This window comes from Xenopus laevis, chromosome 2L (genome assembly GCF_017654675.1).
Source record: "Xenopus laevis strain J_2021 chromosome 2L, Xenopus_laevis_v10.1, whole genome shotgun sequence".
Classification (NCBI taxonomy): domain Eukaryota; kingdom Metazoa; phylum Chordata; class Amphibia; order Anura; family Pipidae; genus Xenopus; species Xenopus laevis.
Genome location: NC_054373.1, coordinates 16,866,460 through 17,010,638, shown reverse-complemented (window position 1 = coordinate 17,010,638; position 144,179 = coordinate 16,866,460).

Genomic DNA, 144,179 nt, shown 5'->3' with positions numbered 1-144,179 from the left:
GTAAATAAAATCCATGTGTGGTATGTTCAGGCTACTGGCATCTGTTTGTTTTATTGAGAATGTTTTTCATTCATAATGGACCAGCCCTAGTCTACGTTCCCACCATATTCACAGACTACGATTGGTTTTATTAACCCCGTAACCTTCTTCTATGTTTTTGTAGCATGGGAGGGAATTGGAGCACCTGTAGGAAACCCCACACAGACACAGTGCCCAAGAGGGAATAAAACTCAGGACCCCATCTTTGCAAGAAAGCAGTCACTGTTTCACCTGCTGTGCTATTAAACATGGCATCAACATAATGGAAAGTACTTAAGTGTTAACGTTCTTATCTGTTTAGTTATATTATTTATACAAGAACTTGTTCTTGTATGAACTGCTTCATCTTCCATGAACACTAGAAGATTTTTTGTTCAAGTCAGGTTGCTCCAAACCCAGAGTAAAACCCTGGAAAAAAACCTACACAAATCACTTATAATTTCTAATTTCTTTATTACTTATTTCTTACTTGTGTTGCTTTGTTTTCTACCCTTTCCCAACTGATCCAAACAACGATTCTCTACAATTGATATCATTCCAGAAATATTTCCATGGCATAGCTCTATGGCTACTTGACATTTTATAAGCATAAAACATACTTTTCCACCTGTACAGGAGTTTTAGTTGGGTCCCTCCAGAATTCTTGATAGAACTGTGAAGCTGGCTCTGGATGTGAGTGCCATCATAATGCAATGTCAAAGAAATTCTGTATGTTATTTTTATCAACATTCTGTAGACCAGTTTTCTGCAAACGCTATATTAAAATAATGTTCATCCTTTGGGGTACAGGCAACAACATGAAAGTTTTCTTTTCTCTCTAAGTTGGAGAACTTTACTTCATATCTCATTATTTTTATGCTTTTCTCTTGCTGGTGGCATCTTACAAGTAAAACAGCAAACCCTATTATTTGGAAGAATTACAAGAACAAATGTTAGAACCTGTTATGATATATGTAGCTAACCCAATGACCTTGCTTGCCTTCAAAGCTATAAATACTGTCTTCCAACTGACTGTTGTTCTTTTGATTTTTAATAAACTCTTGGTGTGCCCCTGTGAGTTTCTTAATAAAAACTCTGTTATTAGCTTTAGCCTCCAGTGAATTTACAAAACATGTTTTATTTAAAGAGGGTATTTCACGTACATTAAATCCATAAGATATTATTGAGGCTGATTCCTAGTTTACTAGACAAATTGATTTAACAGTTATCTGTGCAGAGTTTGGGATTTTTACCAAGTTTAACATAAACCCAATCACTTTCCCTATGTTATTATTTTTATTACATTTGACTTGGCAGTATTACATCATAATCAAACTTTAGAATCAGATATAGAACAGTTTAGGTTATGATTGAACAAGCAAAGTAAAGGAAGCCAAGCAAACAGAGAGCAGGCAGGATCCTCTTGCATTAAGTGCACTGCTGGCCTTAGACTGCTGTAAAAACTGTTTCATAGAACATTATTAAGTTAAGGACACAACCCTTCTGTTCCTATAATTCTATGAGAAGGTAAGTGGGACAATTTAATGCAACCCAATCTTGTTTAGGCTAGGCCTTGTCCACAGGTATAGCCAGGTTACATTTGGACCTATCTCTCCACAGGTTGGGTCTTAGCTACAAGACAGGGAATCTTTAAATAGTGACCTGGATCCCCTAGTGTTGGATCAGGGAAATCACTTAACCCAAATCCCTATTCATTTTAGGGATTACTGCACTTCAGGCCAGTCTTATCTGAGGGGAGAGCTACCCCCATTGCTATTCCTCCTAGTCAGAGCACTCTTGCTAAACTGGTTCTATCAGCTTCACTTTCCTTGAATGTACTACATCTCATTCATGGGGCATCTTTATCCATGACTTCTCCAAGGGCCTCACTACCTTTAGGGACTTCCTTTACTGGGGCCTAAATCCCAGGCTCCCAGTAACATCCACTCCCTCCTGATGTGGAAGGCAAAAGAGGAAGACCCACCCTCTGCCTAACACTATACTGGAAGAGGTCATCAGCCTCGGGGCCAAAGCTAAACTGGATACATTCCCTTCCATCCAGCAACTAGGGAATTAGGAAGTGTAGGACATTAAAGCCATAGGAGAGCATTAACCTTATGGGCCCCTACAGTAATATGAAAATATGATGGATAAAACTAATCAAGGGCTTTTAAAGAGGAACTAAAGTCTAAAATTGAATATATATGACTAGAAATGTTGTCTTTTATATTCTGTACTTGCTGTACAATGTCCAGCACTCCTATAACAGTAATAGAACATCATAGGTGCCTCTTGAATCATGTTAGGTCATTGTTTGAGTGTCAGTGACACTACACATGCTCAATGTGCTTTGGGAAACTAATGATGAGTTTGGTCATCACTTATCATTGCAAGCTATTTAAGATAATAGTAAATGAGGGTTTTCTGACATGAAAGCTGACATGAAGCAGAATGCACTGGCTGCTAAGCTTCCATGTAATGTACATTGGATGACATACTAATAAGCCCTGTATCAGTACTTTTATGTTACATGCATACTTTCTATTCTTAGTCAGGCGCTAATCCCACAGCAGCCTAGACATGTATTACTGTTAGGATGTGGTGGCCTTAGTACAGAAGCCAAAACATAAGGAACTGCATTTCTAGAATATTTCTTTGTTAAACGTTAGTATGATGAAGGATGATGTAGCCTCAGCATGTTGTGTTAAATAATTAAAAGGCAATTAAAAAAAGGCATAAAGTTGCAAACATTTACAACTGATTTTATTTCTGACGTTCACAGCTGCTAGAGTTGCATTCAGGAGAAGTGGTACATGGACAGGACATGAGTGTCTGTTCCTTTAAATAAGCGAGAGGGTCTGAATAGAAAGATGAGTAATAAAAAGTAGCAATAACAATAAATGTGTAACTTTACAGAGCATTTGTTTTTAGATGGGGTCAATGACCCCCATTTGAAAGATGGAAAGAGTCAGAAGAAGAGGCAAATAATGAAAAAAAAAACTAAAAAAAATGAAGGCCAAATGAAAAGTTGCTTAGAATTGGTCATTCTAGAACATGCTAAAAGTTAACTTAAAGGTGAACCACCCCTTTATGTCTTGGTATGTTAAGGTCCTTGGCGCCCTCTGTTTATCTACAGTATGTATTGTACTGTGTTTACTGAATGTTACTTCTTTCCAAATTGGTGAATTTCCTGACCTCTCTGGTCCTTGACGTTAGCTCTGTCTGACTCTTACAGTCTGGCATCCATGCCTCCGCCCTGGTCCTTAATTACATGCAGCTTGTACTGAAAATTTGAAGTATTATCATGAAGAATTAGTTTCATCATAATGCAGTCATCAATTATTTAGGGGAAACTGTGGGTAATGCAATGATCATTATTTTGGTTTGGGAAAAAAAAAAGAAATGGTCAAGTTTAACCCTTTCAAATGTCCCCCAGCCAATAGATCCGTTATCTTAAAAACCCAAAATCCAGAAAGGCCTTCTCCCATAGACTAAATTATAATCAAATCATTCACATTTTTATTTATTATTATTTATTTGATTTCCTTTTTCTCTGTAATAATAAAACAGTACCTGGTACTTGATCCAAACTAAGATATAATGAATCCTTATTGGAGGCAAAACAATCCTATTGGGTTTATTTAATATGTACATGATATTTTAGTAGACTTAATGTATGGAGATCCAAATTCGCGAAATACCCCTAATTCAGAAAACCCCAGGTCCCTAGCATTCTGGTCACAATATTTCCTGAATCCCAGCTACAACCTTGGAAATCCAGAATACTTTGCACAGAATCACACATTAGGCAAGGAAAGAAAGCTAATTACTTCAGTAGCTCAGAAGCATTTAATATTATAACAGTAAGCATTTACTTCGGGGGAAACTTTCAGCCAAGATTAAAATGTGGTAACAATGTTTACATTATATTACTTGAAAGAAAACATGGGAAAGTCCGGAATATTCTTTCTGAGAAGGCCCAACTTATAACAGAGGAAAAAGGTTAGTTACTGTAGCACCCCAGCTGCTGGGCAGATTTACTCAACATATTTCCCATGGTCGGATTTCATCTGCATTACGGAAGTTTTACATTTGTGGTCTTAAAATGCTTTGCTTTTATTACAAAAACCTCAGACATGGGAAAAGCTAAACCAAGTGTAAAAAAAAGAAACTTTTCTGATCGGGCGTCTCTTCCTCCCACATGCTCATCGAGTGCCTGACAATTGGCAGAACATTGGGCAAACCCTATCCCAGGCCTATTTTTTTGAAGGTTCAGCAAAACAGATCAAAGTGCTGAAGAAATGTATCAATGATTTGGTAGCAATTTAAACATTTTGTTCTTCTGTAAACGAACTCGCTAAATTGAAAAGTGTTTCCTTCTCTAAAAACACACGAAAGCTTAAAAGGATTAATATAGTCAATAGAGCAATTTATTGCAACATAAATTCTCAAGGGGGCCTCTGAGCATATGGGAACATAATGCCAGATTTCTTTATATAGATCACAGAGCTCTAAGGTGTCTTCCAGTATTTCCCCTTTGAAAGAGGTCAAATGTTATCAGTGATATTCACAAGTTGAAAATAAATGTAGGGGACCAAAAGGAAAGTCCTGGTTCTGTTATGTTATGTCTGTTGGAGAGAGGTTTCCCCAATCAACACTGCAACCTAATGACAAATTCCTTACCATAGGGAGGGCATGGATCATCCTTTTTAGACTCAGTATTAAGCCTAGACCCTAATCCTAGACCCAGAAGAAGTCAAGGAACAGAGACCCTGTAAATAAGATACAGATAAACCAAAGTAGCTTCTGTCATAATATACTCATAGGAGTAGGAGCTGCAAGTTAGATAGGCCTGCTTAGAAAGAGCAGTATTGGGCTCCACAGAGGAGAGTAATATAGAATGATATAAGGCAATACCTGCTCAAGTGTAGGGCCTACAGTTTGGAAAGGGATTCAGGGGATCCATTACATGGAAGTGTGCCTCAGTGTTGAGATTATCACTATGTATATTCTAACTTCTTAGTGTGTGGGTGCTTGAGCCATTGTATACTATACTATATAACCTTTGCAATACAACTTATTCTCTATTTTGCCTGAGACATACACAGCATAGCAGAATGCAGATTATAAAGTGCAAAAGGTAACATGGGGAATGATATGTAGAGGCCACCAGAAGGGTCTGGGGTCCACTAGGATTTTCCCCGTCCTCTGGTGGGCCAGTCCAACCTTGCCACCACTTCTCAAAGTTTTAGAGACCAGACAAATATTTCCTTATGGTTTCAATAGAACAGGGCCAGGGATAGATAATGCACTAAGAAAGCAACAGTCACAGAAAGCAACAGTCACAGATCCTCTTTCAACTGGGATCACCAAGAGTCCAAATCTTCTGATAAGTAACGAGATATGTCTGCAAGGTTTTTACCAGCTCTATCTGCTATACAACATGAGACAAGATTTTGAGCTGAGAAATGATAATCTCAGTATTTATTTAAAGGCAAGGGTATGCATGTTGTCTGGAAAACAAGAATCTTTATACTTTATTAAACGGCATCAGTAAATGTACCTGTCACATTCCTGTGCATGTTTCATCACTCTTCCGTCCCTTATCTGACACAGCTCTCAGCTCTGTGATTCCAGCTGACAAATATAAATGCTTCAATGATGGTGGCAAAGTAACTGAAATCTGACCTATATTTGGGGAAAGTCTCTGGGATTGGTTATTTTGTTTGCCAGAAAGCTCTGAATTATGGAAAGGCCAGATCCCATAGACTATATTTTATCCAAATAATACAATTATTTTCTATTTCTCTATAATAATAAAACATTACCTTGTACTTAATCGCCACTAAGATATACTTAATCCTTATTGGAAGCAAAACCAGCCTATTGGTCTTATTTAATGTTTACATGATTTTCTAGTAGACTTAAGATATAAAGATCCAAATTACAGAAAGATCTGTTATCTGGAAAACGCCAGGCCCCAAGCATCCTGGATAACAGGTCCCATACCTGTATATGTGTAAAAGACAGAATGATTATTTATCTGTGTAAGGTCGGTGGCCTTTTTTGCACTTTGCAGACTACTACATACTAATTTTACTACATTGTACTGCTAAGTAAATTTCCCCTTGTGTTTTAGAGGGAGTGAGTGTTATGCTGTGCATGCTGTTCAGACATTTTGCTGTGCGCAAATCCATAAAAGTGAAAGAATGAAAAATGTACTAAGAAAGGTAAAGGTGCATAAATCAGCACATTTTGACCACAATTCAGCCTTTTCTCAGAATCTTTTAGTGATTGTGGTCTACAAATATGTTGCATTTTAGTGTGTTGTGATGTATTAAACACAGTGGAGCCAAGCACAACTCTCTGTCCTGCCTGAAATTAAGCTAGAAATATGGGTAAAACCACTGTATTCTGGGTAAATAAACATGGTCAACTGCATCCAAAGTGTTCTTCATCTGGTGCACTTGTAGCTGTAAATGACCCTTTGTATCACTGGATGGTGGACAATGTTTTACAAACAGAACAAATGCAGTTGCCTGGAGTAAGTAAGGCTTTCGGGGATGGCCATGGGTGGATTTCTGCCTTGTACCTTACAACTCCCCTGATCTACCCTAGTTCTGCCCCCAATGCACGCACGCTCTGTCTTCTTTCCATGATATAGGGCTCCTAGTTGAAAAATGTACCTTAGCTGCCCTTTAGGTAATCTACCACTGGAGGCTATGTACACATGGTGGTCAGGATTCGTTTTTATAAGAATTTTCAGTTGGTACCATGCATGAATTATGTATACTCGTATTTTTTAATCAGTCTGTACCTATGGAAAAGAGGTTCAGCACTAAATCCCGGTGTTATTTATTTTTTATATGTTTATATGTTATTGTCAGACTCATTTTCAATTTACACTGGTTTATCTGATACTAAAAAAAATCTTATGTAAATAAGGAATGGGGGGGTTCATTTTGGGAGCATGATGTACAGTATATTTTTATTGTAAAGAAATGGCAGATAAAATGCCACTAACTTCAAACTGAGGCAAAATGCAGACTGTTACATAATAAAGTACATTAACAAGTTTTCCGAATTGTTCAATAACATGAGACAACAGTATAACCTTTAATCTCTGTCTTATTCGTACAAGTGAGATCGTCAATTATTCTGGCTTCAGGCAGATAATAAGGTTCATCATGGTTTCCAAAAAAAGCTACTTATACATTGGCTCTATTCTTTGTATACAATTAGCAACATTTTTGTCATTCTCTCTCCTTTTTTTCCCTTTTGAATAAAACTAGACTTGTCTGCCAACCAATTTTCTTTTACTCTCGCATCCAAGCACTTAATGTCTGCAAATAAAATATGTAGTGACATTTCCGAAAGGCATCAGATCATTCTGTACATAAGGTTTGAGGCCATCTGTGCCTTTGTTCTTATTATGTTTGGCTGTTCCTTTATTTTGTATTAGGAAATATTTAGACGTGATTTCTCATGCACATTAACGTTTGCTTAAAAAAAAAATATTACTTTTTTGGTCTGACGCTTATTCATCCCTGTAATGTTCAATTTGTTTCCAAGATGCACAGTAAACAGATAACTTAGGAGAAAACATTTCAAAGTTGGTCTCCACTCTCTCAGTCTCTGTTTTGTCTTGTAGGTATAAAATGGGAAAAGAAAATGTTTTCTTTGTTATTTAAATATTGCCCTACAATCTAAAGCAATTAACAACCATACACTTGACTTTACCCATTTACACATCAAATTCTATAAGCAGACATGGTATTTCATGGGAAGTCAGAACCTTTTTGGTACACCTCACCTTTAGGTCTCACACTTCACTGTTTAGAGAATCTTCTCATTTACACAATGTGCTTTGTAAAATAATTCTAGTTGCCTATTCCGGCTTGAGAGAAATTGTGATGATATAAAGATGACCAAACTAAATCTTCAATACAATAATGTCAGCAGTTAACTTTGGGCTCTTTGCAAATGCATTGGAAAACAGCAGACAGACTATTTCAGCCAAGAAATGTTCATGTTGCTGCCAGAACCACCCATTTCACAGAGTTGGAAGTGCCATACTCTCTTCCAGTTGACAACATATCATGTCCAGGTATTCCCACCTTCTGCCTCCTTGGAAATTTCAAAATGTAGCCAAATTTTTAAAAACACTGAATTGTTTCACTTGTCTTTATTTATATAACTACGTTTGATTATTATTTTCCCAAAGTCCAATAACATGGAAACTAGAACAGTTTTGAAACTGTTGTATAAAATATGTTCCATGCTAGAGATTTTGCCTGATAAACATTGCTAGTTCAGATGGTCATATACAATTTACTGCTATGGAAAATCTATACAAACACGGTCTATAGCCCTGTTTGTAATGAGGATTCTGAGGAGCGTATTTATCAAAGAATGAATTTAGAGCTCACCACAGTCCACTAGTGTTAAATCCCGGCACTCTCAATCATTTCTATAGGATTTTTAAAAGAGTATGTGTCAATGGGTGAAAGTGATAGTTCACCCTTTGATAAATACGCCTTTAAAAATGCTATAGAAATGAATGTAGAGTGGCGGAATTTCACAGTAGTGAACTATGGTGAGCTCTAAATTCACTCTTTGATAAATATGCCCATAAGCATTATAATAATACAAACAGTAGGCAGTATCACACATGAAACATTTATTTGGAACACAAAACAATCATGAATTTATCCAGAATTAAAAGACTTTAATGAAGTGTCCAATGATGCAAAATGCATTAGGATGGATGAGCGTGTACACCATTGCTACCAGACACCTTTTGGGCAGGCTGAGAGGGCACACGAATGGAGGGACAAGCACTTGCCACCTAATGCTCTGACAATACTGGAAGGCAACTGAAATACAGGCAGACATGGGATACCAAAAAATGTTGCTTCCAATGGGAGTAAAAGCAGAAGGACAAAAAAAGATGCAGGTAGGTAAATGTGGTTAGGCTTGCAAATATATGGGAAGGGTAGAGGAGAGGGACTATCCTGGTGAATACTGACATGGTGTTCATCAAGAGAAATATATCTTTCAAAACTGCCATTTTTTAAAACAGACAGGAAGTTAGGCTTCTGAATAAGCGTATGTTTAGAACAGATCTGGGCGGTATCTTGACTTAGAAATCAGAAATTAAAATGGATTGAGGCTACATGGACAATGGGAAGTGACAAAGAAAAAGCAGAAAGGGGCATTATAAGGGGCCTAATCAAGGTATAGATGGTGCAATGGAAACTGGAAGAACAGCACAAACCAGAGTCAAAAATAGAGGGGTCAAGGGGAATAAGGAGTTGAGGAAATCATTGGGGGCATCACTGAAGGAACTTTATAGAAAGTATAGCTAATTAGACCTAAGTAGAAAGAAGAAATAAAATGAAGCCACAGTATATAATTATTGGATTTCATGGCAAAGTAAATGGTAGAGGAATGCAATGGACAGAAGCCTGGCTGGAGATTGAAAATAATTGAAAGGCTAGGGAATAGTGAGGGGCGAATCTGACCCATTTTGGTTCACCAAAAATTCACAGAAATGCATTGAAGTTTATGAACAACAACAATGTTTTTTGACACACGAGATATTGCATGTGCGAGCGTGCATTTATTCGTGCGTCTGTCGCGGTTACACTGCGTTGATGCGCAGCGTCAACATGCGTCCTTAAGTTTGGCACCAAACTTGTCCCCTTAAAGTGAGGTCACGGGAAGCAAACGGCACTTGGTTATTTCCCTTGCTGTTGGTGATCTCAACTACTTGAACTGATTCCTCGATTATTGACTCTGCTTGTTTACGGATTCTTCTTTGACTTCAGCCTGCCTACAGACCCTTGCCTGCCTTTGACCACGTTTGACTTCAGCCTCCCTATAGACCTTTGCCTGACCCCGACTACGCTTGACTTCAGCCTGCCTACCGACATCTGCCTGTTCCGACTATGCCAGATTATGGACTAGAGTAGAGTAGTGGTACCCAACTAGTGGCTCAGGAGCAACATGTTACTCCCCAACCTCTTGGATGCTGTTCTCAGTGGCCTCAAAGCAGGAGCTTATTTTTGAAATACGGGCTTGAAGGTAAGTTTTGGTTGTTTAAAAAACAGGTGTACTGCAAAACAGACCCTTCTGTAAGCTAACAGTCCACATATGGACTACCAAATAGCCAATCACAGCTCCTATTTGGTACCCGCAGGAATATGTTTCATGCTTGTGTTGCTCCCCAACTCTGTTTACATTTGAATGTGGCTCACATGTAAAAAAGGTTGGGGACCTTTGGCCTAGAGAATACCGTATTAGAGGAAAACAAGCAAAACTCTATATACAAGACCACATGAAGCTTGAGCATGACAGAATGTCTTACATAAAGCACTTGAACCTATGTTATCCATGCACCCATTTTCCTACTAAAGTTATTGAGGTGCAAAGCATGGGGCTCAAAGTGGTAACTGATAAAGGTAGTCATTGACCAGGTAGGTACAAGAAAAGTAAGTTATGCTCTTATGTTGCTGTATTGCTTTCTAAAGGTACATTCGCATCGAGTATATTTAAGTTGAAAAAAATTAATTGAAGGAAGAAAATGTATTGAATATTGCTCATTGTTTGCACCGGTAATGTACTCAAGCCCAAGTGACATATCTAAGCACGATTGGTCAAAAAAGTAGCCCTGTAATAAACCAACCAAGAAAAATAAGATTTTATGCAATAAATAACAGTTGTCTGGTTTCTTGATATATCATTTCTCTCACAGAAAAATAAAATATACCTGCTTTGCTCACATATCGAGGATGTTTTCAGCTTACTTAAAAAAAAGAAAGAGAGAGACATAAGATTTTCCACAAGGGCAGCCAACTCCTATATTTTGCTCATACAGTATGCTTCCAGCTGTCTTAGCAAAGAGTGTGAATAGAAAATCTTCTCAAAATATAAAGTCACTGTTAAGGCTAATGAGTTATCACTGTATAATTATAGTTATTTTATTTCATCGCAACGTCAGAATGGTTTGTTTTGCAGCACCCTGTCCCTCAGCGAGATTTTATTTTATATTTTATTAAGGCAAAAGGTCTTCAAAAACCCTGAAGCTGTGATATTTCGTTTACAGTACAATTGGAACCGTCTGTACAATGATTTTTTTCACTTTCAACAAGTTATATAGTGCTCCTTTTACAAATTTTTTCTTACAGTAAAAAATAAATTGTATATTAAATGAAATAAATCAGGCTAACCCTGAACTTTTAAGCTGTAGAAGAAAGTAAATCCTTTAAAACTGAAGATCCGATGAAGGATCTGAAGAAGTTTTATTTAGTCAGTTGCCATCCATCTCAAGAATCCAAATAATTCAGCAGCTTTTCAAATCCATTGAATTTTGGCATTTTGGAGTTTCTGAATCGTTACACGTATGGAGCTGAAGGAATTGTTTTCTATGTACAGTTGGGATGGAAGTTCAAAGTCAACATATCTGGGAATGATGTCAAACCCAATGGAAGGGACATAAATGGAGAAATGTAATGAAAGTAATTATTATTAACAAAATATATTCCACACTAAGGGGCCGGTTTATTAAGCTGCAATTTTTTCAGATTGTGTTTTTTGATGGCAAAAATTCTAAAAAAGTGTGACTTTTTCGTGAAATATTACGGTGACAATACTGAATACGAAAATACTCCAACTAAAGTCTGTCAAAACCATGTAGAGGTCAATATTGATGTCCATTGTACAGCTGGAAGATCTTGTGGTTTTAGAGGTTTTCCGATATTTTTGACGTTGTCTTTTTGCCAACAATATGAAACAGTTGTAGTTATTGTGTGACAGCTTGAAAAAGTTGCGTGTTTTGTGCCTTTTACCGTTTTTTATTTGGATATTTTAATAAATGTCAGGACATTCGTAGTTTTAGAGAAATTGAGTTTCAAAAACCTCTGAAAACCACTAAAATCTGACCTTTGATAAATAGACCTCTAAGACTGTGCTTTGAAGTCAACATTTTTATATTCAGAAAACTAAATACTTTTAAGTGTCTACTCTCTTCATTTTCTAATATTAAAAATGTAGGTGCATAAACCTTTTTATCCCCTGACCTTTTTCTTGCCTTCAGTGTTTCCAATTTTTTCTTTTTCATATTCTCCCCTTTATGTGCTTTCATCTAACAGGTCTCTCATGGGTTTATCCTTAACCCAGACCCACTTAATTTGTGAGACATCATTTCCACTGTTGTTTAACCTTTGCCAGAAACCCAACTGCTCTCTAACAAGTGACATCATTATTATTATTGTACAGTTGGGACATAGTTCATAAATTCTAAGGCATAATCTTCCTTTATGCAGACTAAAGAGAGGAAAAGGAATGATTCCTGTATCAGCCACACCAAACCTTATGGGATATGGTACTGAGCAGAGGTTATAATTAGATCAACTGGGAGTTAAGTAGAGCTTGTTTAAATGTTCCCAACAAATTAATCCAAATAGATGTATTAAAACTTTAGCTTAAATTATATGGAAACCATTCTATAAAAAGCAATGAAGGTTCTTAATTAGGGATGTAGCGAACGTCGGAAAAAAAGTTCGCGAACATATTCGCGAACTTGCGCAAAAATGCGAGCGGTTCGCGAACGGTTCGCGAACCCCATAGACTTCAATGGGAAGGCGAACTTTAACATCTAGAAAAGACATTTCTGGCCAGAAAAATGATTTTAAAGTTGTTTAAAGGGTGCAACGACCTGGACAGTGGCATGCCAGAGGGGGATCAAGGGCAAAAATGTATCTGAAAAATCTGCCTGTGTGTGCTTGGAAGAGATAGTGTAGGGGGAGAGCTGTTAGTGATTTCAGGGACAGATGATAGTAAGTTTGCTGGCTAGTAATCTGCTTGATACTGCTCTGTATTGGAGGGACAGAAGTCTGCAGGGATTTGAGGGACATTTTAGCTTAGGTAGCTTTGCTGGCTAGTAATCTACTGTTCTCTTTAAACAACTGCCATACGTTGACCTTGTAGGCATTGTTTGCCCAGTTTTTTTGGACGCAGCCACTGAAGCACAGTTGCCAGAAAAAATATGCCATATAAATGCTGAAAATAGTCATTTTTCGCCATACGTTGACCTTGTAGACATTGTTTGCCCAGTTTTTTTGGACGCAGCCACTGAAGTGACTCCGGTGTTTTTTCTGGAGACGGTAATATTATGGATATTTAGACAGAATGTGAACAAGGTCACACAGCTCGATGGCGGGTTGAAGAAAACAGTGTGCAAATAATGCCTACAGGGCAAATAATGCCTAAAAGGTCAACTTATACACTACTACAGCGGTAGTAAAATAAAAAAAAGTAAAATAAAAAAAAAATGAATATTAAAAAAAAAAAATTAAAGTTGGTGCTGCTGAACTACTAGGAGCAGCAGATTAGCACACCAGTCCCACTCCCCAACACTGCTAGACTAATAGCACTGGGCTCTTATAGTAGTAGTAGTAGTAGTAGTAGTAAAACAACAAAAAAATAAATAAAAGCAGTCCTTACAAGGACTACTGTTATTGCAGCAGTCAGCAGATGAGATCAGAAGCAGGACAGCTGCCCACTGCAGCTACATACAGAGCACTGCAGTAGAAGGTAGATTACTAGCCAGCAAAGCTACCTAAGCTTAAATGTCCCTCAAACCCCTGCAGACTTCTGTCCCTCCAATAACAGAGCAGTATCAAAACGATTACTAGCCAGCAAACTTTCAACTGTCCCTGAAATCACTAACAGGCAGCAGCTCTCTCCCTACACTATCTCTTCAGCACACACAGGCAGAGTGAAAAAACGCTGCAGGGCTTCGGTTTTTATAGGGAAGGGGAGTGGTCCAGGGGAGAGCTTCCTGATTGGCTGCCATGTACCTGCTGGTCTGGGGTGAGAGGGCAAAAAAAAGCGCCAACAATGGCGAACCCAAAATGGCGAACGTCGCGCGACGTTCGCGAACTTCCGGCGAGCGCGAACACCCGATGTTCGCGCGAACAAGTTCGCCGGCGAACAGTTCGCGACATCTCTATTCTTAATAAGATAGGATAATGAAAAGTATATATGGCTTGTTTTTTGCACAAACATCTCCTAAAACATAATAGAGGTCATGTTTAAAGTTGACCCACAAAGCACCTTTAGGCTATTACACAATGTACAGTGTCAGACTGGGTGTCCAGGGCCCACCAGGACCCCCACCACAGCCACAAGTTCCTCTGCACAGCTAAACCAACGCCCCCATCCCCCCCCGCGCTGCTGCGCGTGACCTGTAACTTTTATGGTATTTATTGGAGATGGGAGTGGCAGCACCCACGGGTATTGGCGGGTAACTTGGGTGGGGCTAATGGGGTTGTTGGAGTTAGTCTGACCCTGGCAATGTATCTATTTTACCACCAGCAATATACATTTATCATGTTAGGAATTTAATGTCAGAGTTTTTGTTCCCTCGCTGGAAGCGCAAGCAACAAAATGTCCCATCTGCCAGGGCCCTTAAAGAAAATGTTCAATGTAAAAATGAAGCTACGTTAATAGATAGACTATATAAAATATATATATTTTTTTAATATAGTTAGTTAATATAGTTAGTTAGCCAAAAATGTAATGTATAAAGACTGGAGTGACTGGATGTCTAACATAATAGTCAGAATACTACTTCCTGCTTTTCAGTTCTCTATGTTACCAGTCAGTAAATAACAAGTGACTTAAAGGAGGGCATATGGGACAAAACTGTTCAGTTAGTTTGTTTTTAAATCTGACCTGCATCAGATCAAAAATAAACTAACTGAACAGTTAGTGTCAGTTGTGTCCCCCTTTACGTCACTAACTAACTAACAGGTTAGAGAGCTGGCTATTATGTTAGACATCCAGTGACTCCAGCCTTTATACATTACATTTTTATCTAACTAACTATATTAGAAACATTTTTTAATGCACAGTCAGTGTATTTACCCAGTTTTTACACTGTACTCTTCCTTTAAAAGCAACTAGACTTCACAACTACCCGTGGCATAACTAGATGTTACTGGACCCCACAGCAAATTAATTTTATGGTGCTCAACTAATCCAGAGGTTGTCCTGTAATTAGGGTCTCATGGGGCCCCCTATACCTCCAGGCCTCTCCACAGTGACATTGCCTGCTTTCACTGTAGTTATACACCAAGATTTGGTGAATAAATAATAGAGAATAGAAGACAGTTGGGCTTATTTATAAATATTGGGCACATAACCCTTAACAACCAATAAATAATTTGATTTTGCCACATTTTTTCTACATGACTCCTTGTTGGGATTCTATAAAAGGGACTTATTAATGGTTATCATTTGAGGGGGCAAGCTATTGTTCTGAACCATTTCATCCACATTATGATAAAATTGGGAACACCCCAGCTTTGAACTCCAGGTATTCATGTTATTACTAATGAATTAAATTTTTTCACCCAGCTGCAGGTAAAGCAATGGAAGCAAACTTCCAATTGGTTGCTATGGGTTACTGTCCATGTGCAAATTTGTCCAGTGTTTAGAAATGAACCCAACTGCTAATGGTGGTAACCTCTACACTACTCTGTTGGTTGCTTGGCATTGCTTTTTATTATATTAGCCTCTTGTATACCTGCTCATTAAAAATACCCATGCTGCATACAAAAGTCATTGTGCGGATGTATATTTTATATATATATATATATATATATATATATATATATATATATATATATATATATATATATTGAAAAGAGGGTCAGCACACTCTGTATGATTAAGGTGAAAAAAAGTGTTGATTTATTCACACATCATCCGACGTTTCGGTCCCACATGGGGACCTTTCTCAAGGGAGAAAGGTCCCCATGTGGGACCGAAACGTCGGATGATGTGTGAATAAATCAACACTTTTTTTCACCTTAATCATACAGAGTGTGCTGACCCTCTTTTCAATATTGCTACAAACTTGGTCGTGCACCTCTGGCTTCGTCTATGACCGAGTGCAGGCACTGTCTGACATTATATATATATATATATATATATATATATATATATATATATATATTTGCAAAATGCCTCTCTTCTGTGCATGCGTGAATTTGACGCAAACAATTGCATGAAACGCTGTGCACATGCTTGAAAGTGTAATTAGATAGTACAGAAAGGGAGAAAGAGGATCGGACATGGGGTAGGCGACAGAGAAGGTATTTGCCTTGCGCCCCCCCACAGCTTTTGAGTCCTAGACACGTAATTACTCTGTCTACCCCTAGTTCCAGCCCTGAAAACCCTCCAAATAACTAGAACATCAAGCAGGATGTTAACTTCAGATGGTTCAAGGGACCTCTGCCATTGAATTCTATGTGACCTTGTCAGGTTTAAGCTGGTGTTTTTTCGGATTCATGCTATTTCCAGGGTCAAGGTATAATAAATCTCAAACATCTGATTTTTTAAAAAAACTCTAATAATTTGAGGGTTTTTTTGCCAGAAAATGTGAGTTTTGACAAAAATTTAAGTTTTTGTGGAAAACACAACTCAGACCTTAATAAATCTTCCCCTCTTAAGTACACAAAGCTATTACCAGTCAAATAACCTAAAAAGGTAATACTGCATATATAGAGCCCATAGGGGTGCGCAATTTAAACTCTAATAGCCTTCAGTGTGATCCCAGTAAAAGAAGTAATATGAAACCTCATGCAGTACACTGGTAAGAAAAGTTTAACTAAAATCATTTTTCCTACAGAACTCTCAATTTTAAATAAATATTGCAACCTTGTGTATGTATCAAAGACCAAGCAGAAAAAGCAATGCGATACAAATGGTCTCTCTTAATGATTTCATGAGTTTAATAGCTGTATAGGTTGGAAGGTCATGTAACACTTTGCTTTCAAATATAATATGATCTTTAAATCATATCGTACAAGAGAGGGAAGAAATGGGAACAAATGTATCCTTCCTACCAGAAAAAAAAGTCTGATTTTCAACTTTGAAATGTCCACGTAGGAAATTATACGTGACTAGCATTTGCAAAATAATGGCAACAGAGTGGGGTCACAAGCAAAAGTCATATTTGTCCCAAGTGTCAATGTTTTCTTTTTCATTTTGCCTCCTAATTTGTGATCTGTTAAATCCATCTGCACAAACCAGTTCAGATGCCAGACAACTGTTGAACGGGATTTGTCTCAAATGCCACATGCAATAGTGGCAATACAAACAGATGATTCATTAAAATGATATTTGTGTAAGATTTCATACTGTGTGTAATTGAAATACAGTATATACCAACTCACACTCACTATGATTATTTAATATCCTCATCTGTAGTATTAGGTCTTGTAAGACTCTCCAGAGGATATATTGCAGAAGAAAGATCCTATTTACAAGTTATTCTGAATTGAGAAAGCCATTTGGATGACTGGTGAAACGTCTTCAATGAAAGAAAACACAGGAAGTCCAGTTGATTTGACTTGTTTCTACAGATATACCATGACCTGGATGAATGAGAATCTTCACAAACTCTTGAGACCTCATCTCCTGCTTTGTCAACAGATCTGCGTCTATGTTCTCCAGCTGGAGACCACATTATACCTTCCTTCAACATGCAGGTGGCAATATACCAGAATCAATTCTATTGGCCCAGTACCAGTTATACTGTATGCTTAGATAAAAGGCTCTTACAGCCTGAAACATGTCAGCTGAATAAGGTTTCAACAGCAGTCTATGTGCTTCTCTCTAAGTTCATATTGTACTTAATTATTGTGGTCTTAGGTACAGTAAGTACAGTCATTAGGTTAAGATTTAAAAGGATTCTGTCATGGTTTTATGGTGTCATTTTTATTTCTAAATTATACTGTTTTCATTACAAATAATTCACTTACCAAATAATTCACTCACCATATTAAACTTTATTCCTGCACCAACACGTGTATATTTTTGTAGCTGTAATATTGATGTGTAGGCAGCCATCTCAGGTTATTTTGCCTGGTCATGTGCTTTCAGAAATAGCCACCAGCACTTCATGATGGAACTGCTTTCAGATGAGCTATTGTTTCTCCTACTCAATGTAACTGAAGGAGTCTATGTCCTGACCTGATATAAATCTACAGAGTTGTGTAGCAGAGTTCAAATCAGCTTCTACTGTGCATGCTCCTCCAAGATCCATGTCGCAACTCTAACAGAAGAGCATCAGAGACAGACAGAAGATGGTGTCTTTGAAGTCTACTGCACAACTCTGCAGATTTATAGCAGGTCAGGATAGTGGTTAACTTTTCAGAAGAATAGATGCTGCTGGGAGGGAACTTGGGGGGAGGGCAGTGGACTAGGCATTGGAGGGGGTGGAGGAGGGCTAGGGGTTAGTTCTCCTTTTAGAAGTATTTAATTTGTTTCTAAAATGGAATATACATTCTATCGCTCAACACCAATTCATCAATGTGTTAAAAACTGAACTGCAGTATATCACTTTTTATACACTACTTTAGACTATTTTGTTGTATAAATGTTTGAGTGCTTTATGGAATCTACTTGAATAGTCTAATGCAAGGCCACTTTCTATTATACTGCAAAATACCCAGAGATTTTCACTATGCATTAAATGAATCTAAATGTGATGCCACAACTGACTCATTAAAGGGCTTATTAACTAAACCTTGAATTTATCTAGTACATTTTTTTTGCGGCAAAAACTCAAATCCAAAAATCCGTCATCTACAAACCACAATAGCTTCCGATTGGGATAGGGACATCTCCCATTGAGTGAGATGACTCATCTCACTCAATGGGAGATGTCCCTATGCCAATCGGAAGCTATTGTGGTTTGCATTAGGTTTAGTCCGATAATCCGATAAATTCAGGTTTTTTTCGGGCAAAACCCCTCCAAAAAATCGATGAGTTTGGGGAAAAAGTACGAAAAAAATCATAAGATTCGGGTGTTCGCCCGATTTGATTATTTATTAATAAATAAGGCAAAATCAGAGATGGGAGTTTGGTCAAGTTTTTTTTCTTTAAATTATGAGATAAATTTGGATTTTAGTAAATAAATCCCTAAATGTATGTGATTTAGTTACCATGGAAACAGAAAATGTACCCAATGAGTCCCCTTGAAAACCAGTTTTATGGAAGGTGGCCTCATATGCCACATCTATGTTACTAAGAAAAAAGTAACCAATTATTGAAATATAAGATAAACTATTCGGTGGAGTATTTCCCTTTTCCAAAACAACATTCAAAAGTTCAGGGGGAAAAAAAGATCAATCAACAGTCACTTCTGAAAATGTCAAATATGCTGAACACGTAATGCTGTCTTTCCAACTGTCAGATATGTAGACAGGATTTGCAACAGGCATCTTGGACTGGGATATAGACTTAACCAGGTCAAGAATGGAAATACATACTATATATGAACAAATTAAAAGTTAAAAATACAAAATATGGGAATAAATAAATACATGTAATCTACAAAATAAAATTAAAAGTATTTAAAGACATAAACTATTTACTATTGTTTATACATCTTCATTCGGTTCAGTCAGAACTTACAAGTGATGACATTGTTTCATCTCTTTATTAGATGCGGTGACTGCAACCACAATAAGTTCATCTCCATTTTTAAGTAAAGACATATAAACAATCTATAAAGAGTTAATTAAAAGGAGTCTGCCTTTGGTGTGATGTACTTTACAGGTATGGGATTTGTTATCCTGAAACCTGTTATTCAGATGCTCCGAATTACAGGAAGGCCGCTTCCCATACACTCCATTTTATCAAAAAAATCCAAATCATTTTAATAAATGATTTCCTTTTTCTCTGTAATAATAAAACAGTAGATTGTACTTGATCCCAACTAAGATATAATTAATCCTTATTGAAAGCAAAACCAGCCTATTGATTATATTTAATGCTTACATTGTTTCTAGAAGAGTGCAGTCCAACTGTTGTGGTACCGAGGGCTAGAATTTTTCTGGCCCACATGGTGGAGGGCTGATAACAAAAGCCAGTGTTGACCATTACCCATTAAACCATGCCCACTTTAAACCACATCTATATTAGCAAAATAACTTTTAAGACCTACAATGTCTACAATTAACCAAATGGTTGGTGCTCACTGCAGGGATATTACTCATCACTCATTTGTGAAAAATGTAATTCATTTTAAGACATTCCATTAAATCCATATGCCTCCTCCCCTGTGGATTAGATAGCAACCCCCCCCTAAGCACATTGTTAAGTACCTTAGGGGCCCCTAACAACAATTTCCAAATGAGGCAGGCAGAGTATGGCACACACAAGTAGCATATGGCAGGTAAAGTATGGCATGCATAGGGAGCATAGGGCAGGCAGAGTATGGCACACACAGGGAGCATCAGGCAGGTCAAGTATGGCACACACAGGGAACATAAGGCAGGCATATTATGACACAAACAGGGAGCATAGGGAGGGCAGAGTATGGCACACACAGGGAGCATAGGGCAGGTCACGTATGGCACACACAGGGAACATAAGGCAGGCATAGTATGGCACACACAGGGAACATAGGGAGGGCAGAGTATGGCACACACAGAGAGCATAGGGCAGGTCAAGTATGGCTCACACAGGGAACATAGGACAGGCAGAGTATGGCACACACAGAGGGAACATATGGCAGGCAGAGTATGGTACACACAGGGAGCATAGAGTAAGCAGAGTATGACACACACATGGAGCATAGGGCAGGTTAAGTATGGCGCATTCGAATTTGGATCACTTTGCAATAAATATGGCTTCATGCTGGTTTAGTTAATGGGAAATGTAAGTTCCTATCTGATAAATGGCTGTTAAATTGTACATAAAAACACACACATACACTATGGGGCACATTCACTAAGCTCGGGTGAATGAATAGAGGGAAATAAACCTCAAATTTTTGAGGAGTTTTTTGTGCTCCTCGACTATCGAGTAGAATAATTTGAATAGATCGAGCGAAAAAACGCTGTGACTATTCACCCATTCGATAGTCGAAGTACTGTCTCTTTTAAAAATCATTCGACTGCCTACTTCGCCAGATTAAACCTACCGAATTGCTTTAAAAGCCTATGAGAAAGTCCCATAGGCTTTTTTTCTAAGTTTTTGATTGAATAAAAAGGCATTCAATTGATCATTCGATCGACTGAAAATCCTTCAATCGAATATTTGATCGCCGGGCGAATATTCGCCCATTCGACTATACGCCAGCGCGTAAATTCCGAATTCCCTATTCGTTTTAACCCCTCGAAATTCGACCCTTGATACATCTGCCCCTATGTATACAAAACTTTTCATTTGCTTCCCGCATCTGCAAAACAGAAATCAGACTCATTTCCATAAAGAAACGGGATACTGTCAGCTTCACCTTAAAATAAATCGGACTGTCCATATTTCTCTCTCAGATGACTGCCATAGAGCGCGTCATGTCTGTTGGGTCATCACCCATCCCTTGTGTTCATTCCGATGTGTCAGTCTTGACTTTTGAGTATTTCTTGTCATGTTCTATTCCATGAATAATTCATTCCTGCCAAGATGAAGGTCAGTTGCTCTTCAGTGATGGAATTGCCCAAGTTGTAACTGGCACAGTATATTGTTCTGTATATAGTTGTGATGCTCACATTTCTATTAATCACTTGAAATGAAGTGGAATATAACTTGATTCTATTTTATCTGAAATTTAGGGTAACATGCCCATTTTATCTAGCAGCCCATTGGCCTATTTAAAAATCAGATGAACTAATAATAGAGTTCCCATACATTAGACATCATCATTTCATGTCATTGTCTCATAGAATAAATATATTGCAGCATGTGATTTCTCTAAAAAAAGCAGAATTGTTCTTGTTTTGTGATTTTGTGATTACTGTGTATCCCATGCAAAATAGAACAATACAGTTATGGGATCTGTTATGCAGAATACTCGTGAACCTGAAATAAGGGATCTTTCTGTAATTTGGGTCTCCATACCTTAAATCTGCAAAAATTTACTAAAAGATTAAATAAATGTATTATGATAGTTTTGCCTCCAATAAGGATTAATTATCTTTGCTGAGATTAAGTACAAGCAACTGTTTATTTATTATGGAAATAATTTTTAAAATGTAATCATTTGATTAAAATGGAGTCTATGGGGGATGGCCTTCCTATAATTTGGCGCTTTCTGGATAACGGGTTTCCCATACCTGTATTACATAAGCAGATAATATGCAACTCTTTATATATGCAAATCTGTAATTTGTAAAAAAAAAAAATTGTTCTATAAAAATGCTGATCATGAAGCTAGAAACTCACAGCTGGAGAGAATGGGGGGCCGATTCACTAACTTCGAGTGAAGGATTCGAAGTAAAAAAACGTCGAATTTCGAAGTGTTTTTTGGGCTACTTTGACCATCGAATGGGCTACTATGACCTTCGACTACGACTTCGACTTCAAATCAAACTATTCGAACTAAAAATTGTTCGACCATTCGACCATTCGATAGTCGAAGTACTGTCTCTTTAAGAAAAAATTTCGACCCCCTAGTTCGCCATCTAAAAGCTACCGAACTCAATGTTAGCCTATGGGGAAGGTCCCCATAGGCTTTCCTAAGTTTTTTTGATCGAAGGATATTCCTTCGATCGTTGGATTAAAAAATTAATTAACCCTCGATATTCGACCCTTTGTGAATCGGCCCCTTAAAGTAAACGTTGCAGCGTTATATGAAAAGGGGCAATGTATTAAAAAATGGCAAGTGATGTTTCAAATGGCATTTTTGTGTAAATTTAGAGCTGTTCGAAATGTAAAATTGTTCGCTGGCGAATATTATATCGCTAGGCAAAGGTTAGCATTAACACCTTCTCTGGGGATTTGTTAAATATTACACCTCAAAATCCGCTACAAATTTTTTTTACATACGCTGCGATTGTTCGCAAAAGCCATTTGGTTGTAATTGGTCAAAAAGGATGCAGACATGGTCACTAACATTTACAATGGTCTTTGCAAATGTTTTTTCTAATTAAACATGTATTACATTCCCCAAAATGTGCACATTTACATAGTTACATAGTTAGTTATATAGTTAAATTGGGTTGAAAAAAGACAAAGTCCATCAAGTTCAACCCCCTCCAATGAAAACCCAGCATCCATACACACACCCCTCCATACTTTCACATAAATTCTATATACCCATACCTATACTAACTATAGAGCTTATTATCACAATAGACTTTCATATTATGGGGCAGATTTATCAAGGGTCGAAGTGAAATCGAGGGAATTTTCGAAGTTAAAAAATTCGGAATTCGAAGTAATTTTTGGATACTTCGAACATCGAATAGTCTACTACGACTTTGACCTTCGATTCGAAGTAAAATTGTTCGACCATTCGATAATCGAAGTACTGTCTCTTTAAAAAAAACTTCAACTTCAATACTTCGCCAACTTAAACCTGCCGAAGTGCTATGTTAGCCTATGGGGAACTTCCAGAGGATATTTCTAAGTTTTTTGTATTCAAAGGAAAATCATACGATCGTACAATAGCATCGTTCGAATCACACGTTTCGAAGTGAGATCGCAGTACGATTGTACAATCGGAATACGATCATACGATGCAAAAAATCCTACGAATTCGACATCGAATTTCATAGTATTCAATTTGATGGTCGAATTTTGAAGTATTTTCCACTTCGAAATTCGACCCTTGATAAATCTGCCCCTATTTCTGTCCAAGAAATCATCCAAGCCCCTTTTAAAGGCATTTAAATTTCCCATATAATGGAAGCCCATTCTTTAGCAGTAACTTAATATACCAAGAACCATCGAACTGATCAATACATAGTTACATAGTTAGTTACATAGTTAAATTCAGTTGAAAAAAGACAAAGTCCATCAAGTTCAACCCCTCCAAATGAAAACCCAGCATCCATACACACACCCCTCCCTACTTTTAATTAAATTCTATATACCCATACCTATACTAACTATAGAGTTTAGTATCACAATAGCCTTTGATATTATGTCTGTCCAAAAAATCATCCAAGCCATTCTTTAAGGCATTAACTCAATCAGCCATCACAACATCACCCGGCAGTGCATTCCACTGCCGAGGTACCTAATTTTACCTCTAAAAACTGGTAAAGCTTATTGACTCGAGTATAAGCCGAGGGTGAGAAATGCAGCAGCTTCTGGTAAATTTCAATCAAAAAATTGAGGGTTTCTGCTCCCATTGGAGGTGCCGACGTCTCGTTTTTGCATGCCGGCGACCATTCTTGGACGCCGGCGAATATTCTTGGAGACTATTCTTGGATGCCGGCGAATATTCTTGGAGACTATTCTTGGATGCCGGCGACTATTCTTGGGCGCCGGCGACCGTTTTTGCTCTTGACCCGAGTATAAGCCGAGGTAGAGTTTTTCAGCATATTTTGGGGGCTGAAAAACTCGGCTTATACTCGAGTATATACGGTACTATTGGTCTGGTTCTTGTATTTTTAAATTATAACAAAATCAGTTGTAAATGACATCATTTGAGTGTACATGGAATAATGTACCTCATATTGTAAAATATCAGTATATAATACACAAAAGCCATGAATATTCTGTAAATTATATCCTTATAAACGGCGAGTTCTGATGTCATCAGTTATAAACGGTGAGTTGTGATGTCATTTCTGTTACATGACTCACTGAAACTTGTGTATTATAATAAATAAAGTACCCCAAGTTGTAAAATATGAGGATATTAGAAGTTAAAAGAAAGAGGCCTTCGGCCTAGTGTTTTTATATGGTCATGAAACTCCTCGGTAACTTATAATATCCTTATATTTTACAAGAGGGGGTACTTTATTCACTATATTATAACAGCTAGATGTTTCATGTCCATATAAAGGTTCAAGGCTGAATGCCTTACAGGTCCATGACTTTATACTGGTCATGAAACATCTAAGGTGACTTTTAATATCTTCATATCTTACTATTTTATTGTTTTTATAATATGGAAAATCCAGTGAGTTATGTGACACAAATTACATCACTAAATGCTAATTGTATCTGATGACACTACTTAGCACCCAAAGAACGTCTCAAAAATCCCAATTACCAACGTCAGCTTAGCTGGTGAATAGTGATAGGCGAATTTATTCGGCAGGCGTCAAATTCTTGCGTTGCAACTGTGCCAGATTTGGGACCAAGTGCAGTTGTGTTTTGCCAAATTGAATGTACAGTAATTGTGGTGGGTGTAGCACAATTGTGTCAAGAGCATCACTCGTTTGCGACCACAATGATGCCGTAATTCTGGGGGGGGGGGATCTGCATTGTGGGGGATATAATGCAGCAATTGTGCCAGAAATGTCATTGCTCGCTGTACTTACAGACGTACATGTGCCCTTTCTTTCTTTTTGGTAAATAACCTCCTATTAAATGGCTTTGTTTTCATCTGCTTTCATCTTTCCAGTTTACTGTTTCTTATTAACCAATTTACTAACCCTGGTTAGTCTCATTGCTTTTTTCTTCTGAAATGTAATGTATCATTCCTGTCCTTGGCCACGAAGCACTTAATGATGCTGCATCTTCTTCCATTGTTTCTACTCCCAATTCCATTCTCTGATCCACAGACAATCTGATGTATTACCTTACCTTATTTCTTGTTAATGCTCAACTTTTTTCAAATGTAACAGCTGAACTGGAATAAAAAGAACAACAAAACATTTATAATACTATTCAATAAGGGCTAAAGTCACGTCATGTTTTTGTCTGAAGGAAAGGTTATAGCTATAATTAGAAACACCATCCATTTTAAGCCAAGTGAATAGAGAAAAGTTCTAAACTGTTGGGTCTTTGTGCTATAGGTTTTGTGTGCTCATAGAGCCTAACTAACACAATGGGGCAAATTCACTAAAGGGGAAAGTTTTGCCAGTGAAGGCTGTGCCACACTTTGCGTCACACTTTGCGCCACTTTGCCAGGTGCAAGTTTGGTACCACTACGCTAATTCACTAAAATGCGAAGTTGAGTCTCTGTAGCTGAATGCTCGAAAAGTTCGAATCGGTAATTCGTCAGCACATGCATTTCATAGAGAACCTTCACTAATGTTTGTTTCTGCCTAGCGAAACTTCGTTAATACACTTACACTTAGGTAAATTTTAATAGGGCGGGTACATATAGGTTATATATATATGTCTTTATTAGAGATGTTGGTGCAAATGCTTAAAGTGGCCACTTATTATTACAAATGTCCAAGGAAGCAAAATAAAAACAAAAGAGATCCTCTAATGTTCTAGACATGAGCCCACCCTAAAACAAATGTGGCATGCCCCCTCAAATGGTTGGGTTAACACAAAAATCTTTAATAGTTAGGACTTCTAAAGGCAATCCCGCTTTAAAACATGAAAAAACACCAGCATTTTTTTAGACCTTTTATGACTTTCCGCATACAGGATATGATGTCACTAAGATTGAGGAGGATGTAGCTTCATCTTACCAGTTTGCCAGGTCTAAGGGGCAAATTCGTAACACTTCACCAGGCGTAAATTCGCCCGGACAACACTAATTCACAAAGATCCGAAGTTGCGCACAGGGTACCGAACGCTGGCGAAATTAAGACAGTAAAATTACGCTCAGCAGTTCGAAGTTACGCTAGCGTTGGCTAATTAACATATGGCGTGCATTTAAAGTACAATGGTCGCATATTTATGATCTTTTTCAGTCTATCACCCTTTAAATAGGAAAAAACGCCAGCGTTTTTTGGGACTTAGAAAAATTTTCAGCTTTTTTTTGAGGAACGCCTATCTACTCTATTGCACTTCGCCTGGTCTGAGGAGGTGAAGGCAAGTCTGGCGATAGAGGTAACGGTCAGTAAAATCAAAAACTTAGTGAATTTGTGTAGTAACACTCTTTCGCCAGACCGTAAATTCGCCTGGCGTTAGAGTGCGAAGTTGCGTCAGAGTCTACCTCCTTGGCGAAATTACACCAGCGAATTTACATCAGCTACCATTAGTAAATTGGCAAAGTGCCGAAATGACGTCACGCTGGTGAATTATCGCCAGCGTTAGCCACTTCGCCCTTTAGTAAATTTCACCCTAAACTGGTGAAGGAAACTTTGGAGAAAGGGGTAACGTTCTGTAAAATTCCAACTTTAGTAATGATTGTTCACTTAAGTGTAAATTTGCCCGGCGATAGGGCGCGAAACTGCGCTATTGATGTTCTCTTTCACTAGCGATTTGTCCTCAATGCCTGTTGAATTAGAGATGTCCCTGCTGATGATATTTCTGGTGAATTTTTCACTAGTGACGGACACTTCGCCCTTTAGTAAATCTGCCCCCATGAATTATATTATCTTCTTTTTAGCTTTTCGATTCACCTGGCTCCAAAGGCTCAAAAGGATTTCTGGCCATTATAAAATGCAAATGTGGGGTGTAGATGTTCTCTAATACAATGCAGATCTTTTGACTGGAGCTTGAGGCTTGAACAAAACTTTTTTTTTGCCATGTCAAATAAATAGTTATTTCCAGTATACGTCCATATAAATATGATGCAGATGTTTGCTAAATGAATTCTCCTGATGTTTGTTGTAGGAACATGCAATATTTATATCAAATGTGTATACTGACAAGAACAAAAACCTGAGGTAGTAAGTAATAGGGCAGCTGTTTGACCCCTTAAGACTATTCTCCTTTAATGTTTTGGAGGAAGGAACTGGAGATCTTCCATAACGTTAAAAATTCTAACATTATCTGTTTTGATATGTCTGGCAGCTAAATACTGATTATTATTTGGAACTAAAAAAAAAAAAAGCGTTGCTTAAGGATCTGCAGAAAACATCAACACGGTGAAAGCCAGACATTTGGCAAACAGATGAAGGCAGGTTCTAAAGAATAATGCATGGGATGGGCGGAATTTCTGCAAGACCGGAGAACCATTAAAAAATATATTTTTGACAGTGATACATTAACTCTTTCAGTGCCGGCTACTTGACTACTTTACATTGTCTTTTAAATTGTAGAGAAAAGGAACCCCTTATTAACCAATTTTTTACCCAAATATGATCAATTCCACTATATGTGAATTCATTCCAAATATAGTACTGTAATAGTTGAATTAACTAATTAAAACGTGACTAAGGCCAATATTTCATAAATTAATTATATAAAAAAATTATTACAAATGAATTAATTTAACAACCAATTTTCAATCAAACAATTATAGCTTATAGCTTTTTCAAGGCAACATTGCCTTAAACTTACTAGAAGTTAACTCAAAACTGAACAACCCCTTTAAAGGAGACTTCAACCCCCTAATTTGCATCGCCCTACCCTAAATGGGCCCCCCTCTCTCCTCCCCCCGGGCCTAACTGGCACCCTGGGCAAATGCCTCTAACTTTCTACTTACCCCTCCTTGCAGTTTCTGTCCAGCGGAGTTCACAGCAGCCATCTTGTCTCCTTCGGTCTTCTTCCTGTAGTGATCAGCATTTTCGGTGCATGTGCAGTTGGAGGAATCTTCCGTTGCGGAGCTACTGCGCATACGACGAAAGTCTCGATATTCTTTTATCGACAATTTCAGCACGTGTGCAGTAGCTTCTCAACAGAAGATTCCTCCAACTGCACATGCGCCCGAAAATGTCGATCACTAGAGGAAGAAGACCTAAGGAGACAAGATGGCTGCTGTGAACTCCGCTGGACAGAAACTGCAAGGAGGGGTAAGTAGAAAGTTAGGGGCATTTGCTCAGGGTGCCAGGTAGGCCGGGGGGAGAAGGGCCTATTTAGAGTAGGGGGATGCAAATTAGGGGGTTGATTTCTCCTTTAAGTGGAGTATACAAGGTGCAATTTTGACGGAAGAAGAAGCGGAAACCCTGGACTTACCGCCATGTTCAAGATACTTTTACAATTATGCAGAATTACAAGAAGCATATTTTTATGCAAGTAAAAAACACTTGGAGAGCAATGCAATAAATGGTCCTATGTTGCTACTTATCTGCTTATGGCCGCAAATTAGCAGGTAGTATTTACTGGTCAGTTGTTTGAAAACAAGTATCTGATTAGTTGCTTAACTTAAAAAGATATAGGCAAACTTAAGGCTTTTTTTTATTACATTCCTCAGTTAGTTGAATATATAATTGGTTAAAAACTAATGTAAAGACACTTACAGTATATTCCACTTGTACAGACTAATCAGTTTTCAGCTCTTGGGGGAAGTATTTATAACACGTCAAAGCTTGAATATGGTCAGAATTAGAAAGTATTAACAATCCTTCCAACTTTGCTTATTTATATAACATCGTCTTTGATGGAAATGTTTAATTTTAGTTCGAGATTGATCCCATTTGAATTCCAAGACAATTTTCCTAACTTATTCCTGCTTAAATATTTTAATTCCCTCTTTGCCAAAGATAACACTGTAATATATAAAGTACCCCTGACCAGGTATATTCTTTTTATTTCCTATTTGGATAAAGCACAGCTGTGTAAAATGTAATTGATTACTACCTTTGAAAATCCATTGATGAGTCACTGAAACTCTGTTGAAATAGTGGGATTTTAGGAAAATTTGACACCTTCTTTCATTACTTTAATGACAGCAACACAATGGGAAAAAAACACTGAGGTTACTCTCAAAATTTGCTTACTACACTCAAATGCAACGTAAATGAGCACTGAAATCTTTAAAGGATAGAAAAAATACTGAAAATGTATATTTTCTAATGTATGTTACTTTTTCACCTTTACTTTACAGAAACAGTAAGTAGCTATATCAAGGGCCCATAACCTCCATTTTTGACAAGTGATGACCATAATTTTCAGTCATAGACTCCATATTTTAGGGAACATAAGTGCTAAGTGCAGTCGCCAAAAACAACCAAGCAGCAATTACTTTTGAAAAGTCTACTACAAGCAATAAAATAAATTCGAAGACCTTGTTGGTTGCTATTGGCAACTGCAATTGTACAGTTTAGCAGCTAAATTTGTGAAACCAGCCTGTGAAATAATAAGCACCAATATATATGGTCCCTGTATGGGTTTAAAATGAGTGGTAGGCGTTTTTTAAGGACTGAAACAGATGGTGTGCCTTCTTCAGATCCGACGCAATACGAGGAAGCGGATGCGCCGAATATAATGTAAGTAATAGGAATGTCAGACCTACAAGCTGCGTGCATCCGCTGCACGTTGCGTCTTCATCCCAGAGTCGTGTCGTGACAGATGCATGCAGCTTGTAGGTCCGACATTCCTATTACTTAAATTATATTCACGCATTCATCTCATCGCATCCGCTTCCTCTCATCGCATCAGATCGGAACAAGCTGCACTGTGGAGTTTAGCCCTAATGGTTCCTGCCAGAAGCAGAGTAGGAGGGGGATAGCCAATCACAGCCCTTCAGTTAGCCAGGCAAAATACAGGTTTCAGTTCCCTATCAGGTCAGTCTAGCTGCTGATTGGTTCATATCCTACAGTACAGTGTGCTGAGTGCTGCTGACTCCCCTGCATTGCCTGGAAAAGGAGGCAGCAAGAAGTGGAACCGATGGGTGGGACTAGTAGGGTTTTATTTTAGAAATGTTCAATAAACCAACCAAAACAGTACTTTTGTAAGCACATTCTTTCTATTTTTAAAAGAGTATAATGCACTTGTACATTCTTGTTTTTAACACAATGGCCCATATTCAATTCAGTGAGAAAAAGGTTTATCACGTGAAACTCGTATCTCATAGTTTATCACATGACAACTCTATTGAAGTCTATGGGGAAAAAGCAGAACAGAATCAGGGTAAAAGTTTTTTCTCCTTAAATTGAATCTCATCCATGAATTTACATGTGATAACCCATGAGATAACTTTTTCTCACTGAATTGAATCTGACCCAATATGACTCCTTTAAAAAGATGTATGCCACAGGAGTATGAATAGTCAACTGTACCCAACATGAGAACAAACCTAGTAATAATGAATTAAATGTCTTACTAGATCAATACTCAACAAGTGATATGGCTTATGAGCCATCAAGTAATTTGGAATTTGATCGCTTGACAGATATTTGCAATGTTTAATTTCAGGGGAAGATGACACACACTGTCAATAATAAATGCTTGATAAAACTGTACAGGTAGCAGACATCTATTCTACAGTAGGTACAGCTAGTAACTGAAATATACAGTAGTTGCAGAGTAGTTTGTAAGGTCTGGCTACAAGCAACCTGTAAGGGATAACGTAGGGGGCACTTCGGAGGCAGCAGGAGGAAAGCAAGTCTTTTAGGAAAGAGCTGGCTGAACCCATGGGACACAGACGGGAAGAGGGCAGGAACAGTGTGACAAAGGCGATGAGTCACTCTGGAACTGATCCAGAGCGGAACTGGATGGAGAGGGTGAAGATCAGGACTGGCCTAGACAGGATATATAAGGGCTAAGGTCAAGACAGAAACAGACTGGATGGGACAGGACGGTGCAGGTGTAGATCAGATCAAGAGACAGGAGCAGACTAGAAAGATAAGTCAGGACGGTGCGGGCGTAGATCAGATTAAGAGACAGGAGCAGACTAGAAGGATAAGTCAGAACTGTGCGGGCATAGATCAGATCAAGAGACAGGAGCAGACTAGAAGTATAGGTCAGGATGGTGCAGGTGTAGATCAGATCAGGAGACGGGAGCAGGCTTGAAATCTGGATGACTGGATAGCGGGAGGACTGGATAGCGGGAGGACTGGATAGCTGAAAGAGACTGGAGCAGAAGCAGACTGGAGCAGATAGCAGGAAAGGACGGGATAGCTGGAGAGGGAGGAAAAGGCAGAGCGAGACGAGGGAAGATATAGACAGGGTACAAGTCAGAACAGAAAGCAGGAACCAGACAGGCAAGGTCAGGTCAAGGCAGAATAAGGTTAAGGCAAGGTCAGGTTTGGAGTGAGGAGCAGAACAAGATTAAGAATAGCAAGGAAATCTGGGCAAGACAAGGTCAATGCAAGTTTAAAAGTAAGGCAAGATCAAGGTCTTAAACAGAACTGTAAGGAGAAGGTAAGGCAAGACAAGGTTCAGAGCCAGGCAGGACAAGACAGGGAAGACAAGACAAGGCAAGGAGGCCAGAGTAGGAACCCTCAGCTAGGGACAATACCACATTGCTAGCCTTGAACAGGGCAGAGCCAACCCTGATTGGCTGACTGCAAACCAATCTGGCTGCCGCTGGGGCTGCAAAAGCCAGGTAATATATAGTGAGCAACCCTGCAGGCTTCTCACCTGGCCCAGTGGTCAAGACATCAAACCAGAAACCCAAAGGTCCCTGGCTAGAATCCCGGTAGAGCCTAACACAACCTTTCCAGCTCATTGAGTTTTGCCATCTTTCATTCCCATTAAGTTGTTTTTTTGGGCAACTCATTCCTTGGTGCATTGTGCTTCTTCTCTCAAGGCTCATCTCTCACTATTCTCCTTCCAACTCCCAGTACCAAAATTGCTGCACCAAGGCCTGAAGGACAAAATTTAGGATGCTGTTCCTGTTTCAGAAGTTAATTTGGCCCACCCTACTTATTTTTCAGCAAAAATGCAATAGTTATTTTTTACTTTTCACCATGAACAAAAGCATGGGTCTTGCAAATGCTTGAGCTGAAGCAGATAAATTACAAAATAAAGACATTGCAAAGGCTTAATAATAAATACAAAAAAAGTTGTGTAGTACTTGTCCAGAGTTAAGTATCCTCGTAGTAGTAGAGTCCTGCATGGGTCTGGTCACGCCCAGCTACTTGACTTGGACTGAAAATAGTTAACTAACCTTCTGAACCAGAGGTTCTGGTGCCAGATCACAAGGGTAAGAAAAAAAATTCCCATATCCTCATGGGAGGGTGGGATAGTACTAGCTGGGTACCCACGCTGGTTATCCATGGACTGTCTGCATGGTCAGTGAATTGGGGACTTCTCTACAAAACCCAACTGTTTTCCGGGTACTTCACAGGTAGTAATAATAATTTAAATAATTAGTAATAATTAAAACCATTATTAACCATTATTCTCTAATTAAAATATTCATATAATTAAAAACGTGACTGAAAAAAATGATTTTACCACAAGGAAATGTTGAAGCAACTCTATTTCGGCAAAATAAAAAATAATGTGTTCTGAGCATTCAAAGTATTTCAAGTTAGAAACATATTCAGTCCTGTCAATAGCAGAACATTTAGTAATCACTTGTTAGGTTCTTAGAAATATCCATTAGTCCAAAGGGCATGTTTTTTAATGTAATACAAATTATTTACAAAGTTGAATATATGACATGCTGACATTAAATGATACTGAAGTGTAGTACATCCATTCAAACTATTTTCCCTCTGGCATTAAAAACTTGTGACTAAAACACTTCAGCATTTCTATGGTTTAAATCAGCATGAAATTCATGGTCTTGAAAAAAAAATTACCTTTCCATCTTCAGACAAAAGGTCAAACTCAAACTAGTTTACTTTTAAAAAAAATTAAAACTAAAATTAAAGGGATACTGTCATGGGAAAAAAACATTTTTTTCAAAATGAATCGGTTAATAGTGCTGCTCCAGTAGAATTTTGCGCTGAAATCCATTTCTCAAAATAGCAAACAGATTTTTTTATATTCAATTTTGAAATCTGACATGGGGCTGGACATATTGTCAATTTCCCAGCTGCCCCAAGTCATGTGACTTGTGCTCTGATAAACTTCAAACACACTTTACTGCTGTACTGCAAGTTGGAGTGATATCGCCCCCTCCCTTACCCCCCCCAGCAGCCAAACAAAAGAACAATGGGAAGGTAACCAGATAGCAGCTCCCTAACACAAGATAACAGCTGCCTGGTAGATCTAAGAACAACACACAATAGTAAAAACCCATGTCCCACTGAGACACATTCAGTTACATTGAGAAAGAAAAACAGCAGCCTGCCAGAAAGCATTTCTCTCCTAAAGTGCAGGCACAAGTCACATGACCAGGGGCAGCTGGGAAATTGACAAAATGTCTAGCCCCATGAAAGATTTCAAAATTGAATATAAAAAAATCTGTTTGCTCTTTTGAGAAATGGATTTCAGTGCAGAATTCTGCTGGAACAGCACTATTAACTGATTCATTTTGGGAAAAAAAAAATTTTCCCATGACAGAATCCCTTTAAGAATATAAAAACATATCTAAAATTATTTAGGACCAATTACACCAAAAATGGGAAGTATTCTTTTGACTCGACTACAAATTTTTAGCTCATCATGGACAATTAAATGTTTCAAGCAATAGCTAGTATAAGGCAATGCTGGTGTAATAGCTTTTAAAATAAAGAAAACTACAACAGAGTATTTGTATCAGTGATGTTTTCAACAAACTGTACATGACATTGTCTAGTCATTCTCAATACTGATTTTGTTCTCAGTGGATTTGCAATTGCTTGTTTGTTTTTCAAAAAAATGCAGACACATTAATGCCAAGTACAAACGCACTGACTTTGTTCCCCAGTTTGCCTTAGTCTCTTCTTTCCTTACTGAGAAGAGTTTCTGGAAGAAGCTGACTTAGAGGCCGATGGCCAGTAAGCATGAGTTCATAAGGAAATTGGTGGACCTGGAGAGACAGGTTGCTGCACAAAAAGTTTGGAATAAGCAGTGGTGCCCCTCTTTCTGGATTGCAATTTTCCAGTGTTGCATTCCTTATACTAAACACTTGGGGTCTGAGATATAATTTACAGACACCATTGGGGGCATTGGAGGTGGCAGGTCCCATTAAAAAAAATGTTGCGCCAGCAAGAACTGTCCCGACCTACAGGTTTCGGGCTGGCTCATGCAACACTATTTCATACACTGAGGGTTGTTCCAAAGTAGACTGGTGCCACTGATTCACAAGAAGACTCTGATGCTCATGTCCGACTACCATTTGAGGTTGAGTTGCTGCCTAAGGCTCTGGGCCAAAAATGACCACTAATGTTGACCTCCTGGTGAGCAGTTAATCCTGGTTGCACTATTACCTGCCTGTGTTCTTATCATGTGCCCATAAACCTGTTCTGTGCCATTACACGTAACACCATAAGCCCATTCCCTTAGGAACCATCATCACGCAGAACATTTGTTTTTACTTTGGGCCAGATTCAATTCAGTGAGAAAAAGTTATTTTGTGGTTTATCACGTGAAAACTAATGGATGAGATTCAATTTGAGGATAAAAAACTTTAAAATTCAGTTTCAGTTTTGTCCCATAGACTTCAATAGAGTTTCCACATGATAAATCATGAGATAAGTTTTTCTGAATTGAATTGCATCTCAAATTGAATCTTGCCCATGACTTTTCACATGATAAACCTTTTTCTCACTGAATTGAAACTGGCCCTTTTTATAATGCAAAATATGTTTATAATGTTTGAAGAATGTTAATTCTCAAGGAATTGTTTATTTTATATAATCTAATGTCAGAAGTCCACCCCAACAAGGAACATGTACAACATAGAATAATCAAATTTTTGAAGTTTTTAATATTCAACATGTTTGAACTCAGACAGGACTATGTGGTGGCCTCCTATCATGAATGAATGCTTAATGTTACCTCTGAGGGATCCCTGAGAGGTTACACCTGGATTTGAAAAAATCAGACAGTGCAGCAAAGGAAGAAAAATATAGAGATAAGGAGAAGAACCCTATTGTATTAATAGTATTAAGATGAAAAGAAATGGTTTAATCCCTTACATAATCTTTTTGACATTGTGATCTTGATCTTGTCAGGCGATGCATATTGCATCACTTGTGTCTTGTATATATCCCTTGTAATTTTAAAAATATTATCTCTAAATATTCCAGTAGACAATTTATCAGAGCTTTGTTGTATAATTGAACTCACTTTTAACCAACATCTGTCTCATATTTATTTTTTTTAGGTCAATGATATCAAAAAAACCTTTGACCTTCAGAATATTCTGTGTTTGTATCTGTTGATACATCATGAGCTTTAACTATGACACAAATAGAGCATCTACACAAATGGAATCAGAGTAGATGCTGATTCATTCCTTGTCTAGAAACACCTGGATCTGTCCTTACATCTTATGTTCTCCCTTCTCATACATGTTTCATTTTGTACATTTCCTTAAATGCAGCAGTTAAATCATGGTAAAAAAAAATGTCAATATCTGTATAATTTAAAACAGCCTTTGCATTACCTTCCCCTAGTCCAGATTTACTTATGGGACTTTCCCCAACACAATGACATGGCTTAATTCAGTTGGTTCTATTAGTCCAGTATTTTCAGAACCTGTACTTCATCCTGAAGGATTGTGCCACCCTACAGTCCTACCTGACTAATGGACCTGCTCAGCCATGTTGGAGGAACAGTTGGGTTGGGCTTTTTTTTGGATAGGATTGTGAAATGAAGTATGAAGCATAATGTACTCGACTGACATACAGAGTAGATCATAGTAACTGTGGGATAATTCTGAAATTCTGAAAGTCATAATCTTAATTAATATGTCTTCATGAAGAACATATTGAAGGTCCACACTGCCCCTAGCCCAGGACCAGGTTCTCTGTGATACCCTTTTAAGTAATGTTTGGGGCGAGAGGGGGATTTTAAAAAATTACAATAATGAGATCCTTCTCTACTGGTAGAGTAGAGGATTGTAATGACTTGCCTGCTTCCACGGGCTGGTGCTCCTGTTAGCAGAAAACCGCTCCAAACAGGGGCACTTGCAAGCAAGCAATCATCTTCAGTAGAGTTAAAAGCCAGACTTTAACAAAAATAAGATGGCTTTTTTGCTCTAGAGAGAGCTCCTGAGGCAGGTGTTCATGTTATGTGGCTCGTATGCACATAATGAACACTGTTTGTTATCTTCATGCAAATAATGTCACATGCATGAGCATAACAAACAAAAAGGTTTGCCACAAATCTCACTGCCACAAATGGCTGTTTAAATGGGAGTGTAGAAAGATCACAGCAGCATTGTCAGGTTTCTTAGACATTTACCCCAGGGATAAATTAGGGAGCACTTTTAGAATGCAATATATGAAAATGTATATGTAATGGAAAGCTTTTAGCTGTGGATCAAAATTGGGGGGAAATAAATGACATCCACCTTCCAGGCTGACCCTTTTTATTTTAATTCCATATATTAAGGGTATCATGGGCTGTGCTAAGAATTGCAGCAGGTGTGCCTAGATATTATTATTTGGTTTACCAGCCACAATTAAACACATAAAATCAGAAGAGAAGGATTTTGCAGATCTCTCAAATCTCAACGTGGGTCCAACATTGGCCATCTAATTCTATTAAGCGTAATAGAAGAAAAACCAGCACTCAGAGCTCAATGCATGCGGGCAAAGCCCTGCGTGTTTATTACAATGTAACGTTTCGGGGGCAGACCCCTTCGTCAAACAGCAAATCACACCACAAAGTGAACCTTTTAAACATTACTTATGCATAAATTAACCCACACATGATTGGTAATTTAACCCTTAGTTACTACAATTAGCAAATCCATTCGTGGATAATTCATCATCAGTGAAAATATCATACAAAAAACGTCCAAATACAGTTCCCAAGACCTTAAACAAATATTGGACAAAATGTTGAAAAAAATGTTTTGATACAGAGAAAATCCTGTGAACAAAGTTAAATAGTATTTCAGTATAAACATTAAAAAATTCCTTTAGTAAAGCTAAAAAACACTAAAAACATTGTGGCATTCTGCCAAAGCTTGAAACATTATCTTGCCCTTAGCATTATCGAAAAGATTACTTTTTACCTTGCCTTTGCAACAAACCGATTAAATTTTTCAATATCTGCAAAATAGAGAGGAGAGGCAACATATTAACATTTTTAGATATTTAAAAGTGGCACGGGATCTCAGAGATAGCAAGCTAGATTGAATTCCTTGTTCAGTCCACGTGGGACCCTTGTCTGCAATGCCCAGATCCAGTGGCATTCCCTTTGTAATAATAATTTTTTATTGTCCTGCTGATTATTTGGGGTAATTTTTTCAAGAATCAACCATCTTAGTTGTGACACCCTGTGACCTTTATCAAAAAAGTGTCTGGCCAAAGCCGTTTCCCTTCTTTTTTTATTACTTTCATTTACATCCTTTTGGTCCACCGGGGGATGGTAATTGCGTATTGTACTTTTATGTTCATTCAAGCGTAATTTTATTGCTCTACTCATCTGTCCGACGTAAGCAAGTCCACAATACACTACAGCCTTATTATCGCAAATGAACCAACCCCTTATCCTGATCTTAGAACCCTTAAGGGGATGTGTAGCCATGTCACCTGCAATAATCCCACTGCAGTGTCCATCTAATTCTATGCAGAGTCCAATCATTATATGCCATTACACACTGAAGGGAAAAGTAAAGTCTTGTTGTCATACTTGGTATGCATATAGTGCTAAAGCATTCAAAAAGAGAAATGTGCTGCAAGAAGGGAGTTTAGACTCATAAATTACAATGTAGCTTCAATATACATAATAAATACATTAAAATCAGGAATATTTATAGACATACATGCACACAAATTCCATTTCAGGGAATTTCACTTTCACAGGAAATACTGTAGTTGTATCTAAAAATAGCATAGGCAGATATAAATAAAGCAATAGCTTGACTAGAAATCTCCAGTGGGAGGAAGAAGGTTCTTCCATTTCTGCCTTATGATTTTAATTTTAGGCCTCACTAAAGCAAAAATATAGTAAAAATATCTGAAAAATATTAGATACATTCAGATTAGTAAATAACCCTCCCTGAGTTATAGGGGAAAAAACATGAATTTTTTGAGAAAAATATGATTCCTGAATTTTTTTTATTAAATCAGCCCCCTTAGTGTTAACTCAGTTCATTGCAACAAACATTTCACATTACTATTCTGTAAATCTATTTATCATTACAGAACAATTTTGGCATATATTGTGGGTTTTGGTGAGTCCCTCCTGTAAACTGGATTTGGGTGTTGACATAATCGATTGTGGGTTCCAATGAGAATGACAATATTTAGAGAACGAGGGTTACAGTATCTAGATTATCTTTCAGAATTTAATTTATCATTGTTTCACCTACTTTGCACAAATCTAACCCCACCTTTTATTGTTCTCTTGTGCCTCAATCCTCTATAACTTTTGCTTGCAATCTGGAATTCAACCGATCTTAGGTTTTAATAATTGTTTGCCTCTACAATCGTTTAGGCATTTACTATGATTGCAGTATAGAAACATATTCCAAAACGACATTTGATCCTATCACCTTCTAACCACATATCGTATCCCCCAGATATCCTGGAACACACGGACATACAGTAATGCTCTGTGGGAATACTGAATCATTGAAAAAGGCTTATGAAATGATTAATGATTAGGTTCTATGTGGTTGATGTGAAATACCCTGGCAAAACATCCAGAATTAAACAATATCCTCTTAAAGCAACAGAGAATTTTTAATGTCACAAATATTAACTATTCAAATGAAAGTGGGGCTCATTTATAAACTTTGTGCATTGCAGATTGGTTCGCACAGTGAATATATTTGCCCTGCGCATGGTTACATTTATAAAGCTGAATAAGTGTACAAACAGAAATGCGATTTTTATTTTCACAATGTCAATGTCTATAAGAGCTTTTTAAATATGTCAAAAATTGCAAATGGCGTTTGAATTATGCCACAACTTTGGTGGTGGAGAAAATATTTGCAAAATAGTTTTTTTTGCGAATTTAAGTTACTGACAACTCTATTTTTGTGCACAACAACGTCACACAGTAGGCGCACTTGAGAAAACACTCGTCCCATTTGCGGAAAAAAATGTATTCACTATGCGAATTTCCAAATACCGGAAAGACGGGCAGAGCAGTGCAATATATTAGCGTTCAGGAAAAAGCATGTGCAGTACAACCATTTGCGAATAAATGTGTGGTGAGAGAACTTTATAAATGACCCCCCGTATCCCCTAAAATTTGTATGGCTTCATTTATTGGGCACTTCTAGTTAGCACTGAGTAGTTTTCTGATACTAAATATATCTGATTTTCATAAAGTTACGTTATTTTAGTATCTTAGCTGAGCCTTTCTGTCAATTAAGGACTTGAGTTCGACAGGGATTTAACAAGTTATTTTAGACCACCTGTTATATGAACAATCTGATGTTAGACATGAAGCCTGCTAAAAGGAGGGAGACAGTGTCATGGCATATGTGTGGTTTTGTCAACTGTAATAAACTTTGGTGATCAAAAACCAATTAAATTTACCACCAAAAGGGAAACACGTTATCCATGTATAACCCTTTCTTGGTAACAATATCCAGGGTCACATTAGACTTTACCAGTATAGATCCCAAGCCTCCGTTAAGTGGGAAATTTGCAGGGTTTGACTTAACTGAAGTTAAGTGCCTCCACTCAGGTCTAGAACCAGGTATTGGTGTGCATGTAACTCCCTGGGAACTGTAGCAGCAGTGATTACTGTACACAATGTAACAGACAATAAACCACACAGCATAATGTGAATTGAACTATATTAACAAGACCCCATATGAGCAGTTCAATGAAAACAGTGAATTAATAATGTCAACATAAGACATAGAATAAAAAAAAAATATAACACTGGGTCACCCCTTGAATGACATGTCCACGGTCCCTTTAAGAATGCTGAGTGTGCACAATATGGGTCTGTGAGGATATATTAGTAATCCCAAAATAGTATGAGCAGAGTTAGGTGTTGCAATGTCAGATTAATGGGGTTTGTAATGTAAAGGTCTCACCAACTCCCAGTGTTAGTGAAAGAGAAATAAATCATGTGAGGCAAAGCAGATCCAGGGAAGCAGTCTGGCAGCTTAAATCCACACTGAGCTGAAATGCTGGTGTAGGAGAAGCTTCCTGAAATCCTGAGGACGTTCACTGCAGGTGTCACTGAGGCTGATGGGTAATCCACAGTCTAGATTCGGTGTACAGGCTGGCAACTCACTATAGGGCTGAAGTTCTATCTATCCTTTTTGTTGGTAGTTCAGGAGGTGGGTAGAGGGCAGAGGGCCTGGCTTCAAATTTTACCCCTAGGCCATCGGCTAACTAGTTACACTTCTGGTTACTATATCTTGATTTACTGATCAAAGATGTTGCTTTGTGTATTATCTAGACTGTGGATGACATTTCAGTCCAAAATTGTGCTAATTGATCCATATCTAGAGAGGAGTTGCTGAAGAAGAAATCATGAATACATTTATGCATCTCAAGGTATAGTACTGCTAAAGTACAAAAATGACATTATAACAGCCGTATCTCTTTGCAAACTCCAGGGATATCCCAGATTAAAGATCAATTTAGTTGATCTTAGAATTCCCATTAATTCTCCTCAATGCTCCTGGAAGTCCAACCTGAAAGTCATTTGTGATGGAATTTGGTGGTGGTGGCCATACACAGAGAGATCCATTTGTTTGGCGATGTTGAGGTGTGCGATATCGGGCTGATCCAATCGTGGGCCCTAGGGTCCTACGATCGGGTCATAATGAAAGGTATAAAGGCTTGACAAACAGATCTGATGGGATTTTTACCCCTGCCCAATCAACATCTGGCCAACACGATCGGGGAAGCCCAGTCTGTCAGCAGCTTTTGTTGGCCCGTGCATGGCCCCCTTAAGAATGTCTTCTCCAACTGAGGCCTACCTCCACCTCAGACACCAACCACTACCTCCAGCACATGGGGATCCACAGTTTGACCTGAATAAGGAAACTACTCCCCCCTAGGAAAGCTCTTAGTTTTTCTAACCTATATGGGAACTACCTGACGTAAAGGGGAGCAAAACCTAGTCTAGGCTAGACCGGGCCAAAATCAGCCTACTGATATCCGCCCCTACGACAAGCAGAATCCTCCATCTTCATTTGAGTCCAGAAACCTTGTATTTGGCGAGAAATGCAAAGTCTTGTGATACAGTATGTAATTGTTCATAATTACTGCCTTGTGTGTTACACATTTCATACATTGTTTGGTGCAATTCACATGATTTAGACAAAATAGAGAACTAACAAAACATGTTTAATGATCATAACTGGCGTTATATAAGAATATGTAACAGTACAGAGAAATTGATATAGGCAAGTGTGATTTAACTTGTTTTCATCTTTCAACATTCCATACTATTTACCAAGAATGGGTAACGTGTACCATTTGGGAAAATAGGTTTATTTTGTACTTATAGTTCCATCACTATCATATCACATAGGAATGTTGTTTTCTTTAATTTCCATTTAATAATAATCATGTTATAGCAACAGAAAAAAAACATGTGGTTATGAGATGACCTCACTTAATCTGACATAATATAGAGGAAAACATCTAAAGAAAAATAATTCTTTACAAGATGGAGCTCATTAAGTTTTATTGAGAAAGTTTCTTAAAATATGCACTTTTTTTTATAAAAAAAAAACTATCTTCAAAAAAAGAATGATGGAACATGATGCACTATTTTCATTGTAATAGAGAAACAGTGGCCATCATTTATTTCTATTGGGCACACTAAGTGCAAACATTTTTCTACAGCAAAACCCAGTGCCCGGATGGCACACAATAATGTGAATAAAACCCATGGCACCCCACCAGAGAGGGTGCTCTTTACTTTGCACTTGCCATTAAGTAGGTGTAATGAAGGGGGGGGGCAAATGCCATTTTTTATTGTCTGCTCTAAATTATGAGCCAATAAATTCATCTTTCTAAGCAACCATGCATTCTACAGTGTGCTGCAGTGTATTGGACTACTTCAGTAAAAGTCTATACCTCCTGTGTTTGTATTTTAACCGATGTATCATTCACATAACGGAACCAATGACTGGGAGTTATTCCTTTGAAGCTATCCAGGGCCCATCTATTGTCTGCCACATACAATGCTGTTTTGGCACCTCTCTCAGGAAGGTTCAATAACACATCAAAGCTCCAATCTTGCTAATACAATCAACACCTCACTTAATGATATCATTGTGGATTTTGATAAATAGATTATGCTGTTTGTAGCAACATTCCAGAGGATATATATTCTGGAAGGAAGATTTACAAGTTATTATGAATTGAGAAAGCCAGTTGGATGACTGGTGAAACATTTTCAAGGAAAAAGAACACAGCAAGTCCAGTTGATTTGACTTACCGTATATACTCGAGTATAAGCTGAGTTTTTCAGCATCCAAAATGTGCTGAAAAAGTCTACCTCGGCTTATACTCGAGTCAGAGGGCAGTAGCTGAGATTGCAGTCACTTTTAATCATTCCTATACCAACAGTTCGCTTGGGGAGAGACTGCAATATCACACAGCGCCCTCTGTTGGTTATATGAAAGAATAACAGTGACTGCAATATCACACAGCACCCTCTGTTGGTTATATGAAAGAATAACAGTGACTGCAATATCACACAGCGCCATCTGTTGGTTATATGAAAGAATAACAGTGCGCCCTCTGTTGGTTATATGAAAGATTAATATTGACAGCAATATCACACAGCACCCTCTGTTGGTTATATGAAAGAATAACAGTGACTGCAATATCACACAGCACCCTCTGTTGGTTATATGAAAGAATAACAGTGACTGCAATATCACACAGCGCCATCTGTTGGTTATATGAAAGAATAACAGTGCGCCCTCTGTTGGTTACATGAAAGATTAATATTGACAGCAATATCACATAGCACCCTCTGTTGGTTATATGAAAGAATAACAGTGACTGCAATATCACACAGCGCCCTCTGTTGGTTATATGAAGGATTAACAGTGATGGCAATATCACACAGCGCCTCTGTTGGTTATACGAAAGATTTACAGTGATGGCAATATTACACAGCGCCCTCTGTTTTTATATGAAAGAATAACATTGCGCCCTCTGTTGGTTATATGAAAGATTAATATTGACAGCAATATCACACAGCACCCTCTGTTGGTTATATGAAAGAATAACAGTGACTGCAATATCACACCGCACCCTCTGTTGATTATATGAAAGAATAACAGTGACTGCAATATCACACCGCACCCTCTGTTGGTTATATGAAAGAATAACAGTGACTGCAATATCACACAGCACCCTCTGTTGGTTATATGAAGGATTAACAGTGATGGCAATATCACACAGCGCCCTCTGTTGGTTATATGAAGGATTAACAGGGATGGCAATATCACACAGCGCCTCTGTTGGTTATACGAAAGATTTACAGTGATGGCAATATCACACAGCGCCTCTGTTGGTTATATGAAAGATTTACAGTGATGGCAACATCACACAGCACCCTCTGCACATGGTAGTGGGACAGTGGGACAATGCACACAGTAATCCATTTGGCAATTCTCTGTCACCATCAACTTTGCAAAGAAGTCCGGTTGATCGCTGGGGGGTCGCTTTGCCAGAATGTGCGCTGCTGGGAGACAGGGCTGTAGTTGTGTCTAGGCTTATACTCGTGTCAATAAGTTTTCCCAGTTTTTGTAGGTAAAATTAGGTACCTCGGCTTATACTTGGGTCGGCTTATACTCGGGTCGGCTTATACTCGAGTATATACGGTATTTCTATAAATATATCATGACCTGGATGAATGAGAATCTTCAATGCCTTCATTATTTATTTTCTTCACAGTTTTTTTAATACATTTTTTTAATTAATGCCTTCATCTTCCCTTTTTATTACTCGTCTTTCTATTCAGGCCTCTCCTATTTATATTCCAGTCTCTTATTCCAATCAATATATGGTGGCTAGGATAATATGGACCCTAGCAACCAGCTTGCTGAAATGGCAAAAGCCACAAATAATAAAAAATGAAAACCAATTGCAAATTGTGTCAGAATCTTCCTATTTACATCAACATAAAGTGAATTCAAAGGTGAACAATGCCTTTAATTGTCTTTTGTATCCAAATTGTTAGGTGAAAAATGTTGGTCCTTTACAGTAGGTACTGTATGGGATCTGTTATGTGGAAATCCATTATCACAAAAGTTCCAAATTACAAAAAAAGACGTCTCCCATAGACTACATTATAATCAAATAATCCAAAATGTTTAAAAAAAAATGCCTTTTTCTATGTAATAATAAAACAGTAGCTTGTACTTGATCCAAACTAAGATACAATTAATCCTTATTGGAAGCAAAACCAGTCTATTTGGTTTATTTAGTGTTTATGTGATTTTCTAGTAGAGTTGAGGTATGAACATCCAAATTACAGAAAGATACCTTATCCAGAAAACCCCAGGTCCAGAGCATTCTGGATAAAAGGTCCAATACCTGTACAATTATGCTCGAATTCTGAAAAAAGAATGCTTTTTTTGGGGACCATTTTGTTGCACTTCACCAAATGGGGCTATTGTTGCTGTTCTGTCGTGATATTAATACATTTTATCCTAAAATCATATTCATTGTTTCATTTCAATCACCGAGATTTTTCAACACTTTTCTATCACTGTATCACCTACAACAAAAAGCCATTGACATTAAACATTTATGCATGAAAAACAAAGGCAGGCAGCAATAACGATGAGTGATAAAATATAATGTAACATAAAGACAAAGATTATGATTTTTTGGTAGGAATCTCTTGCTCCTCCTAATCTGTAGCAAGACTTGAATTTGCTAAATCCTATAAATGGACAAGTGATTTTTAAGTGTTTTATTCCACCACAATTACATTCAATCAACTATCATGAAGTGTTTTATACAATCCATCGCATTTATAGGATTTCTGCTACTTAGCAGGCCTGAGATAAACACTAGGACACCTGCTGCTGTCATCGACTCTTTTAATCAGAAAGTGGCTAATAAAATTTGACAATGTCTAGGTGACCGATCCAAGCGGCTGTCTCGCCTAATGCTGAAGGCAACCACAGAATGTCGTGTTGTGAGATCCAAAGAGACAATGTCAATAAAAAAGCTATAATGATTGTTATAGTCTTATTCATTTGGAATTCTGTAATGTTGTGTATAAAAAGGGATGTTTCAAAGAGAAAAACGTATGAATCTGTAGAGGTTCTGAAAGAGTGGTAAAGGATTATTGCTTTTTTTAATATCATTTAAAGTTTACTTGTATAGAAGTATGTATTATTACTCCTCTTTCTATTCAGATCTAGTGATGGCTGAATCTGTCCCATTTCATTTTGCCCAATAATTCATAAAACGGCAAAAATTTGCAAAACGCATTGATGTCAATAGCCAAATAATTTTGACGCGTGTCAATTTTTGAAGTGAACAACAATTTATATACGCTCAACTATTTTGTTCAAATGCATAAAAGTCAATGGGCGTCTGAATAATTTTGTTGCGTGTCAAACATTTTTGCCATCTAATTTTCACCACAGTTTCGCAGAAAACTGAATAAAACTTTTATTTGTCAGAGACAAATGATCCACAGGGTTGTACTTACAAAGAGGCCCAGTAGGTAATCATGGCATGGTTACAACATGTCCCTCAGAGACAGCACATTAGAACTCCCTGAGGTGAAAGCGTTACAGTAGGATAGATACACCCTCAGGATCTCAGCATTGTGACCTCTATCCCACATGTTGGATCAGGGAACTCACTAGCCCTAATTCCCTATTAGGCTGTGTCCCTATACTACAGGCCAGTCTTGCCTGAGGGGAGAGCTACCTCCTTGCTATCCCTCCTAGTTGGAGCGAAGCTGCTCTTGCTACTTAACCTACCTATATTTCTTTCCTAGAGAGTTCTATTACAGGTAGTAACCTATATTTAGCTGGCCTCATTCATGAGGTCCCTGCCCCCCGATTTATCTTTCTAGAGGTACTGGTCCCTCTAGGGCACAAGGCTTTACTGGGCCTTGTTGCACCCAGGCTCCCTGGAAAATCTAGCTGGGTCAGCAACCAGAAGCCAAAGAGGAAGATCCACCCCTTCTCTCCACCAAAGTGTGACAGGGTGTGGTCACAGCTCCTCTTGACCAATAACTTGGATATGCAAATTACATCTAGCTACATGGGCATCTGCCCAGCACCTAGGTAGATCAGGAAGTGTAGGGAATTAAAGCCATAGGGTTATATAAACCCTATGGGTCTCTACAGAACTGTTATCCAAAATGCTCAGGACCTGGGGGTTCCAGATAATATGTGTTTGTGTAATTTGTATCTCCATACCTTAAGCCTAAAAAAAAAAATGAACATTAATTAAACCCTATAGGCTGGTTTTGCTGAATAAGGATTCATTTATTTTAGTTTGGATCAAGTCCAAAGTACTGTTTTATTATTACAGACAAAAAAGAAAATAATTTTAAAAAAAATTGAAATATTTGATTACAATGGAGCCTATGGGAGATCATCTGTTTCTTCAACTCCCAGTAGGACATAGGGCAGTATAGGGCATCCATTCAGATCTATTTGTTGCTATTCTCTTCCACTAATTTTCTCCATGTTTTTCCAGGCCGTACCCTTCTTCTTGCTCCTTGTGGATTCCATTCTAAGGCTCTTATTTCTATAGATTCCTCTCCCTTCCTGAGTGTGAGGCCTATCCAACCCCACTTCCTTTTCCTAGAGATGGGAGATGGACTTTCCATAATTGAGAGCTTTCTAGATAACTAGTTTCTGGATAACAGATCCCATACCTGTATATTTATATAGGTATCAGTCCATATTTCTCTTCTGCATTTGGTGGTGATGCCACAGATACTTAAACTTAAAGGATAAAGACTAAAGGATAAAGATATAAAGGATAAAAAGGATAAAGACAAGGTTGAACTCCCCTGTTTTCATCTTTATAGGAAAGTCCTGGAGCTACAGGGGCCACATGACACGGGATCCGAATGACCAGCCGCCAGATTACACTGGTTTATGTTTAAAGATTGGCAGAATCAGATGTAGCTGTGATTGGGTAAGAAGCAAAAGTTAAGATGATGGAAAGCTGGGCTGGGGTGGAGAAATAGAGGGATCTGATGTCAGGGGAAAAGGCAATTCACATCCTTATCTTCTGAACAGGAAGAAACATTATTATAATTATTAACATATATTTATGTAGCGCCAACATATTTCGCAACATCCCTCCCAACCTGGGATGAGTTTTTCTTCTTTATAATATTCCCTACTAATAACTGGATGTGGATGTTTTCCTGAATGCACTCTTATATTGCGTTTCTGTACCTTTAAACAGTATAAATGTAAGAGTCAGCATTGTATTAATTCATATTAAATTAATGCCAAATTCCTGATACAGGGAATGTTTCCGAACGCCATTGGGGTCAGGAAGGAATTTTTTCCCTCATGAGGAATAATTGGCTTTGACTTCAGGCTGATTTTTTTTAAATGTATATATTAATTTGGATCAAGTACAAGGTACTGTTTTATTATTACAGAGAAATAAAAATTTGGATTATTTGGATAATTTGAGCTTTCTGGATAATGGGTTTCTGGATAACAGATCCCATACCTGTATTTCGTTTTTAACTCACACTGGGGGGTAAAATACTTTGTGTAGGGCAGGGTGCAAAGTTACTAACAAATACAATTGTTATTTTTCTGCATTTTACACCCTGCCCCAGTCCTAATTCCTACAGTTGAAAAATAATAAATAGGCATTTTACATGTAATTCAGCCTCTGAGCTGATTGCCACCATTAAATACATGGGTTTTGTGATGTTATAATCTGTTTTGGGACATATACTGTAAATATAGTACACAGTATGGATTTCCCTTGAATATCTGGAAAATCCATATGGTTCTCCACATCAGTAAATTTATCTCTTTTTCTTTATAGAAAACAATCAATTTTTAATATATGACTGAGCAGCCTGTTGTCTTGGTACTGCAATTACTGTGTTGATCTGTTCTATATAAATTATTGTACTGGATCAAACAAAACGGTACCCTTATTAATAAGCCATTAATATATAATTCCACTATTGGGAGAGGCATGTTTCAATTTTTCTGCCAAAAGCAGCATTTGCTCCATCAAAAATATTTCAGCTGAAATTATTTGAGGTTCTAATACTATTCCATGATGATAGAGGTATTTTTTTAAGATGTTCATATTGCAAATTGTAGATAATAAAACTTTCCATTAACTTGTGTTTGAGCCTATGTGATGCGACTCAATTTACAGGAAGTTTTATTATCTATAGATTTTTTTTAATATGCTTAAAAGAAAGATGAAATTATTTTATCTCTGTCTTTAAAGTGCAGCCTTTGCAAAAATAATAAAGAACACTGAGTTTCTACAGGCGAGGATTACTCTTTGCTCAGCATATCATGCTTACAGAAATGCCTCGAAGGAAATAATAAAGCATCATTTTATATTGCCAATAATTATATAACGCACAGCAGAAATTTGAGCATGATTTCTGCTCTTAAATCTCCACCACAATATCTCATATGACTCGTTATATCATTGAGAAAGTTCACTTCGACTTTAGGAAAAATTAAACAGTGGAAAACTATTTCTGCATAAACCTATAATTGCATTTATTTGAAGTTTAGTGTTGAAATATAAAGCATAATAAAGTGAGATAAAGCTCAGGAACAGGGATTATAAAGAAATATGTATAAGAAATATATTTATCTTATATACCGTATTTCCATATATTCCAAAATATTACGGTATATCACATTTGTTTGTTTCAAAATCATCAATCTGTTTAAAGTTTTAATGAACTGAGGCAAAGGTTCCCAAACTTTGACCATGACCTCCTATGGGGTCATGACAAACCTAAAGCAACCCTTAGGGTCCAAGTATAAATCCTAAAGAGGTTAAAAATGGAGGGGTATAATTGTAAATAATTAGATATTAATGGTAGTGATAGGCGAAGAAATTCGCCTGCTGTGAATTCGCGACGTATTTCCGCATTTTGCCGCCGACGCATAAATTTGTGAATCTTCCACAAAAATGCACATGCGAAAATTCACCGGCGTCAAAAAATTTTGGACACGCGCCCAAAAAGTCGATTGCGTCAAAATCGCCATGCGTCAACACTATTCAGACACCAATTGACTTTAACACCAGCGTCAAAATTGACGTAAGCGGCTTTTCAGACGTGCGCCCAAAATTGGCTGTGGGCGTCAACTTTCAAATTTCAAATTTTTTTTTTTTGCGTGGGAAACATGCAAATTGTTCAAAGAAGCTAAACGGGAGAAATTCGCCCATCACAAATTAATGGGTGATTCACCTTTAGGTCAACTTTTCAGTTGGTTTTCATTATTTATTTTTTATAGTTTTTTAATTATTTGCCTTCATCTTCTGACTCTTTCCAGCTTTCAGATGACCCCATCTAACAAACAGATCTTATTTTTATGTTTTTTTAGGGCCTCTCCTATTTATATTCCAGTTTCATAGCAATGCATGGTTGCTAGGGTCATTTGGACCCCGCTGAATAAAAAGCTAATGAACTCAAAAAACCACAAATAATAAAAAAAGAAAACCAATTGAAAATTGTCTGTATCATACTAAAAGGTAACTTAAATGTGAACAGTCCCTTTAAACCTTTTTTCAAAGTGCCACCTGCCTAAATTCAAATTGATCCAGAGGGTAAAGAACTAGGATTTCCACCTGCCTGGTTTTGACCCGGACTGCCTAATTTGGAAAACCGGCCAGGATTTCCTATAACTGAAGCGGTGACCAGCCAATCGGCAATTTCCTCGTCATAGTCCTGCCACTGACACCACAGCCATTCCCCGGATGTGTCACTGCCCTGCCCCCTGCCCGTATTCCATGGGGCAGAAAGGTGGCAACCCTATAAACAACCCTTTCAGCAGCCATGTGCAAATTGCCTCAAAGCAGCAAAAAAAAAAACCAAAAATTCTATCTAACTTCAAGAGGAAAATCAGATCAGTTTGTGGATCTACTTTGTACTAAGAGTTCATTTTAATAAACATTTTTGACCCTCAAAACCTGGAAGCAAACCTTTCTTAAAACTACAAAATGTGTCTGTCAATATAACTGATTTTGTTCCATTGCTATAATGACTGGCCTCCTGCCCTCAGTTTTTTAGACGTTTGGTGCTAGTGCGAGGTGCTTGTGGATCTGCCTGCCCTTACCCAGATCTGTCTCCCAGATCTGTCTGGCCACAAGCTTGTCTTCTCCCTGGTTAAGTCTCATCAGCTTCTCTCCACTTCACTGGCATCCTGTCCTCAATTTTGGGGATGTTTGGTGCTAGTGTGAGGTGCTGGTGGGTCTCCTTCATCAGCCTAGACCTGTTCTTGACTGTCCAGACCCTTCACCCTGTTCCTAGTTTCCCTTTGGGTACTTGCTGTCTCTTGCCTGAAAGACTCCCCACAATTCCTGTTACAACCCCATTGCAAGACTGGAATGGAAGTTCAGTCTTCTATTTTGGAAAGTTGGACATTGCTGCTCTAGTTGAGAAAAAAAAAACATTTTAAAAGGCTAAGGTAAGTACATATGTTCTAAGTAACCTATCAGAAATTTATTTTAAGCAGTTGCTTTCTAACTACAAGTTGGAGATAAAGAACGGAAACACCTGATGTATGCGTATCCTGAATCCAATTTAGCATATACAGTATGTGCGTACATCAGTCCCCATATGCCCAAATGTAATTTACTCTACTACAAACTATTCAGTTCTAGAAAGAAGATGTTGGCATTACAAGTACACATCCACATACATTGAAGAAGAGGAACATGTGAAAAAATTCACTGAGGGAAAAATAATGTATACATTATCCAGAATGGTCAGGACCTGGGGTTTTTTGGATAATGGATCTTTCCATAATTTGGGTCTTCATGCCTTAAGTCTACTAGAAATTCATTTAAAATTAAACAAACCCAATAGGTTTTGCTTCCAATAAGGATTAATTATATCTTAGTTTGGATCAAGTACAAGCTACTGTTTTATTATTACAGAGAAAAAGGAAATCATTTTTAAAAATGTGGATTATTTGGATAAAATAGTGTCTATGGGAGACAGCCATTCCATAATTCGGAGCTTTCTGGATATCAGGTTTCCGGATAAGGGATCCTATACCTGTATATGTTTTTCCTTAATCTTTCAAAAAACAATTATCACACAACTTTGCTAGTAGGGATATGGGACCTGTTATCTAGATTGTTTTGGACCTGGGGTTTTCCAGGCAACATCTTTCCATAATTTGGATTTCCCTACTTTAAGTCGACCAGAAAGTCATTATATCAAATAAATCCAATAGGCTGTTTTTTCCTCCAATAAGGATTCATTATATCTTAGTTTGAATCATGTACAAGCTACTGTTTTATTATTACAGAGAAAAAGGAAATACTTTTTAAAAAATAGGATTATTTGGATAAAATGCAGTCTACGGTAGATGGCTAGTGACGGGTGAATTTATCTGCCAGGCGCAAATTAGCGGCGTCAGCAGGTTTTTTTGATGCCAGTTACAATTACGAAGCCGGCGACAATTAAACACATGCCCATTGACTTTAATGCGTGTTAAATTTTCGCCGGCGATTTTGGCCGGGACAAATTCGCCCATCACTAGAGATGGCCTTCTAGTAATTTTGAGCTTTCTGGACAACAGGTTTCCGAATAACGGATCCCATTCCTGTACCAAAGGCCATTAAGCCAGAAAAAGAGAAGAAGAATTAAATGGAACTAAATGGAACTAAATGTGGTGTTCCATAATTTTGTAAATGAAAGTTTGAGGTTATAGTGGCCTTTAAAAACTGCCTGTACTGAGAGTTATACAAATAGAGATATATAAAATAAATACCATCGCTCTAATAACTCAGGTTCTAAAATAAAGATGTCATGCTATTTATGCTTGCTAAGGGCCTCGTTTTTTAGCATCCTCTTCAAAAATAGCTATAAACTTTTATAGGAATAAATGATTTCCACATGGGGTAAGGCCATGAAACTAAAAACAACCCAGGGCCCTGGTGATGTACAAAGAGGATCTCGCTAAGATTTATGAATTCTCTCACTTTGAGTAAAGAATGTAAAAATCTTGTTTCATTTTTATGTTCCTCAATGGGCCAGTCCAGTTGGATCCCAATGCTAGGACTCTAGCTTTTATCAGGCTTATCAAATGAGGTTTTCTGAACTCCCCCCAAATCTTTACTTAATTTTAACTGTCTGAGACTTAACATTCTTTAACCAGTAACACCTATTTTGGCTCAGTGCAAAAGCGAACTCGCGCTGGTCAGACTACATTTCATATATAACAGAGTGCAAACTCATTTTAGAGATCTTCCATCCACTGTGTATCCATTTTACCTATATATATATATATATATATATATATATATATATATATATATATATATATATATATATATATATATATATATATATATATATATATATATATATATATATATATATATATACATATATATATATAATAGCACATTCCAGTCTCCAGTGTATTCAATAATGTCAATTAGATAGGCTATTTTTATTTTCATCCAAACGATTTTCTTTCGATCAAAAAAGGCCAGGAAAGCCTATGGGGACCTTCCCCATAGGCTAACATTGATGATCGGTAGGTTTTAGGTGGCGAAGTAGGTGTCGAAGTTTTTTTTAAAGAGACAGTACTTCGACTATCAAATGGTCGAACGATTTTTAGTTTGAATCGTTTGATTTGAAGTCGAAGTCGTAGTCAAAGCTCGAAGTAGCCAATTCGATGCTCGAAGTAGCCAAAAAAATACTTAGAAATTTGAAGTATTATTTATTCTATTCCTTCACTCGAGCTAAGTAAATGTGCCCCACAGAGTTACTGTTTACAGCACTCCTAGTTGGATATAGATATAATGGACTTGGTTACTACAAGCAGGACAGTTTTCAAAGAGCAAAAATAAGTGCAGAGTACAGAAACCTGTTTTTGCCTAGTGGACATAGGGCTGCCTGTGTTTAGCAGCCCTGTATTCATGCTGGGTGGGCAGGCAGAGGCATGTAGGTGTCCTCAGAGTTGGGTCCTTGGCAGCCCAGCCGGCCAGCTCTCTCCCCCTTCACCCATGTTTGCATGTGTGGATCGAGGGTCACGCAAGCCTAGTGCCAGGTGAATCCAGTCTAGGGGTAGGCAGTAGTGATGGGCGAATTAATTCACCAGACATGAATTTGCAGCGAATTTATGCATTTTGCCACAAGCTAATTCATTCGCTAAACGGCAGCGACAATTTGAGCGTCAAAATTATTTAGACGCCTATTGACTTCAATGTGTTTCGCTAATTTCTGGCAAAGCGAAACTGCACAGAAGAGTTACCTACCCAGCACCCCCCAATCATTGCACCCTAGGCAACTGCCTATTCTTCCTACCCCTAGTTACGGCCCTGGGTGTCCCCCACTCCTGGTGGGCCCTGTCCGCAAGTAAAGTTTTGTGTCCCTTAGTGCACTTGCATTTGAGTACAGTAAATGAGTCCATGAAATTTATTTTGTGATACAACATTCTTTGCTCTTGTGCTTTTCTGATTATTTTCCCTTTAAAGTCATGACGTGCTAATTAAGCACTGATGAAATACATAATATTGTCCTGATATAAAAAGCCAGGGTTAAAAATGATCTAGCAAGATAACAAGACTGTGGTTAATTACTGCGGCTTACAAACGCTAATAGCTCTCCTACAACACAAGAGGAGAATCAAAATCCATTTCTTTAGAACACTTCTCTAATATATGACTTTTCATCTGCCTAGTGTTTGCAGAAGATTAATGCATTAATGAATAGATAATTAGCCATACATAGAAGGAAAATCAGGGCTCATATATTTGCAAGCGTGTTTTATGGCTTTATGAGAATAATATTCTGTCCGTGTATCGCTGCTCAATGTCAAGGAGGTGAACAGCATAGATATTAAGTATTATTTTTGCTCAGGTTTCTCATTATTCTCGGATGTTCTGCATTATTACTAAAGATCGGGTGGAGACCCCAATTTTACAGATACAGCTGTATTATGAGAGATGGAATCAGAGGGCTCAGGACATATTTTTGGTTGGTGGAGCCAAGCACATAAGAGAATGCACCTGTCTTAGTAGCATAAGCAGTTGCCTCCAACAATATGTCCATATGACCTGGAAGCTTATAAGATATTGGAATTCTAATATTCAGTTCATGGCAGGGCTGCACTGCAAAGCTCCCAATCTGGGTTTCATGACAACATTCATAACAATCATTCAGTTGATGTAGCAAACAATATATGGAATGAAATGATATCATTTAGTTTCAGCCATAAAACTCTTCATAGTGTGCTTATAAGGGGTCATTTGCCACCACAATTGCAGTTGTGGAGCAGTCATTCACATAAAAAAAATCATATTCATTAAAGGTACAAGTATGGGACCTGGGGTTTTCCAGATAAGGGGTCTTTTCATAATTTGGATCATCATATCTTCTACTACTGTTTTGCCTCCAGTAGGGAACAATTATATCTTAGTTGGGATCAAGTACAAGTAAAAAAATTTAAATATTTGCTTAAAATTAAGTCTATGGGAAATGGCCTTCCCGTAATTCCATTTTCTGGATTCCATACCTGTACTCAGTGTCGGACTGTGCCGTTGGTCCACCGGGAAAAAAAACAGGTGCGCCCTGGTATTCATGGGCCAGCACTTTCCAGCACCCTGAAAGTAGCCTCTCTCCCACCTGGTTCTGGTAGTGACAAATTAAGGCAGAGCTAAGTGATGCAGGCGTAGATGGGGTGCTAGGTTGTACTCTAGATGCTGGGAAGAGGACCCTTCATTTGCTGCCCTGGTGGGCCCCAGATTGGCCAAGTCCAACCCTACCTGTACTTGCGTCAGCATAAGCTTTTTTCACTTCTGTATAGCTCCGTATAGCTGTTATAACAGTCTGATAACTAGGAACCCTGGGAGACAGCTGGTGTGGCCTTGCTCTTTTGTGAGACAGAAGAACCCATGACAACACTGATCTTCACCTACACCCTTTTGGGGCCCTGGAACCAGCACACTATAGAGATCAGAGCAGAGTAAAAATAATTCAGACAAGAATGAGGCATAATTGTAGCTGGAGACAGGTTAGAGGTCAGAGCAGATGGCAAGGATAATGGTCATAGAGATTTGGGAGTCAGGGTTAGAAAGCCAGACATACTGTACACACAATAACAGGCTTCGGCAAGGTGGGAGTAACCAGGAAAGGTGTAATAAGAGAAACTAGAATATAAAGGAAATGGGCAAACATCTAAACTGTATTGAAAGGAAGGAATACAAATGGAATGCCCAATATCAAATCCATGCCCCCAATAACTAGTAATTCTTTTATATTAATCTTGAGTTCAACTGCCAACTTCATGGAAACATGTGGCACAAACAACTATACATTTTCCAATGCATTTGGATGGCATAATTCAGATTCAGTTAGAAGTGAAAAAAACTATCTCATGGTTTATCTCATGTAAAGTCAATTAAAGTCTATGGGGAAATTGAGAATTTAATTAGAAGATAGACGTGTTTCTCATGGAATTAAATATGGCCCATGGTATTCATGGGAAAAGCAGCAGTCTTTGCCCCTTATTTTCAAGTGCCAACCCTGCCTCTAAGGGCAAAAACTGAAGAGCAGGGTGCTAATTGCAAAAATGCATGCTTTGCCCCCAATTTCTGCACTTTGCACCCTTCCATTAGTAAATGAACACCTGTGGATCTTATTTGTGAACACTCAACAGGCAGGGCCGGAACTAGGGGTAGGTAGAGTAGGCACGTGCCTAAGGCGCAAAGCTGGGGTGGGGGCGCCAGGCACATACCTGCTCTGTCGCCTACCCCGTGTCCGGTCCCGTCTCTCTCAGACTGCTGAGTGTCTTTCACGAAAATTCGCCTCTGCTCATGCGCGAAGCTTTGCGCATGCGCGCTGGAGCGTAGTTTTGCGCATGTGCAGTTTCGCGCACACTGAGCCGGCGCTGTGTCCGTCAGGTTGTCTAGGGCACCTGGCGGGGTAGGCCCAGCTCTGTCAACAGGACATCATGTTTTATTTATTACATTCCAGGAAAATCCACAGAAACTCTTTATAGATCTATTTTTACAAAAGTAACATACATTTGCAACCAAGATTTCACAGAAATTTATACAGCGCTACATGCGATCCGGCACGACAAGATAAGGAAGCAGAGCCAAGAAAATCTCAAGTTGGCCGTAGAGAAAAAAAAAAGCAATTGAACAAAAATGTCATTCAAACTTGTAAACTTGTTGTTTATGGTGCATGACTTATTTTAGGAGGAACTGGGTTTCTGTTTCTGAAATATTAAAAGGGTGCACAATTTTCACTATTGGGGAATTGGCAAATTAAACAAAGCCGGTGTTTTCTTTCGATTTTTAACAGCCATTGGGATACACTTTAATCTAACTTGAACAGCAAGTCAACACTCACAAACTCATCTGTGCCCGAGAGACAGTTATTAAACTAATACAAAGGGTCGCTGCACATCACTTTAACTGTTATATTATAGCCGCATGTACCGTCTGGATCATTCACAACGTCTGCCTCTTGTTGTATTGTGACATCTAAACCAAGGATGATGCGACTGTTGAAATATAGAACATATTCAGTCTGGGAAGGACAAGAACAAGATAACAGAATGACAGGACTGCAAGACAGGCAATGCAAAGCTGAAGGCACCAGGGGAATATGAGATACTAGAATTGAGATTATAACGGGTATAATGATGGAAAGCAGCATTTCTCTCCGTATTATGTATATTATTGCTTTGCTGGATTTTATTTTTACATTTTATCTTAACCTAGCTCATGAAATCATCCTTGAAACTAGAGGCGTAACTAAGTTTTTTCTATTTTTCTTACTAGGGGATTTGGGTGTCTTAGAGACCATGATAGAGATCCTCCCCTCCCAGTGCGAAGGGTGAGCATCAAGTCTACTGCCTAAGGCTGCAATAGTTGGAACTCAGTTATTTATGCACAAATGATGCAATGCTTGTTATTGTTAAATTTCATGTCACTTAAAGGAGAACTAAAGTTTAGATATGTTGCAGGGGGAAATCATTTTTCTTTGCAGGTGCCCTATGTCTATATATATATATATATCAACTTCTGTGTAGCTTTTCCAACGTAACATTTGAAAGAAATTACAATGCTATCTGAATTTTCAAAATGTACCAATCCTGCCCAGTTTCACTTGCACTGCATTCTAATTTGCAGATTACACGCCATCATTTAAGAAGATGAATCTGGGATCCAGAATATTGCTTGTACCTAACATAGGGCCAGATTCACTTCAGTGGGAAAAAGTTATCTCATGGTTTATCATGTGAAAAGTCATGGACAAGATTCAAAAACATTTTCTCCAAATTCAGTTACATTCTTTTCCCCATAGACTTCAATAGAGTTTTCACATGATAAACCGTGAGACAAGTTATTCGGAATTGAATGGCATCTCATATTGAATCTCGTCCATGAGTTTTCATGTGATAAACCTTTTTCTCACTGAATGGAATCTGGTCCATAGTGAGCTGACTTTCAAATACCTTGACTTTAAAAAGAGGTTAAATATATCTTAGACGTATGGAAGTAAACAACTTGTCGTGAGGTGTTAGAGTAGAAATGATTTTTATTCTTACCATTATTTGTACAACTGATATTTGTCATCCTAGAGCTAAGCTGTTACATCTCCTAAAATGCCAAATAAAATGAATTTACTCTGAGTGAACTTGGCCTCACTTAAATCTCAGCATGAGCCGCAGATGTGTGTGTGGTCCGACTTGAAGTGTGTTCTTGTCGAAGGAAACGTTTCCGTATTTTTAACAGTGCATTAAAACCTAAACAGTGCCTTTTATGTTCCAAAATATACATTCCAAATGAAGAAAAACAGATGTTATGGATGGTAAAGATGCTAATAGATGTTTATTGCAATTTAGATGAAGAGATTTGTCCTCCACCTAATAGAGAATTTACATGAGACTTTATTAATAGAACATGGGGAATGTACGTAAGTGTTCGGCTTACTGCTGCTTCAGTTGGCTGTAAATCAAGCAAAATAAATAGAATAAACATAATAATCAGCAGGTTGACCGTCTGGTATTCCAATGCCAATCTGCAAATCACTCACTGGAATTTCAGAGAATATGCAACTCAACAGCTAAACAAGTGGCTTGTTAACTGAAAATAACCAAAATATTCTATTTAACCAAAGGAAAGTACTGGAAAACATGCAAATCAGTGATAATTGTTATTATGGTCAGTCATCAACGTTTAATGAGCCAACATGTCCATATATACCCGAACAGATGCTGCACTACGCCCTTAGAGAAACCTACTTAGCATTTAAGCCATTATGGCAGAATTCAAAGCCAAGTTTAATTTTCCTAATTTGTACATATGGACCTGTTATCCAGAATGCTTGGGACCTGGGTTTTCCCAGATAACAGATCTTCTACTAGAAAATCATGTAAACATTAAATACAGTAAACACAATATCCTGGTTTTGCTTCCAATAAGGATTAATTATTTTGGATCAAGTACAAGGTGCTGTTTTATTATTACATTTAAATAATTTTTTTAAAATTTGGATTGTTTGGATAAAATGGAGCCCATTGGAGACAGTGTATGTGTTATTTGGAGTTTTCTGGATAATGGGTTTCCAGATACCTTTGTCTGTGCTCTACTAGTCAGCAGAATTGTGGCCTTCCCTACCCCTCCCACTGAGTCAGGGTTTGAACTAGGGGAAGGCAGAAGAGGCACATGCCTAGGACGCAATAGTTGGGGCGAGCACTGGCAAGTGAGATAACCCAGTGCAGGATGTTGTGGAACTGGAAGAATGCACACTTAGGGGGTTATTTATAGAAGTTTCATTTTATCTCAATATTTTCTGCTACAAACTCTGACCAAATCCACTCTGGTTTTTTATGCTTATTTATTATTACATTTTCCCAAAAATTTGCTTTGCGGGAAAAAAATCTGATTTTCACAATTTTTTTGATTTTTCACCCGAAAACTCTGATTTATTATGCTTTTTGCCCGAATACTCCAAAAACATTGGGTTATTGCACGAAACCCAGCGAACATCAAAAAACAATTGGGACCTCTCCCATTGACGTATATGCAACCTCGACAGGTCTGAGACTCCGTATTTTCTGATTCAGACTCAGGCTCAAACAGCGACAACTTGCTTGTCAATGTATGGAGGCAGGGTGCAATATACTGTAAGAAGTTGAACTTTCAAAGGATGGGTGCAAGTGGTTCTTGGAACAGAAAGACCATTAGCAGAACAATCCCTCCAATAAAGCTGTAGAGAGGGGTATCACATAGTCCACCCAGAGATTATCTTCTTCCTTGGGGGACATCTTTTAAGTGGTGCCCAGGGCCCCACCACACAACAGGGACCACAAAGGGTTACCTTTAGGGGGGCCCTGCAATGTTACACTTACTTCATTAGTGTGGCCCACCTACTGTCAGTGAGCTGCCAACTACAGAAGGGAGGAGGGGAGCACAGGTGGCTGCATCTTCTTCCAGTGACAGCATTTTCTTCCCTTATTGGTCACAGAATTTCAAGTCGTGGTAAAGCTGCATGGTGATTGGATGAGCTGGAGGAGAAGTTCAAACCTCAGCTATCCAATCCCTGAGCAGCTCGACCGGGACTAAAACTCTGTGACCAATAAGGGAAAGTAATGGACAGAAGATACCTCCCCTTGTGCTCCCACCCTGCCTTCCCAAAGTCGGCAGCTCTCAGAAAGCAGGGGGGCCCGGCGAATCAAGTAAGTATGTCATGGCTGGGCCCCCCTTACCCTCGGGGCCCCCTACAACTCTCCCCCCTGTCCCCCCGATGGCTGCCCTGGAAATGAAATAAAAGGAATACAAAATGCACACAAAGGTCTTATTCATTCCATTAGGCAAACCTATAGAGGGACAAAAGAGCTGAATAAATAGTTATCCTTTACAGAAAATAATTTTTACATTAAAGCTTTATATACAGTGAACATGTTTTCAAGGTGCATCACAGCAATCAAGTAATTTACTGTTTTTTCTTGGTATCAAATGTCACCTACTGACCACTTTCTTCCTGTCTTGGGAAATCTGTGCCATCCGTCTTGGGAAATCTGTGCACCATGCCCCCTTGTTTTTAGTGATTAAGAAAACCAAAATACTTGTAAGTTTTGCAGTCTGAAACATGCCACTTAATCGCCTCCAGTTAGCAATATAGCTGTTGAAAGACAGAATAAAATAAAGAAGAAAATCCCATCTGCACATTGCAAAATCAAAGCAAAAGGTTCTGATCCCATGAGTAAACAAGACTTTTAGTAACTTAATTTCAGTAAATGTCGTTATGAAATGTTCCTAAATATAGCAGGCAGACCAAAACAAAATCTAATTTTAGCTTTATTTATAGTTGGACTGTAAAGTAAGAAACTTCTATTTTGAAGAGCATAAAGAATGACACGCTACTAAGGTATTTCAGTAAATACAGATGGGTCAACACTATGCCACCTATAGGGTAGTATAAGTATTGCAAGGAAGAGTTTATTACATTATATCATAGGTGGACTTTAGTAACTGCCCTATGACAAATGTTTGTGTTATGTTTGGTATCCCAAACCCAGAACAAACTCCAAGGTTCCGGCTCATGCTTCTGCCTATAACAGCTGCCTTTCCTGTCAAGAGTAACCCATCGTAAGCATAGTGGTTGAGCATGCCCAGGTCAGTACCAACCTGCACAGGACGGAATCAGAAACTAGAAGCATAACAGCAACACAGGTTGGTGTCAGTCAATCAGTCAGTGTGATACCGAGTCAGGATTCAAAAGCGTGGTCAGAAAATGGACAGTGGTTGGTTCAGGCAGAGATACAGCAGTAGTCAAGGAGAGGCAAGGGTCAAGGAAATCAGACAAAAAGTGCACCCAGGAACTATCAGGAATAGACCTACATCAGATGATAGGAAAATGGTTGTGGCTCCTTTAAATATTTGAATTTCGTGCCAGCGCAACAATGTCAGACATGGTGTCAGACACGTCAAACCCAAAAAGGATGTGCGCCAAGCTGGAATAAGAGTGTGGTGCCAACTCAAGAACTAATATGCGGGCGTCCCCGCAAGGAGAGTGGGGTGTCCTTACCGTCCCACTAGACCCCTAGTTATCATTACATTACCCCCCTCTAGAGGGGGCCACCAGACCCCTAGGCTTATCAGGAAATTTAGCATGAAACTGACATATTAGACGATATGCCAAATGCCCATTATTAAGGATCTCCTTTGAGTTTGGTGATAACAAATTTAACTCTGCTGGCCTGTTCATGTAGCCCATCCTCACAGGCTATGGCCATATGCAGGGCTTACTTTATAGTTTAATAATGATAGAAAAGTTCCACTCGTACACATTGTTCAAACATCTTGACTGCCTTAGAAGAATAATGCTCCATTCCTAAAGAGCTGTATTTTTTCTACTCATTTTTTTTTCCATTTTATAATCCCTGTTCACATCCCCTTTCTCTGTTTCTGTCTTTCACCAGGTTGTTTGCACTTCAGTTAGTAAACCTGAGCCTTAGGGAACACATAATAGTGAATCACCACACCTACCCTCACAGACAATACGGCAACACACACTAGGAGGTTTCATAATTGTTGTTGTTAGATGTTAGTGTAGTGACTGGTTTGATTGATTTAGTCACAAAGGGAACACTTCCAAAATGCTTCCAGATACAGCTCATAATTATGACATTAAATTATAAAGTGCCAACATATTCCTTTGTATATGAGGACACAAAACAACTGACAGGGTAAAAGGGTAACATATAAATTGCATAAAGCTATAGCATGTAGCTATATTGGGTAGTCTGGTGCAGTGAGAATAACCTGTCACTGAATGTGGATAAAACGAAAGAGATGATCGTCGACTTCAGGAGAACTCTCCCAGCTCACACACCACTCAACATCAACGGCTCCGCAGTAGAGACAGTAAAGAACACCAAATTCCTGGGAGTCCACATCTCTGATGACCTCACCTGGACCACCAACACCGCCTCCATCACCAAAAAGGCTCAGCAGCGTCTTCACTTCCTAAGACGACTGAAACGGGCCAGACTTCCGCCTCCCACCCTCACAGTGTTCTACAGGGGCACCATAGAGAGGGTCCCGATGAGTTGCATCTCCATCTGGTACAGTAGTGCCAGCTCTGCTGACCGGAAAAGTCTACAGCGGACTGTCAGAGCAGCTGGCAACATCATTGGATCGGCTCTTCCATCACTGCAGGACATCTTCCACAAGCGCTGTGTAAGAAAGGCCTCCTGCATTGCACTTGACTCCACATACCCCTCACACGGACTGTTCACGCTGCTCCCATCGGGCAGACGCTTTCGCAGTATTAAAGCCCGAACAACCAGGCTGCGCGAAAGCTTTTTTCCACAAGCTATCAGACTCCTCAACTTACTGCCTGTCCTCCCACTACATTCCAGACACACCTGAACTGTGAACTTAACTTTGTGAACTGTTAATTTATTTGCATAATTCTAAAGGTTTACACATGTATATATCCAATTTCTGCCTATATATTGCACATTTCATGTTTACATATTTATTGTGTATTTTTAGGTGCCTTTTTGTGATATGTACTAGCGGGAGCCACGTTGTCTCGTCTCACTGTATATTCGTATACTGCTGAGATGACAATAAAGTTTACTTTGACTTTTTTTTTTACTTTTTTAGTTAAGGTTGGAGAGATGTCCATTTCTTGACTGTGAGTGAGTAGATAAAGGATAAGCAAGAAATATTGCCTGAAAGCTGATGCGTTCTTTTGGAAATTAAAGACTTTTGTATTTGTTAATATCTAGCATTGGCAAAAGAGATGAGTTTTAAGGTAAGATTTGATCACATAAACTCCTGTAAGCATGCATCTGAGATGGTTACTAGAAGGTGGAAAGTCTAAGGTTATTGGAGGAACAAAGTGGTTGACCTGGAGATAAAATCTGAGAAGTAAGATGGTGCACTGTTGAAGAGAGCTTTAAATGTAATGTCAGCAGAATATATACAGATGAAGCTATTGGGATTTCACATGTTGTCACACCATGTCCAGGCATTATTTTTAGTGTTAAAGGGATATTGTCATGGGAAAAAAATGTTTGTTTTTTTTAAATGCATCAGTTAGTGCTTCCCCAGTAGAATTCTGCACTGAAATTCGTTTCTCAAAAGAGATTTTTTTACATTTAATTTTGAAATCTGACATGGGGCTAGACATACTGTCAGTTTCCCAGCTGCCCCAAATCATGTGACTAGTGCTCTGATAAACTTCAGTCACTCTTTACTGCTGTACTGCAAGTTTGAGTGATATGACTCCCTCCCTTTACTCCTAGCAGCCTAACAACAGAACAATGGGAGGGTAACCAGATAACAGCTCCTTGGTAGAACCAAGAACAGCACTCAATAGTAAAATCAAGGTCCCACTGCATCACATTTAGTTACATTGAGTATGAGAAACAGCTGCCTGCCGGAAAGCAGTTCCATCCTAAAGTGCTGGCTCTTTCTGAAAGCACATGACCAGACAAAATGACCTGAGATGCGCCTACACACCAAGTTTACAACTAAAAAAATACACTTGCCGTTTCAGGAATGCAATTTTATATTGTAGAGTGAATTATTTGCAGTGTAAACAGTGTCATTTAGAAATAAAAACTACATTATAAAAATCATGACAGAATCCCTTTAAGGCCCTTGCACTAGTGTTATAGTGGATGTTCCACAACTACCCATCTCACACCCATGCAGTTCTCCATGTAAGGTGGCTGATGGCCAGTTTATTTTAGAATAAATCATAGTGAAATACATAGTATTAGTAAGGGATTCATTTTAATAGTAGTTGTTATGAAACTTTTGAACATAAATCAGTAGTGTTAATGGAATGCAGACTCAGCTCCAGGGGGTTTCTAGACATTGTTATGATTAGATATTTAATAAGATTCTTATGCATATTGCTGTTGTCCGGGGTTATTAAAATAACCTCAGTTGTTGTTTTGGACATTATTTATGTCAACATGAGTGACAGGAAGTAGAATTGTGAATGAACAGGAAAACTGCTGAAAATAGAATCATCTGATAAACTGAACATGAAATAAAAACAGCAAAATTACTGCATCACAAAGATCCAAATTTGAAAAGATTTAAACTCAGCTTTTGGCACAGGCTTCTATTGGGTTCTAGAGACCTATATGAAGCAATTCAGTGCCAGATTCAGTTCAATGAGAAAAAATCATCTCACATTTTATCTCATGAAAACTCAATGGAAGTCTATGGAGAAATTTGGAATTGAATCCCCCTTGACAAAAGCTATAGTGCCGAAACTTTGGGTATTCTTATTTTTGTCAAGTGTATCCGTCTTTTGTGGTGGTCTCTTTTTTGCCTTGAAACATATAACTAGGTGGTATTTATGCATCTGTTTGTACTGTTTTTGATGTAAGTTTTATGATTGAAAATATCAAAAAATATATATTTTTTTTATTTCGAGTGTGCATGCCCATATGTTGTCTTGACACATGGGATCCCTGACTTTGCTGTTGCACTTGGCCTGGAAAATTCAAAGAAATTGACAAAGGGCAAAAACGAGGAGCTCCTTTGAGAAAAATGGGTACAAACCCTGTGAAAGAGGTAACAGATGAATGAAAACATTTCCTCTGGAATAGTTTTAAAAGTCTCTATAAACTTTGCTCCCTGACTAATTATTAATTGATTAATACAAGAAAAAGATCAAGGATAAATAAGGACTCATTGACTTACTCAAGTGCAGTGCTATTTTGGATGCAATTTGCTATTTCTACCCAAAATACAAACATTCCCCCCCCCCCCTTCAAAACCTGCATTGAAAAGTTGTAAATCCAAATGGCGTAATGGCTGCACTCAATTCTTTAGGCACAGTTTTGCTTTGCTTTTTGATGCTGGTTGCAATGGGAACCCTGGAGCACTTGTGTCCCCAATGGCAATCCACAAGTATGTGTACAATTTACCCAATACATTTGAGAGCCACACATTTGGGGCCGGACATTAAAGCTGGCAAGTGCAAAAAGTGGCTTTAGAGGCAAGTTAATTTCATGAGTGTAGTCAGTCTGCATAATGAGTGCAGCAGTTTTAGCATAACCACAGCTGTACTTGTGTGTGATAACTGAACCCTGGTTAATATACTGGCTAGCGGCAATAAATAGAAGTCAGGGCTGTTACTCAACATTAGAGGTCTGCATAGGGTCCAATCCCTAAAGGAATCTAATTCATACTTATGGGTATTTCCTCTAGGCTTATAATTACCATCATGATCATCTCACATAAACACATGATGCACCACAGGCAAATAATATCCCATATAATGGAAGCCCATTCTTTAGCAGTAACTTAATATACCAAGAACCATCGAACTGATCAATAGATAAACATTAAAATACAATTTTTCACTGCACGATTAGCTGACAATATGTGATACCTGCTAATACCACCCACACCCACCATCCACCTAATCCTCTTTTGCTTTCCATTTTTTTCTCTTTAATTTTCTTCCATCTTCCTCTCTGTCCACGGCATTCTCTCTTATTATTCTCTTTTGCTTTATATCCTTTTATTTTACTTATTACATTTATTTGACAAGTTCACAATGCTCCTTTCAGTGAGAAGGATAATGATAAAGAATGAAATGGTGCTGATTCCATGTAAAATTCAGCAAGCGTCTCACATATTTATGATGCAGTTCCTACAAGGCAGGGTTTGTGTTGATAGAAACATGTCACAGTGCAGTATTAACCAAGACTAAAAAAAACCTGTCAAGCCATTGTCAGCTTTATCTAGTGAACTCAGCCTAGATATCCTCTCATATCTTCCCTGTTTCCATACCTCACTCACCCCCAGATAACAAGGTAAGTGTTGTTATGTCGTGACTAGTACATGAAAGAATCCGCATTCCCACTCGGTCTGGCTCCTGTCTCAGCGAGAGTGATTTTTCCTTGAGGACTTTCATTTCATGAGTGGTACTTTTAATATTTTTCAGTTCGCTGTGAACGAGAAACTTGCCAAACAAGCAGGGGTGGCCAAAGTGATGACACGATTACCTGTCTCAAATCTAATCTAGACAATAACAGTCGTGAAAGATAGATGAAATCATAAGAGTGTGTACAAGATCCGGCAAAGAAGGCGAGGAGAACAAATAAGCAGAGGGTTTATTTACTCATTATGTGGATTGCTTGTTTTAAAATATTTGCAAGGCACTGAAAACTTCAGTTGTCCATGAAACACTGACAAGACGGTAAGATAGAAGGTCTTTATCAAACAGGGACCTCAATCTGCAGGTCAAATCAACATTCACTTTCTTACCACTGTGACAGACACCATGAAGAATAATGAAGCTTTGACAACAACTTGCCTGCAGGAATTATTTTAAGATCTACAGGAGAAACCGACGAGCGGGGACATCGTAATTAAATTAGAGTTTTAGAATTCCCTGCCAGGTGAGGCAGAGTCACAGAAGACCCTATTTATAAACCATCAAAATTGGAAAATTGGACAAAAGAGGCAAATGTCTGGTTTCTTAGAACATCTTTTTCCATCATGTTTGATGAAAATATTTTAGTTTCAACCCATAAAGAACGTTTATACCCTTTTCAGCACACATTCTTGAACCAAAATGAAAGAAAAATAAAATCATTGCTATTAAAAGTAGTTTTAGTAGCATTTTAATATTTTTCCCTGAACAATTATTTTGATTGATATGATTTCCTACTTTAAAGAAACTGCCAAACTAGGAAACCCCAACTGTGTTAGGAAGGGTAGGCTGGGAAAGAAAGGTTTGGCTGAGGCAGGAGGGCTGGATTTACACATCGGGCGACCCTAGGCCAGGACCACTCAAACCAGTTCCCAAACCCCCCCCCCCTTCATATGCGAGTGCATGCATGCAGTAGTCTTATCTTATCGAGTCCAGAGTATGTGGATTGGTGCATGAGAAATGTAAAGAGCTAGAAAAAAATCTCCTGCATATCCAAAGTGTTTCAGAAACCATTGCAATATGGCTGGATAGCATGGCACCCCTACAATTCTACTGCCCCAGGCCCGGGCCTTTGTGGCCTTTTCCATCTGTGCCTGGAGGCAGGCTTAAGAAAGTATTAATATGAAGGGCAGAGAAATTTGAACCAAAAGTCGATGGTCAGGATGAGGGGACGGTAATTACAGTGTATGTCCCAGTCTGAAGCACAAGTGTGCCAAGGTTGGTGATGGTCTTTTCGAACAAGGGTCCCATGTTAAAGGTTTTCTGGTTGCCTGCTCCCACTTGCCCACCTATTGCTCTTGCTGGAGGTGGACAGCATAGCAGGTGGCCATATTAGGGCTCTACAGTTTTCCTATGTATGCTTATGTTTATGCTAATATTAATATTTATTGTATGACATTTTCTGTTTCATGAAAGCTGTGGCCTATTATATTCCAAGCTGTTTGTCCTCAATGGAAGGTATAACTAAGATGAATTGAGAAATGCTTTGAAAGGTTAGCCTGCCAGCTTGGTGCTGTACATTGAAGGTTCCTACACTGCCGTTTTATAAATAGGACACTTTAGGGGTCATTTACAAATGCAAGTGCTGTGTAAAAAGCACAATATGGAACACAATCACCATTTTAATGCAGCATTATTCCCATAACTCAAGTTAAATTATGGTTGCTCTCCACCAAGTTGTATCCACCATGATAAATGAAAAAGGGTGCAGTTGCCCTTTGGGTTCTGCTCTCCACCAAGTTGTATCCACCATGATAAATGAAAAAGGGTGCAGTTGCCCTTTGGGTTCTGATGCATCTTGCATTTTCAGAAGGGGGTAGTGCCGCTTCTGCAGCATGCATTTAAAGCAGTGTTTGAGAACCATAGAGTAACTTTGTGCTTTGAGAACCATAGAGTTACCACCAGGTGCAGGATGGTGTCTACTCATGTCTAAACGCACTTATCACATAGCGTGATGCAAAATGACAAGACCTGTATTATTCATTGGGATTCAAATAATGACTTAAAATATAAAAAACACACTGAGTAGCAGTTTTAACTTACAAATGGAAGCACATAGGACAGCTATAAGTGATGGGGATCTACCGCAGGGTCAGTGTCAGACTGGGCTGTGACCCCCTCTGCTGCACCCCCTCATCACATACCTTATCTCCTTGAAGCCACAATCAGGGCCCAGCAGTCAGTAAGCAGTCAGGTCTCAGGCAGGTAGCAGGTCTGGGTTGGTGGGCCTATGAGGGCCGTGCCCTTCTGAGCTTTTTCTCTGGTGTCCTTCCAGCCCAGTCCAGTGCGGGTTAATATATATCAATATTTATATGAATGTGATTTAAAACAAATAAATTCTCAGAATCTGATGCATTTGTTTTATTTCTCTTTATTTCATATGGGTGCTTCCTTGATGCTCGACATGGGGGGTACCTGAATAGTTCCATTGCTGGGCAAGCTTTATGAGTCTCTTCCTGATAGTCATCTGTTTTTGCCAGATCATTTGATATACTCTGTTCTTATGAGTGCTGAGTGGCAGTAGTAATGCCCTTTTCTAACTCTTTAGCAGAATTCCTGGCATTTAAAGGATGAAAACATGTTCTGATGAAGGGAGGCTGTAATGAGTTGGAACCCACACATAGAGCCTGCCTAGTTTTGGCACTGTTCAAGTTCTTTAACAGTATTTATGTAGTGCTGTGCCCATGTCCATAAAATGCATGGAAACACCTGTGTGCAAAGCACAACATTTACAAGCTATTTAGGAGGTGTGTTAGTTCTAGGACCCCCTTTGCAAGTTTACATGTACACGTTACTGACTTGCTTGTGCCTGATGGACTGAACACTGGTGCTGTTTCTGCTTCTGCCAGTGAGCATATCGTTAGATATGGAAGGAACGTGCTGAAAAAATGCGGGCTTCAGATTGATTTATTGAAAATTTCTTCAAAAATCCTACTAGTCCCACTACTACCACTTGTACTACCCTACTAATCTGTTCCATTTCCTGCTGCCTCATTTCCCAGGCTGTGCAGGGGAGCCTGCAACACTCAGCACACCAATCAGGAACCAATCAATAGCTAGACAGACCAGATAGGGAACTGAAGCCTGTCTTTCCTTGTGTTACTAGGTCTGTGATTGGCTACACCTCTCCTACCAGTCAGGGACCGTTTGCACATGCCCACCCCTCATTTGAAACACTGACAGCAAATGTAGAAAATCTATAGGGAGCTCCAATAAAGGGGAAATTTTAAAGATGATGATTTTTTTAGCCCAAAATGAAATCAGCACCATATATAATTCATTATTGCCTACACAATTAGGGATTTTGTTTTACTTATCCTAAATGACTTCTTTAAGTTCACATGGGGATTATTTAGAAATGTCTAGGGGTGCAAAAATACATCCCTTAGCGCTCATTCAGAAATACTGGTGTCCAGGGTATACATGCAAAAAGAAGCCCTGTCCATACCACCTGCATTAGGGCAGGCAATGGCTACAGAATTGTGTGTCTGAATGATAATCGAGATAAAGGACAACTGGAGGGCTTCACCGACCCAACTTGTGTGTCTGGATGATGCTCAAATTAAAGGACAAGTAGGAGCCTAAGCCAGCTCGCCTCTTATGTATAGAGCTCTGATGAATGTGGACAGTGCTGTATTTTGATAGAAAGCACAATCCATTTACTCCATTCCGGAATGCAGACTTGCTTCCATGTGAGAAGCTTGCTGGGGCAGGATACAAAGTGGTGACCTGTTATGGCTTCATGCGCTAAACAGTTACTCTATTTAAACAGGCAGGATGTTTCTCTGGAAAAAGATTTTTGCACCAACAAAATATCGCTGATAAAAGTACATCAACGTTCTTTTTGCTGAGATTTTTTATTTTAATGAATACGCGTATTTCTCACAAAATAACATCTGACCCAGTTATGAGAAGTATGGTAGAGCTTTCCAAAGTGAAAATCTGCAGGTAAGCAAATGTGCTCCCATGTGTGAGTTTTTAGCCAATATTATTTTTACTTTACTTTATTTTTGTTTATTGGATATTACTTAAAATAGAAAATTCTGTAGGTTGAAGAATTCTACTGGTCTGTGCAAGAGTTTATCAGCAATGGACACATACATCCTGCCTCAAATGACATCCATAATTCAGTCATCTATAGGTATATACTGAATGGTCACATTGTCCTTGAAGGTTTTCATACATCCAGGTCATGGTATATCTAGTAGAAGAAAATCTAGAGCAACTGAACTTGCTGAATAATCATTGAAGACGTTTCACTACTCATCCGAGCAGAAGACATTTTACTACTCATTCGAGCAGTTTCATCAGTTCAACTGACTGGTATGGGAGGAGTTGACCCAGTGGTCCTTGAGGCAGGTGGTTGCCATCAGGAGTAGAAATGTTTGCCAGGCCCCTCCGAAGAGTTTTTTTTGGCTGGGGTCATGCTCTTGTCACACTGCTGACCTTACTACCAAGACTAGATCATATATTAAAATCCAAGTAAATAAAAATGAGCCAAAATCTGTCTTAAAAAATAACACTGGAAAATTAAAGAAATATAAAAAGGTTTAAAAAAGCAAATGTCTCTTGAAAAAATGATTATGCTATTGAGTAGTAATGTAAAGAAAAGAGGGGTTTTGACACTAAGCAAACACTGAACTATTGAAGCTGTCACAATCTCTCACCTTCAAGTGAACCACTGAAAAAAATGTATTTTCTCCTGCAGATGTACAGAAACCCAACCTGACCACCAGCAGAAGAATCTGCATAGAGGAGACCTTTCCCACACAAGCTGGTCATGCAATGCATATTAATTGTAAAAGTGGGAAAGCTGATAAGGTCCGTCAGATGGAAGAAACGTCAAGACAGTGACAGCAAAACAGGGAAATGATATGATAAAGTAGAGTATTTATGTCAATGTATAGTTTAATTAAACGTGAGAGAGCAGGAAGGCTAATGCTTATGCCTGCCAAAGACAATCCACCAGATTGCTGAGATCAAGATTTCTACTGTCTTTTTCTTTTCTTCTTTTAACTGGCTGTGTCATTTACCATAAGACTCATGCATAGAAATCCATACTGATGTGGACACGGGTTCAGGGTTAAAGAAACAGTAAAGTGTTGAGATTAATTGCTTTATGTCCAATGGTATATTTGAAAATGAACCACTACAATATATATGAAGAAAGTTTAATGCTTAAAAAATCCTTTTTTTGGTTTATGTTTACACTTTAACATTCTTGAGTGTGGGCGCTCGGCCAGAACTGTCCTTTATATAGCAAACTGCTGTAGTTAAAGGTAATATTTTAAGGCTAGCCCTGCTTTAGAAGTTTGGGACACTATAACAATAAATGTTATAGTTTTCCAGTAAAAACCGAATCCGAATCCTAATTTGCATATGCAAATTAGGGGCAGGGAAGGAAAAAGTGGAAAAAATTGATTTACTTTCATGTTTTGTAACAAAGAGTCACGTGAAATCCCGCCCTCCCCATAATTTGTATATGCAAATTAGCATTCGGATTCGGTTCGGCCAGGCACAAGGATTCGGCCGAATCCTAATCCTTGCCTGAATCCCAAACCGAATCCTGGATTCGGTGCATCCCATAAACTGGCACACAAACTTTTAACTGAATCTTAAGGGTCTGAGTCTGCAGATAACTCTGCCCGTGTATGGCTAGGTTTGATTTGAAAACAAGGTAAAGATAAGATTGCGGAATGCCCTGCTGGGTGATGTTGTGATGTCAATTGTCCTGCTGAAGGCAAGCAGCAATGAGTCAGAGCTGGCTTATCCAGTGTTCCTAGCTTTGGAACTGTTCCGATACATCCAGACACATACACAATGCTTCCTTGTACCGGAACCTAACCTACAGAAGATACTGTATATAAAACAAAGCATGAAGCACCCTTTTTCCCTTCTGGTTTCTAGGCAGTGCCTTCTTGGCCCTTTATGTTCTGGTAGACACTTCATAGGGCTCAATTACAAAAGCAAGTGCAAGGTGAAATTATAGATATACTGTAGTTTACCATGTTTTTTACCTACGTTTCGTGTGTAATTGAGGAGGAATTACAACTGAGTCGGGATTTCCTCAATTCTGTGGGTCAGGATCAGATGACATCTGTGGGCCTTGGAATTACCACCACCTATGAAGTGACTGTAACTCTAGGGTGCCCTCCATCAATATACGCATTATAGCTGCAACTTTAGGGAGCATGATTAGGAGCAAAGATGGCAAAATGCATAACAACTGCATCCATTTTTGAGTCGCCATAATTGCAGCTGTGATCATAAATAAACTCTAGGGTAGGGTAGACTAACAGCATATCTGATTGAATAAAAACATTTTGGGATATAACGTTTCCACAGTCCTAGACTTTCATTTGTCCCTCGCACAGTCATATCCCCAAGGCCCTCATATCCCGTCTGATGTCAAATACCACTAAATTCAAATTAGCGTTTTGCGGCAAAGGTTAAAATCCACATGTTTACATTTGACTTACAGGTTTATCCTTATTTTCCCATGACTTGGGAAATGACAATGGGCTATGACTTAACAATAGACTGTTAAGTGATGTTGGAGATACTTGATGACATAACTCATCATCTCTGTTCTCCTCTTTGAAAGCTAATTTGAATATTACATGTATTTCCTGCAACAGTTATTTGCCCCAAAGGCTTTTCAAGAGAAACCTACAATGGAAACAAATGTTTGCTTGACCTTAACACTACAAAACATTATTTAATTTTCTTGTGGTTTCCATTGCTCTTCCCAATTGCCTGCTGTCTGCTCTGACCAGTAAGGAAATGAGACATTTTCATTTGTAAACTGATTTTCTCCATTAGGTTTTCTAACCTTAATAGTGTTTTAATTGTGCTATAGGCTGCGTATTTACTGTTTTATTTGTGTAACTTCCATTTTCACCTTTGCCTCTATTTTACTCTTATAAGACTTTTTATGGTGATCGCTTGGACCAAGCCAGGCCCATGAATTCCACCATGGGTCCAGGTACCTGCCATAGAAACAATGATGGGGAACGAGTGTTTAGCAAACCTGGAAATCATTTGGGGGACAGAACCCCTTGAAATGATGAATTCACCATTAAATGTATAATATAAAAAACTAAAGCTTTTGTAACAAATGTTCTTTTTAAAAATCTGAGGTCATTTTTAAACTACCCTTACAGAATAGGGACCTCGGATTTTGCAGCCAATAAGTAGTGATGGGCGAATTTCTCACGAAAAATCGAGAAATCGGAAAGTTCCCGAAAAAAACGTGAAATTCGAACGTTTTCACAAAAAAATCATGAAATTAGAAGGATTCCACTCAAAAATCGTGAAATTTGAAGGATTTCACAAAAAAATTTTGAAATTTGAAGGATTCCATTCAAAAATCATGAAATTTGAAGGTTTTCACAAAAAAATCGTGAAAATCTCACATTTTCACGAAAAAATCGTGGAAATCGGAAATTGACGCCAGCTAATTTTTACCAGCAAATTTTCACGGGAGATTTACAATTTTATTCGCTGACGGGGAAACGCGGAAATTCGCCGCAAATTTTGCCAGGCAAATTTATTTGCCCATCACTACCAATGAGGATTTATGCAGCTTAGTTACCATCAAGTTAAATGCCCTGTTTTATTATTATTTTTTATTATAGAGAAAAGACAAAATACATTTTTATTGGTTTAAAATAGACCCTATTTGGAAATGGCCTTCCCATAATTCCGAGCTTTCTGGATAAAGGGTTTCTAAATAATGTATCCTTATTATAGAGAAAAAAGAAAAATGTTTTTAAAGATTTGAATTATTTGCTTAAAATAGACCCTATTTGGACATGGCCTCCCATATTTCCGAGCTTTCTGGATAAAGGGTTTCTGGATAAAGAATCTTATAACTGTACAATTGTAACAAAAAAACATAATTACTTTTTTAAAAACGTTTTTCTTTTATTATACTTTTTTCATTCTAATGTTCCTCTGAAAAGATGTTAGTAATCGGAAACAACATACATCCTACTACGATGAACTACAAAGAGAAGGATTTTGCTGCCTTATTTTAAATTAACCTATTTATTGACTTTTTTTTAACATTAAATCATATAAGAAAAGGCTCAGCATCCTCCTTGATAACAAATCTGACATCATAATGCATATCCTTTTCACCTTTGACATTAGAACAGACAATTGAAAGAACAGGATATTCGTTATTTTTGTAGCTTAGTAATCAAAGTCTTGTTCTGCCTATAAAAGGCATTAATTCAGTAAAGTTAACAGCTCAATTGACGTCGTCTTGAGAGGGCTGTTTCCTTCCTGTCGTTTTGGGAAAGGAAAGATGTAATTATAGGCTTGCCCAGGAATTACAATTTAGGAAGGGAAAAAACTAATTAAACAGAAGCATGATAAAAAAATTGCTAGTCAACTTTAAAGGTTACAGGGAAAATGTATTTTAGAAAATTGCCATTGTCAGTGAAACTAAAACATGCGTTACTATTGGGACTGCAAAATTTGGCAGTTGGCAGATAAGGTAAATTACAGGGAGGTTCCCCTCTCAATTAAAAGATCAAACATAGAAAATAACTTTGATACCTGGCATTTTTAATATCCTGTTAGTCATGAATAGATAGTTTTAAATATGTTTTTTTTATATATTTTTTTTATTTTTTTTAAGACTTGCTATCTTGCTATTATTTTTTTAAAGTAATTCCAGTGTTCAGCCAGAATACATTTCTGTATTTGTTAAAAAATATGCTCAGTTGAACAAACGAGATTTTAAGAAATACTTATTCTCCACATCCGTTCATTCTGTCAATGCAGCAAAATAAATACAGCACCATTCTGTGCTAAATGCAAATGGAGCATAATATACGTTCATTTCTGTGTATTTGTTTGTTTTTTTACAGTCAGGAGAATAACAATATCGGAAGATAACTGGGTAACTGGGTGAACTGAAAATCCACAACAAAATTTGCCAAAAAATAATGGGAAAGATGCATGTATGTGGACATGTTTGTGGAATTTTCTTTAGGTGGGTTTTCACTCCTTGATAAATAAAGACAAGAGCAGCTAGTGGGCAATTCAAATTTAAGGAGTTTCAAATTCTAGTTTTCTAAACTGAAATTTTAGAGATTTTTCAACGGTAAAAAAAATTGATGGGAGGGGTACATTCTACATTTAGGGGCCGATTCACTAACTTCGAGTGAAGGATTCGAAGTAAAAAAACTTCGAATTTCGAAGTGTTTTTTGGGCTACTTCGACCATCGAATGGGCTACTACGACCTTCGACTATGACTTCGAATCGAAGGATTCGTACTAAAAATCGTCTCTTTAAGAAAAAACTTCGACCCCCTAGTTCGTCATCTAAAAGCTACCGAAGTCAATGTTAGCCTATGGGGAAGGTCCCCATAGGCTTTCCTAAGTTTTTTTGATCGAAGGATATTCCTTCGATCGTTGGATTTAAATCCTTCGAATCGTTCGATTCAAAGGATTTAATTGTTCGATCGAAGGAATAATCCTTCGATCGTTCGATCGCACTATTTGCGCTAAAATCCTTCGACTTCGAAATTCGAAGTCGAAGGATTTTAATTCCCAGTCGAATATCGAGGGTTAATTAACCCTCGATATTCGACCCTTTGTGAATCGGCCCCTTAAACTATTTTCTTTTTCAAGTTTTTAGCCATTCAAATTTGTACAAATACATGGAATAATGTGATTTTTTTTTGTCATAATTGAGTTTTGGAAAAAGTTTAGTAAATTTGCCACCTGGTGACCCCCATTAGATTGCAGTTAAATTGAATATCGTAACATGTTGGCTATGGTGATGTGTGTAGAGAAGTGTGAGCCAAACGTGGTGTATAATGCCATAACAATGGTTGCTTCATCTGTAGTCCTGCCAGGCGTTAGCTTAAAAAGTACAGAATACTTGGTTACTTGGTATTGCCAGAGAGGCAACTTTATTTTACCAACAGCATTTCTGGGAGGCTTTGAGCAAGGACCATACAGTATGTAATGTAAGGAAGAGAGAGTATTTGTCCGGGGTTACCAACATTAAAGGGACCTCTTTTAGGGTAAATGTTGACATAGGCAGTCACCAATCTGGAACACCAAAGAGTAGAATCCAGGAGTCCAATGTTTAAATAATACAAAAATGTTATTTTACATGATGTATAAAAACAAAAGCCTTACGTGTTTCATGTCGCCAAGGGACACTTAGGGGCAGATTTACCTAGGGTCGAATATCGAGGGTTAATTAACCCTCGATATTCGACCGTCAAAGTAAAATCCTTCGACTTCGAATATTGAAGTCAAAGGATTTAGCGCTATTCCTACGATCGAACGATCGAAGGAATAATCGTTCGATCGAACGATTAAATCCTTCGAATCGAACGATTAGAAGGATTTTAATCCATCGCTCGAAGGGTATTCCTTCGATCAGAAAATTGTTAGGAAGCCTAAGGGGACCTTCCGCATAGGCTAACATTGGCCTCGGTAGGTTGTAGGTGGCGAACTAGGGGGTCGAAGAAGAGACAGTACTTCGACTATCGAATGGTCGGATAGTTGAACGATTTTTAGTTTGAATCGTTCGATTCGAAGTCGAAGGTCATAGGTCGAAGTAGCCCATTCGATGGTCGAAGTAGCCAAAAAAAAACATTCGAAATTCGAACTATTTTTCCTCTATTCCTTCACTCGAACTAAGTGAATGGGCCCCTTAATCATAGGCCTATGATTAATGTCCCTTGGCGACACGTAATAAAATAAAATAACGTTTTTGTATTTAAACGTAGGGCTCCTGGATTGTACTCTTTGGTGTTCTGCCTATTACAATTATCTGTGATTTACTCCCCTTTGCAGAAGACCTGGGGCATGAGCACCCGGACCCACCGTTGAAAGCATTAAGCTTATACATTTGTCCAAGGATTTCAGCTTCTTGTGTTTCTGAAATACATAAATGTTGATATAGCAGTAGCACATGTTACACATGTTTAACAGCTGTAATCAGGGTCAGACTGGACTGAGCTGGAAAAGAGAAAGAAAGCATGTGATTACGTAAATGGGAGTGGCCCTGGGTCAGCGGGGGGGAGGAGCCCACCGACTAAGTCCAACCCTGTGCAGAACTGGTACATACGGCTACACAAAGGGGCAAATTCATCAAGGGTCGAATTTCGAGGGGTTAAATCCCTCGAAATTCGACTGGGGAATAGAATCGAATAGGCAATTCGGGCGAATTTACGCGCTGGCGAATAGTCGAATTGTGAATATTCGCCAGGCCAATAGGCGCTCGATCGAATATTCGCTCTAAGGATTTTCATTCGATCGAATGCCTTTTAATTCGATCAAAAACGTGGAAAACAAGCCTATGGGACTTTCCCATAGGCTTTTAAAGCAATTCGGTAGGTTTTAGGTGGTGAAGTAGGCAGTCGAAGTATTTTTAAAAGAGACATTACTTCGACTAATGCACTCGATCCAGTACCTCGACTATCGAATGGCGAATAGTCGCAGCGTTTTTGCGCTCGATCTATTCGAATCATTCTACTCAGGCGAATTTACGCCAATTCGATAGTCGAGGAGCACAAAAAACTACTCGAAATTAATTTGAAGTTTTTTTACTTCGAATCCTTCACTCGAAGTTAGTGAATCGGCCCCAAAGTGTTTTGTTTATGAGACTCTATTTTGTAAAATTTAGTGCTGCTGCCCTCGATAAATGAGGCCAGAGAACCTCTACATAAAACACATATGGTTAAAGTGAATTTAGCTGATATAGCTTTTCAGTAGTAAACCCAATGCATTTAAAACAATGCTTAATCCTAAAACAGAAAGCAACAGGCAGATGTTACTCCTCACTTCTGACGAATATAACCCGATATTACTGGGCTCCACAGCAGATTATTTTTCAGGCCCCAGGTTGACCAGTTTTATCAATATTTATTTAAACTGTGTATGAATTAGGACCTCATGGGGCCCCTATACCTCCTGGGCCCCCCTGCAACTGCAGGGTCTGCTTCCTCTAAAACTAGAGCCCCTTATCTCACACAGAGCACACGCCTAGAGTTTCTTTCTTTCTTCCTTTTACACCTTTTTCATATTTTATTTCCCGTAACTCATGCAGCTGACTTTTCAAAGATCAAGATCTTCTGTTTAATTAAGACATTATGCTGATTTCACACTAGGGATTAAGACAGCAAAATGTGAAGTGGCATTGTCAGGGAGAGTTAACCAAGCTACAAGCAGCAAAAAATCTGTGGATTCCATGGCAACAAAGTTTTATGTAGAAAAATATTATTTGCATGCAAAATTAACCCATCTGTATCAAAAAAAAAAAGACAGTGATTGAGTGAGGGCCAAAAGTCCTGCCCTTATATATTAGCAAGGATGGGGCAATGTGCCCAAGGAGAATGGTATTACTATGGAATTTGGACAAACAGACAAATGGATTTATCCAGGCTTCAAATTAATCAGTAAAAGTTAAGTTTTAAAAAGTTTTTGTTCCTTGAGTCATTGGGTTCTATGATGGGGTGGTGCAACTTTAAGGGTTAATCTTTTTTCTTTTGTATTACTATTCAAATTAGCAGTAGAGACAATAACACTATGTTCCCATTTGAGACCATCTAGCACCGTAGCTCTTTAAATGTTGATTATTTGTTGTGCTATTGTTTTTTTAATGTTTGTGTGTTTTGTACAGCGATGGGCAAGATTCAATCCAATGAGAAACTGATTTATCGCATGAAATTCATGAAGGAGATTCGATTTGAAATACTTAGGGGTATATTTATCAAAGCGTGAAGTTAAAGATCGCCACGGTCTGCTAGAGGGAAATTTCGCCACTCTCTATTCATTTCTGTGGGATTTTGAATGGCGTATTTATCAAAGGATGAACTTTCGTTTTCACCCATTGTTAATACTTTAAATACTCTTTTAATGAGTCATCATCAGCATTGGACTGGAGGATCCAAGGCCCACTGGGGTGCCATCTCAGCTGTCGTCAGGTCATTCACTGCTGTACCCCCCTCCACCGCGTGTACCTGTTCTGTGTTGCGGCCATGATCATGAGATGATTTCAGGGGCCTCAACACCAACTCCAGAGCCTACACTGTAGTCATCTCCAAAGCTGCACCTCCCTACCTCATACATACCTGTTCTATGTTGCAGGAGGGGAGGACCTGGGTTTTTTTTTAAAAAACCCAACTACAAATAAAACACAGATAGATACCTGCTTGAAGTTACCATAAGTGTTGCTTGTTTTTACTTTGAAAGAGGTAAATTCTCTGTAGTTTGGGTTGAATGTTTCCATGAAAGCATCAGCTCTTATGATCACGGCAGTATTACCCACTAGGCCCCCTAGGCACTAAGTATGGTGCAGATCACGTATCCAGTTGCATCACATGATTCACATAATCTGGTCTCGGCATTACATTCACCCTCCCTCCCTGAAACTGATTTGGGGGATCCAGCAGGGCATCTGGCTGCTGTACTGGTGTCCCCTTCTTCCACTGACAATGGATGCCAACACCTTGACTGTTTTTTTTGTTAAAATTCATTATTTCACTCTACTGCACATGCATACCCATGCAAACAAAGAAGATGCAGGAAGAAAAACAGTCAGTGGTGTTTGCTGAGAAGAACCCTGGGCTAGTGCAGTTTTCTGCTAAAAGGAGCACCGACCGGGGTAAGAGGTAAGTGATTAAAATCATAGTTATTTAAATCTCCCTTCTCCTTTAAAGGATGGTGCAGCTATCAGTAGCTGTTATAGATATTAAACTACATTTGTACATGTGCAACTGTCCTGTGTTTCTTCTCCTTCTTTTTCTTCTCCTTTATTAGTATAGTTTTACATATTAGGTGGTAATTTACAGAAATTTTTCATCGCTGACATAATCTGCCCCCCATGAAGGTCCCTATCACATTCACACACTATGGTCAGATTCATCCGGAGCCAATTCATCTGCCTGTATGTTTTTTGGAACCTTTTCATTTCTGTTGGCCTTCGCTATGGAGAAAAGTCCAAGGGAAATTAATTTATCAAACTAGGCAGGTTACTTATCAACAGCTAGGTAATTTATCTATCATCAAGTGGCCAGACAATGTGGAATATTCTTGATACTGAACTCAATGCAGCCTGATAATGAAGTTACATTTTATGATACTGTCATAATGAATAAATATATTTTTGTGAAAATAAAGATGTAATTATTAGTAAGTACATCTTTTCTAAGGGAGGAGAGATTATTATGGGGTGTGCAAAGTACAAAAATAGGTACATTTTGGAAACAAATGGCACCTTCAGTAATCCAGAGTTTGGCATGGGTTGGTACCTGTGTTGGCTATCTTTCCTTTGTTATTTCTGTTTTTTTTTGGAAACCCCAGTTGTATGGAGGTTCTGCAACTCCTTAACTATGTGTTCTTTCAATAGCTATTTCCATTGTTTTGTTTAAACACCTGGCCTGAGGTTTGTTTATTGGAATTGCATAGCTTCATGGGCTGGGGAAAGCAGCATCAAGATACTGTATTCTACTCCCCCCCCCAAAAAAAATAATATTTCTCTCATGATTGAATCACCTCAATCCAGGAATCAGTACAGGGCCAACATTTTTACCAAATTAGGTATTAAAATTCCTAATCACGGCATTCTCCCTGTGGCTTCAAGCTTATGTTATTGTACAAAGAAAGTCATGTCTGCAGGATTCTATGTAAAAACACATGCTGAGTTAGCACTCTTCGGGGTAAATTTACTAAGCAGTGAAAATTCGGCAGTGACAGTTTCGCAGCCATCGCAACACTTTGCCAGATGAAAATTCGCTCAGACAACGCTAATTTACTAAACTGTGAAGTTGCGTCCAGGGCGTTGAATGCTGGTGAATTTTCACTAGCGTTACTTTGGCATTCAAAGCGAAGATGCACTAGCATTCAATTATGCCTAGCACAAATTAGAGGTCTTCGCTCAGGCTAATTTGCATACGGCGGGAAATTATAAAGTTGAATGGACGTATATGTTGCAGCAAATACATTACATTACACAAGTCCACGGAACCTTAATAAAGAAAATAGAGTTGTTATATTGCCCTACACTGTATAGTTTATGTTCCACATGTTAAAAAAATGTATGGGGAAAACCAGTTACCCCAAAAAAATTTTAAGGACTTTTGCAGGCTATCACTCTGAAAAAAGGAAAATACACCAGCGTTTTTTGAGACTTATTGATTAAGGAAGATCTATGCACGCCTGGTCTGAGCTGGTGAAGGCAAGTCTGGTGAAAAAGGTAACATTCAGTAAAATCCACATCTTAGTGAATTTGCGGAGTCAAGTCCTTTCGCCAGAACAAACTTTCACCTGGCGATAGAGTGCGAATGACCACTAGCGCCTGTCTCTTTCGCTAGCGAAGTTACGGCTGTGCCTATTAGTAAATTGGTGAAGTGCCTGAAAGTGATAATGCTGGCGAATCATCGCCATCATTAGTCACTTTGCCCTTTAGTAAATGTGCCCCTTTGTGTGGTTGCCAACAATGATGACTTCTGGCACACTAACCACATGAACCTGCAGCAAAACGTTTTTGGCACAGTGGAGTAATATACAATGGAGTAGTGGCTGTATTAGTACATAGTGGTGATCAGCATATCCTATATTCCACACTAATCTTATAGCACAGAAGAAGAAGAAACTCAGGATACCTTGCTCAAATAAAATGCAGCTTTTCCTTTTAAGATCTAGAGACCTAAGGATTAGCAAATCTGTCCCATTTTGCTTCGCTGATAAAATAACAAGCTGCTGAACAATTCGGGAAACAATTTTGTAGTAAAAACTACAGTACATTATAATCTATGGGAGTTTTTTCATGGCACCTTGTTTCTGCTTTGGGGCTACCACTAAAAAAAGTTTTTTCTTACTTTCAAGTCTTGTTGACTGTGTTGAGCAAATCTGCCATGTTTTACACTGCGTCAAAATTTGAAAACTGGTATTAAAATTTGCTGAATTACATTGGAGTCTAGCGGAAGGCAAAATCACATGCATTTTTCGCTCAGTATACTAATACACACATACCCTATATTGTTAGAGAACCTCCTATACACTAGATTATAATGTAATTTCTCCTATGGCACACCTGTAGTTCACCAATCCTGCAACTGGTGGTGTGTTTCTTCTGTTGACCTTAGCAACGAATGTGTATAGAAAACGGATCCGCACACGCCTTCCTGATGAAGGGTGGGTGTTCCCCTCCAAAACATTGAATGTTTGGTGGCTGAATAAAAGGGGTACTCCCCGACTGCATTAACCAGTGTGTGTGTGCGGATCCGTTTTCTATACACATTCGCTCCTATACACTAGGCCACCACTGCTTTTTCCTTTTAAAAAAGGGACCCATGTTAAAAACATGTCTGTGATTTTTGACATTATCTCTGGAAATGGTATCTACTACTACACGAATATGTTGCTGTCTAAGCAAAAACCACTATCTATAGTTTATATATTACTACCAGTTTACAAACACAATCACAACTAATAATAAATCTGACCACCCACAAATAATATCTGGGCGTATACCACATTAAAATGAATAAACCATATATTTACTGTATGTCCTTATATAGACAGTGGGATGGTTTCGATCCTTGGATAATTTATGATGCAAATTGGCATGGAAAATTTATAAAGCCAGTTCACGACGATTTTCACTGCAGTCTAAACACTTAAGTTGACAGCAAATTTTTAGCTCATCACTACTAAGGATTTTCTGCACTGTAAGCTGTGAACTGATCTTTCAGTGCAGTCCTGCAACTTTACTAAAGAGATGATTTTCTTTCATAGGTGCTAGATTGTACCTGTGGATTTTATCCGTAACAGCCAATTAGCTTTCACTTGCTTTCCATAACGCTTGGAAAACCATTGAAACAAGTATGGAAACCAAGTAAGTGGCCTTCAGAATAGACTCACTGACTGTATTTGTGTTCTCTTTAGCTTAAGATAAATCATCCACTTGTCATTTTCTTTATAAACTTGCTGGAGTATTATTCTTTTTTATTATTTTAATAATCAGTTTTTCAAAATTCAGTTTACATAAAAGGAAAAGTAAGAAAGAGGCGTGTGTACTATCAAGTAACAGTATAGCTGGAGTTGTTCTCCATATTTTGTATAGATGTGTAACTATTGTAGTGCATTTAATTATTTGTAAACAGTAAATCGTTATTTACCATAAAACTGGGAAACAGTCATGGAAGGGGGCAATAAATAGGGCTTCCAGTATACTACTAATGTGTTTCATGGTGTTCCTAGCTGTTTTCTTTAAAACTCCATTCATTGGAGCCACTGTAACTCTTAGTTAAAACCTTTACCCAGTAGCTGTGCCTTTATGGCCACATTGACCTAACGGATTTAACCTTAGTGATTAGTGATGGGCGAATTTGCGCCGGCGTCTCGTTTTTGACGCTGCACCCGTTTTTTTTTTACGCCGGCACCCGTTTTTGATGCCGGCGCCTGTTTTTGATGCCGGCGTCCGTTTTTTCGGAAAAAAAATTTTGACGCCGGCGTTTTGTGAATTTATCCACTGGCGACGAATAGCGCAAATTCGCCGCAAATTAGCGCCTGGCGAATAAATTCGCCCATCACTATTAGTGATGAATGTCAGTTGAGTGGGTGGGAAGGTCATTTTCCAGTTGGCAACTCTGAGGGTTTTTGCTGCAAGTTACCAGTGTATTGTTATTACAGGATTTGAGTTACTTGATACTAGATTGGATTTTGGATCAATTCAGTTTTCGAAGATGGTTAAAGGAATTGTAACATCGAAAAATGTAATTGTTTTAAAGTAATAAAAATATAATGCAGTGTTGACCTGCACTGGTTAAACCACTGTGTTTGATTCAGAAACTCTACTATTGTTTATATAAATAAGCTGCTGTGTAGCCATGGGGACAGCCATTCAAAGGAGAACAGGCTCAGGTTACACAGCAGATAGCAGATAAGCTCTGTAGAACATAATGGTGTTATCTGTTATCCACTATTTATCCTGTGCCATATAGACTTTTTTCAATTTCCGCCATTGCTACACAGCAGCTTGTTTATATAAAACAGAACAGTTTTACCAGTGCAGGGCAACACTACATTATATTTTCATTACTTTAAAACACATTCATTTATAACAGATGGTTAGCAACCATCTCCCAAAATACTGTTACTGTCCTGCATGCCCACCACATTTGAAAAAATACTATTGGCTTATTTTTTCATCATCAGAAATTTACCGTTTTTCTTCTTTCGTTGAGTAAGATTCCTGACAACATGTATATATATGGTTTTTAAATCAGTGAAACAAACTAATAACCAGAGGTTTAATGTTATTACAATATAGATACTTGCACATTATCCTAAGACTGTCGGACAAGCTCGATTAACTCTCCATATATTTTTTAATAACTTATAAAACCAAAATATCCAGGGTTCTTTATGAGACGTATATTGCAAATAATAGGAATAAGGCAGGAAAGTAATTGTGCAGAAAGTTATCATATTCCCTTGCCAGAAATAAGTTAAATGTATTTAAGTAGTTATGTAATACACAGCTCATACAGATGCCTATTCCTTATTATAAACGCTTTATATTCCATTTTATATTCCAAATGCATTATTGTCTATTAGAGATGAATCTGTAACAGAAAATATAACTTTCACATGGCTTCAAATACAATAAGGATATCCACACATCTTGCTGGCTTCTGTATTTGTACAGTATGTATCTATTTATTTTTAGCTATTAGTGTGCATGAAAGCCAATGAATAGCAGGCGCATTCAAAGAGTGTCAGTGGTGAGAAAATACATGCTCCTAAATAATGAGACAACAGAATGATGGAAAGAAATGGAAGGATACTCAACAGAAGTGCATCAGTGTGACTGGCATGTACAGTCTAGAGTAAACTACAGGCTGATGTCATGCTTCCTGCAAAACTAGGCTGTGTCTCATTATTTCTGGGGATGATGTGCACTATGGAATATTATACTGCTGAACTAAGGGCTTTGCCTTCTCAAATGAACACCATTCAACTTGAAACAAAAAACCTCTCTAGTAGCTCAGGCACCCGCCATATAAATGAAGTCATATATTGTGGGTGACACCAGAACACTACTCCATGTGATAAGTCTACTCTGAAATGCACAATATACAGTGAGACAAAAACAAAAGCCAGTAGTAAATGTAAAAAGGTGCCCTGTTTAGTAATGTAGCGTAGCATTTAATAACTAGAGCAGTAAGGGGAGTGAATATTAAATTGTGCTAAATAGAATAGAAAGACAGTTGAAATGTTTGTACTAGGTCTGGTAACTAGTGATGAGCAAAATGACAGAAAAATTTGCAAAACAAGGACATTTCACCAAAGTCATAAGGAAAACGAGATTTGCACTGTGGTTAAGGTATTTTAGCTCATTTTTAATACATGTATGAGACCTATTATCTAGAATGCTCAGGATCTGGTGGTTTCTAGATAGTGGATCTTTCCGTAATTTAGATCTTCATACCTTGTCTACTAGAAAATCATGTAAACATTTAATAAACCCAATAGGCTGGTTTTGCTTTGAGTAATGATTCCTTATATCTTAGTTGGGACAAGCTACTGTTTTATTTACATTTTTTGGATAGTCTATGGGAGATGGCCTTACCATAATTTGGAGCTTTCTAGATAATGGGTTTCCAAATAACAGATCCCATACCTGTACTTGTATCATGGATAAACACTAGTGTCCCAGTGCCACTGGCAGCCATGCACGCCCAAGCCATTACATATATATGCCTCTTTGGGCCAAGGATCTCGTCCTGGTGTATGTATTTAATACATTTGTATTTATTTTTAGATATGTGGTATGCTTTGGATCATGAGCTGTTCCATGCCTTCTCCATACTTTTTTCTTGCCATCATTCTGGTAGAGGCTGATCTTGGTTTCATCTGTCCAAAGAATGTTTTTCCAGAACTGTGTTGGATTTTTTAGATGTTTTTTTTTAGCAAAGTCCAATCCAGCCTTTCTATTCTTGATGCTTATGAGTGGGTTGTACCTTGCAGTGCACCCTCTGTATTTACTTTCATGCAGTCTTCTCTTTATGGTAGACTTGGATATGGATACGCCTACCTCCTGGAGAGTGGTGTTCACTTGTTTGGCTGTTGTGAAGGGGTTGTCTGCGATCTTCCACCACTGTTGTCTTCCATGGACGTCCAGATCTTTTAGCATTGCTGAGTTCACCAGAGCTTTCTTTCTTTCTCAGGATGTACCAAACTGTAGATTTTGCCACTCCTAATATTGTAGCAATTTCTCAGATGTGCTTTTTCTGTTTTTGCAGCTTAAGGATGGCTTGTTTCACCTGCATGGAGAGCTCCTTTGACCGCATGTTGTCTGTCCACAGCACAATCTTCCACATACAAGCACCCCCCCAAATCAACTCCAGGGCTTTTATCTGCTTCATTGATAATGACAGGCATTGCCCACACCTGCCCATGAAATAGCCATTGCTTTTGAGCACCTGAAATGAAGTGATTGTGTTAAAAAGGGCTTTAGTTCCCCACATTTTTATACAATCTTTTTGTTCAACCAAACACCAGCACCAGGGGTGCCAAAACGTCAGTTTTACATGCAACACAATACATTGTTTTTTTTGATGCAAAAGAACCCTGGTGCTGGTGTTTTCTTTTTCTATGTATGTACTGGTTCTACGTGCAGAGGGGCAGCTATGGAAGGTGGTGCTGTCCATGTGTCTATTTACATATGTGCCTCTTTGGGCCAAGGATCTCATCCTCGTGTATGTATTTAATTACATTTGTATTTATTTTTCCGGTAATGAGACTGTATATTTTTCCTATGTACAATGTTCATGAAAAGAGTCCCACACCCTGTGGTATTATAAAATAAACATGGAAATATATACTAAACTGATCTGGAAGTAGTATTTAAGGTGTTATGTGAAAAGAACATGCAGCTAAAAGGGTCTACAATAGTGTTTTAAAGGAATTGTTCAGTATAAAAATAAAAACTGGGTAAATATACAGACTGTGCAAAATAAAAAATGTTTCTAATATAGTTAGTTAGTCAAAAATGTAATGTATAAAGGCTGGAGTGACTGGATGTGTAAATTAATAACCAGAACACTACTTCCTGCTTTTCAGCTCTCTTGGGTTTCATTGATTGGTTACCAGGCAGTAACCAATCAGAGACTTGAGGGGGGCACATGAGACATAACTGTTGCTTTTGAATCTGAGCTGAATGCTGAGGACCAATTGCAAACTCACTGAACAGTTATGTCCCATGTGGCCCCCCTTAGAGTCACTGACTAACTCAGAGTTAAAGAGCTGAAAAGCAGGAAGTAGTGTTCTGGCTATTATGTTACGCATCCATTCACTCCAGCCTTTATACATTACATTTCCAGTTTTTATTTCTACACTGAACTGTTCCTTTAATAGAGTATGGCATCTTGTTTTCAGAGGTAAATCTACATTATGGGGCAGATTTATCAAGGGTCAAATTTCGAAGTAAAAAATACTTCGAGATTCGGCCATCGAATTAAAATACTTTGAATTCGAATATCGAATTTGAACTTTTTTCATCGAATTTGGGCATTCTGCGGTTGAAGTAAAACCGTTTGTTCGATCGCTGAAATCATTCGAATCGTTCGATTCGAATGATTTCAGCGATCGAACGAACAATTTTACTTAGACTAAAAAAACTTAGAAAAATGCATTAGAAGGTCCCCATAGGCTAAAATAGCACTTTGGCAATTTGGCGAACTTTTGAAGTCAACGTTTTTTTAAAGAGACAGTACTTAGATTATCGAATATTCAAATTTTTTAACTTCGAAAATTCCCTCGAATTCACTTCGAACCTTGATAAATCTGCCCCTATGTGTGTCCTGTTATGCCATTATACTCCATTTTGAAATTGACGTTTACCTGTAAAAATTCAATGTCCTTTCATTTATACATAAAACTATGAAGCACTTCCCCAAAGGAAAACCTGAATGAATACAGAAAACGTGTAGCATGCCAAAAGTTTAAATAGTCTGTGGTTCCTTCCTTATTTTTCCCAAATAGTTCACTCAGTGAGCTTCTAATTCTCAGTGTAGGTGAAGAGTTCATGAAGCAAAGATTCTAAAAACAGTTCAGGTTTAAATATAACAATAAGTGCCTTGGTGGTGTCTATATGATGCGCCCTCAGTGGCCCATTCTTCTCCCATTCTTTGGCTTCTTCACTGAGTTTAAAGGAAAGTCTCCACTGTTTATAAGATCCATTATCAGGAAACCCGCTATCCAGAAAGTGCCAAATTGTGACAAGTTTGTTCCCCATAGACTCCAATTTAATGAAATAATAAATAACTTATTTTAAAACTTATTTTTATTAGTGATGAACTAAATTTTTTGCCCAGTTTTGCCACAAAAATGACACCCATATACTCTAATGGGTGAAAAAAATTGTTGAGCATCAAAAAAATGTTTTCAATTCCTTTTGGTGAATTTTAGATGGAAGATCCCAAGCCCTGAATATTCTTGATAGCAGATCCCATACCTTGCTCTAAACTATGGGGCTTTTTAATGCCTTTTAATCAAAACTATGGGGACTAGTGATGGGCAAATTTATTCTGCCAGGCACGAATTCGTGAAATTGCCACGAAAATTCACCGGCGTCAAAGTTTTTTTGACGCCAGCGTCAGTTCTGGCGCAAGTAAACGGACGCCCATTGACTCTAATGCGCTTCAAATGTCACCGATGTCTAAATTGTCTCAGGCGTACATTTTGACAAAATTCGCCCGTTTTGCTAATCTTGCTACGAAGCGAAACGGGACAAATTCGCCCATCACTAATGGTGGCCCTATGCACCACACATCGATGTATATCTCCAGGCACCCCCATGGAAAAAAATGTTTATTTATCAAGCTGTGTATTGATTTTTATTGTAAAAAAAACATTATAATTGCACAACTTGACATGAACCTACAGCATGTGCATTAACTGCATCAATAGCAGTGAAGTCATAATAACAAACAATATCGATTTATATCAATAGAAAAAAACGTACTTTCACTGTATTGAATTTTTATTAGAAATAAGTATTGTGAAATAGATTTTCTAGTGTGGGCCCAGATATTGCAAACAATTTATTGACTTTGTAAATGCTCCATATTGCCTGTCGGCACACTCCATGTGCAGTAATTGGACCATATTGTGCAGCAAAGAGCTTAATTTTTCCAGAATATGACGGTTCTTCGTAAATGGGAAAACAAGTGCTTGCTGCTGTCGAAGAAGAAGAGGAACCGTTAAAATGCCACATTTAATAACTTTAACGTATTTTCTCTTGAGTTAAAGAGGTGACCACTTCGCTATTGTCGGTGTGAACTGATGATGTCATAGGTTTAACAAATATCGCTTTGTCTTCGAATGATTGGATTTCCTGAATATTCATTTAATCTGCCTATTGGAAGTGGCTGAACGAGAAGTGTGGTGAATAAGGTCATTCATATCCGAGCAATACAGATTTTTATAATTGAAATGACTTACTCAACACAAATTACAAGACAATGAGATTCCTGTTGTCCATTGTATTCAGACCCTTTATGAAAGAGGCATCACACAGGCAGCAATTATAGAGTCTTTCTGTGCCAGTGACTGATCCTACTGTATTAAACTTCCAGGGAGAAAAGGAGAAGAATAGGTATTTATTGTGCTGTATGCTGGTGACACAATGAGGGGAAAAGTATTTAAAAAATCATAATTTATCATGTTGACTTATTGTCAACACATTAGAAAATAGAAACATTTCAAAGTAAAATAACAATAGAATCATTATTATTATAATTGCACCAGAGTGCTTAATATACAGTTACTGACTAGTTTTGACTTTTAAGTATGGGATCTGTTATCCAGAAAGATTACAGGAAGGCCATAGACTCCATTGTTTAAAAATGATTTCCTTTTTCTCTGTAATTGTCTAAACAAAACTTGATGCCAACTAAGAATGAATTAATTCTTATTGGAGGCAAAACCAACCTATTGAGTTTAATTAATGTTTAAATTAGTTTACATAAGATGGAGATCTAAATTATGGAAAGATCCCTTATCCAGAAAATCCTAGGTCCCAAGCATTCTGATTTACAGGTCCCATATTTGTATTAGACACATGTATAGGATCTATTATATAGAAACCCATGACACAGACATTTCTAGAATAAACCAGCACCATTTCCCATACGGTTTTATTTCTGGATAAGGGGTCTTTCCATAATTTTGATCACCATTCATTCATTCTATTTAAAATCATTTAAGCATGAAACAAACCCAATATGATTGTTTTGCTACCAATATGGATTTATGTAGCTTAGTTAGGATCAAATCCACAGTTCTGTTTTATTATTACAAAGAAATAGAAAATAATTGTATAAACTGTAAATGATTTGCTTAAAAGAGGACTCCATTGGAAATGGCCTTCAAGTAATTCTAAACTTTTTGGATACTGGTTTTTTTTTAAAGACAAGATGTGGCCTAAATCTAAATTAATGTTGGAACACTCAGTGCTTCTTTGTGAGTGTGGAATTGTGAATTGCTGGGAGTGTGAATCTGTAAATGCCAATTTATTTGCATTTAACTGTCAACCTGCATCATTCAGATGTGCAATTTGGGGAGAGGTCGAGGGCATGGCTAGTGATGGGCGAATTTGTCCCATTTTGCTTTGCCACTAAATTTGCGAATTTTCAGCAAAATTTACGAGATGGATGAAAAATTGGTGAAATTTTGATGCTGGAGTCAATTCGTGGGCGTCTAAATTGACGCCGGTGACAATTCCGACTCCAGCGACATTTGATGTGCATTAGTCAATGGGTGTCGGTTAATTGATACCAGCGGCGGAATTGTCGCTGGCATCGGAATTGTCGACGGCGTCAAAAAAACATTGACGCAAATTTTCGTGCCAATTTCACGAATTTATTCGCAAGCTACGAAACGCGAACATTTGCCGTGAATGTGCGCCTGCCCAATAAATTCCCCCATCACTAGGCATGGCCACAATGGGAAGTCAGGCACAGGGCTGGCATGGGCCAACTGATACTGAAACCTGCATATTGTAACCACACTAGTGAAGGAAGTACTTGCTGAATTTACATTAGGGGCTACACCCTTGCACCCTTTATTGCTCTTCACTTATTTTGCTGGTTTGTTGTAAATGACCTCTCATATGTTAATGCATTTAGGGCATTTTCATTTCCTGATGTTGTTTAACCTGCTAATGCATGTGATTCAAAAGTCAACTAGTATACGTATAGCCAAGGCCACAACATATCAAGGAAGCCATAGATGAGATGCTGGGTCAACCAGATAAGCATCTTAGAACGCCAAAGCAAATTCATTTGGTCCAAGATGCAAATAACAAATAACATTACACCATGCCCCATTTTTCTAAATAAGCCCTATTGTTTCTTTAATCTGTTGTACAGCCAAATAATAAGACTTAGGATGCAGGGCTAGTAAAGAAGAGTAATTGATTGTAAACTCTTGTGAGTACGGCCCTTTAATCCCATTCTTAATCTGTAAATCCTTGTTTGTTGCTGGTGCAATATAAATAAATGCTTATGATGACCACTTCAATCATATAGTTTTAGCTACTTAAAGGGCATGTAAAGGCAAAAAAATAAAATCCCATTTTTACTTTCTTTAATGAAAATGAAACCTATCTCCAATATACTTTAATTAAAACATGTGTACCGTTTTTATAAGAAACCTGACTGACTCCCTTCATTTATAGGAATTGTCAGACGGTCCCTAACTGCTCTGCAGGGAAACAATCATACTTATGAACAGCAGGGGGAGCCCCCGCCTTACTTCCCAGCCATGCAGAACTCAGGCAGCTTTGTTTGTTTCCCTATTCTGATAATTTATGACAATCCCTAAGCAGCCCAGACCACACTGAGAATGTGCACAGTCTTGGTCTTGCAAAGATGTTTAACAAAGTTACAAGATGGTGACCCCCTGTGGCCAACTTTGAAAGCATAAATCATTTGTTTGATTAGGCTTGTGGTGCAGTAAGTTCATGTTTATGTTTAGTATACAAAAAACAGCATTTATAGCCTTATTCTCTTTTAGACTTTACTTCCCCTTTAAAAAAGCGATGGGCCAACAGAAGACAACTACTTGACTGGGAATGTATTAAACAAATTCCCTGGGGTTTTGATCCTGCCACCATAGTCATATTGAAATATCCTATTCCCTCCCATTGTCATATTTTGTGACTTTATGTGCTTTATATTGTATATATATCTGACTTATTCTAATTTAAAAAAAAAAATCTGCTCTTGCTTTATTTTTTAAAGGAAATTGCAATGTCCACCTTCAGGTAATTATCTGTTTAACTATCTCTTCTTAAACTTTCCCTTGATGTTAAGTGACCCTACGGTTCTGGATCATAATCTGTTTTCACAAGGCTCCTTTGTTCCACATGATTAATGAGATATCCTTTAATTACAGTAGGTTTAAATAAAGGAACAAAGGATCTCAAAAGAAAGAGGGATTCTTAGCAAAATATCTAGGCTTCATTTTACATCCAAGAACTGCCAGTAATAAAAACAGAGCATCACAATTTTGAATTTTAATTGTAATCTATTTATGCAGAGACATGTAGACCTCGTGCAGCATATAATCCCAGTAAACACAAAATCAAACTTGTATTAACTGCCTAAAAAATGCACGGGACATACTGCCTTGATATATTTAATATTCTACATTTCAAAGTTCTGATTATTCCTAAAAGACTTCATTATTATTGTATTAACGCGAAACATTTGGTTTTTAGGTCTACAGATTTACAGATTTGATGTCGTTTTAGATTTAAGCTTTTACTTTTCCAAAAATCCAATTTTAAAAAGTTTTCCAACTCATGTGATTATATATAAGTTACTTCTACATTGACAAATGCATTTGTAAAATACTCCCTTTAGAGATATATGATGAGGATAGTACTATATTCAGAGAAAAAGCTGCAGGGTAATCTGGCATGCCTTTTTAGATTTACTATAAAAAATATGGGTTGCAGAAAAAGGTATGGTATATATGATAGTGTGTAGTCCTTACAGCACAGTACTAAGGTGCAGATTTACATATGGTCAAATATCGAGGGTTAATTAACCCTCGATATTCGACTGCTGAATGTAAATCCTTCGAATATCGAAGTCGTAGGATTTACCGCAAAGAGACAGTACTTCGACTATGGAATGGTTGAATATTCGAACAATTTTTAGTTCGAATAGTTCCATTCGAAGTCGAAGTCGTAGTCGATGGTCGAAGTAGCCAAATTCGATTTTTTTATTCTATTCCTTCACTCGAACTAAGTAAAGTGAGTAAGTAGTAGTAGTAGTAAGTGCCCCTTAATGTAATTTTCTAACTGTGCCAAAAATGTGTCCACCTTACGAAATGTCGCCATTAAAATCTCTGGGCCTCAAAAAAACATTTTGTTGCGTGGTGAAATTATTTTGATGCGCGTCTTTTTTATTTGACGCAAGACGCTATACATGTCTATGGGCGTCATTTCCACGGCGAAACAAGGCGAAAAAATTCACCCATCCCTAATAACTAGTGATTGGTGAATTTCTTCTGTTTCAAATTTTGACGCTGGCGTAAAAATATTTTTGACACCGGCGACAATTCTAACGCCGGCGACAATTCTGTCACCGGCGTCAGAATTGTCTTGCGGCGAAACCTGGAAATTTGCCGCAAATTCGCACCTGTCTAATAAATTCACCGATAACTAATCATAACCCACTTACCACTCTAACATGCAATACATGCTGAAATTGTGGGAAACTGCTCTATTGGCTTGACATGCCAAATCTCAAACTGAGAACTTCATCTGAAAGCTGGTCTATGAATTGAGATTGAGTTGCTTTTTCACCGTTGTTACTCTTCTTGGGGTAATGATCAGGGCTGGAACTAGGGGTAGGCAGAGTAGGCACGTGCCTAGGGCGCAAAGGTGGAGGGGCGCCAGGCATGTACTTACTCCTACCCCTAGTCCGGTCCCTTCCCTGCCGACCACCCACTTGTTCCCATCTGTGCGCGTATGCATGCGTCAATATGTGCATGCGCAGAAGAGGTTTTCTCGCGCATGCGCTGAAGCGTCTTTTCGCCCATGCGCAGATGCGTCTTTTCACGCATGCGCAGAAGCGCTCAACCACCCGGCGCAGCAGCGGGGCAGGCTGCCTAGGGCACCTGCCCGGCTTGGCCCGGCTCTGGTAATGATACACAATCTGATTTAGTGGCAAAATGCTTGTAATTCTCCCATTTATTGCCACGAATGCCAATTGCTTGAACTCAGCTGGTGCACATGTGGGTTGGGCGACTTTTACCTAGAGATGCTCACTTTCACGCGTAATAATCTCTTAATCAACAAGTGCACCAATAGGATCCAGGGTCAGCATTGGATAATGGCTATCCTTCTATATTAACCAACCAATTCCCTCACATTTCCACTAAAACTGCCCCTACACCCCTTCAGAAACCAGACACAAAATTCTTTGGGATGAAATGGCCGCAGATTGTTACTTAACAATAACCAAAATAAAACATGCCAATTGTACAAGTAAACATTAAAAACATATATCAGTATATGTGCACTTGTAGAACATTAAACCACCCAAAAACAGAGGGCTACATCAATTAGTCCCAATTTGAGCACAGCACACCTAAATTATTGGAATGGATCTCTCCTCAACTTTGGAAGATAATGGCCAAACTCGCACACCCAGGCCTTAAAAGCTCCGCCAGGTGCTCAATTGCTTGGAATGATCGGCACCGTCCTCAAACGGCAAAAGAAGAAAGCAAATGGCACTCACAGCTTGCTTTCTTCTTTTCTTCTTTCTCTCCTCAACTTTCTCAGAACCTCCTTGTGGCCTTGCCACATCTTTCTCTAATTCATCCAATACTGAATACTCCTATTAGTCACACACCCATCTTCAAGACTGTCTAACCCTGTAAGTAGTTCTCCTCCTTTACAGCTTCACGCTCCATATCTTCTTGCCTGTTAGTGTATGTAGGGTTTCTTTCAGGGTAATGGAGGGGCAGTTCCATTTGGCTGGCTATTAAACAGGCAACAAAATGCCCCATGTAACAATGTTAACCTTTAAATTTACTTTTAGTATGATGTAGAGAGGGATATTTTGAGACAATTTGCAATTGGTTTTCATTTTTTGTTGTTTGTGATTTTTTAGTTATTTTGTTTTTTAGTTTAATTCAGCAGCTCTCCAGTTTGTAATTTCAGCAATTTGGTTAGGGTCCAAATTAGTCTAGCAACCATGTCCTGATTTGAAGAAGGGACTGGAATATGAATAGGAGAGTAGTGAGAGTAGGAGAGCAGTCATCTGGCATGAATTTGTGGGAAATTTCTGTGTTTCACCACCAGCGAATAAATTTGCTAATCTCCAGCGAAAATTCGCCAGTCATAATTTGCCAGCATCAATTTCCGAATTTCAGATTTTTTTGTGAAATCCTTCAAATTTCATGATTTTTTTGTGAAAACCTTAAAATTTTCCGATTTTTTCGTGAACTTTCCGATTTTATGATTTATCGTCGTTTCGCAAATTTCGGCAAAGCGAAACTGGAGAAATTCGCCCATCACTATAGGAGTGGCCTGAATAAGAAGGCAAGTAATAAAAAGAAGCAATGACAATACATTTGTAGCCTTACAGAACATTTGTTTTTAGATGGGGTCAGTGACCCACATTTGAAAGATAGAAAGAGTCAGAAATAGAAGGTTTTCTCAAAAACTATGAGAAAAAAAATAACTTTTTATCCTTCTAATTCTAAGTTGTTTTCCCCATTCTTTCCTTCCCAAGTTTCTTTTATTTAAGTGCATGGTTTATAAAGCACTTTCTACTCTAGTGAGTGAAAAAATAAAGTAAATTCATTTGATATCCTTTGTTTAAAATGATTTCTCTAACACAAGTTACAAGGTTGGAAGAAAAATAAGAAAGCCTCACAGACACACAAAAGGAATTGCTCAATGCATGTTACAGTCCATGTTTTCATCACGTATTTTGGCACTGGCGGATTATTTTGCACACTCGACAAATATTTGCAGAGAAAACACCCATTCACTTCAATTCATTTGGAGTGAGAAAAAACTTGAGAAGAAAACACCCATTGACTTTAATGCAATTGGAGTGTGAAAAAAAAGTTGCCAATATTTAGCCAAGAAGTAGGAAACTGAAGGTACTTCCTCTCTCTTGCAGTGTGCTAGTCTGCAGTTAGTAGTGTGAGAGGACTCCCATATTGGGGTATACTGCAAAGGAGAAAACTTTGATAAAGGCAGTATACAATACAAAATATGTCAATACTGGTCACTTCCGAAAAAAAGTTTCAGAGCAAAAAACAGTGTTAAAGGAATGTTGTTGCTGGGTCAAGTTGTCACCAATACTCTTGCCTTCCAACTTATCAACTTATCAATACTTACACTGTACTCAGTAGCATACTTTGTCCTAAACTTTTTAAACCATTTTCCAGGAGACACCCATGTACCGGCCGACAAGTGTTCCCTTGAGTGCGCCCCTTTTTAGCACTTTCCATGTTACCTCCATGATAGATGATATAAATATTTCCTACTGTCTTCTCTTTGCAAATAAAAAGCAAATAGTCTAAAATGAAAAAAAAAAATGTTAAACTAGAACCTTCCAGATAAACCAATGTTACCATTTTTTCTTTTTTGATAGTTCTAAAAATGTTATAATTCACACAGCTAAGTGTAATCTAAATTTACCAGAAGGGACAGCCCATACTGAAATATAAATGTCATTTTAAAAATGCACGTGTTCCATATGTGAGTAGTATTAAGCTGCCTGGGAAAATCATTCTTTTTTTAAAAAAAAAGTTGAAAAATGTTACTGAAAGGATAGTGTCACTCAGAAACGGGAACCGAACATGTTCTCATAAATCATGTAAAATTCATATGTCAAGTTGTTTTTATCGCCATCTTTCATTGACCATTACAGGAGACAGACAGGTGACAGACCTACCAGAAATATTTCCTTCATTTGGATATTTTTGGCAGGGGTTTTCAAACAAATGTGCTGGGCAGTAATTATATTAGCATTAAGCTCTTCCATGTGTGAGATGTGTTGCCCAATAATTGTTTTTTTTTGTAGTGATGGACGAATTTATTCACCTGGCATGAATAGCGGTGAATTTGCACATTTCGCTGCCGGCGAATACATTTACGAATTTGCCAGTTCCGACCCCAGTGTCAAAGCTTTTTCGACAGCGGCGACGGTTGCTGATGTCAAAATTGAAACGGGTCAAATTCGCCCATCACTATTTTTTTTGTAAAACGATACAATTTTACATCGTAATGCAATATCTACAGAATTGGGCAATTGATTCTATGTTTTGTGGCAGACAGAGGTTCTGTACCTTTTATTTCAATACTTGAAATTCTTTAGCTTTCACATTTCAGCAAATCAGTTCAACAAAAGAACTTATTATAAATTTTAGTATCACTATAGCCTTGGACATTATGCATGTCCAAGAAATCATCCAAGCCCTTCTTAAAGGCATTAACAGAATCAGCATCACAACATCACCCGGCAGAGCATTCCACAACCTCACTGTCCAGACTGTGAAGAACCAACTATGCTTCTTGAAATAAAAGTTCTATTCCTATAGTCTAAAGCAGAGGTCCCCAACCTTTTTTTTACCCGTGAGCCATATTCAAATGTTAAAAAAAAGTTGGAGAGCATCATAAGCAGGCTAAAAGTTCATGGGAATGCCAAAAAAGGGGTGTGATTGGTAGCTCCTATGTGGACTGGCAGCCTACAGGAGACTCTGGCAGTACACTTGTTTTTAAGTAAATGTGCCTTTAAGACAGTAAAAGAGAAGCACCTGAATTGAGGTAACTGGGAGCAAAATCCAAGGGGTCAGAGAGCAACATGATGCTCACTAGCCAATGGTTGGGGATCGCTGGTCTGAAGGGATGGCTTCAGGTTCGATGATCAATTTTATGGAAATTTAGATCTTATGCAAGCGGTCTATAATGCCCTCTAATGTACTTGTAAAGTGTAATCATGTCCCCTCACAAGTGTCTTTTCTCCAGAGAAAACAACCCCAACCTTGACAGTCTACCCTCATAATTTAAGTTTTCCATCCCCTTAACCAGTTTAGTTTCACTTAGGGGCAGATTTATTAAGGGTCGAATTTCAAAGTGTAAAATACTTCGAAATTCGACCATCAAATTGAAATACTTAGGGGCAGATTTACTATGGGTCGAATATCGAGGGTTAATTAACCCTCGATATTCGACTAGGAACTAAAATCGTTCGACTTCGAATATCGAAGTCGAACGATTTAGCGCAAATCCTGCGATCGAATGATCGAAGGATTTTAATACAACGATCGAAGGAATATCCTTCGATCAAAAAATCACAGGCAAGCCTATGGGGACCTTCCCCATAGGCTAACATTGACTTCGGTAGCTTTTAGTTTTTCTTAAAGAGACAGTACTTCGACTATCGAATGGTCGAATAGTCGAACGATTTTTAGTTCGAATCGTTCGATTCGAAGTCGAAGTAGTAGTCGAAGGTCGAAGTAGCCCATTCGATGGTCGAAGTAGCCCAAAAAACACTTCGAAATTCGAAGTTTTTTTAATTCGAATCCTTCACTCGAGCTTTGTAAATCTGCCCCTTAGTATTTTTCAACGAATTTAGCAATAGTGCGATGGAAGTAAAATCGTTTGATCAAACAATTAAATCGTTCGAATCGAACGATTTGAACGATTTTAGCGTACAATCGAACGATTTTACTTTGATGTGTAAAGACTTAGAAAATGGTTGTAAAAGGTCCCCATAGGCTAACATAGCACTTTGGCAGGTTTATTTTGGCGAAGTATTGAAGTCGAAGTTTTTTTAAAGAGACAGTACTTCGATTATAGAATGGTCGAATATTCTAACGATTTTTACTTCGAATCAAAATCGAAGTAAATTCAAAGTCGTAGTATCCTATTCGATGGTCGAAGTATCCAAAAAATTACTTTGAATTTCGAATTTTTTACTTCGAAAATTCCCTCAAATTCACTTCGAACCTTGATAAATCTGCCCCTTAGTCTCTGCACTCTCTCCAGCTCATTTATATTCCTCTAAAGGACTGGAGTCCAAAACTGCACTGCATACTCCAGATGAGGCCTTGCCAGGGACCTATAAAGAGGCATAACGATGTTTTCATTCCATGAGTTAATGCCTTTTTTATGCAGGACAGGCTTATGTGTGCTTTAGTAGCCACAGAATGACACTGCCTGGAATTAGACAACTTGTTATCCACAAAAATGTAATTTGGTCCATTATCTTCTATGCAAATATGTGCCTTATAGCCTAATTCTACTTGAATGGCTGACTCCATGGTTACAAGGCAGATTTTTGTATATAAGCTATATTTAAATTTCTAAAGCAAACACATCTCAGGGCACAATTCTCTACCATTTTTATAGAAATCACTCTTGCTGGACTGAAAAAAACCAAACTACATCTACATTAATATATTCTATTTAATCACACACGGGAAGCCAGGGAAGTTGGGCACAAAAGCGACCAGAGCAGGATTAAAGGAAAAGTATATATTCTTATATGACATAAAAATGGATGATTTTACAAAAATGTGTTGAAGACTTTTACTCACTGATCTGTGTTATGTGCATAGAATGATATAGCTGAATGACAATGTGAGTCTAGACATTTTTTAACCATCAGATGATGATAGAGATGTAGTCTAGCAGCAGTGATAGAAATGTGTATCAGTACTGCATTAATATTCAGCAATATCAAACAGGGCATAACACCATGTGTAACACTATTATGATATAAGATTATCTAACAGATATGGGGTCTGGAAATCCATAGTCCAGAAAGCTCCGAATTACAGAAAGGCCGCCTCCCATAGATTCCATTTTATCCAAATAATCCGAATTTTTTAAAAATGATTTCCTTTTTTCTCTGTAATAATAAAACAGTAGCTTGTACTTGATCCAAATTAAGATATAATTAATCCTTATTGGAAGCAAAACCAGCCTATTTGGGTTTATTTAATGTTTACATGATTTTCTAGTAAGATCCAATGTACCTTAAGTCTACTAAAACCTAATTTAATAATTAATTAAACCCAATAGGAATGTGTTGCCCCAATAAGGATTAATTATATCTTAGCTGGGATCAAGTACAGGGATGGGACCTGTTATCCAGAATGCTCGGGACCTGGGGTTTTCCGGATTAAAGATCATTCCGTAGTTTGGATCTCTATACTTTGTCTATTAGAAAATCATGTAAACAATACATAAACCCAATAGGTTGGTTTTGCTTCTAATAAGGATTAAAGTGCAAGTAAAGTCTAAAAGAGAATAAGGCTAGAAATGCTGCATTTTGAATACTAAACATAAACATGAACTTACTGCACCACAAGCCTAATCAAACAAATGATTTATGCTTTCAAAGTTGGCCACAGGGGGTCACCATCTTGTAACTTTGTTAAACATCTTTGCAAGACCAAGACTGTGCACATGCTCAATGTGGTCTGGGCTGCTTAGGGATCGTCATAAATTATCAAAACTGGGAAACAAACAAAGCTGTTGAGTTCTGCATGGCTGGGAAAGAAGGTGTGGGCTCCCCCTGCTGTTCATACGTATGATTGTTTCCCTGCAGAGCAGTTAGGGACTGTTCGACAATTCCTATCCACAGCAGTAAATGAAGGGAGAATTTCACTGCATACAGTAAGGTTTCTTATAAAAACGGTACACATGTTTTAATTAAAGTATATTGGAGATAGGTTTCGTTTTCATTAAAGAAAGTAAAAATGGGATTTTATTTTTTTGCCTTTACATGCCCTTTAATTATTTCTTAGTTAGGTTCAAGTACAAGCTACTGTTTTATTATTACAGAGAAAAAGGAAATCATTTTTAAAAATGTGGATTATTTTGACAAAATAGAGTCTATGGGAGACTGCCTTTCCATAATACGGAGCTTTCTGTACAACAGTTTTCATAAACGGGTTTCTGGATAGAGGATCCCACACCTGTACAAGGTGCTGTTTTCTTATTACATGGACAATTTTAAAATTTGAAATTCTGTGGGAGATAGCCACCCCTTAATTTGCGGCTTTGGTTTCCGGATAATGGATCCCATACCTGTGTATTGAAAACAATAAACCCTATTGCAGAAGGGATTCAAATGCCTAAACCTTCCTTTGTGGTCATTTGTGGCAAAGGCAAACATTTAAATTCCATCCTAAACAGTAAATTTGAAGTGAACCATCTAATCATCTGTTCCTTCATCCCTGAAGAAGACCTTTACGTCCTTGAACAAAACATATCTGATAATTCTCTATAGCAATTTTATTTTTCGAGTACAGCAGAGGATTTAATGGGATAGAATGTTTACTGTTGATTGTTGAATGGCAAGCTCAAGCTCTTTGTAATTGATTTTTTTTTTTACTGAAATTTGAAATAGTGGGGAAAAAAACACCCTGGAAATATCTGGAACATGTATCCTTTTTTTTTTTTTCTTCTGTATAGTTTGCTGCTTAATGACACTCTGGAGTGTATGCGGCCGGGCTGCATTCTGTCACTTCAATGTGTCTTTAAAATGATCTCTCTCTGCTCTTTCAGACTATTAAATAAAAACACTGAGTTGAAAAAGAAAAAAAAAATAATTGCCAAAGTTAACTTGAGTTTTATGGAGCACCTTAAAGTTTCGATTTTGAAGAGATCATTGAATTTATTTCTGCTCAGATACAGAGGTTTTTTTTTTTTAAAAAAAAAAAATCTGGCTTCGAGAGAATTCTGTGCTTTCCGATGCTTTTCTTTTACCCTTGATGATATATACTGGGAACTCAGAGAAAATAGCTTTATAAGCTCGTAATTAATGGCCAAGTGAAAACATTACTTGACACCGGCTTATAGAAACACAGATGCAAACATAAACTGAACGCACGCCACGCCATGTGAAAATGAGGCAAAAATGGAACTCTGACGTTCTCATCAACAGTTGAATGTGATGCATATCCTGGGGCTTTTGTGTTACCGAGAACTACGGATGGGAGTTTTCTTTCATCTTCGGCTCAGATACAAATGTGTCCAGACCCAAGATGATATCTATCAAATGGATCTAATGCTTGGATTTCTCATCTCTGTAACCAAGTGATGTTGTTTCCCAATGACACAGAGAGGGAGGCGTTTACTTTAAAATGAAATAGTCCCTTGGGTTTCTAGGCTTCTGTTTAAAGGGATACTGTCATGGAAACAAATGTTTTTTTCAAAACACGTCAGTTGATAGTGCTGCTCCAGCAGAATTCTGCACTGAAATCCGTTTCTCAAAAGAGCAAACAGATTTTTTTATATTTAATTTTGAAATCTGACATGGGGCTAGACATATTGTCAGTTTCCCAGCTGCCCCAGTTATGTAACCTGTGCTCTGATAAACTTCAGTCACTCTTTACTAGTGATGGGCGAATTTATTCGGCAGGTGTGAATACGCAGCTAATTCCCGCATTTCGACACTGGCGAATAAATTTGCGCAATTGCCACGAAAATTCGCCACCGAAAATTCCGATGCCGGCGTCAATTTAGACACCAGCGACAAGTAACTGGACGCCCATTGTCTTTAATATGCACCAATTGTCGCCGGTGTTAAAATTCACATTATGCTAATTTTTCACCCATTTTGCGAATTTCGTGGCGAATCGAAATGGGACAAATTCGCCAATCACTCTTTACTGCTGTACTGCAAGTTGGAGTGATATCAACCCCTCCCTTCCCCCCCCCCAACAGCCTAACAACAGAACAATGGGAAGGTAACCAGGTAGCAACTCCCTAACACAAGATAACAGCTGTCTAAGATCTAAGAACAACACTCAATAGTAAAATCCAGGTCTCACTGTGACACATTCAGGTTCATTGAGTAGGAGAAACAACAGCCTGCCACAAAGCAGTTCCATCCTAAAATGCTGGCTCTCTCTGAAAGCACATGACCAGGCAAAATCACCTGAGATGCACCTACACACCAATATTACAACTAAAAAAAATACACTTACTGGTTCAGGAATGAAATTTTATATTGTAGAGTGAATTATTTGCAGTGTAAATTTAGAAATATAAAATACATCATAAATACAACATCTAAAAACAAATGCTCTGTAAGGCTACAAATGTATTATCACTGCTACTTTTTATTACTCATCTTTCTATTCAGGCCTCTCCTGTTCATTTTCCAGTCTCTTATTCAAATCAATGCATGGTTGCTAGGGTAATTAGGACCCTAGCAACCAGATTGCTGAAATTTCAAACTGGAGAACTGCTGAATAAAAAGCTAAAAAAAACACAAAAAGAGAGGAGAGGCCTGAATAGGAAGATGAGTAATATAAAGTAGCAATAACAATAAATGTGTTGCCTTAGAGAGAATTTATTATTTAGATGGGGTCAGTCACCCCCATTTGCAAGCTGGAAAGGGTCAGAAGAAGAAGAAGAGGGCAAAGAATTCCAATACTATAAAAAATGAAGGCCAACTGAAAAGTTGCTTAGAATTCTATAACATACTAAATGTTAACTTAGAGGTGAACCGCCCCTTTAAAATCATTTAAACATTATATAAACCCAATAGGATTGTTTTGCATCCAATAGGGATATATATATCTTAGTTGGGATCAAGTAAAATTTGGATTATTTGGATAAAATGGAGTCTATGGGAGACCTTTCCATAACTAGAAGCTTTCTGGATAACGGGTTTTTGCATAACGGACCCTATACCTGTATAATGTACTGTTTTGTTATTACAGAGAAAAATGAAATATGTTTAAGAAATGTTAAATATGTCATTATCATGCAAGTAATGGGAGACGACTTTCCCATAATTCAGAGCTCTCTGGATAACAGGTTTCCGGATAACGGATCCCATACCTGCATTTCCTTTTTTAAACTAGGTTTTTCTAACATTTTATTATAATATTATATAATATATATAATATTTTTCAAATGCCCCGTTGCTTAAAATCCCTGCCGTGCAAGGTGAAGCCTCTTCACCGATCATTAAAGAAAAAGTGATGCTGGACCGTGTTTTGCTAATGATATCGGAGAAGATCTTTATTTTATTGCCATTAGCCACCTTTCCCCAAATTCCCTTAGTGCCACGGCATATTATTTTCTCATAATATTTTTGCAGTTTAAGTCTCTATCTTTCCAGTACAAAGTTACCTGCTGTGCACGTTGCAGAAGACTCAAAAAGCAACAGCGCCATCTATAGGTCAGTTGGTAATACAGCAGCTTCTCCCCTGTGCAACATTGAAACCTGCGGCATGTAGCAAAAGCTGAAGGGGAAAATAAAAAAAAGAAACTTCAGCCCTCATTATAGAAAGAAGAGGTAACACATTCATGTTCTCAAGGTTATCTCATCACTCATAAGCATTATAAATAGATCTTTTGCCCCTCTCGCTTTGCATAGGTGCATCGCTGCTTCTCTTTTTGGCTGACAAGTCCTGTTTCCAAGGATAACAACACACAACACCATATTGGCGAGAGACTATAAATAATTGGACTGTTGAGAGATAATTAGAAAAATGACAAAGCTCGGCCTGTCAGCACTTTAGAAGTATTGGGAACTCGCCCTGTGCTTTCAGGGAAAGGCTGTCCGATGCTATAAGTCAAATCTCCATTTTTTTAACCCCTTCAGTGCCATGGATCATAACAACACGGCAGTGTCTAAACTCGACACCGATGTTAAAGGATTATGGAGGCCTCATTGATACATGCAGTGCCAATATTTACATGACACAGCATATCAAAGAGCTGACCAGCGCTCAAAGGGTTAATGAAGTATGCGAGAGCAATATGCTCTATCGAAGGCCTGTGCAAAATCTTTGCACAGGAGAATTTAATTAATATTCTACTTAGTTGTGCTTTTCCATTAGCAATTGGATCTATGGGGCCTATTTACTAACATGTGAATTTCTATTTTTTTCACAGATTGAATTTTTTTTCTAAAAATTCAAGGTTTTTTATTTCTTTTAAAACCCTAAAAATTCAAGACTAATAAAGTGTAAAAAACCATGAAAAACTATTATTTTGGCCTCATTGATACTCAATATTTATATGGCAGTGATTGGCACAGCACATCAAAGAGCTGACCAGCGCTCAAATGGTTAATGAAGTATATGAGAGCAATATGCTCTATTGGAGGCCTGTGGAAAATCTTTGCAAGGAGAATGTACTTAATAGGCTATCTAGTTACGCTTTTCCATTAGCAACTGGATCTTAGGGGCCATTTACTAACATGCAAATTTCATTTTTTTTCACAGATTAAATTTTTTCTCTTAAAATTCAAGTTTTTTTTAAATTTCTTTAAAACCCTAAAAAATTAAGACTAATAAATAAAGTGTGAAAACCCATGTAAAACTATTATTATGGTGGCCTCATTGATACATGCAGTGCCAATATTTACACGGCAGCGCTTGACACAAAGTATACAAGGGCTGACCTGCGCTCAAAGGGTTAATGAAGTCTGTGAGAGCAATGTGCTCTTTGGGAGGCCTGTGCAAAATCTTTGCAAAGGAGCATGTAATAAATAGGCTACTTAGTTACACTTTTCCATTCGCAACTGGATCTTATGGGCCTATTTAACAACATGCAAATTTCTTTTTTTTCACAAATTTATTTTTTTCTCTTAAAATTCAAGTTTTTTTTAATTCTTTAATTTCATTTTTTATTTGGGGTTTTCGAGTTGCTTAGCTTTTTATTTAGCAGCTCTCCAGATTCAGTAATCTGGTTGCTAGGGTCCAAATTACCTTAGCAACCATGCATTGATTTGAATAAGAGACTGGAATATGAATAGGAGTAATAAAAAGTAGCAATAGCTATACATTTGTAGCCTTACAGAGCATTTGTTTTTTAGATGAGGTCAGTGACCAATTATTCAAAATGATAAAAAATAAATATTGAAGACCAACTGAAAAGTTGCTTAGAACTGTCCATTCTATAACATACTAAAAGTTACGTTTAAGGTGAACCACCCCTTTAAGAACCAGGTTCTTTTGATCTTGCCATACCATGTGATGTGGTGGTACCTGCTGATGCTGTAGATTCTCCTACATTTTGGCACTTAATGGGTTAATTCTAATTAAAGCCCACTTGTGCTTTCTGAGATAATGTGTCTCTGGTATCAACTGAACCCTATTTCTTAGCGATTATCCCGCTGGTAACAGAAGATACTGCAGGGGTACCACAATCTGGAAGTTCTTTAGGAGAAGAGGTCCCTGCAGTCTCAGGCTAACAAGCCCAAATAATTATTAAAACTCCCTCCAGAAGCTCATCTATCTAAGACAAGAATCATGCATTTTTCTTTTCTTTAAAGGATTGTAAACCCTCCCCTACAACAGTTTAATCAGTGAACAGCCTCTTTAAAATCTTTAGATAACTGTCACTCTGGTTGTTAAAAGGTTAACAGTAAGGCTGCAACATTACCTTAATCACTTAGAAATACTTCTCCTCCTCTAACCCACTCTGCCCTTTCCCTCAGGAATTTACTTTGGCCGTTGGCTAATGAGCATGCTCAGATCTTCTCAGCTCAGATTACTAAACACACCCTCCAATTTAACAGCCAACAAAGAGATAGCATTGCTGGTTCCCATAGATACTCTAGCTGTCTAATCCTATTTCTTTCTCCTCAGTTTAACCATTACACTGCTCAATCCCAGTAGAACTTCTTATCAAAGTATGCTGTGCCTGTGTAATCTGCATTCTGCATTCCATGACATGTACAGCATACATGTCTCAATGTTACTGATGATGTGGCTGCCAGGAAAAATGGCCGCCAGATGAAAGCTGCTATCTGTTAAGTAAAATGTGATGGTGCCGGCAAATGGAGGGGTATATGCAGTACAAATGATGTGGCTTGATTTGGGAAGATATGTCCAATTTATTTACATGGTAGGAAAATGTAGGATTTACATGTCCACGGAAAATCACGAGAATCCATGCCTGGTGAATTTATTCTCCCATCACTAATTATTTGCCGTCTTCTTCTGACTCTTTCCAGCTTTTCCAATGGGGGTCACTGACTCCATCTAAAAACAAATGCTCTGTAAGGCTACTATTGTATTGTTATTGAAAGTTATTGATACTTTTTATTACTCCTCTTTCTATTAAGGCCTATCCTATTCATATTCCAGTCTCTTATTCAAATCATGGTTGTTAGGGTAATTTGGACCCTGGCAACCAGAATGCTGAAATTGTAAGCTGAAAAGCTGCTGATTAAAACGCTAAATAACTCAAAAAAATTAAAAATCAAAACCAAATGCAACTTGGTGAGCAACCCCTTTAATCTCTTGCCAAACAGCATAAGGCACTACAAGATCAAAGGCACCTGGAAGGGAAGAGGTTAAAAAGCCATGAACTGCATTATTATGTACATAATTAAGTACAGAACTAGGGTGAATAGACATTTTAAGAAACATTTACTTACCAGAACCAGGGTCCCACTAGGGACAAGATTGAAGTGCCTTTAGATGTTACACCATTGTGGCAATCCTGGAATTACTGCCACGTCTAGAGTAATGATATCTCTAGCGGCCCCTAGTGGCAATAGTTGTAATTGTGCAAAATTCATCAAAAGAGACGAGACAGATGAAATAAAACCAGAAGTGCAAGAAGCATGTTTGTACCAAATAGCGTCAATACATACATACATACATACTACATTGTGTCCGCACTTGCACTTGTGGCTGTAAATTACCCTTTTTATCCTTCCAAAGTTTTTAAGGTATTTCCGATAACTGCACATTTGCTGTAGTCATCAAATCACTTTTTTGTATTCCGGTGTTTACTCATGTCCTTTACGCTATAATAATAAATTACTGCAGAGATGTTGCGTTGAAATAAATATATTTTGTGTTCTGGATCTCTAAGGCACACCAGTGATTTCCTACTTTCATTACAGAAAAATGCAATAAATACATAAATAATATAACTCTCAGCAGTGAAACATTGCTCATTCTGATGACATCCACATTAATTTACTTTATATGATAGGACCCACGTAAAAGGGAAATATAGAGCTGTTTTATGGCAAAAAAAAAGGGTACATAAAATCAACTACTTCAAGAAAAATGACCAATAATATTATTTTATGTTTTCAATTATGAATGTATTTATATCCTGTACTTTTATAAATGATTTCCTTTTTCTCTGTAATAATAAAACGGTACCTTTTATTTGATCCCAACTTTGAAATAATTAATCCTTATTGGAGAAAAAACAAGCCTGTTGGGTTGAATTAATTTTTAATTTTTTTTTAGTACACTTAAAAGGGGCAGATTTATCAAAGGTTGAGGTGAATTTTTGAATGAAAAAAATTTGAATTTCGAGCTATTTTTTGTGTACTTTGACTAGGGAATAGTCCAAATTGGATTAGAATTTGAAAAAAATTCCAAAATTAGAATATTGAAATTTATAATTTACTGTCTCTTAAAAATTCAACTTCGACCATTCCCCATCTAAAACCTGTGGAATTCCTGTTTAGCCTATGGGGGACCTCCTTGAACCTATTTGGAGTCAATTGGTGGACTTTGAAAAATCTAAGGTTTTTTTTGGGAAAAACTTCTAATCCGATTTGTACGATTCGAATTCGGCCGAAACAGACCTATTCGATCGAAAACGGACCTGTTCAACCAAAAAAAACTTCAACTTTATTTAGGTTGGTCTTTTTGAATTTGAACCTTGATTCGACCCTTGATAAATATGCCCCTTAAGGTATGAAAATTACAGAAAAATACATCATTCAGAAAACATTTGTTCCAGTGCAAATTCTTAAAAATTTTAACACTCACCAAAAATGCGAATTGTGGCCCAAATCTGCATCAGGTGAAATCCCTAGTAACCTAGTAACTTTGGTCAATTTTCTGGAAGACATGCACCAGCCCGGTCACAAGATTAGCAATCTGATTTAATATTTTACAAAACTGAATGAATGTTTTCAGTAAATATTAATTTCAGTGACTCATTTTCAAGGTTGGCATAACCTTTGTATTCATAAAATATTGGGATTATAATGCAATAATGACTTACTTTTAGGGGCCTAGGGGAATATTTATGCTTAAATGGAAAAGTACATCTTGACAATAAATATCAGGGTAAAAAAACAGTGATGGGTCTCTGATCCTGTTATTGACGACTGCCTGACCTAGACCCTTGTTGTTCTGCTGTCTGTACCAACCTCTGCCTGTTCTTCAACTAATGTACCGCATATCTGATTGGTTTAACCCTGGCCTGTGACCTCGACTATGCTTCTACTTCCTGATTTGGTACCAAATTGTCTGTATGGTATTGACCTCTCTCCTTGTTCCCAGTCCTTTCTGTATATGTTACAGTTCCCTTGCCTGCCCAGACCTTCCCCCTTGGTCCTCTCACTTTAAAAGGACAATCAAAAAATTAAAGTGCTTTAAAGTGATAAAAATATAATGCAGTGTTGCCCTGCACTGGTAAAACTGATGTGTTTGCTTCAGAAACACTACTATAGGTCATATAAACAAGCTGCTGTGTAGCAATGGGGGCAGCCATTGAAAGGAGAAAATGCTCAGGTTACACAGCAGATAAGCTCTGTAGAACATAATGTTATTATCTGGTATCCACTACTTACCTGTGCCACATAGCCTTTATTTCAATTTCCAGCACTAGATTCCTTAATGTTTTTATGAATTTTGGTTTATGCAAAAGTTGATGTTTTTGGGTAGGGTTGTTGACTAAAGAAGGATCAGATTTATGAATGGCAATAGGACAACATTGTTGACTTGATGGTTAATATCTTGCATGTTCTTTCTAATTACTTTTTATAATTCTTTTTTTTTACTGCCAGATAATCTGTGAAACTAGATGTGGTTAGTTAAGTTGCAGGCACCCTGTACCCTACAGCAAGGAACACCATGAACAGACTTAAATAGTGGATGACACCGGAGGGCCCATTTATCAACATTTTAATTTCTGTGGTTTTAGAGGATTTTGAAACCACAAATAAAATAATTTTCTTTAAAACCATGAATGTCATGTAATTTATTAAAAGATCCAAGTATAAAAAGTATGAACAAAAAAAAGCGATGAACAACGTGCTGAAAATTACTAAAACCTCTAAAAATTCAAGTTTTTTAGACAATTAATATAGAAAAAAATCCTAAGATTTCTAAAAGTGTGAATGGCTGAAAAAAATGTCCAAACGGATCAGGGCAGCTCCCATTGGCTTCCGTGGGACCTTGACTGCTTTTACTTACTAAAGTTTTTCATGATCGTCACACTTTACAAATTTCAAATTTATTTAGAAACTAGGGTTTTTAGAGAAATTTAAAAAACACAAATTGTTAGAGAAACATATTTAATTTGCGAAAAAAATAGAAATTCTAAAGTTGGTAAATAGACCCCTACATGTTGGGCCATCAGACCAGCTAACAGTTCACCATATTGAAGTCAGTATTCGTGGTGTATAAGCTCCTTTGGGGATCAAGTTCCTGGCACATTGCATATGGGTATCTCAGTCACAAAGGTAGAAGTATAATATTTGCCTATACAGTCAGATTTGATGCAATGATGAGCATTAGGGCAAGGTAGAATATTGCAGATTACTGAGTTTGTCTTTCTTGTTCAGATCAACCAACCGATGTTTGAAGAACAAAACAGACTATATCCTTAATTTTATACACACATAATGTAGAGATATGGGTGTATGTGTCATTTTAATGCAAGTAGAAACGGCAGAATATAATGACAGTGTTCTTTTAAGGAAACCTGTGTGGGATATTTTCCCTTAATTAGACAAGGGTATGACTTTTACCTAGGTGGTCTCAATAAAGAGCTTGGTTTGTGGTAGACGTTTGGCAGGAGAGTTTTCAAATAGGCATTCTACGTATATCATTATCTATGTGGTTAATGGAAACGATTATCTCTGCTTTGCTTTGGCATTAGTTTATAATGTACATTTTCCAAGAACCTTGTTAAATTCTCCACCAAAAACACAAAGTTTGCTGCATCTGAAGGAACCACAATGTCTATGGGTGCTCGGTATTTAGACAAGCCAAACTGGTATCCTGAATAAGCGTATGAGTCACTCTATACACTGCATAAGTACAGTATGGGAACATCTAATTCTATTTCACACAGTAGCAGGAGCACGTTCAAATATTTATGCAAAGCATGCACATAGAGGATGGTGACTTTTTTCTCTTGATGCTTCAGAGTTGGATGGAAACCTTGTTTTGTAAGGAAGCCAAACTTTATTCTTTATGAATTCCTTTTTATTGTAATCTGCATACAGATGTAGAATCAAACTGATAATGATGTGATCAGTATAAGAGGTTGACGGGGTCAATATATATTGGAAACCTATTGAAATACTTTGTTGCAGCTATGGTAATTAGTTCATCTATAGTCAGGAGGAGATAGAGATCCACTATAGCAAAAGTGACCACCAGATTAGATGCTACTGAAAAATAAATATCCAGGATGGTTTTAATGTACTGTACTCTTGCATGGTGGTCTAGCTTACCTCTTGAACTAATGTGCCCATGATCCACAGGGACAACTGGGAACATGCAACTGGGAAAATGGTCTGTGAAGGATACAAACTGCACCTCGGGCCGCTAAGATAGCAATGCACTACAATATTTGAAACAATGTGCCTTAGCCTACAATAGCCATTTCCCAGATCCTTTTGATCACCGCTAGACCCTATACTGACATCAGTTCATGCACAAGCTGGAGCAGGGGTCCCCAACTTTTCTTTACCTGTGAGCCACATGCAAATGTAAAAAGAGAGGGGAGCAACACAAGTTCCTGGGGGTGCCAAATAAGGGCTGTAATTGGGAATGTGGTAGTCCCTATGTGGACTGGCAGCCTAAATGGGGGCTTTGTTTGACAGTACCACTAGTTTTTATGCAACCAAAACTTGTCTCTAAGTCAGGAACTCAAAAATAAGCACCTGAGCAACTGAGAACGTAGAGCAACATCCAAGGGGTTGGTAAGCAACATGTTGTTCACAAGCCACTGTTTGGGGATTGTTGAACTAGAGCAGAGGTCCCCAACTTTTTCTACCTGTGAGCCACATTCACTTGTAAAAAGAGTTGGGGAGCAACATAAGCAGGAAAAAATACCCGGGGTGAAAAATAAGGGCACAGCAGCCTACAGGAGCCTCTGTTTGGCAGTACACCTGGTTTTTATACAACCAAAAATTGTCTCCAAGCCTGGAATTCAATAAGAAGCACGTTTTGAGGCCACTGTGATCAACGTACAAGGGGTTGGTGAGCAGCATGTTGCTCCCAAGCTACAGGTTGGGGATCACTGAGCTAGAGAGTGGTACAAAAGATGCTCTCACGCCAGGCACAACTCTTTGTGTTCCATTCTAGAAGTGAAAAGAGCTGTATTTCAGGGAGTGGTCTTGTTCATATTGGTTAGAACAAAAATGGAACAGTTTGCTACAGAATGGTACAAATATGCTACAGGTTTTTTTCTAGCTGTTACTGGACTTCACAGCAAATTCAATTTAGATGATTAGTGCTCCAGTACGAAAGGATGTGCATGTGCGCAATCCTGTGGGAGGGAGGGGGCGCCGGAGGACGCTGGTCTCTGGACCCCCTCGTGAGAAATCAGTGCCTGGATGTGGCTGTATGAAAGCATGTATATACAGCCAGTGCAAAAGGTTATGGTTTAAGCACAGAAACTCCATGTTTCTAGATTACAGGATTCTGGATAACAGGTCACCACAAGTTGCTTATAAAAGTTGCAGCTTCTATGATGCTTAAACTGGCTTATTTATGGTTTTAAAAACATTATATTTGAAGCCCATTAAAATCAATGTAAACTTGTTTTCAATTTCACTGTCCTATTTATCTACCGAAACCACAAAGCATTGATAATGAGATCTGATTGAAACTGGAAGATGAAAACATTGTCATTTTTCGATTACATAAGAAAAAAAGTCATCAATCAATTTTGTGAAGATGTTGTTTAAATCACATTTTATTTCATTTCCACAAACAAGGATGCATTCATTTTCTTTTGTTTGTTTTCCTTACTCCTGCCATTGTGATTTATTGATGTTGATTCTCGTTTGCCTGACGTTGTTACCCAGCCAAAATAATTAAAACTTTAACATGGCTGCTTATATAACTTGGCCCATCTATGTTTTTCTTATGTTTTTATAGCAAAGTAAACAATGGTATCTTCCAGAAATGCACATGACTGGTGCCAAGCAAGTCTTCTCTCCTTACAGTGGTGGTTCCCAACTTTATTTACTGTGAGCAACTGTCAACTTATGCTTGAGTTGGGGAACATCTCAAGCATAAAAGAAGTTCCTAGGGGGCCAAATAAGGAATGTGATTGGCTATTTGGTAGGCCCTATATGGACTGGCTGGCTACAGGAGATTCCGTTTGACAGTACATCAGTAGTGATGGGCGAATGTATTCGCCAGGCGCAAACTTGCGGCGACTTTGCGAGATTCGCCGCCGGCGAATAAATTTGCGAAACGGCCGTGAAAATTCGCTGGTGAAAATACGCTGGCATCAAAAACGGACGCCGGTGTCAAAAACAAGACTCCGGAGCCGTTTCGCGAAGTTTTCGCTGTTTCGCAATTTTTTTAATGAAATTCGCCCATCACTATACATCAGGTTTTTATATAACCAAAACTTGCTTCCAAGCCTGGAATTCAAAAATAAGCACCTGATTTGAGACCACTTGGAGCAGAATTCAAGGGGTGCAACTGCCTTACAGCAATCTGCCCACTGATCTACTAATCTCCATGTCTCCTTTCTGCATCGATAATATATGGCAATCATGCTCAGACTGGGATTCAAAACAGGCCATTGCATTTCAAGAATATAGAGGTCAAAACAGCCTCCACCAGCCCAATATATAGTGACTGTTTATGGCATCTTACAGCAGCCCTTTTGGCATTTGCTATAATCCACAGATTGCCAGACAAGGATGATAGTATCAAATAATATTTAGCTTTCTCTATTACTGCATGAAGCTAAAAAGAAAGAAAAAGAAAACTATACTGTACATGCAAAACAATGGTTACATGCCTAAATAATGATTCAGGTAGAGGATCAGTTTTCATCTTCTATAGACTCCATTTTAAACAAATAATTAAAATTTTTAAAAAATAATTTCCTTTTTCTCTATAATAATAAAACACTATCCTGTACTTGATTCCAAGTAACATATAATTAATCCTTATTGAGGCAATTTGTGTTTAAATAAAGTTTTAGCAGACATAGGGGCAGATTTATCAAGGGTCGAAATTTCGAAGATAGAAATACTTCGAAATTCGACCATCGAATTAAAATACTTCAACTTCGATATTCGAAGTCAAAGTTTTTTTCTGTGAATCTGGGTATCCTGCGGTCGAAGTAAAATCGTTCAAACGATTAAATTCTTCGAATCAAACGATTCAAAGGATTTCAGCGATCGATCGAACGATTTTACTTCGACTACCAAAAACGTAGAAAACTGCTCTAGAAGGTCCCCATAGGCTAACATAGCACTTCGGCAGGTTTAATTTGGCGAAGTATTGAAGTCAAAGTTTTTTAAAGAGACAGTACTTCGATTATCGAATGGTCGAATATTCAAACTATTTGACTTTGAATCGAATTCGAAGTCGTAGTATCCTATTCGATGGTCGAAGTATCCAAAAAATTACTTTGAATTTCGATTTTTTTTTTACTTCGAAAATTCCCTCGAATTCACTTTGACCCTTGATAAATCTGCCCCATAAGGTATGAAGATCCAAAATTATTGAAAGATGCCTGAGCCGTACAACCCCAGGTCCCAAGCATTCTGGATAAAATGACCCATACCTGTAATTATTATTTGGATTCGAGTGAACTAGCTGTGATTTCATTTACATAGAGTAGGTGCAAATTTGAAGCAATCTAAGTGCAGAAGCGCAGTCATTAATGCACCATTTCCCTAACACTTGCATCATCACCCCTCTTTAGTGCAGGGACACTATTCTGTATTGGTTGTGACTTTGTCATTGCAGCTGGCACAGGGAACTATTAAATAAGTTTAAGGCCCAGAGCTCAAGCACCCGCAGAGGTTTCAACTTGAGCCCATGGAATGGAGTGCATGTAAGTAACATGCAAAGGATAGGTAGCTGGTATCTTTGCTACATGGACATTTCATGTGTGATTGAAGGGGTATTATGCAATCACAAAAAATTTCTAGTACACTTCTACATTTAGAAGTTTGCCTTCAAGGGGTGCATGCATGCTACTATGTTCACCTCCGCATACCTCCACTTCAAATCCACAATCCATTCTGTAATAAAACTGCCTTTAGTTCACGTATGGCATAGAAAATTGTTTGTATTTTCTTGACATCAATTTCTGTTTTAAGGTTAACACTAATCCAAAGATGAGACCTAATGAAACCTATAAATGGAACCATATTGGATAAAGTCCTATAGAGGCCATACATGTCTAAGAAAGTATGATTCCAAAGGTGATGTGACCTGAGTAAATTCTGTAGGGATCTCTTTCCCAGTCAGATACTGTATATTATCAAGGATATTTCAGTTATGAAAATTTATATTCCATTAGCAACAAATCTCTCTAGTCTGTAAATGTTTGAGTCTAGCGTTGATGGGTACAGCCAGTTTTAGAAAAAATCTCCAATCAGATCAAATCGCCCAGTGCAGTTACTTAAATTTAAAATGAGCATTGGTTTGTAGCTTTTAATGATATTAGAATTCATTACTTTTCAGTTGTTTATAGAGACAGATAAAATTGCTGGGGATTTGTCCTCACGTAATTGATTTGACAGGCCATTCAGCGAGCAAATGAGTTTACAATTGAAGTTAGAGATGTTGCTGTGTGAGCAGTAAAATTTCATTACTTAATGAACACAAAAAAATGTAAATTCTATTCAGAGTCAATCTGTAGCTGAATAGAGGTGTTGATAACTTCTTTCACTTCATAGACACTGTAACGTACTAGTATTCGGAACCTTCGGTGATTGCGGGTACCCAGAGATGCACAGGACACCCCTGCGGGTTTCGGTGTTCACCGACGCCGTTTTGGAGCCCCGGACTTTCTGCTGCGGAACCAAACAAGAGGTAGTGCAAAAATAGCAACAAGTCCAAAAACAAGGTACCGGCAAGGATTAGGAAAAGATGTAGTTGAGGTTCAGGCAAAGAGATCGAGACAGGCAGCAGGAATCGAAGTAAAAATTCAAGCAGAAATTCAAGCAGGAAAATAATGCTTCGGCAGGATCAGCTAACTGAAGGCAGTTTTGGCACTGGCAAAATGGTGGACAGGGCTTTTAAGGCTATTTTGGCACCACAGATTTCAAAATTCGGTGCCCTCTGTGACATCACAATGCGAGTGTCATGACCAGGTCCGGACTGAGAATTAAAATAGGCCCTGGCATTTCAGGTACACAGAGGCCCAAACCGCCCACACCAGCCCACTAAATACTGACTTTCTATGGGACCTTATAGCAGCCCCTCTGGCATTTGCCAGAACCCACAGATTGCCAGTCCGGGCCTGGTCATGACGCTTGGCATCGAGCACCAGCGCGGAGAACATCTCCCAGCGGGTCTATCAGACACTTCCTTGAAGTTCATTCTAGCACAGGGGATCCCAACCTTTTTTACCCCTGAGCCACATTCAAATGTTAAAAGAGATGAGGAGCAACACAAGTCTGAAAACTTTCCGGGAGGGGTACCAAATAAGGACTGTGATTGGCTGTATGGTAGTCCATACTGGCAGCCTACAGGAGGCACTGTTTGGCAGTACAACTTGATTTTATGCAACCAAACCTTGCCTTCAAGCCATGACAAGGGGACTCCTCAATTGACCCTTTGCCCTACCACTGAACTCCATCTTTACATACCTTAATGAAACACAAGAAGCAAAATGGTGTACAATGGACTGTCGTTGGCACATGCGCAGTTGGAGGCAGTCCGGTATTTACGGAAACTGAAAAAGTTGTAAATTGCTGTAGGGAAGAGTATCAGAAGAAAACTGAAGATGCAGAAGATGGCACCCTTCAACTCTGCTGTGTTACTCGGCATGGAGAAGCGAGATTGACATTCAGGGACACTTTTTGCACTAATGCATGTGAAGAGGAAGCAGGGAGAAGGGTAGTGGATGGGGCTTTTCTCATTAGGGAGGTTTAGTTCTCCTTCAAATGTTTGGTGGTAAGTCCTGCCAAGAGGTAACAATATTTTGCAGGTATTATTAAATCAATCTAATTCACTTCTATTATTGCCTAGAGGTAAGTAAATGAATTTACACAAAATATGTTTTATCTTGATCTCAGTGGGATCCTTGAGCATTCTTTCCATATTGACTTCCATATTATTTCCATACTGGCTCACAACCATTGCACAGCTGAATAAACACAGCATTTTTTAAATTAAAATATAATCCCGTTTTATCATTAAAAATTTCCCCAATGTAATTTTACAGCTCGTTACCATTGAAAAATATTCTTACATTTTAGCTAATTATCTTAAAACTATTTTCCTATTTTTTTTTTAAATCTATTCGTTCCAGAGTTCCTGTTATTTTTTTTTTATTTTCAGGCAAACGTGCACATTTTACATTGCTCAGATATTAGGCATGGGACCAATTATTCATTGAACTTACATGTAATTAATCCCCCGAGAAGGAAAACATTGTATTAAAGGAGATAAAACTATATTTCAATAATGATTTAATTATTTTTCAATACAAATTATATCATTAAAGTTCCCAGTGTGAGTTCAACATTTTTCACTTACATTTCATTATTCAATTTGATTATTTAATTAGATACCTAATAAGAAACAATGCGAGACTCTGTAGATGCACGCTGTAATATTTAATATAATTAATTCCCATGGAAGAGTATTATGTATCTTTTCTGTTTTTACACATTTCCCAGGGAAAGTATTGATATTTCAATATCTCCATAAGGGGAAACATAATAAATGGGTTACATTAAAAATAATAGCTTCACAAGCTAAATAGCAATAGCATTTATTAACGGTATGCATAAGACATAATTAAGAAATATAGTTTGAGTAATCATATGTATATGTGGCATAGGAGTATTAGGAGACCTATAACAATATATATATATATCAAGTGTTTTTATGATTTACTAATATTTAGTAATAACAGCGATGAGCACATTGTATTGCCTGATACAGTTTTGCTGTGACATTTTAATTTTATGCAGAGCCAAACATTTTTGCAAATCTGTGCTCAAATTTCGCCTTGAGTTTTGTTTTACTGGAAATAAACTCATGTTTTTCCCTATGGGAAAAAAACACAAGGCATTATGTCAATGGCAGTATTAGAGTTCAGCCATGGATTTTGTTTTACTAGTAAAAATACCAACAGCATTATTAGCTTTGGTTGGAAAAAAAATTCTGTCAAAAACACTCGTTGACATCAATGTTTGAAATTAGAAAAAAATGCCAAATTTTTTAAAAAAGGTATTTTTTTTATTGTTTTTGCACCCCTGATGAAGACCTTTTTTTATGAAACTGTGCAGGGCATATTATATTATGGCAGTTTTTCTATAATAAATATTTGTTTTCAAAGTTATTTTTTTGGTATAATCCCCATGGAGAATCTTAAGGGATGGCCTTCCCAGGATAAGTAACTCTTAAATTTTTCTATTCTTGTGTACAAGAAAAAACATGGAGAAAAATCCAATATATCTGGCAAAATGTTGCCATGGGGCAGAAGTCTAAATTCTTTAGAAATTGTACTGTTTGAGAAATATATAGTATTGTGTGGCCACCTAAATATAATGGGCTTTTGCAACACAAAAAATGCACCTTTGGTTTTTGATGCGAAAATGTGTATTTTCACAGAAGCCACACCAGTTGGTACGCACACACAGTATGAAGTATAATTTTTTTCGATTTCAGACATGACTGAACATTTTATTTTTGAACCTCTAGGAGAATGATAAATGTGTGCTTATTTATAGTACATTCCTCTAAGGTTTGGCCACTACAGGGGCACTTAATATAATGAAGGGAGTAGTTCTTCCCTTCCTGGGTCACGGCATGACCCCTCACTATCCTGAGGTTGTATGTAATAATATATAGTGAATGAGCCTTAGAGCTTTTGGGCAGCATCTTCCCCAAGGGGAGGGAGAGAAGAAGAAACCACTGTAAGCGTAGGGTTCAGTGAATATTAGTGAGCTCTTTTACAGGACAGTAAGGCATAGGGCTACCTATATGAGCAGCTCTTTGCTCCACCAAATATAGGATTAGATTCCCAAGGGAATTGTTGCCTAATGAGGGAACCAAAGACAGGTTATATGGACTAGATTGATTTCCACCTGGGTTCCATGTAAAAGGTCCCCTGAATAAACAGGAGACACTCTGGGAGGACTGTAAATTACCATTCTCTCCAGCATTACTGAGGATTTATTGTGAGTAGTGCTTATTAATCAATGCCTGTGCTATGCACCTTTGCAATATTCTCCCTTGTGGATCTGATTTAATAAACCAGGTCTGATTATTGTTCAAAGAACCACTGGCTCCCCTTCTTCTATAATACTACAGATTACAGAATATTACACCCTGTCTACACACCAAAGCAAGGACTAACCTCCTGAGAGTTATAGGTCTCATCCAGAGCAATTATTGGGGTAAAGCTCGTAGTGAAATTAATGGTGCTGCTTATTTTACTATAGCTTTACATACCCAACAGCAAACAAAAGAAAATGTATACATTAATAATCAATTAATCAACTAATTTATAAAATAATAAGCTGCAATTATTTTTTAATTTCATGAAATTTGTTGTTTTTTTTTTTGCAGGGGCTGAATTTAAGAAAAAATTACAAATCTACAGTTCACGGGAGCTACACAATTACAACGTGTCCAGAAAATAGAGAAAATACAATTCCAGCAAGGTTCTATAACTCCACTGAGTACATCATCTTCTCTGCTGCCCAGATTTGCCACTCATGTTAAAGTGGTATGACTGAAGCTATTAGTGTCATAAAAATAAAAGCACATGAGAAAATTGTAGCCTTCTAATATCTGAAAGGCTTCATGAATGTTAACCTTTTCATATCAATCCTTAAAAGTAATGACAGTCATAGACTTTATGAGCAGCTAAGTATCATTTTGCTTTGCAAACAAATTATTAAATTCAAAAGCAGCCCAGCACCAATGTCACAAATTTAGTTTGATTGTTTAAATTTTTTTTCAATTTTTCTTGCACTGTGTCCAGAGAGAGATCTTTTCATTGTTTACCGACTGTCTAATACATTCTTTTTTTCTGTTTTCTCTTTAATGTCTCTAAAGATATTGTTCTGTATATCTATATATTTTAAGACAAGGGCACGCATAGCTCCAAATAAACATCTGCTACAATCATCTGAGGACTTGTGTGATAAGGACCAGCCGACCAGGACCAATCTTCTTAGCCATTCATGTTGCATGGATTTCTGATGATTTTGGGACATGTTTTAGAACCAAGTTTCTTGTGTTTATGGACCACTGCTCTGCCCTGATTGAGCCACATGAGGCTCAACTTACATAACGATGATAATGACTCACTAAGTCAAGGAACCAGATCTCCTGGAGAGCCAGGGTCAGAAAAAAACAGGACCACTATTTACCACCAAGGGTTCTGTGGCCACTTTTAATGATTTAAAATACGACACAGACAAAGCTGCCTGGAAAATAAGTAAGGAAGCTGCTTGGCAGAGAGGAATATCTTTATTAATGTACATGCAGGTAAAAAGGAAGGCAAAAGGTAGGTACTGGCACAAGATAACTAAGGCAAAATATGCTGCAGCTCTTGCAGAGTAATGAGGCAAGGTAGGACGAAGGTACTAACACATACAAGATAACATACAGGCAAGAAGGTAAAATTTAAGGCATAACAAGGCTGAAAATCCAAGTTCCAGGTCAGGGCAGGCAGCATACAGGCAGACAGTGTCACACAGACGAGGGAAACTAGGAGCACCTACCAAGGTCAGAATTACCAACAGGAACATAGACAAAATAATTGGAAAGGTACAGTAGAAAGTAATTGAAGAGAATTACAGAAAGTTATTCTGTAGAAAGAATTTACATGTAGTTGTGCCTCCCCCATACCCATTACTTTAATGATGGTCTTATGCTTTAAAAATGCGTGTTCATCTGGGCCATGTCTTTTCTTAAAAGCCTCAAGCAAGTGAGTATTAAGCTTGGGAAGCCAATGTTTGGCCTTCGCAATATCTCTCCATAAAAAGCTAGCGTTTGGGGGAGGATTAAGCCCTCTGACTGAGACAATGCCCTGGTCAGGAGACACTTTTCTCAAGGAAGGAAACTATGCAGGGAGGTGCCAGCCTATGAGAAATATGATGGAGGGTATCATATACCACCATATGGGATTCACCTTGACCCCTGCTTTTGACAGTATATGCACTTGCACAGATACTAAATTACTTATGAAACAGGGGACAAGGAATGTGCATTGATCACCCCCTCGTCTTCTTTGTATGTTTATTGCTAATTTGGCCAGATCATTTCAACTTCCATTGTATTTATATATTTGGATTGGTTGTGTATTTCTCGCTGGTAATAACTTTGAAACTAAAAACCCAGGGAATGTGCATTGATCAATTCCCTACAATCTAAAATGAACTTTCCTTTACTTTATATTTAATGTATATTCAATGCATATTTATAGCATGCATTTGTAGCTAACTGTATGCAGTAAATGACTGTAGTCGTGCATGTATGGTTCATTTTTTTTACTATAATCTAAAACCAGTTCTTTCTTTATGCCCATCACTTGTCTATTGTACCCAGCAGAAATTCTCTCAAGTTGTTATTCTCTTCTTGTTCCACAGGCAGCTTGCCATGCATGGGCGGTTCATACTTTATTGCTTGTAATGTTTGTTCCCAAGCTAAAAATAAGCTATAAACTATGCTTCTTACAACATATGCCCTTTATATTCCTGTTACACAGCACAGTACACAGGTGAATTCAGAAAAAAAAAAAATAATTAAGAAAATAACCACAATGAAAGTCTTTCCCGTAAGCAACTCTGGCCTTTTCCTTCTATCTTAAATTCTGATAATTATTAGTTCCGATATGAACCAACACAAACAGAGCATTCACTGTTCCCTTTTTTTGCAACACGGAAGGATTTTGAACCTTTAATAAGATTCATTAATTAAGATTAAAAAAAAAAGCTTAACCAGATAAAGGAGCCAACACCTTTAATACATATAATGATAGAAAAACAGGATTTATTCATTATTGAAAAATTATCCAGCACCAGTTACAGTATATGCAGGGCCCAGAACTAGGAGTAGGCAGAAGAGGCAGCTGCGTTGGGCGCAATAATAGTTCTAGTCTTTCTTTTTCCCTCTTGACATCCTCCTGTCTTTTGTCTCTCCCTCCCTCTCCTCCCCTATAATGCTGTCCACTCCCTCCTTCAGTCATCCCTCCCCGTCCATCTCTTCTTGCATGCTGGGGGTGGGCTTGTTGGCCATGGGTGTGGCTTGTTGGCAGGGGCGGGGTTTATCAGCTGGGTTTCCTAGGGCGCCCGGCAGGCCTGGCCCTAGTTATATAGTAACATAGTAAGTAAGGTTGAAAAAAGACATACGTCCATCAAGTTCAACCTCTTTTTTTTTAATTTTATTTCTGCATAACTGCCAGTTGATCCAGAGGAAGGCAAAAAACCCATCTGAAGCCTCACCAATTTGCCAGGAAAAATTCCTTCCTGACTCCAAAATGGCAATCGGACCAGTCCCTGGATCAACTTGTACTATGAGCTATCTCCCATATCCCTGTATTCCCTCAGTTGCTAAACACCATCCAACCCCTTCTTAAAGCTATCTAATGTATCAGCCTGTACAACTGATTCAGGGAGAGAATTCCACATCTTCACAGCTCTCATTGTAAAAAACCACTTCCGAATATTTAGGCAGAACCTCTTTTCTTCTAATTGGAATGGGTGACCTCGTGTCAGCTGGAAAGACCTACTGGTAAATAAAGCATTAGAGAGATTTTTATATGATCCCCTTATATATTTATACATAGTTATCACATCACCCCTTAAGCGCCTCTTCTCCAGCGTGAACATCTCCAATTTGGCCAGTCTTTCCTCATAGCTAAGATTTTCAATACCTTTCACCAGTTTAGTTGCCCTTCTCTGTACCCTCTCTAATACAATAATGTCCTGTTTGAGTGATGGAGACCAAAACTGTACGGCATATTCTAGATGGGGCCTTACCAGTCTCTATACAGTGGAAGAATGACCCCCTCCTCCCTTGACTCTATGCCCCTTTTAATACAGCTCAAGACCTTATTTGCCCTTGATGCTGCTGACTGGCATTGCTTGCTACAGACAAGTTTATCATCTACAAGGACTCCAAGGTCCTTTTCCATAATGGATTTGCCTAGTGCAGTCCCATTAAGGGTATAAGTGGATATTTTTACATCCCAGGTGAATGACTTTACATTTATCAACATTGAATCTCATTTGCCACATAGCTGCCCAGATTGCCAGTTTGTCAAGATCCTGTTGCAAGGATGCCACATCCATCCTGGATGGAATTAATTGGGTTGGATAATTTTGTGTCATCTGCAAACACTGATACATTACTTACAACACCCTCCCCTAAGTCATTAATGAACAAGTTAAATAAAAGTGGACCTAATACAGAGCCCTGGGGGACCCCACTAAGAACCTTACTACAAGTAGAGAATGTACCATTAACAACCACCTTCTGTACCCGATCCTGTAGCCAGTTTCCTATCCACGTGCAAATGACTTCATTAAGCCCAACAGACCTTAGTTTAGAAAAGATATGTACATGCAAAATAAAAAAGAAATAGGTAACAAAGGGGATTTTTGGATCAGAGTAACTATTTCAGAACATAAAGCCACAGCATTACATGCAGTTTTTGGAAAACATTAATACAATAACTCTTTTTCCATTCAAGTCTGGGGCCCATCTCTTTGGATGGCTCTACATACATAAGTCTGCTTGTAGGCTGCTTGTGGCTTAATCAAACTAAACTGTTTATGGGAAACAACTTGAATGAATGGGTCAGCCTAGGTTGTTAAATGTAATATGAGGCACTAAGTTTGTCCAGTGGCAGTAATCGATAGTAATCAATAAGTTGTTTGTTCTTGGAGGGATTCTGTTCTGGGAAAACAAGTTTTTTTTTAGAAAAGGTGTTATGTTTTGGTAGCTGAGGATGAGTAGAGTGTAACGCATTTAGTAACACATGCAGCCATTACACAACAGTAAGCAACTCTAACACCACAAGCTGTATAGAAAGTATGCACAGTATAAGTCTTGAGCACAGTGACATCTACAGGCCATTTATATAAACACCACAACGGCATCCGTTAATAGTGCTCCTCCAGCAGAATCCTGCACTGAAATATGTTTTTGACGTTACTTGTTACTAAATATAGGAATATATAGGAATAATATTACTAGGACTAGATCACTAGCACTGTAATGTAATGTAATTATCAAAGCTTTTATGATTGGAAAGCAACAAATAAAATGACGCCATCATCAGGCTTCCAGTCAAATGGTACAATTCTTGTGGATGTTTTTGAGCAGACAAACCTATGTGAATTGAATATTGGGACAGTACAATCTTCTATTAAAAGGGTGGTTGACAATCTAGTATGTCATAGAATGGCCAACTCGAAGCAACTTTTCAATTGGTCTTCATTATTTATTTATTTTTATAGTTTTTCAATTATTTGAACCTTCTTCTGACTCTTTCCAGCTTTCAAATGGGGGTCACTGACCCCATCTAAAAACAAATGCTCTGTAAGGCTACAAATGTATCGTTATTGCTACTTTGTATTACTCATCTTTCTATTCAGTCCCTCTCCTATTCATATTCCATTCTCTCATTCAAATCAAATTTAGAATATCATCAAAAACATAGATAAGGAGGCGCAGGTGCTCTGCCCCAAGCCTTCAGCATAAGGGAGCAGACATCACCGTATTGTTTGTAGGGTAGGCACTCAAAGGGCAATCCTTCAGGCAGTAGTAGTAAAATAACAGGTCTTTATTGAAGTACAAATGTGGATAACAACCTTACACGTTTTGTGTTCTCACAACACTTAATTATAGGACAATTTAGACCATAGCAACCAAAAGGCTGCAATATCAAATGGGAGAGCTGTGGCATAAAAATAATAACACAAATAATAACAAATGATTATTGATAATGAATTGATAATGAATATTACTTTCTACATCATACTAAAGGTTAATTTAACCCTACCCAAAGGGACCCTCATTATTTATCGTTACATGTACAGAAAAGGCACCTCCAACAAGTATAGAAGTGTATTACTATCAAGCCCAGACTTTAAGTGAGGATTTAATGCACTGGGCAGAAGGCATATAATCATCTCTTGATTTAACGAAAAGCTAAACCCTAAAAATGAATATGGCTAGAAATTATAGAAATAATATTGAACGTATTGAACCAATCTAAAGGTTCAGTATCTTTTTAGTAGGAATGATCCAGACCTTCAAAGCCATCCCATCTTGGATTTTGTTAGGATAGTCTGTGACACTCACATGCTCAGTGGGCTCTGAGCAGCTGTTGAGAAGCTAAGCTTAGGGCTTGTCACTAATTATCCAGCAGAAAATGAGGTTGGTCTGTAATATAAGCTGATGCTACAGGGCTGATTATTAAATTCTGATGCTAATTGCACTGGTTTCTGTGCTGCCATGTAGTAATTATCTGTATTAATTACTAATCAGCCTTATATTGTGACATTTCTATTCTATGTGTACTGTATATTGTGAGTGGGTCCCTAAGCTCAGTAAGTGACAGCAGCACAGAGCATGTGCAGTGAATCAGCAGAAAAGAAGATGGGGAGCTACTGGGGCATCTTTGGAGACACAGATCTTTACTGCTAAAGGGTTGTGGTTGCTTTAGGCTGGTACAGAAACCCAAAACATAATGTAAGACATATCTGCCCTACTCCTATAGTTATGCTTTAGTTCTCCTTTAAGATAACATTAATGTCTACAAAAATGGTTTACAAAAGATATGAAAACCAATCATTTTGATCACCCTTCAGCACAGCACTGAAAATGTGCAGCACATAATGCCATTTGCTTCTTATTGCAAGTCATTAAAATTACTTCAATGAGGCTTTAAATGAATTAACTTTAATGAACCCCATGAAATTTGAATTTGAGATTCTAAGTGTAACCTTGCATCTCATCAAATATGCATTTTATGAAATTTCATTTTAACTCTTCTTTCTTCTTGTGCAAGAAGTAAGGCAACTGAAAGGTTTGAAACTCTATTTGAACAGGACGGTTGAGTCAATATGATGCCTGGTTTAGCGGTGAAACCTGCTCACAAGGTTCTCAAATGTTCTCAGTCCTCATTTTTCAGGATTAGTCAGGCACCTTGCTAGGAGATGATGTTGGAAAGGAAAACCCTGGAGCTACATCTGAGCTATATCATATAGAATGAGATTGAGCCATATTGTGTAGTGCACACGTGCATAATGAGCTTCTGACGTAGGCACCACAGAATCTGACGTCACACGTATGTGCAAAATGAGTGAGTTGCGGCACATGATCATTATGCCAATATGGCCACCTGCACCGGAGTGTGTGCTCAGTCGCACCTCTGGTGAGGGAGGCTATATGAGGTGCCTTTTAAGGGACCATAATAAATTTATCAGCCTTTTAAAGCAACATTTTAGTTGGTTTGCCTATTTGGTTCCCTCCTGCATATTGAACCAAAGTCCACACTCACCACAATCCCTTCTGTATCCAGTATACTTGGTTTAAAGAAGCTAATGAACCAAGTTGGTTTGTTTTACCCCATAGATCGTGTATTCACATCTACAGCTAGGTTTGTGCAGACTTGACATCCCCTATGTAACGTTAACATCATGTGACCTGTATAAAAACATGAGGGCTTAATGCTATACTGAAATAAGGAAACCCGCACCCCTAGTGTTTATGCTCAGTACCTTCTGACAGACATGAGACACTCATGGTTCATTCAGGAAATGCCAGATTATATTCATTAAAATAGAATCTGATATTATTTTTGCTAATTATTATTATTATTAACATGTATTTATATAGGCCAACATATTGCGTAGCACTGTAAAGTAAATGTGATTATACAACTAAATCACATGAATTATATACATAGAACATATGGAGTTACATACATCACAATCAATACAGGTACAAAAAGGTGAGGAAGGCCCTATTCATAGGCATACACTCTAAAGGGAGGGGAGTAATACATAAGGTGTGGGAGTGGGCAAGATCGAATTTAGTGGGTGAGAAATGTGGTACTGTATGTGGTGTTGCGTTTGGTAGCTAAGCAGAGTGAGGGTAGGCTTCTCGGAAGAAGTGCGTTTTAAGAGATTTCTTGAAAGCAGAAAGGTTGGAAGAAAGTCGGACAGACCGTGGGAGAGAGTTCCAGAGGAGGGGTGCAGCCCTTGCACCCCAACGATGAATTTGCCCATTGGAGTACTTAAATAAACGTTCATCTCCATGTCTCTGGATCCAAGATGGAGGCACCCATGATCGTAACTGATTGTGAAGTCACGGCACGTCATGCAGTGACACACCACTGTGTGATGTCTTCACGTTGCAGTTTGGCACAAAAAATGTAAATAAAAAGATGCTGGAGACCTGAGTTCAATGCCCAGATATAGGTCTTTCTCTGCAAAGTTCCTGGGTGCTTCTAATAATTACTTTGACTTGATCTCCTGGTTTGTGACTTTTCCAGACCAAGTCGGCAGCTTATTGGCCCATGTGTGGGGCCATCCGACTGGCTTTTCCGATTGGGCAGGTTAAAAATTCCCGCACATCGGTGCGTGTATGGTCCCGCGATCTGACCACCCGTATTGGATGCATTATGATCCGATCGTTGGGCCTTAGGGCCCACAATCGGATCAGTCCAATATCGCCATTGTGGGCATATCGGGAGAGATCCGCTCATTTGGCGACATCACCAAATCAGTGGATCTCTACGTCTATGGCCACCTGATTGCTGCCTGCCCTTACTATTGCCTGGAATTTCAACTTGAAGTTCTGAACACTCCAGATACAGCACATTGGACTATTTCTGCCTGTCTGAGTTACAGCTTCCTCATTGGTCCTGACATTTACCCTGGTAAGGCCACGTAGACCTGATTTTCTGTTACCCAATTTCTTGTTGTTTCCTATATGCTAGAATGCAGTTTGGCCTTCCCATATGTTTTGCTGTTTTGGTGTATATCTATTTGAGGCCTCCCATATCTCTTTGCACCTCTCTTTAGCACCTATATTAAAATTAGCCCTGTAATACATTTTAAATCACTTTTAATCATAAAAGTCTGTAACGAGCCCCTAAAAATGTCTAAATCCTCTATATTTGTTCTGTTTCCCCAGTCTGTGCACTATGACATTTAAAGGTTGCTAGAACTTCCCATCTCGCTCATCATTATAAACTGCCAAGTTACTCGCCGCATCGGAAATATTCGGCATTTGAGGTTAACCTTCTAATTGAAAGACCTGCAACTGTGAGGGCTTATATATCATTAGTATGTTGCACAGTTCTCAAGGACAGTCTTATTCCTATGAAAGACATATGTTTAATTATTATGCAAAATGATCTGTGTGTATGTTAATCTTTTGTTATCAACGCCACCGTTCTGACTTGCGCTGCTAAAATGGGTGCTGAGGTTTTTAAATTGTCCCATTGTTCCGCGTCGAACATCTGTGCGGCATTCGCTGGGCTATAAATACAGCAATAATCAAAACAATAGAAAATCTGTGGCTGCTCATTTTTATGCAGCATAAAAAAAATGTCTTTTGTTTCATGTTTCATTATTGAAGCTGTCAGGAGTGACAAGCCCTTCAGACTCCCCTCCGTAAATAGCAGGCTATACGGTTTCAAGGAGATCTAACTTGTTATTGCATGTAAAGATAATATTTTATTTTACCATCTGATGGCTTTTATATGATTTTTTTTTAACATTTGTTTCATAACTATTAAAAAGGTTTATTACACAGGGGTTCCTGCATGAAAGTCCAATGCATTATGGACATTGTTCCTGTTAAGAAAATCACAGCACTATGTAAATGACTGGAGACACTTCAGCAATTCCGAAACTAAGCAGGTATCAATCTGAGCACTGCATGATAGAGTATGTTATAGAATGACCTGTTCTTTGCAACATTTCAATTGGTCTTCATTTGTTATATTTTATAGCTTTTTTAATGTTTGGCCTTTTTCTTCTGACTCTTTCCAGCAATTGAAAGTTGATTCTTTTCAGCTTTCAAACGTGGGTCATTGACCCCAACAGCCAAAAACTATTGCTCTGTGAAACTACAATTTTATTATTTTTTATTACTAATCTTTAGTCCCCCCTCCGATATTCATATTTTCTGTCTATTTTTTTTAAAACCAATGCCTGGTTGCTAGGTTAAATTGGACCCTAACAACCAGATAGCTGCTGAAATTACAATAGGAAGAACTGCTGCTCAAAAACCACATAAGAAAAATGAAGACCAATTGCAAATTGTCTCAGAATAGCATTCTTTACATCATACTAACGGTTAATTTTAAGGTGAACAACCCCTTTAAAGATGGATGGAAATGTTGCACCTTTAGAGCAATTTGTTCTTAGCCCTGTTAGTAAACACGACCCTATATATGAGTTGTTCTCCCATTCCGGCGCAGTACATCACTATTCCTAGATTTTTCATAAATTTACTATGATGTTCTTGAAATTCCTTCTTATTTCAAGAGTAATAAAGCAAGAGATATACTCATGAGCTGGAGTTTTCTTTTATTTCATATAATTATGTAGCGCTATAGTAAATTGAGTGCACCTTACTCTACTATAAGCTTCACTCCCAGTACATATGCTCCGGATGAGACCTTAAAATCTTAGGGAGTGAAGTTTCGCAGCGGGGAATACTCTCTACCCTAGGTCTGTACACTTAGTCCCTACTTCTGGGTAATTAGTACCCGGATCTTAATCCCACTCACAATCCTCGGAGGAGCCTCAAGCTGCTCATCTAACTATCCTGACTGTCTGTCACTCCTAGAGCGACCTATAAAGGTGAGTAGCCTATTCTTACTAGACCTGACCTGTCTAGGCTCCACTCGAGCTCTGCCTCCTGCACAGGCTAGAGCCAGCACAAGATGGACACTGAAAGCATGGCTTCAGAGTCTTTTATACTCTAGCACAATGCCATCTACTGGTCACTGTGAGAAACAACAAGGGGCATAGCTTAGAGCTGGAATAGGAAACAGCTACCCCTCCCAACTGTATTTTAGGACCCAGTTAGGTGTCTATAACACTAGGGAAACTGCCTGCTAAATACTATTGGGGATGGCTATCCTACAATTATAACATATTTCTATGGATAAGCAAAAACTAATTTACGAAGCGCAGGGCAGGATGTATAGTGCAAAACACACATACAAGCCTTTGGGGCAAACTCACTAAAGGGCGAATTTTCGTCAGGCACAAACTCGCTACTGCTACGATAATTAACTAAAATGTGAAGTTGAGTCACTGTAGCCGTACGCTGGCGAAGGTTTTCTAGCGTTAATTCGTCAGTGTGAGCATTTCATAGCAAACTTTTGCTAATGTACATTTCGGCCGAGTGAAACTTTGTTAGTTGTTTAGGTCAATTTGAATAGGGCGGGTACATATAGGTCGTATATATCCTTATAAATACAAAAGAGATCCTCTAATGCCCTAGACCCACCCTAAAACAAATGTGGCATGCCCCTCAAAAGGTTAGAAAAAAAATGTTAGCACTAAAATTTTCAATAGTTTAGAACTTTTAAAGACAATCCCCTTTAAAATATGAAAAAACGCCAGCGTTTTTTAGAACTTTTATGACTTTTCGTCATGCAGGGTATGATGTCACTGACATAAGGTTGAGGAGGATGTAGTTTCTTCTTATCAGTTCACCAGGTTTAATTTGGCGAAGGAAACCTTGGTGAAAGAGGTAACGTGATGTAAAATTCGCACTTTAGTGAATTTTATGGAGTAACGATTGTTTGAGTGAAAATTCGCCTGGTGATAGGGAGCAAAACTGCGCTAGCAACAGTCTCTTTTGCTAGAGAAATGTCCTCTGTGCCTGTTAGTAAATTGGTGATGTCCCTTTCGATGGGATTTCTGGAGAATTTTCACTAGCGGCAGCAACTTCGCCCTTTAGTAAATCTGCCCCTTTGTGTTTTAATACACTTTGCCCTGCCCTGTACTTTTCTGAATTACTTCAGGTCTTTGATTTAAAAAACTGGAGAACAGAGACCTGCATCTGCCAATGAGGCTGCATAAGAAGAACCATAAAGACAAGCCAGACTAGATTCACTTCCGTCACTAGGCATGGTTCATAAAATACGTCATTACTACTTGGTTACTCACTGCTTATTTTCCGAAGTCCATATTCTTGAAGGCCACACAAAGGATAAACCGACACCAAAGGAAAAAAAATCTATTTTTGGAGAACTTCCACCGCTTACAAACATTACAGCTAAAAACCGTTAAAGCCAAGTCATATTGTCTTCAAAGTGAAAGTATTTGGGTAAACGGATCAGATAGAATTTCCTTTAATTAGCATTTCCAAAGTAATTCGGCTGTGTAGGAGGCGGTAATAAGAACACGTAGGAAGAAATAATATGATCATGGTACGATTGCTCAAACAGGTGATGACTCACAGAAAGGGTTTTGAAACAATAATAAGCCTCTGAAGGAGCAATTATGAAAACAGAAGCTTAATTGTTCCCCATTTGTTCCCTTGTTTCATTTCCAGTACATAACTGCAATTCAGAATTCTGAGGATCTCGTTTTTCCTTTGGAAATCCTGAAGAGTAATACGTTCTCATAAGGTAGAAAAACACTTGGGAATCATTGACATTTTTGGTTGTTAAACACTTTACTATGCCCCCGTTGCTTTGGAAATTTGCACATCAAGTTCTTCAGCGTTATGCAGAACAATTTATTACACAGGGAACACCCAATGTCCATGAAGATGCACTCACTAAAGGTGGCCATAGACGTAACAATTACAATGTTTTCTGGAAAAGATCTTTCCAGAAGAGATCATTTGTTTCAATACACACGTGTAGAGCTGAATCGTCAGTTATACATATAGAAACAATAGAATTCTACCTGTATCTGAAAATTCAGCACAACAATGGCCCATGTTCTGGTGCCTTCAAAGGCACCCGCCCAAAATTTTCCAACCAACTCGATTGACGAGCCAACTGATATCCAAGCCTTCTGCCAATATTGGTCTGCTCGTCTCCTGCCATACACGCACCGAATATCGCAAGGAAATTCATTATGTACAATAATATTGGTGTGTGCATGGACACCTTAAGTCAAATTGGTTATACAGCAACTGCAAATATGAGATATGCAGACCATCATCATCATTATTCATGGCCAACATGGTGGCTGGAAAAATCCATAAAGATTAAAATAAAGCAATATGGTACTGATGTTTTTGCTTGTGAAACCCTTTGGTAGCCTTAATGTGCCAGCCAACCTAGTCATAATGTAAAAATAAAAGGAACCTCAACTATTTAAAGGTAAGCTGTAATATATCCAAGTTGCAGAGCTTGTTATTGGTTATTGCAAGCTGGGAACTGTATTGATTGATCTCAGCACTACATATGAATTACTGATCAGAAATGCAGCATGGTGGTTTTTATAGATCATGAATATGGTCCAGCTAATGTGAAAAGCCTTCCTGCAATCAGTGTGTTTGACTGGGGGGCCTGGGGCCCACTGGGGCTCCTGCATCAGGGGCCCCCACACCTCATAGGCTCCCCCACCCCAGCCACAACCCCCTCCTCCCCCCAGTGCATACCTTTCTCTTCTCATGACCAGGGCCAGGGATGGAGGTCGGGGGCAGCAACAACGGTTTAAGACAGGGAGCGAGGCTGGGCCGGCAGGGACCAATGGGCTTTTTCCTAGTGTCCTGCCAGGCCAGTCCGACCCTACCTACAATAGAACAGTTATAATACCAAGAGGCATATCTGGTTCTAAGCCAACAATTGGGTTGCTAAGCTGATTTGGGGTTGTCTAGGAAAAAAAAGTTAAGGTTTCTTTTTTAGGAATAAGGTTGTTCCTTTTGTTTTTCTCAAACAGCATGATCAGTTTTCACTGGGAGTTCTTTATTTTTTAAGGAGAAAATGTTATAACGAAACTGTGGGAATTGGTCATTCTGGAATGAATATATTGCTAGTGAAACATATCTTCTCCTTCATCGTAATCCTGGTATATTTATATCTGTGACTTTAGCACAAGTAAAACCATGTTAGCTGAGACAATATTGTTATATTCAGGTTGGCATTTTGCCCATAGTAAAAAAGCGCCGAGGATTTACATAAAATACCCAAATGTAATGAAAACGAAGATGAAAAGACACAGCGGGCTCAGTTTGAGCTATCAGAGAGAGTTATTGCTGAGATGTTTGTTAAACACTTTCTCAAAAACAACTGAAGTCCTATCTAAACTAAAAATTCAAGTTGAACAAATTACCATATCATTTATTCCATGGCATTTGGTGGAATGAGTAATGCCTCTGATCAAAATTCTGTGAAGTAAAGGAGCTGTTTAATTACTTTCCCAATGAGTTCGAATGAGGCTAGAAGCAGATTTCTCTGATTGTTTTCTCTTTTGCTGCCTTTTTATTAATGACAGTAAGTGCCGCCATTTTTCACAAAGTGACATAATGGGGTAATGAAATAAGGCACTCAGTACACAACATCCTCATTAATACTTTCTATTGTTGTTTAAAAGGTGGTATGTTCCCAGGATGTCCAGACGTTAATGGCTCAGCCATTGGGGGTCTGGCATTGCCCAACATTTAATTATAATTATTATTATGTAAACCAACTGCATCCACCAAGTGTCTAAGCCCAGATGATGATAATCCAATAACTGCTCTGCAACTGACAGTTATGGGTTCCATTAAGCCAGGGGTCCCCAACTTTTTGAACCCGTGAGCAACATTCAGAAGTAAAAGGAGTTGGGGAGCAACACTAGCATGAAAAATGTTCTTGAGGTGCCAAATAAGGGCTGCGATTGGCCATTTTTAGCTTCTATGTGGATTGTCAATGTACATTAAGGAGCCCATTCACTAAGTTCGAGTGAATGAATAGAGGGAAAATAGTTCGAATTTCGGATGGTTTTTTGGCTACTTCGACCATCGAATTGGCTACTTCGACCTTCGACTAAAAATCGATCGACTATTCGATAGTCGAAGTACTGTCTCTTTAAAAATCTCTTCGACCCCCTAGTTCGCCACCTAAAACCCATAGGCTTGAAAACAATTTTAAGATCGAAGGATAATCCTTCGATCGATGGATTAAAATCCTTTGAATCGTTCGAACGAACGAATTTCGCAAAATCCTTTGACTTCGATATTCGAAGTCAAAGGATTTTAATTTGGCAGTCGAATATCGAGGGTTAATTAACCCTCGATATTCGACCCTTGATACAGCTGCCCCTAAGGCTCTGTCTTGCAGTACACCTGGGTTTTATACAACCAAAACTTGCCTCCAAGCCTGGAATTCAAAAATAAGCTCCTGTTTGAGGCCACTGGGAGCAACATCCAAGGGGTTGAAGAGCAACATGTTGCTCATGAGCTACTGGTCGTGGATCCCTGCCTTAAGCTATACAGTATATTATAAGGATATCCAATAAGAATAGAATAGTGATAAGTAGTGATGGGTGAATTTCTCCTGTTTTGCTAAACTTGCGAAACTCGAATTTTGACGCCCGCGTCAATTTTGGTGGCCGCGTCAATTCGCATCAATTTTGATGCCAGCGTTAAAGTCAATGGGCATCCAAATAGTGTTGACATGCAACGGTTTTGACGCGATCAACTTTTCCGACGAACGTTTAACTTTTTTTGACGCTGCGGCAAAACACGGAAATTCATTACAAATTTGCGGCTGGCGAATTTATTCGCCCATCACTAGTGATAAGTATAATTTTCTTGCAGGTATGGATTTTCCTCAGAATTCCACATTTCGTCAAATGACATTGGAAATTCATTTCGCATTTGCCTGTAGTGAAGGAACCACAGTACTGACAAGGGAATCAGGTTTTGTTCTATCCCTGTTCCACGTGGGGATCCGGGCCACTTAAGGTACTGAGACCTTTTAAGGTGATCCTACCAACTTCCTGTGCTATGCCTACTGGGTTGTCTTTCCATGCTGTGTCCACTACCCTTTGAATGTATCTGGTATTGTATTCTGATCTACCTCAGCTGTGAGTATTTTAACCCTGTGGCGCTTTGTATTAAAATAAAGCATGTTCTATCTGTTTTGCAAAGAACCCCTGGCATCCAACTCTATTATTTTACATCTTTGGCAGTAGTGAGTTGCAGTTCAACAACATCAGCATGTGTTCTTTCCATTTAGCGATAGCCCATCCTGGTGTAGCCCATGCTCTATCACACTAGTTGGTAGTTGCCTAATTCAGCCAAATAAGGGTTACAGTGACAATACCTCCTCATGAGACCAATCTATAATTAAATTCTATAAACTGAACCCTCCTTATCTGCAAGACTGAGACACAGGCGGCAACTGGATGAAGGCAGGGACTTGTGTGTACAAATTTCACAATGCACTTTAAATGAACTGCACTGATTCTAGGTTGTGAAAGGGGAGACAGTAAATGTGAAAACCTGTTATCCACAATGCTTGGGACCTGGGGTTTTCCAGATAATTGTCTTTCTGTAAATTGGATCTGCATACGTTAGTCTACTAAAATATAATTTAAACATGAATTAAACCCAATAGGCTGGTTTTGCCTCCAATAAGGATAAATTATATCTTAGTTGGGATCAAGTACAAGCTACTATCTCCTTTTTACAGGGATTTTTTTTAATCAATTGATTAAAATGAAGCCTTCACGTAATTCAAAACTTTCTGGGTAACAGTTTTCCGGATAACAGATCCAATGCCTGAACTTTATAATATAAAAAAAAATTAAATATATATTTATTATTCATTTAAGAATAGAGTAAACGCATTTTTAATAGAAATTGTAATGATCTGGCCTCTGCTGAGCATATGTATAACAGAAAGTAAAGCTTTGTGTTAGTGAAAGCAAATAAAAGTTAAATCAATAACATTTACACTTGTGACATTTCCTGTAACTATAAATGCAACGTTTTCCAGTTTGGGCGCTGTTTTTTTTTTTAATTACACTATGTACATATCAAATGACTCTTTGTAGGGGATTTTCTCTAGTTAAGTCATTTTAGGAAATTCTAGGGAAGGTTCTTTTTACTGTTAGAGAAGTAAAAATATTTGAGTTGTTTAATGTACAGTAAGTACAGCAAATGCAGGTGTAGTCTATGTTGAAAAACGAATGGGTTTGTTTTAGGTTTTGTATAGTACCAGACACAAAATAGTACAGACTGACAGTTTTCTGCCACATTAAGCAATATGTTCTAATATCCCCCAGTGCCCAATTGCTTGACGTTGGGTGTCCAGATGTTGGTGCATTATAAATCCAGCTAAAAGGGTAATTAGGGTAAGATTTGGGATGGACAGTCATTTAGCCAGGATATCACCATGGCTGATTTACTCATTCACAAATTGTTTGCTATATCTATAACCTTGCTTTCAGTTAAGGGGGCCTGAAATAAACATTTGGCTCCCCAGAGTGGTCTGACCTGAAAAAGTCTGCCAACCAGTGTGTAAAGTGGCCACCGGTGGCTAGTAGACTGCTACAGACAGATGAATGTGCAGGTCCTTTACTATAAGAAGTTGGCATGCTCAAAGTGTTGCGATGAATGAAAACACACTTTTATTTGCAGCTTCTTGTAAGGAGGAATACACAGACCGAGGCACTGGTTGCCAACTTGAGGATATTGGATACACAATGAACACTTCTCCAAGGTTCTCCACACTCTCACGTTATCACTCTGTGTTCATCTCCTAAAGCCTCCAGTGTCACTGTCATGCAGAAATGCACTTGTAGAGTGCCTGAATGCTTTTAATTTCAGAAGTATCAATACACGGGCTACTGGTTCCACATGTTGCCTACTTTCCTGCCTCTTTTCATCAGGTTAAGCCTTCATTGGAGGTCCTAGGCCCTATCTAAGCCTAGATCCCCTCCCTCACTGGGTCCCAGTCTGGTGAGGTACCACCAAGGCTCATTCCTTACTCCTTGTTGGAGCCTCATATGTTCAAAGCTTCGTCCTACCAGTGTCTCTACCTACAGTGAGCTCCAGTGGTCTAACCTATTACTCACTAGGTAACCTAACTGTTGACTCACCTTAGGTAGATGCAGTGGCATAACTAGATATTACCAGGCCCCACAGCAAATTATTTTCAGGCCCCCAAAATGTCTAGAGGTTGACATGTTTTACCAATATCAATTGAAATTGCATATGAATTAGAGCCTCATGGGGCCCCTATACCTCCTGTCCCCCCCCCCTCCAGCCATATAGTCTGCTTACACTGTAGTTACACCCCTGGGTACATGACTGTGATGGTGAAGTTGCAGGCTCCCTGGTTTCATTTAGTCTTTCTTCTCAAATCAGCCTAAGAGAAAGTGGCACACTGCTCTCCCTCTTATAAAAACTCTATAGGGATATCTCCTCTACACGCAACAGAGGAGAACCTGCTCTAGAACTTCCACAAGGAGTTCCTTTATCTAACCATGCATTCTAGTGACCGCAAACAAGATAACACTATTTACATGTAATAAGATTAAAATGTCTTCCCCTTACACTTACCCTTTAGTTGACATATTCCTAATAAAAATTGAAAAAACACACACACACACAAAGCTAACCCCCTCTCACATGCTGCCCTCCAGTGGACGTGAAGAACAATTGTAGTCATTAGTGACGGGCGAATTTGTCCCATTTCGCTTCGCCAAAAAAAACCCAGCGGATTTTGACGCCCGTGTCAATTCTGATGTTTGCGTCAATTTTGACTCTGATGTTAAAGTCAATGGGCATCCGGTTAATGTTGACGCGCAAAGGTTTTGACGGCAACATTTTTTGACGCGGGCAAATTTTCACTACATTTTTCCACCGGGGCCAAAGGCGGGAATTCTCCACGAATTCACGCCTGGTGGATGTATTCCCCATCACTAGTAGTCATCGCTTCCTGTTCATTTCTCATGAGTGGAGAAATATTGTCATTGAAGACTTGTTCTTACACAGCAATTTACTATCCCCGTTTGTAGCAGATTCGTGATTCTACACTTCTCTATTTTTGTTTTTTTTTGTACAGATTGATACAATGATAATTGATTACCCTGTGTGCGGTTACATGTGCCTTCCAATCCCAGTTCTATGTGCCAATATGATATTGTCTGCAATAGCTTGCCTATATCCATGCCTCTTGTGTCAGTCTATTTATGGGTTTCATGGCTTTGCCCTCTGCTTTGCCATGTGTTTGTGCTTCAGTTCTGTATGTTTGTTGCTACTGGCCCATCATGGCAGCCGCGGTATCCCCCGGGTGTTCATTAAGTAACAAAGCCGTCATTTTTCTGTCTGATGTGTTTCAGTTACACCTACACACACAGATGGCACTGTGCTGCATTGTGGGTAATATTATAAAAATGTGTGTTTTGACATTTACTGTACATTGAGGAAAGTACATTACATTTATTTACGGTTTCAGCAAACTTCATTGTAACACGATGAATCAAAACTTTGTTTTGACATCGCCCCAAGCACCACTCCGTTGCACAACATCACAGCTTTCATTGCACTGAAATAGGAATGATAATGATCTATTTAAATTAAGTGACGCAATGCGACATGACAATTTAACCATCTGAGCTGAATATCTAAATAAAATTTCTCCATCTGTCGAATGTTTCGTTGGTCCCTTTATGGCTGATTCATGAAACAGTTTGTTACAATCACAACGGGCCAGGTTATTTGCATTACAGAATCTGGCTATCACTTTGCTTTGGTATCAAGATTCCATAGGACTTTCTAGCAATGACTGTATCTTTCCTCTGTTCAGGGAGTAAAGGAATGAGATAGATGCTTCTAGTCTCTTTCCAAATATTTTAAGAGGTGCGCAAAGTAGGTTGTGGGAGCACGTCATACTAAATGAAGTACAGGTATAGGATCCATTATCCGGAAACCCGATATCCAGAAAGCTCCGAATTACGGAATGGCTGTCTCCCATAGACTCCATTTTATCCAAATAACCCAAATTTTTAAAAAGTATTTCCTTTTTCTCTGTAATAATAAAACAGTAGCTTGTACTTGATCCCAACTAAGATATAATTATTCCTTATTGGAAGCAAAACCAGCCTATTGGGTTTATTTAATGTTTAAATTAATTTCTAGTAGACTTAAGGCATGAAGACCCAAATTACGGAAAGATCTGTTATCCGGAAAACCCCAGGTCCCGAGCTTTCTGGATAACGGGTGCCATACCTGTATAATGTATAATGGTAGGGTTACCCTATTGACACCCTTTCTGGCACTTATGACAATGTTATGCTCTTTGTGTGGTGCTCAGTAGTGATTCGCCAGGCATGTATTGGCGACAAATATTAGCATTTCCCCACCCGCAATGTTTTCAAAAAAAATAGTTGCGCGTCATATTTGTTGCGCGCATAATGCTTGTCGCACGTCAAAATTATTTGAATGCCCACTGACTTTAATGCATTTGGACAAAACAGTAGCACGTATAAAAATTGTCGCTCGCATCAAAAATTGTTGTGCGTCAAAGTAATTTTGACGCCCATTGACTTTAATGCGTTACGCAAATTTTTTCGCCCGTTTTGCAAATTATTCGGATAAGCGAAATGACCCAGATTCGCCCATCACTAGTGCTCAGCTGTTTGTACAAGAGTCACTCAGTGGAGGTATGCAGCGAGACTGGGTAAAGTATCTCCTGGGATTCAGAGTATACCTATGGGTGGCCACACTAGTACCAATAATATCACATGAAACATCCTTTGGTAAATATAATGACTCTTTAGTAAATATTAAAGGGAACATGCTACTGGAAAATTGGCCTCCATATCTAACTTCACCAACACATGTCTCACTATCTAAAGGAATAGATAGTCCAAAACATGAGCAAAAAGTATTCACAGACCAAGAAAACACTGTCCTTGCAAATCTCCTTTAGATTCCTTTAGCACCCTGAAACTTTAAGGATTAATATTAATTCCAGAGGTGACTTCTGGTACTCTAAACTACTATACATCTTAGTGCAACTATCACATTCTGGTGTGGGGGGCCTCCTGCAGGTGAAGGACAGACTTTGCCTCTACTAATCTTCTGTAAAGGCCCACATGCAATTTCCCTGGTCTCTGGACTCTTCTCTCTTTCTCTCACTCTCTATGGGGCAGATTTACCAAGGGACGAAGTGGCCATCGCTAGGTAAAATTCACCAGAAAGACAATCCGCTGGGACATTGCCAATTTACTAACAGGCATAGAGGATAATTCGCTAGCGAAAGAGGTCAGTGCTAACAAAGTTTGGTGCCCTTTCACAGACTAATGATCGCCCAGTCGAACAATCGTTACTAATTCATTAAAGTGTGAACTTTACAATACGTTACCCCTTTCGCCAGAGTCTGCTTCATCAGGTTCTACCTGGTGAACTGATAAGATGAAGCGACATCCTCCTCAATCTAATGTCAGTGACATCATATCCTGTATGCCAAAAAGTCATAAAAAACCCCAAAATGCTGGTGTTTTTTTCCTATTTTAAAGTGGGATTATGTTTAAGGGGCAGATTTATCAAGGGTGGAAGTGAATTCGAGGACATTTTCAAAGTGAAAAAATTCAAAATTCAAAGTAATTTTTTGGATACTTCGACCATCGAAAAGGATACTACGACTTCAATTTACTTCGACTTCAATTCAAAGTAAAAATTGTTCAAATATTCGACCATTCGATAATCTAAGTACTGTCTCTTTAAAAAAAACTTTGACTTCAATACTTCGCCAAATTAAACCTGCCGAAGTGCTATGTTAGCCTATGGGGACCTTCTACAACCATTTTCGAAGTCTTTACACATTGAATAAAAATCTTTTGATCGATCACTGAAATCCTTTCGAATTTCGAAACGATTTTTATTCGATCGCAGGATTACCAAATTTGTTGAAAAAACTTTGAATTCGATATTCAAATTCGAAGTTTTTTAATTTGATGGTCGAATTTCGAAGTTCGAAGTTGATAAATCTGCCCCTAAAAGTAACTGTTAAATATATTTATTTTTAAGTTTTTTAACCATTGGAGGGGCATGTCGCATTTGTTTTAGGGTGGTTTCATGTCTAGGGCATTAGAGGATCTCTTTTGTCTTTATTTTGCTTCTTTGGACATTTGTAATGATAAGTGGCCACTTCAAGCAATTTCACCAATATCTCTAATAAACACATACTGTATATACATGACCTAAATTGACCAAAGCGTAAGTGTGTTAACAACGTTTCGCTAGGGAGAAATTAACGCTAGCAAAAGTTCCATATGAAATGCTCACGCTGAGAATTTTAGCTGGCAACACTTCGCCATCATTTGAATCGCAGGTGGGATAGGATACAAATCTATTAATATTTGCGAAGTTGTCCTAAGTTTCCTCATGAGGCAACTTCGAGCGACTTTGGAAATCAAAAGCAATTCGTCTGCCATCCTGCCTGCGATTCATATATTTGGGGAGATTAGTCAGCCAACATAGAGAAGATTTGTCTACGCCTACCACCACCCTAAATAGACAATACTAATAAATGTCTCTATGTGTGCTTTAGCAGAGACAATTCTCAGTATTGTCTATGGCAGGGTATTTTCTGGCAATTTAAAGCCACATTAGGTAGCTGGCTACAAGTAGTTCGGTGTGTCATAGCCCTAAGGGCAACGGTCCACAAAGAGATTAGTAACTACAACAAATCTCCTCTTCTGTGGGTGACTAATCTCCTCCAAATGCCTTCCTACCAGCAATGAAGTAAAATGCTGGTGGTAAAACCCACATGTTGCTTCAATCTTTTGAAATTGTCTGATGTTGCCTCAAGAGGAAACTCTAATTGACTTAAATGCAAAGTTTCGTCCTGGCCGACGGAGGCTGGTGAATTTCCACTAGCGTTACTTCTGCAATGCGAGCAAATCAAATCGAAGACTTCGCCATGCCCATTTTCTGGCAACACCCCCTGAATACTGCATCCATTATACAAAATTGAACAGGTTATGAAAAGTTTGAACAGATTTTAGGGCCATGTTTTATGCTTTATTACAGTTTTGCTAATGAAGGTGAATTGCCCTGCAACCTGCTCTGTCTCGGTTCTCCCAAGAGACCTGCTTATCTTAAATAGTTACAATTGTATCTGTGCTTATCTTAAATGTTTACAATTGTATCTTAGTGCAGGTGCTGAGTATTCTAAGCACTCTCTGCCAACAAGCCTCTTGTTTAATTATGTTTCAGAAACGTTGTATCCTTTTCTTGCATCAGTGCAGAAAATTAAAGAGAAACTTGGGACATTTCAGTAACAATCCGTGACTGCGGGCTGAGCTGTCAAAATCGGGTCTGTCCCGCAGAAAACGGAACAGTCAGAAGGTATCAGGGACTGTTTAATCTATGAGATCCTACATAAGTTATACTGTATGTTATTTATGGCAAAAAATACACCTTGCAACAAATTTTATTTATCTACCAAGTTGATTATACAATGGCTCTTTCACTCCAAATATCTGGCTGAGGGTCAGTGACAGAAGCCTCAAGACAGAGGACCAGTGCTGCTTTGCTCAGATGTCCTTGTCCCAGGCTGTCTGGCCCATAACCTTCTTATTGTGTTTTAATTCACCTAACCGATGTGAATTTAGCCTCATTGTGGAATACTTTTTGATGTAAATTTACTAATTCACCAGCGACGGCTTCGCACCCATCACAACACTTCGCCGGGCGAAAATGTGCTGGGACAACACTAATTTACTAAAATGCGAAGTTTCGTCCTGGCCAACGGATGCTGGCGAATTTTTGCTAGCATTACTTCAAAGCGAAGATGCACCAGCGTTCAATTCTGCCTAGCGCAAATTCGTTAGATGTCTAATTTGCATATGGTGGGAAGTTTAAAGTTGAATGGACCTCTTTCTGTTAAAGTGTTGCATCTAATACATTACATTGACACTGATAACTAGACATGTCCAGGGAACCTTAATAAATTCAAAAGAGTTGTTTTAATGCCCTACACACCAAACACTGTAAAGTTAATGTTCCATATGTTAGAAAATGTATGGGAAAAACGGTTACACAAAAAAATTATATTGGACTTTTGCAGCCTATCACGCTGAAAAAAGGAAAAGACACCAGCGTTTTTGAAACTTAGAAGTTTTACCACTCACAAATATGAAGAAGATTGAGGAAGATCTATCCACTCCATTGCACTTTGCTTGGTCTGAGCTGGTGAAGGCAAGTCTGGCGAAAGAGGTAACGTTTAGTAAGATCCGCATTTTAGTGAATTTGTGGAGTAAGTCGCCTGGCAATAGAGTGCAAATCACCGTTAGCGTTTATCTCCTTCGCTAACGAAGTGACACCTGCACCCG